This window comes from Alosa alosa, chromosome 24 (genome assembly GCF_017589495.1).
Source record: "Alosa alosa isolate M-15738 ecotype Scorff River chromosome 24, AALO_Geno_1.1, whole genome shotgun sequence".
Lineage (NCBI taxonomy): Eukaryota > Metazoa > Chordata > Actinopteri > Clupeiformes > Clupeidae > Alosa > Alosa alosa.
The window spans coordinates 17,408,529-17,552,707 of NC_063212.1; the positions used below are offsets into that span (position 1 = coordinate 17,408,529).

A 144,179-nucleotide genomic window follows, 5' to 3' on the forward strand; every position below is an offset into this window, starting at 1 on the left:
TAACCACCTGAAAGAAAAAGCAATATTCCAGCTACTGTAGCACTTTGACAGTACATAACAGAGTCATTCTGACAGTTTCTAAAAATTCTACATGGTCTCAGCTTTCAGGGGATACCAGGCATTTGTTGATAGGTCACAGTATGAGGACACAGCAGCTATTACAGTAGACGCTAAGCAATTTCGGGCAAAATCCCAAAAATAGGCCCATACTCATATCAGGTTAAAGAGTGGGGAAGGGAAGAAGTTTAAAAATGAGTGGGGGAAAAAGAAAAAGTAAAGAAAGGGGCTATGAGTGCAAGGCTAAACCATGGGGGTATATGAGATGAAGTAAATGTGTGTAGTTATAAGTATAAATGGGTGGACAGAAGTAAAAGGGGCAAAGAAAAGGTGTGGGTAAAATGACTTGTATGAAAAGGGAAGGGCAAATAAAAAAGTCTTAATTAAAAGAGAAAGACTAAAATGTGAAGGGGATAGCTAAAATGTGAGAAAACAGGCTTAAACAAGATTAAAAGGGGATAGCTGTGGGGAAATCTTACCTCAGTATTAGCAGTAGTCCAAGTAAAAAGGCTCACCTAAGTTAAGTGAGCCTCAGAGTTCAGTAGATGAAAACTTTATTGCACAGCCAGTGGTGATGAATCCTTGTGTAAGGTTGGAAAAACCTGTCCGGTTGAGTTTATAGAGAAGGGTGAAGTTGTTGATCCAGTGGTGAAGAGTCCTTGGTGGTTTGTAGAGAGAATATTGTCCTTGTTTCTGAGGGGAAACTCCACAGCTTCCAGATTAAAATTTTAAAAGTTTTAATATTAAAAAAGCCAAATAGCTTTGGTAAGAACTTCTAAGATCGAATTTAAAAGTTCCAGCACTGTGTTGAGTCTTTGTTTAAAAGTATCTAAAAAGCCGACGTTTCGTAGCAATGCTACTTCTTCAGGGCTGAATACTCATTTCAGGATTAGGGTTAGAGGTTAGGATTAGGGTTAGGGCAAGGGTTAGGTTTCATTTGTCATGACAGTGTCATGTCACTCTTATGTCAATACTGTCAAGTAAAGTGTTACCGAATTTTTATTAGAACTGACAAAATATTTATGAATTTATATTTCCAGCATAGAACAGGGACAACTGAAAAATCATCACAATTTCACTTCAAACAGGGGATGCAAAATGTGCTGCATTATGATCTCTTTATACATTTACAAATTATGTATAAGAGGTGAGGCTAATTTCAATCATGAACGAAGGGAAAGCTAAACTAGTTAGTCTTTGTATAATACTTCTGGGTGAAGTGAATATCACTATTCAGTAAATGTTTACAAAGACCATAATCATAATATACTTGGGGGCTCTCAATATTTAACTATGCTGACTTGACCCAAAAGAATGTGAGGGAATGACTATACTTGAATGGTATGGATGGAGCACCGTGCCACAGAGAATCTCAGGGAGTGACCTGTGAGAGATAAGGAATTACTGTGCACAATCCCTGTGAGAGATAAGGAACTAAGTGTGGACAATCACTGAGACTATATGACAATGTACAGAGGCTGGGGTGTGACGTCTTACAGTAGACAATTGCCAAGCCTCTTGCTAGGTATTTAGAGGGTAATTATTTATAGGTTTCCCAGATTCTATTATGACAGAGCTTTTTATGTTTGTTTGTTTGTTTTCTTTTGTTTTGTTTTTTGAAAGAAGGAAGAAAATATTTATAAACAATAGATAATTTTTTTATTTATTCTCTATATTTAATATTTATTTTTCAAGTGTGTAAATACTATATAATTGCTATTACTATAAACATATGATAGACAATTCATCATCATGTATTAGCCGCTTGTAAGGCATGTAAATAAAAATGTGTATTTAACCTCATGTTATAAGTAAGTAAGTAAGTAAGTAAATGTCTTTATACAGTGCTTTTCACAGACAGGTTCACAAAGTGCTTTACAATGTGAACAGACAATAAAGCATAATAGAAAAATAGTCTAAGAATAAAATGAATGTGTCCCTTAAAACAGTCCACATTCTCAGCAAACCTAATGCTGGTTGGCAGAGTATTCCAGAGTCTGGGTGCCATAGCGGCAAAGGCTCTATCCCCACGTCTTCAGTGTGTGGTGTGGATAGCAGATTTTGACACCGGAAGTGGGTGTGTAGGTGAATTATATGACAAGATAAGCAGGGGCCTGACCATGTAGAGCCCTATAGGTTATGGTGAGAATTTTAAATTGGACCCTGTAAATTACAGGACACAAGGGAAGGGAGCAGAGTAGAGGGGTGATATTGATGTGCCTGTTTGATCTAGTAAGTCGCCTAGCAGCAATATTTTGAATGGATTGCAGGCGGTGAAGGACAGATTTGTTGAGTGACGAGAAGAGTGAATTGCAGAGGCGGACAGAGTACACAGCTTCATTACTTGAGTAAAAGTACAGATACCCTTTGCTAAATTTTGCTCAAGTACAAGTAAAAGTACAACAGTCAGATGTCTACTTCAGTAAAAGTACTGAAGTACTTGTTTTTAAAAGTACTTGAGTATCAAGAGTAGCCTACATTTTTTTTTTTTTTTTTTTTTCAAATATTGCATTACTACTGCCACAGTGCTTACATTTATGTACAGAAACGTCCTACATGGAGTTATGAAAAATGTTAATGTTAATAACTTGGAGAATGTAAAAGGAATTGAAAGTAAAATAAGTCCTTTTCATCTTTTTACCATGTTGCCAGGGATGGGCAGTATTTCTAATACATTTATTTAAAATATGTATTTCAAATACTATTTTGTAATTTAAACACTTGAAGCGAAAACTCTCATTAAGACAATTCAAATAGTCTGGCGAGGTGGGGCCACAGCAAACCCCTAAGCTATTCGTGAGTGACAATGCGCTTTAGATGGCCGAGATAGGGCCCCTCAGGGTTTGACACAGGGTTATGTTCTCACTAGTTCTGGATTCATGAACCATTTAGCTGCCAACTTTAATTGTTAAAAATATGTGGTCTGCACGGTTGGAAAAATTGAATGTGCTATAGTTTTACTACTTTTGATAAGAATAGTAGGCCTAAGACTTGATCTCAAGTAGACCTAGCTGTCTACCTCCAGTGCTTGTCACCCTTCAATACTCAATTATTGACATTATGTGGTCAATGTCCTCTGCATTGAAGCTTGTCTCCTATTTCATTCTGATGTATTTCTTAATTTCCATCAATAAGATAACTAACTGATGACTTCTTTCTGTACAGGTCTTTATGGGGCGCCAAATGTAACATGCCTTATTTCTTGGACAGAATGACTTTCGTGTGACGAAATACATATATTCATTACGAAACCATGTTACATCATAACGCCTTTTGTCCACGGAATGCACAAATTGGTTTGCATTGTGTCCTCTGTTGCATTGAATACTGCATTCAGCATTATGTCCACGAAAGGAAAAGGCCACGAAATGATGTGCTCTCTTCAGACTTTCGTGGACACAATGCAAACCAATTTGTGCATTCCGTGGACAAAAAGGCGTTACGATGTAACATGGTTTCGTAATGAATATATGTATTTCGTCACACGAAAGTCATTCTGTCCACGAAATAAGGCATGTTACATTTGGCGCCCCATAGGTCTTGCCCTGCTAGGCTAATGTGTTTTCCCATCAAGGGGTTACCAAGCCAGCGCAACTCCAACATTGAGTTCTACAGCGACCTAGAGCGGTCACACCTATTCAGGGGTGTCACTAGACCTTATTCACTGGGGCACCTTAGTAAAAGTCTCCAGTGCCCCAGTAAAATTCTAGCGCTGCTCTCGCTGGAAATGGCATTCATGAGCTCATCTCCGTGCCTGCTTTAGTCATTACTCGAGCCTGTCACTTACCAGCCAATATAAAAACAAGGAAAAAAAGAAAGGGGCCATTATAGCCAATCAGGAAATAGCACCTCTGTAGCTGGGTAAGATTGAACGCAACAACCAATGAAAATCGTTCACATGATTCTTCCGAGTATTTCGTCCGCTGGAGCTCGTCATATCACTTTGAGCACAGAGTAAGTCGTCCCCTGTTTTAATGTTGCAACAAATTTACAACTTGAATGTTGCCCACATAATTAGCATCTGTTTTTCAATGTTTAGCGTCGACCTCCAGACCTCCAGCCCCCCTCCTCCCTCTTAAACCACACCCAGCATGAGGCTCTCTCTGCTGCCTCCCCAACCCTGCGCACAGCTGTCTTCCTCTCCTTGCCAGATATGCCAAGTGCAGTGAGCACAGACCACATTGACTGTGCTGGGAACCCTCTGCACCCGACCTCCACTGGAAACAGCCATGCTTGCCAGCCTTTGTCTTTGCAGTCCAATGATGAGGTCCTGGTATTTTAGGCTCTTCCTCTCATGGGCCTCCTCACAGCCTTCCTCCCAAGGCACAGTCAGTTCCACCAGGATGATTTTCTTAGCTTGCTCTGACCAGATGACAACGTCAGGCCTCAAGGTGGTCTGGACGATGGGTGGGAAAGTGAGCTTCTTCCCCAGGTCGACTGACATCTCCCACCCCTGTGCCCCCTGGAGGATGTTGGTCCTGGCTCTTTTAACAGAGGATGGCTTTTCTCCTGCCCTGACGAATTGCATTGATGGTACTTGTGGCTTGGTCGGCTGTGGTCTTCTCCTGGCCTGCTCGAAAATGTCAGCCATCACTCGGAGCACTTGGTCATGCCACCACCTATATCTCCCCTGAGCCAGAGCGATTTGGCACCCTGCTAAAATGTGGGCCAGTGTTCCCCTCTTCCCACACAACTTGCAGAGCGGGTCCTCCCTCAAGCCCCACCTGGCTAGGTTCGCTGGTGATGGGAGTGTGTCATACACAGACCTCAGGAGGAAGCTAACACGGAAAGGTTCCAGCCTCCAGAGCTCAGATAATTGCCCACATTAAAGGTAACATTGATGCTGGTAATAGCCAGTGCTGTGATTTGATCAATGGTTTAATGGCAAACTTAAATAAGTTTGCTGCATTTGTAAATGTAGCCTATAATAATCTACACAGAATCAGACTCTGATTCTGTGTAGATTATTATAGGCTACATTTGCAAATTATCGCCAAAAGTCAGTATGAAGGCTTTAGTAGGCTATTTAAGCTACAAAGAACTGCAGTATTGACAGGATGACTACAGGACCCTTGCCTGGGAGGGAAGTATATCTCAATTTTGACTAAAAATAAGCTTCCCTTGTGTAGGAAAGCCTATTAAATTCATGCAGTGAGTATACAGTAGGCCTACTTATGCCTATGTGTTTGGATGTTGCTGCAGTGGCTGCAACAACAATTGAGGGAGAGAGTGCTGGAGGAGGAGAAGGAGGAGGAGGAGGAGAAGAAGGAGGAGGAAGAGGAGGAGGAGAAGGAGGAAGAGAAGAAGGTCGAAAAGAAGGAACAGAGAGGGGAGAAAGAGCACAGGCTGGGCAGTCCAGTACCAGGCAGGAGGAGGAGAGAGACAGGCATGAAACGAATGAGGACATGATTGGGGCTAGACGTAAAAGCCATTTATTTCATATTGCGCGCACATTTAAATGTTTTTTTTTTTATGTATTGGGAGTTGGGGGCCTGTGCCCCAGCAAAGCTCTAGGTCTAGAATCGCCCCTGCATCTATTGTGTTCTACAGCGACCTAGAGCGGTCACACCTATTGCTAAGAGAAAGAGGCTCTCACACTGCGTTAGACTCCAGAAACAATGGTCACACAGAGAATGGCCTGCTTGAGGAGGATTCTGAATTCATTTTGGTCACTCCAACAAGCAAGTCCAGCCCCAAAAGTGAATTGCATGACCTTGCCTCAAAGGAGGAAGGCCTATCTACCAAGAAGAAGTCTTCAGACACAACAACAGAAGCACCAACAACAACAACAACAACAGCAGCGCCAACGACAACAACAACAACAGCAGCACCAATGACAACAACAACAGCAGCGCCAATGACGACAACTACATCAGCAGCACCAACAACAACAACAACAGCAGCAGCGCCAACAACGGCGACAACAACAACAGCATCTCCAATAACCACTCCACTTTACATAGTTGCAATGAGCTTTGTGATGACCAAAATCTACTTTGCTGATTACAACAACCCTCAAACTGAAGCTGACCAGACGCTAGCTGCTTCCATTGTTAGCTGGGTAAGGCTAATTTACAAATACGGTTTCAGTCAGTTAAAGTCATTTGATTTACCTAAAATGCAAAAAATGTGTTTCCTTTGAGAATAAGACATTCAATCAGACATATAATAAGACAGATAATATTGTCTTTAATGCTATAAAACTGGATTCGTTCTCACTATAGCCTAATGATAATTCTGTGTTCACAGTCCACAGTCCACACCAATCTACCAAGTGAAATATGGATCAAGGTTCTTCCAAGTTGTTGTCAAGTCACTGAGGTAAGTTAGGCCCTACTAATTTTCTCCAGCAACAACCAGTTATTTTGCATATATGGTAATGGCCATTGCTATGATCAAAGTCGACCGTTCACCAAACACGTTCATAATGAGTTTTATTTTCTCTCTTTTTCTAAAAAAGGCCGTAGCCCGTTATCGAGCAGACAACACAGAGGCAGAGATGGATGTGGAGTTTGATCAGTCTGTACCAGACACTGTCCCTGACACAAGGGAGGTGCTCGAGCAACTGAAAGAGGAGCCCAGCCCCGCCAACCTGTCTGTGGACACAAGCACCATCTCTGTTCTCTGTGAGTTTCACTCGTTTTTCAACAAATCTAAGTATCAAGCAACAGACTGATCTTATCTACAGCATTTTATGCTCTCTCTCACACACACACACACACACACACACACACACACACACACACACACACACACACACACACACACACATGTACAATCACTTACCAAAGATTATTTTGTTTCACAGACACAGCTGATTGCCAATGTTCAGTTCACCACCACCAATGAGTCTTCTGCCATTACTCTGGCCGCTGTCAACTCAACTGCCTACCGTGATACAACATCCAAAATTAAATCTGAGGTGAGTGTAATAATGAATTCATGACAAAATAAGACATTGCATTGATTATACAATGTTTGTCTGGCAAAGGTATGAGTTAGATATAAGTCTAGGTCTAAAGTATATAGGTTACATATAGGCCAATGCATGGTTGAAATCTTTCTAACAAGTACAAATGGAAATCCAATACAAGTTGAAATCATTCTAACAAGAACAAATTGAAATTCAATACAAGTTGAACTCATTTTAAATTGTTGCGTAACGATTCGGGTCACAAGTGGTTATTTCGATTGTAATCGTTGAATTTGGCTATATTAACATTACTTGGTCTCTTTTCACTAGTCGCAGCCATCAGCTCAGGAGACATCACTAGCAGGATCAGTCTTGGAACCACCTTCAGCCTCACCCTCCTGGCCATCATTGCCACGCAGTCCTGGTAGACGCCTGGTGTGCCTGCCCCCAATACTCCCCATCAACTCCCCATGAAGGAAATGTTTCCACTTTTGACGTTTGACGGGCATTACATTTGCACAATCCTGATCGACTGAAGGCCTGTAAACACAGGAAACAGGGTTGCAATGGACTTTGTTTTTATTGAAATAACCAATAGTAGGATTTTATGCTGTATAATTGATTATGTTGTGTCAAAAATGCAGTGTTAAAATGCATTAAATAACTTTATTTTTCCATGTATTTATTGAACGTAGCATATAAGTTGTGAGGAATGTGGATATGTTGGAAGAGAGAGCGTGTATGGTGTCTCTAGGATGGCTGGACCATTAAAAGTTTGTACTGCATGCCTATTGATTTTATATAAGGCCCTATATTCTACATTCGGAACAAAGTGCAAAAAAGAGTGATATTCAGGGTATAACTTATAAACGAAAAATTGTGCCTGTTTGAAATCAATCAGTAGTTTGTCTGTAAATATGTTTTATTACAATATTTATTGCAATATTTATTGTGTGTGTGTGCCTGCGTGTGTGTGTGTGTGTTTGTATGTATTTAAGTTTATCTGTTGTACTTTAACCAGTTTGCATATCTTGTATAGAGGTGTATTATGGTCATGTGATCCACAGAAAATGACTGGTGCACTTTCAAGTCGCTGACATAAATATGTATTTCATTAAATAAAAAGATTAATGCAAGAGCAAAATGATCCAGCTTTCCCATCTGTGCAATTATTACCGGTATATATGTGTTTTGTTTTAGGCCTATTCGATCAACTCTTTGAGAGCTCAAAACAAGAACAATCCACAGTACAAAGTTGCTAACGTCTACTAATTCGAAACACAGCTGTTTATTCATGAACACATCAAATTAACAAATAAAACTGAATTGAGAACTGAGAACAAAGCTGATTAAAAGCACTTCATCAATGGTAACCCATGTGCCCCAAAACACATTTCTTCCTTCATTAGGAACACGCTAACATTGTGGGAACTGAGTTTATTTGCCGTCTCCCCCACAGATAGAAAATATAGTAGCCTTCATACCCCTGTACGTGAACTCAGTCTGACGCACCCACCATTAGCTTAGCTTAGCATAGCTCATTAAGGTTGTTGGAATCAACTAGCCTATATCTCTCAAAAGTGATAAAAGAACTTCAACATTTTCCTATTTACATGTCGTGACTATGGAACTATTCTCATACAGACGAAGCACTGCTACTTGGGTGGAGTGATTTGTATGCAGGACCTGGAAAGCATATTATGTCACGTGGCATCTCTCCCTAGCTTCACATTGTGACACGCCTTGGGTGGGGTCTGGCCTATGCTGTGATCATGGAGACATCGGGGCAAGCTTCCTTTTTTTTTACTCCCATTATTAATCTTTTTTTCCATCCTCCAACCCTCTTTTAATTCACATTGTTATATTTGCCATACATCTCAGACATTTCATTTCACACACACACACACACACACAGCTTTATGGAATTACTACTGTTTGATATCTTCCTCTATTTAGGAATGAATTTTACCATAAATCTGGTGCCTGATACCTGTCTGCTTCTCCAGATGTGCCTTGCATGCAAATTAGAGAAAAAAATGTGTGTGACCTGTCTGGAATTTTCACCACACACACTGGCATCAACGTTATTGTGATGTCACATTTGCGTGCGCGAGACCTGGAAGGACAAGCATAATGAGCATACATTCCATACAAGCCAATGGCTGAGTCAGTCAGGTATTTTCAAAGCAAAAACAACCTGTCACTTTGTGTATTTATGATTTCTTTGAATCGTTGCCAAGTTGCAGAGACTCTTATGTGCTGTTACATTTTCCGTGCCAGCATCCAAAGTGACACAGCTTACGTGTGGTTTTGTCTTTCATTCAGGCAGTCTTTTGTTTAGGTTTCAGATAAGGTGTGTGGTATAGTATAGTATATATACTTTTTTGATCCCGTGAGGGAAATTTGGTCTCTGCATTTAACCCAAACACAAACAGCACACAGTGAACACACAGTGAGGTAAAGCACACACTAATCCCGGCGCAGTGAGCTGCCTGCTTCAACGGCGGCGTCAGGGAGCAGTGAGGGGTTACCTTGCTCAAGGGCACTTCAGCCGCGGACCACTGGTCGGGGCTCAAACCGGCAACCCTCTAGTTACAAGTCCAGAGTGCTAACCAGTGGGCCACGGCTTGGTGATGTTTCAACATCAAAATATGGATTCACCTTTTGAAGACACAACACTATTGTGTTCACAACATAATCCTATTAATGTCATCAAAGTGAATCATTCTAAGTATTTGTTTAACTGTTAAACCAAACATGGTAGACCAAATATTATTCTCACTGTTGGACAAATATGTATACTGAATATATCATACATTTTTATACAACCCCAAAACAGAAAAAGTTGGGACGGTGTGTAAAATGTGAATACGTTTCGAAGAGTGGGTGCGCACATCCAAAGTAAAGGATAACATTTTATAATAACTACACACAATTCATCATTTATTAAGCCTGTTACCTATTAGTTAATGGTTTGTTCATCATTAGTAATTTCTAATTTATCATCAGTAAAGCATTTGTTCACACAGTTATAAATAGTTTGTTCATAGTAAATAAGCCTATATCTAAAATATGTTTATACATTATTGTTAATACTTAATAAATGATGCAATAATATGTTTTTGATTAAGTAATATTTCCATTATTTAACAGTTGTTACATACACATGCACTAATGATTAGTTAGGGTGAGGATACATATTTTATAAACCACTTCCTAATACTATAATTCATAATTAACTCAGGAGTTACAAGTGGTTAGTTAATGATATTTTGTGAGCTCATCTAAAGTGAGGACATTTTATGCCTTGCAACACATTTACAAATGAGTTATAAAGTTTACACTTACATTTATTAATTTAGCCGACACTTTCACCCAAAGCGACTTGATTAATTAATTAATGAAATAAAAGGGCAAGGCCAAATTGGTGGACGCCGGGGTTTGAACCCCCAACTTTATGGGTTACTGCATGTTATGGGTTACTGCATGTTCCGGTTCCGGCGCCGTCGAGAGAGGCAGCCTGTCGAGGTAGCTCCGTGTCTTCGTGTTTTTTTCTTAACGTCTTTTGTTTACTTTTTACTTTTTTACTTCACAACTTTTTTGGATTACGCACTTTGAGGAGTGTCTTTATTGTATCCTATGGATATGGATCTATTACAATGCTCCAGCGGCAACAAACTTGTGTACACAAGGAATCAGCTGCTTGCAATACGACGGAATGCTGGTAGGGTTCACGTAAACATCCCGGAGGAGCTGTGGTGCTTTCGGGGGTGCAGAGCGGGAGTCAAAGTGAGGACTAGGTGTCGGGAGAATAAGTGGAAACACAAGCCCTCAGTTCCTTCGATGGTTATGGGAAACGTGAACTCACTGGCCAACAAGACTGACGAACTGGCTGCCCTGGTAAGAAATCAGAAACTGTACAGGGATTGTAGTTTGCTATGCTTTACGGAGACGTGGCTAACAAGCCATATCCCCCCAGCTAACGTTGAACTGCCCGGCTTCAGTGTAGCTCATTTGGACAGAGACAGTAAACTTTCTGGCAAAAAGAAGGGAGGCGGACTGGTGCTATACATAAACAATAGATGGTGCAATCCCGGACATGTTACAGTGAAGGAGACTTTATGCTGTAAGGATGTGGAGTTAATAGCGGTCAGTCTACGACCATACTACATGCCGAGGGAGTTTTCGCACGCCATTGTTGTTTGTGTCTACGTGCCGCCTCAAGCCCTCCTGGACGCAGCGTGTGACGTCATTCACTACAGTCGCTAGGCTCCAAACTCAGCACAGTGATGCCTTCTTTGCGATCTCTGGTGACTTCAACCACATTACACTGGATTCCACCCTCACAAACTTTTACCAGTTTGTTGACTGCCCAACTAGGAAAAACAGGACAATAGATCTCATGTATGCAAACGTGAGGGATGCTTACAGTGCCACCCCCCTTCCCCCACTGGGGAAGTCGGACCATAACCTCATTCATTTGCAGCCAATGTAAAAGCCAAAAGTTCAGAGGCTACCAGTTGCCACGCGCACCTTCAGGAAGTGGACACCAGAAGCGGATGAGGCTTTGAGAGACTGCTTTAAGTCCACTGACTGATGTGTGCTACTGAATGGAGAGGACTTAGAGGAGGTCACACATTGCACTACTGACTATCTGAACTTCTGTATGGACATTGTTGTTCCCACAAGGACTGTACACTGCTATCCAAATAACAAGCCTTGGATAACCAGTAATGTCAAGACCCTTCTCAATAGGAAAAAGATGGCGTTTAAGGAGGGGGACATGGCAGAGCTGAGGCGAGTACAGGGGGAACTCAAGAATAAGCTGAAAGAGGCTAAGGAGGACTACAGAAGGAAGATGGAACAGAAGCTGCAAGATAACAACATGAAGGAGGTGTGGGACTGTATGAAATCTATCACTGGCCTTAAGAAGAGCAGCAGCTCTGTGGAGGGAGACCTGGTCAGGGCGAACCAGCTGAACCAGTTTTACAACAGGTTCGATTGCCCATTCCCCAGCCCCCACCCCACATCATTACCAGTGCAACACTCACCCCCACCATCACTGGATATTGCACCCCTCCCCCACATGGCTACCACGAACAAAGAGGTGACAACGACCTCAATCAACAGCCATCAGACACACAGACCTCAGATGCTGCCCCCCTCCCCTCCCTTCCCCCCTCCATCATCACTGCTGATCAGGCTATCGCACCTCTCCCCCACATGGTGACCACGAGCAGTGCGACAACAATGGCTCCAGCCAATGGCCATCAGTCTCTAGCCACACGACAACCCTCACAGGAGCACCCCTCCTCCTCCTCACCCTCCACTCCCCTCATCCCCCCCCCCCCATCATTTCAGCGGACCAAGTAAGTTATCTCTTAAGGAAACTCCATCCTCGTAAGGCAGCCGGGCCTGACAGACTGTGTCCAAGGCTGCTCAAAGCCTGTGCTGCTGAACTGGGGGAGCCACTGAAGCACATCTTCAACTGGAGTCTACGTCTCGGACAAGTTCCAACACTCTGGAAGACATCATGTCTCACCCCCGTTCCCAAGAAACCACACCCCAGCGAGCTTAATGACTTCAGGCCTGTCGCTCTAACATCACATGTGATGAAAACAATGGAGCGGATGGTCTTAGGTATGCTCAGACCCCAGGTACGCCATGCACTAGACCCTTTACAGTTTGCATACCAGGAGAAAGTGGGCGTGGACGATGCCATCACTTATCTTCTACACAGGACACATTCTCACCTAGACAAGGGGAAAAGTGCTGTGAGAATCATGTTCTTTGATTTCTCAAGTGCTTTTAACACCATCCAACCCCTCAGACTGGGAGACAAGCTCTTGCAGATGGGTGTGGACGCTCACCTGGTAACCTGGATTACAGATTATCTGACCGAGCGACCTCAGTTCGTCAGACTGAAGAACTGCCTCTCTGACACTGTGATCAGCAGCACCGGAGCGAAAGTTTTTTGATGATACTGCAATTGTGGGGTGTATCAGGGACGAGCAAGAGGAGGAGTACAGGAGTCTGGTGGAGGACTTTGTGCATTGGTGCAAACTCAATCACCTTCAACTTAACACTTCAAAGACCAAGGAGATGGTGGTGGATTTCCGAAGGTCTAAGCCCGCTCTGCTACCAGTCTCCATTGATGGGGTCAATGTGGAGGTGGTAAGCACCTACAAGTATCTGGGTCTCCACCTGGACAATAAACTGGACTGGTGAGCCAACACTGATGCACTCTACAAGAAAGGACAGAGCAGGCTGTACTTCCTGAGGAGGCTGCGGTCCTTCAATGTGTGCAGCAAGCTCCTCAGGATGTTCTATCAGTCTGTTGTGGCCAGCGCCCTCTTCTATGCAGTGGTATGCTGGGGAGGAAGCACAAAGAAGAAGGATGCTGGGCGACTTGACAGGCTGGTAAGGAAGGCTGGCGCTGTAGTGGGAGCTGAACTGGAGTGCATCACTTCAATATCTGACAAGAGGACCCTAAACAAACTGATCAACATCTTGGACAATGAATGTCATCCGCTCTACAGCACTATCAAAAACCAAAAGAGCTTGATCAGCTGGAGACTTCGCTCACTGCCATGCACAACTGAAAGGCTGAGGAAGTCATTTGTTCCTAGGGCCATTGAACTGTTCAATGCCTCACTAAAGGGAAGAGGAGAGATTTCTCTGCTTAGTCTGTCTGCCTCTCCATGTCCATGTTTTTTTGAGTACTGACTGCCCACTACTGCTTACTACTGTTTTACTACTGTTTTACTATTGTACACAGCCTAATGTTTTCACTACTGTTTTACTGCTACACTGTTACCTCAACCTGTTCTTGCACTGAAATAGTTTTTTATTTTACCTTGTCTACATTACACTTTACTCTCCTATTTGTATATATTATTTATGCTGGTCTCTAGACCTTACTGTTGCACTGCTGGACTAATGTTGGACTACTTTTTTTGCACCTTCACCATGACACCCACTCTCTTGAGCACCTTGCCAGGCACACACAACTAAGGACTATGGTTGGACTACTGATTGCACCTTCACCATGACACTCACTCCCTTTAGCACCTCACCAGTCCTGGCCCTGTCAGGACAAGCGTCTTATGCTTGATCACCCTCAAGCACATTGGACTTTCTTAATTTAACTTATATAGTGTATTTAGTATTTAGTTTTGTTAGCTTCTTATCTTATCTTCTACTGTCTTTATTGTACAGTGGAGTTTAGTTATATGTTTATACTTATACTAATGTTTACCATTTCTGTTGTAAGTGCATGTTGTGTGTTATGTCTGTATGCTACTGAGACCCTTGAACTTCCCCTTGAGGATCAATAAAGTATCTATCTATCTATCTATCTATCTATCTATCTATCTATCTATCTGTTAACCCAGCTCCCTATCCACAACACTACCTCTGCCCAGTGGTATTACAACAGTCAATTCAAAAATATAATATAGATATGTGTGTTTACTATGAACAAACCATTTTTTACTGTGTGTAAACATGATTTACAGATGAGAATTAATGTAGGAATAATGCTTTACAAACGAAGAATACAGCATTTAATAATAGTTTACAGCTGTTTAATGACAGTGTGTAGTAGAAGAAAACAGAAACTCTTGCATAGTTGTGGGGGTTTCTATCTGGGCCAAGGTAGTGTAGTGGATAAGGAGCTGGACTAGCATGCAGTAGCCTGAAAAGTTGGGGGTTCGATTCCTGGCTTTCCCTGTTATGTCAATGTGTACGTCGCTTGTCTGCTAAATGAATGAATGTGAATGTAATCTTTACAAGTCATTTGAAAATGTGTTGCAAGGCATAGAAAGTCCTCACTTTAGATAAGCTCACAAAATATCATTAACTAACCACTTGTAACTCCAGAGTTAATCATGAATTATAGTATTAGGAAGTAGTTTATAAAATATGTATCCTCACCCTAACTAATCATTAGTGCATGTGTATGTAACAACTGTTAAATACTAGAAATATTACTTCATCAACAAAATAATATTGCATAATTTATTAAGTATTAACAATAATTCATAAACATATTTTAGATATAGGCTTATTTACTATGAGCAAACCATTTATAACTGTGTGTACAAATACTTTATTTATGAGAATTAACATAGGAACAATGCTATACAAATGATGAACAAAGCATTTTGTAATAGTTTGCAACTGGTTTATAATAAGAAAATTATTTTTTTTATAAGTGGTTGTTTCATTACTTATTAAGTATAAATGATGTACTTACAAACATATTTTTTTGGATAGGCTTATTTACTATGAACAAACCATTTATAATTGTGTGAACAAATGCTTTACTGATGATAAATTATGTATGAACAAGAAATGACTAATGATGAACAAACCATTAACTAATAAGTAACAAAGGCTTAATAAATGATTAATTGTGTGTAGTTATTAGGTGTTACCCAAGTTTATATTTTGGAGCAGTTGCAGTGTGCAGACCACACTTTTTCTACTAAAATGTGAATAAAAACAGAATGGAATAATCTGTAAATCTCTCAAACTCATATTTAGATGCAAAAAGGACACAGACAACATAATGTTGAAAATGACAAATTTGACTATTTCATGGTAAATATATGTTAATTTTAAATTTGATACCAGCAACATGTTTCAAAAAAAGTTGGGATGGGGGTAACAAAATGATGGAAAAGTTGTGTAATGATAAAGGAAACAAAAGGAGGAATGTTTAACAACTAATTAGGGTAACTGGCAACATAATCCCAGAGAGACAGGGTCTCTTAGAAGTAAAGATGTAGTGGTATTCATCACTCTGTGTAAAGCGGTGTGCACAAATGATGAAACAATGTAATTGTAATGCTTCTTAACATGAAATTGTGAAGTATTTGGGGAGTTCATCATCTAGACAAACAAGGGAAAGAGCTGAAAAACAAATTGGATGGCCGTGGTCTTTTTTTGACCTCAGATGGCACTGTATCAACACCATACCTGTTTTCAGATCTGTCATTGTATGGGCTCAGGAAAATCTCTGATAACCATTGTCTATGTGCAAAGTTTGATACTCAATTCAAAAACTGCAGCCAAAATTGTAACAGCCAAAACAGTACACAATTGTATTGAGACATGATACAGAAAATACCACCGTCTTATCTGGGCCTAAAATGGACTGAGGTAACATGGGAAAAGGTCCTGTGTTTGCCATTCTTTTTGGAAATCATGGACTCATCTGGCCTAAAGAGGAGAGGGCCTATCCAAGTATCCAACCTATCCAACTTGTTTTAGTGCTCAGTTCGACTATGACGATGTGGAGGAGCATTAGTATAAGTATAAGTATAAGTATAAGTATATATACTCTTTTGATCCCGTGAGGGAAATTTGGTCTCTGCATTTACCCCAATCTGTAAATTAGTGAAACACACACAGCACACAGTGAACACACTAATGAGGTGAAGCACACACCTATGTAGTGCCTACAACATGGGCATCTTGCACATTTGGCAAAACACAATCAATTCTGAATGTTGTATACAGGTTTTGAGCAACATATCCTGCCATCCAGGCAATGTCTTGGGAAGACCTTGAATATTTCAGGAAAACAATGCCAAAATTAATTTGCAGTCAAGATTTGTCAAATTACGTGCATAATGGAATGTAAAACATGACTAAGAATACGCCATACAGTTGAGCAACTGAAATCCTATATTGGGGAGTAATGGGACAACATTTAATTCTTTAAACTCTAGCAACTGGTCTCCTCAGTTCCTAAACATTTACAGAATTTTGTTAAATGAAAAGGTGAAGCAATAATATTCACAATACTAACATGTATAATAATTATCACATTCTGTTTTTATTTGCATTTAACACAATGTCCCAACTTTTTCTGATTTGAGGTTGTTATTTCTTCTCCACACACACACACACACACACACACACACACACACACACACATTAGGGCTCACACAATGTAAATTTATCGGAATAGGGACATAAACCCCTTATTAGTGAATTTAGGTCATACAATTGTTTAAGGTCAGTGTTACCAACAAAATAGTGTAAGTGACCTCATTATTCTTACACTTCAACATTTCATTGACATTTCACATTAACGTTTCATTATGGGAAATATGCATCTGAATAACTTTATTGACTTTATTCAACCGCTGAATAACTAGCAGGGGTCACATGTGCCAAACTCTGGGAGCTGGAACATGAAACATACATGCTATGGTGGCAACAATTTGAGAGTTAGATAGGAGATATATATTTTTCCCATGAGTAAATTAAAAGAGAGCGATAGGTAAATAGATAGATAGATAGATAGATAGATAGATAGATAGATAGATAGATATGGTGTACAATGACTAAAGATGAAATACAACAATAACTAGAATCAAAAAAATTCTAAAGATAGACCTTTCACCATGTTGAACCATCATATAGCATAAGGAACAAACTTTGAAGTTGCTATTTTCATGTTGTTTGCTCAAAACATCCAAAAATTACCTAAAATAGTAACAGATTGTGAAGAAACAACTTTGAAAGAAATTTGAAAGGACTACTGTGCAATGTATTTTTTTTTTGTAAACTTTTTTTTTGTAAAGATTCGCGAAGAGACAAAACCATTACAGAAAGGAGTTGCAGCGGTGTGAATTAGATGTTGCACGTTGTTGCAAGCCATCACAAAGCATTCACCATGTCTAGTCGCAGGGCCCCTCCGCCCGGTTCGCCCTGTCGGGACTTATTTTCCCAATAATGACCGGCGTTCTATACATAATCCCTTAAATAATGCAAAAAAGCAATTGCATAAATATTCATCCCCATTACTGACCTAAATCAAATAATGTTGTTATTTAATGAGTACTTTCATAAAATGAGATTGATACATTGAGATTTTTTTTTTTTATTAAATAATTTTTTATATCTATTACCGCTATTGCATGTTGTTGTTCCAAAGCAATATACTTAAAAAAATTGTCTAAAATTTGTGTTCAATTGCTTATTGTTCAATTGATTATTGATTTTAACTAAAACAAGTGTGGTAAATATCTTTTTAATTCATTATTTCATATAGCATGCAATACACTCCTCCCACCCAGACAAGCTTATCTTCTCAGATTCCACCAAGCAGGCGATCATGTGGGAACTGACAGTGCCCTGGGAAGAGTACATGGAGGAAGCTCACACAAGGAAACGCGACAAATAAGGAGCTGTTGGAGCAATGCATGACTCGTTCGCCACGAGCCAGTTGAAGTGCTCTGTCGAGGTTTTGCAGGGCGATCCCTCTGCAAAGTACTGACTGCAATAGCAAAACCCTGTTCACCCTGTCGGGACTTATTTTCCGATAATGACCGACAGACAATACATTATCCCTTACTTATTTAGCTGGGTTCATAATCAGTTCCACCAATAAATCGGCATAGGCTACTCTGCTCTGTGTGTACATATTCTGTCTCTCTCTCTCTTTCTCTCTCTCTCTCTCTCTCTCTAACACACATACACACACACACACACACACACTATCACACACACACACACACACACAGAGTGAGAGAGAGAGAGAAAGAGAGAGAAAGAGAGAGAGAGACAGAATATGTACACACACACACACTCTCTCTCTCTCTCACACACACACACACACACACACACACACACACACACACACACACACACACACACACACACACACACACACAGACATGTGTGTGTGTGTGTGTGTGTGTGTGTGATGTGTGTGTGTGTGTGTGTGTGTGTGTGTGTGTGTGTGTGTGTGTGTGTGTATGTGTGTTAGAGAGAGAGAGAGAAAGAGAGAAAGAGAGAGAGAGAGAGAGAGAGAGAGAGAGACAGAATGTGTGTTTTCAGGGAGTTCCTGCATTGAGGGCAGCTTGAATGGTCTGCCTGGAAAATACGATCCCATACATTAGAGCGAGGTCAGTGTGGGGTGGGCGGGCTCTCTGGACCTCTGCACCAAACGTGTGAACAGGCAGGACAGAGGGAAATGTGTGTGTGTGTGTGTGTGGGGGTTGAGGGGAGAAGAGGAGAGAAAAAAGGGGAAGAGACACAGAGAGAGGGATAGAAAGAAAAGCCTGGGGAAGATGCAGAGGGATGTTTAAGGAAATGCGGGAGTAAAGATGGATGAAAAGAGGGATAAATTGGATAGAAAATGAGAGAGGAGTGGTGGAGAGAGGAGTGGTGGAGAGAGGGCTATTAAAAGGCTGTGAGAAAGAGGGAAAGAGAGGTCAGTTGCATGGGAGAGTTGACAGAGAGAGGGCTCAATGGAGAGATTTATAGAGAGAGAGAGGGTCGTTGAGAGGTGGAAAGAAGAGAGAGAAAGAGAGAGAGAGAAGCTGGATCTGAAAGAGGAAAAAAGGAGAGAAGCAGTAAGAGGGATAGAATGCATGGTAGAAAAAGCAGAGAGGGATGTGCAAAGAGAAATATAGGAGGAAAGAGAAAGATGGAGATAGCGAGAGAGTGCAAGAGAGAGAGAGTGAGAAAGGGTGTAGCCCCATCACTCTGCATGACTGCAGTGTTTGCTCACGGGAGAGATGGAGGGGGTGAAACAGAGGTAGCGAGAGAGAGAGAGAGAGAGAGAGGGAGAGAAAGAGGAAGCCAGCAGAGCAGCAGTGAGTGTGAGTAGAGTTAGCTGAGTCAGGGGAAACCCTGTAAAAGCATTCAGAAAGAAAGAGGTCGGGATGAAAGACAGAGAGAGAGAGAGAGCGTGTGCATGTGCATGTGTGTGGTGTGTATGAGAGAGAGCTAGCGAATGAGAGAGTGAGAGACACAGAAAGAAAGAGAGAGAGAGAGAGAAGTAAAAGAGAGGTGAAGAGAGAGAGAGAGAGAGAGGTCTTAGGGTGAGGAAATGGTCTGAGCAAAGTCTGTACCTGCCTGCTGATCTCCATCTACTGCTCTTTTTCCAGTCTTGAAGCTCTTGTGCAGACGCTGGGTTCACGTCTCGACCCCCGCCACAACCTGCCGTCAGTCTGGGTCAGAGTTCAAAGGTCAGCCTTCTGCCACGTGCCAGCACAATCTGCGCCACTGTCCGTCACGTGTGGGGGGGTGGTGGAGGGGGGGGGGGTCAGGACAGCGGCAGAGGAAGGAACACACAAAACACCCGGGAGAGGGACGAGGTAAGGTGAACTCTATTCTGCCCTCCATGTACGTTTCTGTGATTTCGCGGTGAGGAAACATTAGCGAGTGCTGTCAGTGGTAAGCAAGCAAGCTTACTCAGAAGGAGAAGGCCAGCTATGTGGTTTGAACTATACAAGAGGACAGTGAAGAAAAGTCGCAGTAGGTGGGGACAGGGTCCAGGAAAGACACTCAAACAGAGAGAGAGGGAGAGGAGAAGGAAGAGGGGAGGAAAGGAGAGAGAGCATATTCGTGGAGCAACAGAGAGGAAATTTCGATTTGCGGCTGCTCATAAGGTGATAAACTTGCTGGGCTGGGCTTGTGTGTGTGTGTGTGTGTGTGTGTGTGTGTGTGTGGTGCATGCTTAATGTTACATCCTACCATGGTTTACACCTCAATAACAATCTCCATTGCATATGATGTATGAAGAATAATGCAATATATCGTATCATTTTTGTCATCTTGTGTAATAAATTTTCTTCTTTTTAAAAATAAAATCATCACCGTTCGCTTTTTTACTTTTAGCAAAGGTTTGAATATGCTAGGATTTATTAGGCTATGTGAGTGTGACTATTCTTTTTTACCACTCAAACGTGTCTTTTTGTTTCTGGTATAGTCCAATTTATTGCACTGTACACATTCTGTAACGGCTCTGTTGTTCATTTATTCATTCATTCATTTCCTTCCCTTTTTGCTTTAAGCATAGGTGTTTTATTACACTGGTATACAATATGTGGCTGTTCAATTACCATTTGTGAATCAATCCTATAAACCATCAACCATGGTTTATAGGATTTATTCATGTTTTAATATATTTCTTTAATACTGCTGTAATGATACAGTAGTGTCTAGGTCACAGATGAGCAAAGTGTCTTTTCCTGCCTTGTCCCGCGTGGCTGTGTGTGGTGGTACCCATGGCAACGAGCTCTCGGGTGTGTACCTGGTGCGGGAGTACTTGAGGAGGAAGCATAACCAACGCAATGCCCAGGAGTCCTTTACCTTGATGATGGTGATGTCAAATCCGCGCGCCGTTCAACAGTGTCGTCGCTACACCGAGACAGACTTGAACCGTTGCTTCACTCGAGCCACTCTCAGGTAAGCCCGTCTCAATTCATTCTTAAATAAGCCCGTCTCAATTCATTCACAAGTAAGCCCGTCTCAATTCATTCACAAGTGAACCAGTCAAGATTAATCTCTCAAGTAAACCTGTCTCGATTCATTCTCAAGAGAGCAAGTCTCGAGCCACTGTAAGCCCATCTTGATTCACTCTAAGCAAATTCTTTTTAGGCAAGTCTGTCCACTTGGCGGACATATTGCAACACATTTTGGGCACTTATCGGACATCTATTTCGGGCAGGCTTCACGACACCAACCTCGCTCCAGCTGTGAGATCACAACACGTGATTCGTGGTGGAAGGGGCAGAATATGTGTACTGTAATTTCCCAACTATTAGCCACGTGTCGGGGTTCTTCTCCCTGTCGGGACTTATTTTCTGATAATTACCGGCGGACAATACATTATCCCGCTCATTACACGGCTACTTGCCAAAATGAGAACACAATGAATCTTTAAAAATGATTTTGCTACCGTTTCGTGTCTTTCGCTGACAAAATAAATAGTTCGCCACACAGATAGAACTTGACAGTTTCAGGTGTTGTGTGGCAACCTCTTACTGGCTTACTTTCCCTTTCAATGAAATTCCATTGCAATAAGCGAACGGAGACGTTAATCAACCCGTTGCCATTGACAGCAGTGATTATATAGGCCTACTTTGCCGGTGATTTATATAGATTTATTACACGGCTCTTCAGAGTGCTGCAGAAAGTTCCATTCACATGAATGGGCCTTCCCAACGTTCGGGCCTATGTTAAATCTAGCCTACATAAATCACCGGCAAAGCATTTAATCACCGCTGTCAATGGCAACGAGTTTTGTGCTTCTGATTAATGTCTTTCATATCACTACGCAAGGACTGCAACTTCATTCAAACGTGAAAGCAGACGGTTGATCAGGTGTGTTCTAAAGAATGTTTGATTCAAGTTCAGCAGCGTGTGTTGTTGCGAACTACTTGTTTCTCAGCAAATGCCACGATGAACGGTAACAAATAGGCTAGGTTATGTAGGCTAAAGTCATATCGTGGGGAGTTTATTATTTCGTTTTGGCAAGTAGCCGTGTAATAAGCGGGATAATGTATAGAACGTCCGGTTCGCCCTGTCGGGACTTAGTTTCCCAGTAATGACCGGCGTTCTATACATTATCCCTTACTTAACCCCTTACCCTTTCCCTCACGGGATCAAAAAATCAAAAAAATATACTTACATTTCTTTGGGAGATATTTTAAGTGCTGTGTCTCCTCATTATAAAGTCTCTTATAAGTAAGCCTATCTCGATTCACTCTCAAGTAAGCTAAGTCTGTCTTGATTAATTTTCAAGCAAGCCAATCTCAAGACACTGTCAAGTGAGGTCATGACAGGCCTGAATCTAGACTAGGGTTGTTAATTTTGAAGTATGTGTCTGCACTTCCTACACATAGGCTATTCTACATAGAGTATAGTGGCACTTCCTTCCTCAGCACTTGTTTTAAAAGCTTCCACATCTACACTTTGTTTGGCAAAGGCCTACTTCAGACACTGAGGCATTGATTCAGGCCTACGTACATTTAAGTAATCATATAGTAAATAGTTTGTTGATGGTACATGATATTTGATTAGCTTATATTTGATTAAAATAATTAGCTTATTTAGAAACAATAAGATCTGAGTTTAAGTGTATATGGAATACCTATATATATATATATATATGTATCTGGGTGTGGCGGCTAGAAAAAGTGAGCTTTGTATATGGAGCTCGATGTTGCAGGACACATTTGAGTCTTAATGGTTCACATACATCAATGCATATAGGAAACAGCAAGCTGGCAGTTGTCCAGCCAGGTTTTTTTTTAATGTAGGCAAAAATATGTACTTTTTATTAGCCTTTTTAGCCTACTAAGTGTAGGCTAATATAGCTAAAGTGCTCTCTGTTTTCTAAGTAGCAGCGTTCGGCATCGGCATTTCAGTCATTTCCTCATAATTTCTCATTTCATAATTGTGATTTCACGATTGCTTCCAGAGGTATACAATAATTTCCAGTGTATTTGCTGCATTGTATTAACCTCATAGCTGAAGAAATTTTGCTAAATCAATGTATAAGCCTGAGCTAATAGTTGGGAAATTACATTATGTTAGTATTTCACTTCACAGACACAAAAATTCACACCCCAAAGTCAGGCAAAATGAACATACTTATTTTAATAGTTTCTAATTAACATTAAAATGAAAAGCATGCTGCTTATCACAATCATATTAAACATTAGACCACTAATAGATACCGTCATGACACATCATGCCAAACCATTGTATACCAGTCTGTGAAGTCTTGAGGCCTTGCCTGTGTCCGTTGTATGTAAACAAAGGCAAGCATATTTAATGACATTATATATTTCATACCCAGAGGGCTTGATATTTTGTCCCTCACTGTTAAAATAAATCTACCATTAAAATTATAGCCCATTAATTTCTTTGTATCTGGGCAAACTTACAAAATCAATGAGGGACCACATAAATCACTGCGTGATTTCACTGCGTTCATGAGAGCTCAGACCGCTCTCTATGGAAGCTTACTCGATCCAACATAATTAGGACCCTGTCATTGGTCAGTCAGTCGGTCGGTTGGTCTGTCAGCCCTCGATGACTCTCTCTCTCTCTCTCTCTCTCTCTCTCTCTCTCTCTCTCCCTCGCTCGCTCTCTCTCTCTCTCAGTACTCCCATCTCCGATAAGACACCATATGAGATTGTGCGTTCCCAGGAGCTCAATGGCTTGTTGGGGCCCAAGGGAAGCCCTGAAGCTATGGATCTGGTGTGCGACCTGCACAACACGACGGCCAACATGGGCCTGTGCTTCATCAGCTTCTCTGACAGCGATTGGATCTGCCTACACATCTACAGACACCTCCAGGCAAACCCTCCCCTCTGCTCATATTATCCACACTTATAGCCTTGTCATCTACAGCCAAATCTATTTATTTCCACTGTTATGGACAATGGAAAATACAATATAATCATCATAAAGAAAACAAATAGTCAAACAAGAAAACAAGCATGGAGAGTCTCAGTCAGTGCTCTCTCTCTCTCTCTCTCTCTCTCTTTCTCTCTCCAAAGCATGTGAACACAATTTACAGAATAGTTTCATGACATGCCTTTTTTTATGGTTAAATAGCATTTTTGTTTCAGATTTGTATTTCACAAACTAGGTGTTTTTTTTCATTATCAATAAATGAATGAAGGCTATAATTATTGTGAAAAAACTGATGTAACCATTTTTCACATTGTTTGCAGAGAGAGCTGGCCACCATACCTGTACGATACATACACTTTGACACACCAAAGAATGAAGCTTACTCTTTAGAATCAGTGGGAAAACATGGCTTCGGTGAGAGCATGTGCTATTGAGTGAGGTTAAAATGAACAGTTTCCCATGTTGTGTATGTGTATTTTGTGCTCATGCATGTCAGTCTTTGTGATACAGCCTTTGTGACTGACACATGTATTGAGATCCCTAATCTGAGTGTTGTTAAAAAAAAACAATATGAGAGCATGGTTATAACTATGTCAATGTGAGAAGGTTCTAGTTTGATTACGCCTCAGAAGCAACAGCCACAGTTTGCTCTCATTTACAGTTGGTTGATCTATGAGGCCACCCAGGAATTTGCTGTGAATAGCTTGAAAAAGCTATCAACAAGCCTGACTGACACATGTATGTGTGTGACAATGTTCTAGTTTCACTGTGACTGAAAGGCCGCAGAAGGTTGACATTTACAATAATCTGTATTGAAAACATCCAACCCTATTATTCAACAGTTACATAATGTGTCACTGATTCACATTGATTCACATGTAATGCTTCACTGTGTGAAGTAGCCCGAGTTGGGCACTGCAGGGAGAACTAATGAGCTATCACCTCCCTCTGCTGCACATCTGTTGAAAGAAAAAGTTATATCGGCCTAATTGGAATGATGGGAAAAGCGGCAAGTCATAAGTCTAACTGAAGCTAATTTAATAACTAGGCAAAATTAATTTGCTAATTTATCGCCTGGTTTAAACCTTAAACACAAACGTTGATGAGTCAGCTTAATGCTGTAACATCTAACATGAAAGGTCATGCACAAGGACTTTGCTTATTGACATACTGTACGTTGCACTTGGCCTGCCTTTTAAATTAGGGCTTTAAAGGTTGTATCAGCGATTTCAGGCCCAAAAAAGGCCCAAACATAAATGATCACATTCATCTAATCTTTCCTAACGATCTGCTAGCTGTCTGCCCCATAAGCTGTCCGTCAAAAAAACGCGTCTCTGTGGGCACCCTAGGCTCCGAGATCTGTACACAAAAACAATTGCTACCAACAAGGGTTGGCAACTCCCTCAAAAGCAAAATAAAATGTTTCAACCAATAACTGACGAAATCTGCGTTTAGGAGAGTTTTAATTGCACGGGAGGGGGAGGGAGTAGCGAACTTTCTGTTTTGTTTGAACATCAACAGAAGTGACGTATCCCCGCTATTGCTGATACAACCTTTAAGTCTGAACTTTTATATCCCAAATTGAATTACAAACATTCAATTGGCAGTTGGCACATTATCATTTGGCATATTAGCATTTCACATTTACTCTCAATTGCGGAATTTTGTATATCGAGAGAATGTGCGCTCATTTTACTTAATTGTTGTCTCATTTTACTTGATTGTGTGTAGAAGTGTGCACAATTTAGTATATTGTGTGCTCATTTTACTAAATTGTGTGCACATTTTACTAAATAGTGTGCTCATTTTACTATATTGTGCTCTCAATTTAGTAAATTGCGTACACATTTGACTAAATTGTGCGCACATTTTACGAAAATTAAAATGAGAGCACAATTAACTAAAATGAGCGCACTAAAACATGCGCACAATTTAGTAAGATGAGCACACAATTTAGTAAAATGAGAGCACGTTTTCTGGATATACACCAATAAATGTCTTGCAATGACCCCTCCAGGGTTCCGTACTCATCATCATCGTAATGATTGATCATCACTGAAAAATATCTTTGGTTTCCATAGCGATGGAGATTGGCCCACAGCCCCATGGTTCTGTCAGGTCCAACATTTTTGTTGCTATACAAGAGGGAGTAGAGCAAATGCTGGAATGGATCCACCTCTTTAACTCAGGTATACAGCTCCCCCCAAAAATATATGCTCCCATAGTCATCTTTGAACAGCCACAGTTTATGACACACATTTTGAACGGACACCTAAAACCTCCACATTAATAGTGGCTTTAAAGCATCTTCATATGACAAGAACACAATCACACTCTCACTGTCTAATAGCTGATCTCACCCTCTCTTCTGCCCCTCCATTTCCAACTTATTTTGTTTTAAAGGGACTCAGTTTGAGGGAGGGTCCGTGGAAGTGTTCACGCTGGTTAAGAACATTGACTACCCACGGGACCCTGAGACACGTGCCATCACTGCTGCTATTCATCCAGATCTTCAGGTGAGATCCACCGTGTCTAATCTGTAGACATCAAGTTTTAATGAATTCTGAATTAATTAATTATTGAATAATCAATAATTGTGTATCTTTGATAAAGGACAGAACTTCAAGCCTGGTTATGTTTTGAGTCATATCGAATACCGAAACTTATTACACGGCTCTTCAGAGTGCTGCAGAACGTTCCATTCACATGAATGGGCCTTCCCAACGTTCGGGCCTATGTTAAATCTACATAAATCACCGGCAAAGCATTTAATCACCGCTGTCAATGGCAATGGGTTTTGTGCTTCTGATTAATGTCTTTCATATCACTACGCAAGGACTGGAACTTCATTCAAACGTGAAAGCAGACGGTTGATCAGCAGCTGTGTTCTAAAGAATGTTTGATTCAAGTTCAGCAGCATGTGTTGCGAACTAGGCCTATTTGTTTCTCAGCAAATGCCACGATGAACGGTAACAAATAGGCTAGGTTATGTAGGCTAAAGTCATATCGTGGGGAGTTTTGGCAAGTAGTCATTATAATAAAGCGGGATAATGTATAGAACGCCCGGTCATTACTGTGAAAATAAGTCCCTTCAGGGCGGAACAAGACCCCTCCGCTGCGCGTCGGGGTCCGGTTCACCCTGTCGGGACTTATTTTCCCAGTAATGACCGGCGTTCTATACATTATCCCTCACTTATTTGATGTTCTAAAGAATGCAACTCAGTAGCAAATTCAACCAATCAGTGGAAATGTACATAATGTGTATGTGTCAGTTTAAGCGTCACAGTGACTCACCCTTCCACACACTGCTTTGTTCATAAACATAAAGAGATACAAGCGTGCAAACACCTAAAGGCCAACACAGTGAATGACAATGTGGTTTAAAACAATGGGTTTGGTGTGGCACCAATCTTGTACCCTTCACAAGTGACGACCAAACCAATTCAACAATTCAACCCTCTCAACAAAAAAAAAACTGGGGTAAGGTGTGACCTCTCTCTTACACAGAGGAAACTTACCTATTGTTACACTGAATACACCAAGGTGATCCATCAAGATTGACATGATCTTGTTACAGTGATGCGTATCTGCCTGTAGGCCTATTTGAATTATTCTTTCACAATATAGCTTTCTTTCTTTCCATCATTCAAGTTTCTTATACATTTGGTCATAATTTGAATTAAAGTCAATAACGTGGTGTTTTTTTACTGTATCTCTCAGGACTTCAGGGAGTAGGTGATATTTCCAACATGTCTTTATTTCTTTTTCTTCCTTTCTGAATCTCTCAGGACCGTGACTTTTGCCTGCTTCACCCTGGCGATCCTTTATTCCTCTCTTTCTCTGGGGAGACACTGCGTTACAAAGGGAAAGAGCCACTCTATCCGTTTTTCGTTAACGAGTGTGCTTACTATGAGAAGGGCATCGCTCTCTCTCTGGCTCGCAGAAGGAGAGTCGTCATTCCATCCATCCAGTGCGACAGAGACCGATAGTCAAGAAGGATGGGGACTCGACAATGGGACACTTCCCACACTGGGGATAAAGGGGTCAAAGTACGGACTCGTTTCATTTGAAATCCACAGCGATGTCTGTGAGGAATGCGCAAAGAAATAATCACATAAATACAATGTAACGTCATCAGCTTTAATGAATATATGCCTCACATTTTCAAACTTCCTAATGCATATGCAGCACTGCTAGAACAGAACATTTTAAAAACAATTCTGAGATATCATAGAGAGAAAGATGAAAACAAAAGATAAGAGTGATTGATATCGACGCTTCTCTACATTCAAAAGCTGAAGAAAACAACTTAACTTTGCTTGAATTGGTCTATTTCTAACATCATCTGTTTTTGTGTCTGTATAACACAGCCGGCAGTGTACCAGAAATGTGGATAGTGTACAAATAAACAGCCATCATTAGATTGAAATTTGATCTATTACAAACATTTCATTTTTAATGATTTCATTATATCAATTTAATTTCATTAAATCAATTTAAATCACAGTAGCCATAAATAAACTATTTCTAAATATCAAATGTAAAAAAGAATATTTCTAATACAGACAGATATTACAAACAGTCACGACAAAAATAAATAAAATGAGAAAATAAATAAATATGATGGCAGAAATTGAGAGAAGAATGGACTAGTATTTCACAACCAGCCACCTATTCTTCCGCCCTCATTTCTCTGCTTTCCTCCAACTCATTTTAGCTCCTTACAGGCAATAACACAACGGGGTCTAAAACTCCCATGTTTATTCATAGTCCACTCCAAAAAGTATCAGCCCCAAACCTAACCACAAATAACACAACTGACTTAAGACAAAAAAAAAGGTGCCTCTCAGCTCCACGGTCTCCATTGTTAGAAAAACAAAACCTGAAATGCAAACGTTGATGTGTACAGAACATGTTATGTGTTCCCAATGACCCATTCACTGAGGACAAACAAATAATTGACACTGGATTGTCAGCTCTATAAAGGTTGTCACACACAAGCAGGTAATCTTTTCATGTGTGCTTTAACACACAGCATGACTTGACATGCCCATGACGATGACACAGAATAGTTGATGCAAGTAAGTGTAACTGACTTAATGATTGGTCGGTAGGGATGCCTGTCACTTTGGACATCCAGTCCTGAATGGTCCAGCAGAGCTGTACCCTTCTGAAATTCTTGTTGTTATTAAAAACCGATACGCCATTGATGGATTATCTACTTTAGAGCTGACTGTGATGCCTCAATACTAAAACAGACCACTCTTCCAGCTTGATATGGGGTCACATTTTCAAAGGCTAACTATTCTCACAATATCAGGCTCTAAATCTTTCACAGCAACAACCGCCAAGAAACAGAAGCTGAATTGGGTTGAATGCAGTTATCAGAGCAATTCTCTTTGATAGTTTTCATGATTGATTCTGCATCGACTTTTTCTTTCCTTCACATACTTAATTAAAAGGTACAACTGCCAGCTTCCACTGGCCCAAAATACTGACTCTACACACCACACTTGGTGATGTGTTTCACCAGAAATGTTTGGGGGACAAGTGCTTTGTGTGCATTCTGGAGCAGTCTCTGATTATACTGTCCAGACTATTGCACCTTGAGTTCATTGGCTCAAATGTTAACCTTCCATTCCTGATTCAGTGCAGTATAGCATTCCAGGAAAAAGAGCCACTTTGGATTTTTTTCCTTTAGTTTCCCCAAAGAACTTCCATACAAAAGATAATGATATTATTCACTGTAAATACCCTTGGCTTTCAGGTACAGAAAGCTAATGTCACCAAATAAAAGTCAAAATAAAAGCAAAATACTAACAAAAATGTGTGATTATGCTCATATGTTACCCCCAAAACTGTGAGGCTCACTGTGCAGGAACTGATTTTTGTAATGTTCAGATATCTGTTTCATTTCAATATCATTAGGCGAGAAGCAAGCCAGCAATGAGAAGGACAGACACACACGCGCACACACATGCACATGCACGCACACACGCACACACACACACACACATACAAAGACACAGTACATCTGCCAGTACTCAGTACATCGGAGTACCTGCCAATTCAGTTCACACACCTGAAAAGTTCACAATACCCTAATGCAAGTCAAAATCATGATGTAAGTGTCAAATCATGAATCAGGACCACACTATATTGAGTGAAATCAGCTAGCTAAAGTGCTCAGGCGGACCAAAAACATCTACACTAACATCAGCTGTCACTAGACAGCTCCCAGACTCCCGCCTTAATCAGGCTCAGAACTGACCCGGAGTCAGCCAGTAACTAAGTACATGACCCTGAGAAACAGACAAGGTTCAACAACACTAAGGCTACCAGAAAGAAGTTAGGCAGTCATCTACAAGTAAGGACCACTAATGGCTGCGTAGGCTGTTTGGTGCCCTTTGGGTGAAAGCACACCAAAGTAACTTGTCAAGAGCCTGAAGAATGCATAAAGCTTGAGCAGAACAGCAGAGAACTCCGGGATCAGAAAATAAACAAATGAACAAATAAGCAAACAAACAAACAAATAAATAAATAAGAAAAAGTTAGTGTTTGCCTACCACTCACAGCAACGCAAGCAACTCAAATGCCAACATCTTAAAGCCACCTATGATCTAAAATGAATAAATGTCCAACAATGCAAGGGGTTGACCTATCCCCACACTCCCCTTAGAAAGGGTTTTGGGGGAGTTGGGGGACTCCTATAATAGAGGGGCAAGGGTAAAACGTTCCACATACTCGACGCCCCCGACCGGTAGCGCGACAATGTGACGTCACAGAAGCGCCGTAACCATTTATACTCGCGCGTCGTGGTCACGACACTAGTTGCAATATTCTCCTGAACAGAGGTGTCGCTGTTGTGAAAAGATTAATGCTAACTACGTTACACAGCAGAAGAAGCTGCATTAAGAAACACTAGTAGCAGAGAGCAGAGAATGTAAACGGGCTCTGCTATTATCTAGCCTCTGTGAGGGTACTTCAGACTTTGGTTGCTACTATTCACAACTACCATCATCATTATCATCTAGTTTCCAAGGTGTGTGCACAGGTAGATAGATAGATAGATGGATATATAGATAGATACTTTAGTCATCCCGAGGGAAATTTTAATAATTTAAACAGTTTAGTTAGCTGGCTAGCTAGCTAGCAGCTGGCTGAGTTTGTGTAATTTCCTGAAGTGGAAAGAGATTTTGTTCAGGCCTTAATAGATATCCTTTGTTTGAAAATAAATCGTTTCTATTCTTTCCTCTTAATTCCATGTGTTGCAACTCTCACTGGTAACTTTGTTAACTTATCCAACAAACTATTAAAAATTCACGACTGTAACAAAACACTGCAACTCTCGCTTGCCCTCGAACTAGTCCATCTTCCTGTTTCCGCCTTGTCGCGCTCGTCTGAAAAAAAATGAGAGGTGCGCTACCTCACGCTACCTGGCTTCAATCCTGGCGCGCCAGCAAGAGTCACGTTGTCGCACTACCGGTCGGGTGCGTCAGGTGTGTAGAAGCCCTAAGGGGGTGAAGCGTGGGTGGAGTGTTTGTGTGTTTTTATGCTACTCTGTACGCGGTCATGCGGTAGTAGTTCTGGCTGTGGCTGCGTGCCGCCCACACAAGCAGGGCGGCGGCCATCATGTGCAGCGGAGAGGAGATGAGCGCCAGGTAGAGCGACCAGCCCAGGGAGGCGTCCACGCGGTCGGGCAGCACTGACACTCGATGCAGCAGGTCCATGCCGGCCAGGTAGCAGCAGACCGTGGCCAGGGTGCACAAGGCTGGGGGTGGAGAAAGAGGGGAGAAAAGTCCAAGTTAGCCTTTATTGCCGTTTCCACACATCCCCATTACCAGACATATACTAAATATTTTTTTGGGGGGAGGGATCAAAGTGCAACATAGAGTATTGCACAATAAATAAAGTGGTAGCAAAACCCGATTTTCCAGTTACAGACAAACATCCCAGATCGGCTCTGATAGCACTTGGTAGGTCGTTCCACCAACATGAAACAACAAGTGAAACCAATTAGTCTGGACTGCTGTGTGTGTAGGGGGCGGCAGTGCCAGCCTCTAGGAGAGCACTTAAGTGGGAGCAGACCCAGCAATCACTTTGTAGGCAAGCATTAGTGACTTGATTTTGATGCGGGCAGCTAAAGTTTGAGCCAGTGGAGCTCACTGGACAGTGGGGTATCGTGCCCATTTTGGTTCATTGAACGCGCTGCTGCATTCTAGACCACCTGGATGCCAAAACACAACACATCATGTTTTGTATTGTGTCCTTTACAGCTATGAATGTTGTCTAGTGCAGTGGAGTGACTTTAACACAGACTAATGAAGTAGGCTAGAGGGTTATTTTTAAATGCATCAATGACGCAGCTTCTTAAAACAGTTTTAGGTAGTAATAAATTGGTTGCTATGAAGTAGTCTAATAGGCTACAGTTCTATTATGCAGCTCAGCCAACACAATGTGAGCACAGGCCTATTGCTGTGGTCTCAGCTCATGAGCACTGTATACAGATTGTTTTTAAGGAATTAACACCCATGTTATAGCTATAATAATGTGTGAGATACTTCATAATCAGTAAGTCAGTGTGCCTTGGAGTTTTGGTTTGAGCTTTGGTGTGCCTTAGCCCCATAAGGTTAAGAACCTCTGGTCTAGTGTGAACTAAGCCTCACAGACATTGATTATCATACACTGCAATATACTCACCAGCCAATAGATGGAGCACCCCAATCCCAAGTGTGGGGGCAAGACTGTGACATAAACATGCACAAAAGCCTATTATGCCTGCCAGCACCACCAGCCCCAATGACACCAGTGGAAGCAGGAACTGACACCTCCATAAGTCTGTGGTACATACACACACACACACACACACAGAAAGAGAGAGAGAGTTAGTCGAGACCTGCTGGAGTGATTGACAGTTGCAAAACACAATCTAAATGGTTAAGGACATCTAGTGAAAATAATGTTTCCATACCGTGCATAGAAAAATACAACGAGTAATTGTCAGACTTGTGCTGCTCTACAGGATTACAATGTGGTAGACATGAATTCAATGAAAGGAGTGTGTGTGTGTGTGTGTTTGTGAAGGAGAAAAAGAGAGAGAAAAGGAGAGAGAGAGACAGACAGAGAGAGAGAATGTGTGTGTGTGTGTGTGTGTTTGAATAAAAACATTTTTTTTCCCCAAATTGTCTTGCGTCATGCTGTGATAATGCAAATCCAAATCTCTCTACTGTCTAACTGAGTCCTGCTTCTGTGAGGTCAGAGAAATCTGACTGAGCAATGTGAGTGTTTGTGTGTCACTGCCATAGGGTGTCTGTCTATTCAAGAATACCACTGACAGAGAGAGAGAGAGAGAGAGAGAGAGAGAGAGAGAGGGGGAGAGAGACTGGCAGGCAGAAAGACAAACAGACCAACAGATAGTGAGCCAGATGGACCACCATACAAATTTAATGCTGGCACATCTAGAAATCTAGAACAGTTCATGACTTTGGGGCAGATTGTGCATGAAGATAGAAAATGCATAAGTAACAAACCTGGTATGCCGTCGGGAGTAAATGCAGTACTGTGTGCAATGCATGTATGGACAGTCTTAAATGTCTATCCCAACTCTGACCCTATAGTCAACAGTGATACTAGGCAATGGCATACGGGTGTAATAACCTGATTTCTGTATGTTCATTCCATGACTGAGCCTACTTACAGGTCCGTATCATGTCCTCTCCACTGTTGTGATTCCCTGGCTCCTTGTACTTGGGTGTGAACTGTTGTGCCAGAGTGAAACTGACACACTCCATCACCATTTTAGGGTCTGAGGATGAGGGAAAGCAAAATGTCAACACAAAACACACTCCTCCCAAATAGAAAAATCAGATTGCCAGACAGCGGACCGCTGGTGGTATGCCACCGGTGGCGTGCCACTTGCGGTCCGCCGTTGGACCACCACCATCTCTTTAAATTTAACTTGTCATGAATATTAAAATTATATATGGAGTATAACTGAACAAATTTTAGACCAATAGTTGCAAAATATTTGTCTGCAACCCGCCAGAGAACCGATTAGCAAAATGCCAGTGCACCGCCAGATCTGCCCCCAGTGGGCCGACAGTGCTCCGTCAGCCCCTTTGCTATCTGGGCTGTCACACATGCTCACTGTGATGTGATGCACCATTAACCATGTCAATCAAAAGAATGTGATGCACCATTAGCCATGTCAAACAAGAAGAGATGCAGAGCTAAACTACTGAGATTAAAAGCAGAATTAAAAGCAGTAGGCTTAGCTTAAACTACGGGTGCCTCCAGTAGGCTACACACAACATCCAGTTTTAATGGAAGATAATATTTACCTGGTTCTTTGTACCAATGGGTTTCTGTAGGCACTTGCAAGCAGCGCCACCACAAACCCACTGTCCCGTTGAGGCGGAAGAGAGAGTCGCTGTATGTCTTTTCATCGAATTCGCCATCAATGAATTCTTCCTGGAGAGCGCGAAGCTCTGAGGCATTAGCCTCGCCGTAAACAGGCGGGCTGATATACTGGTACCAGTGCTGCGTTCCCACGGCCACGGATAGGTACACCGTTGCAATGATGCTCAGGACGCAGGCGATCACAAGAGCTGTGGCGTAGCGATTATCGACCATGATTTTTGAACACCCCGGTGGATAGGCTAGGCTATAGACGGAGATAACTCAGCGAAAGCTGGCTCGCAATGAAAGTTTCTCACCAGATAAATCGCAGCCGGCTACGCAGATGACGACCGAGTGTGATTTACCAACCGGAGAGATATGTTATCCGACCCGCCATGCCCATGACCTCAATTAATTCGAATGTGTGTGGGGTATTCCCCTTTGGTGTGGAATGCCCTATTTTCCATGATATCCCTCGCTGCCTTGTTGCACATCCCGAGGATCCCATCTGTCGTCCTCCATCTGTCAGCGAACAATTCCGCCGACGGATGATGATCAGGCGCGTCCGTCCACTGAGGGTGTCAATACTAGCCTACTGCAATCACGACCGTAGTGGTAAAAACATAACCAAACTAAAAGTGGCCTATACAGCGAACAACCAAATGTGTCGTATTCAATCGTAGGCTGTATCCAGATCTTTGGTCAATATATGACAGATAGCGCAGAATGTCTTGGTTTGTGTTCTTTACTTGGAATGTCAATAAATCCCAATCCATGCGTATTCCTGTTCCGGAAAATGTGCAGCTAAGAGTTCTGGGTATTGAAGTCCTGGGATTTGTCGTTATTAAATTGTTGTAGCGCAAGCTGTTTTTATATTTTAAGCTCCTACCAGGACTGCAAAATAGTCTTCCACTATCAGATTCTGTTGCTTAAAATGTGTGCTTTGTTCCTCTTTTGTGCACCACATAGCCTATAATTAAAGGCTGCCCTAAAATCATTTTAATGCTTTGTCCAGTTTTGCAGAATATTTATATTTCTGACCACATAGCCCAACTGTCTGAGCCAACCTTCTTCCAGCTTCTTGCCATCATCACCCTCATGTGTAGGTTACAACTGATCAACCTACCAACTTCTTTTCCGTTATTCTGCTTATATATTACTGTATTGCATAAATAGGCCTACTCATATTACAACTCAGTTTCACTGGAAATGCATAATATTGTTGTCTGCACTCCATATGGCATACTCCATGGAATGTATATTCCTGGTATTGATCTCTGTATCATATATTTTGTATTGTCAAGGCCAGTACGCTGAAGTGACACGAATGTTCTGAACCAAGCCAAGTCCTTTGATGTGTCAATGTAGTTGGTGAATAAAATCTTATTCTGATTATGATCTGCTGAAATGTTGCTGATATGTTCCTCAGATTAGCCTGATATGCAACAAATGATCACACTCTTGTGTCAATCTATGTCAAAATAAATGTATTTGGGACAGATGACACTGAGTCAGTTTGTTGTGTTAGGCCTACAATTCTTTTGAATCTGGACATAACTTCAAGGTATAGGTCTACTATACTAGATATGTTGAGTTTAAAGCCTTGTGTATGTTCAATTATTTAGCTACTTATGCAGCCTTTACAGAGAACAGATACTCCAGAAGGGCTCGTTTATAACAAGTAGATGGCTTCCGTGCCACCTAGGGCTGCACGATTTGGGAAATATCTAATTGTGATTTTTCTGACAGATATTATGATGGTGATTTGCAATAGTATTTTTTAATGTCAATGTCAAGATTCAGTTCAATATTCCAAATATCTCTTGCCTGCCTAGTGCATGAGAGGCACAACACTCCTGATTGGTGAGCTTCATGCACTCTCTGTCACACATGGAGGATGACATAAAGGGTTACTTCAGGTATATACGTTAGACCGGCACATCCGGGAACTTGACTCGTGACAAACGTTCCCGCCCCTTTCGGGGGGAAAACAAACAACCCCTCTCATTAACTCCAACGCAAATTAGGGTCAATAAAGCGTAATTGTACAGAAATCGCGGGAGTAAATAATAACAAAAAATACCACAAATCAATATGACCACTCAATACATAACCACTTTGCCGGTCGTTGACCGTGAAAGATACCTACAAAAGCTTAATTCAATTAATATAAAAACATGTCCCTTCAGTCTCGAGTAGGCTACTTAAGTGGTGCAACAACCCCACTCAGTGACCAGAAGTGTCATACGGTCTTCTCTTCTTATGGCTTGTAGCCATAATTTTCTTCTGTCAGGATTTTATTTGAGGACATGGTAGGCAAAAGAAACTCAGGGAGGGGTTCTTAGATGTGTGGTTGGTACATGTCTACCGGTTCACTCTGGCTTGTTCTGAGGGAATGTCTTCCCCTCAAAAGGGGCATGGCGCAAACAACCTGCTCTGTGTGACGCGGGTCCGGTTGTAAGTATTGGGACATCAGGTAATTTGGGACAGCATAAGGAAAAAGCATTTTAATTCTGCCCTGTAAGGGCTATGGTAAAGTTAGGGGTGGTAATACATTGCTTAAGCATTTAACTAAAGTCACATGACATAATGTACATATAGGTGACATCAGACAGGGGGGTGTGGCAGCATCAAACAGGAAGTTGACCCCCAAAATCAAGAGGTAAGAAAAATGACATGTGCTTTAGGTGGATTTTAATATAAGGCTGTAAAGTGTGTATGAATAATTAAATGTTGACATCAATGTTGAGCAAATATGTTTGATGTAATATTGCACTAAAATAAACAATCATGTTTATATTAATTTAATTTGAGCATTTTCTTGTTGTTCCAAATTACCAAACATGGTGTGGTAAATTGGGACAGCATGTTTCAGGTTTTTAGGGTATACAATGAAATGTGTCAATAGTTTAGTAATAAATAACCTGATTAAAAGTGAAAAAGTCACATTTATAACAACACAAAACCTCAGTGATGTATCCTAGACAACTTTTAGCAGATAAAATTAGAGGCTGCAGTCAGAGCTGCGTGTAGTGGGCCTTGTAATTTGGGTCAGATCAGTTTATGTCAATAATATCCTGACAAATTAGTAATAATAAAGGCTATGTTGTTAAAACAATGAAGTAAAAGCATATTTAGACCTTGTGTGGTAGTGATAGGTGGCCTAGTAAACCTAGCCTAGCGTTAATGTATTTGGTGTGGACTCTTCTGCACTTTGCCTAATATGAGTTTGTTCTCATCTATGAAACTAATTCATTTTACAGAGTAGAATGGCACCCAGGAAAAAGACAGCCAGACCAAGGGAGAGTGAGGTGCAAGGGAGAGTGAACAAACAGGGAAAGTTAAAGGCAAAGTACAACATGTGGAAGAAGAGCAGAATGAAGGGAGCATTGCAGGAGTACAGGGAACTGGAAAGGGCAGGGAACAAACCTCAGCTCCGTTATCTTGCCAGGGCCTGGAATGTCCCAAAATCCCCCCTCCAAAGACGGGTTAAAGGTGTGATCGAAGGACATAAGCATGTAGCAGGACGAAAGCCAGTTCTGTCAGAGCAGGATGAGGCTAAATTAGCAGAGATAATCGAAAACCTAGCAAGACGAGGTTTTCCAATGAGGAAGCCAGAAATCCAGAAGCTTGCTTTTCAGTTTGAACAGGCAAATGGATTGAAAGGTTTTTCTGAGGGCAAAGGTCAGGCAGGCCACTATTGGTTTAAGGCCTTCATTAAGAGACATTGCCGTCTTGGTCTGAGGAAGCCAGAGGCCCTTTCTGCAGCTCGGGCTGCTTGTTTCAACCCCGTAGTCATCAGCCAATGGTTTAAGACCTATGAGGACATCATCATCGACCTTGGCCTTCGAGATGTTCCGTCTCATGTGTGGAACTGCGATGAAACTGGTTTACAGGATCATTTTGTGTCCTCGCGGATGGTGTCACCAGTATTGATGAATTTATGTGCTGTTGATTGTGTATTATTGTTACATGACTTGTTGAATATATGAAAACATAACTTAATTCTACAAAATATAAATAAAATGTTATTGTTTTTTCAAAAAGCTTGTTGGATTCCTGCTGAAGGCCTAATTTCTCTTAGTCAATAGTCTAAATCTGATGTTTGTGGATGTAATAATATGTATAATCTAACCAAATCAGAAGATTACACATAATGCATAACCTTAAAGATATATTTATGTATAACAAATCCATTAAAACATTATTTAACATTAATTTATTTAATTATAGTTCAATACATTCATTTACACCCACAAGTCGGTGTCCCAAATTACCAAACAATTAAGCTCAGAATATAAAAATACAAAAAATGTCCCAATATACCTTAATCCACCCAATATAAAAATCATAAATGTGACATGATTATTTTGTGATTAGATAACTGCATTGGTTCAAAATTGTAAAAACGTAAATAGATAATTGTGTAGCACTAATGCCACTTGATATAGAGGAAATAAATAACCAGTAAAAATAAAGTGTTAATAAAGGTTTTAATCTTAAGGTCAATAATATAACAATGCTGCAATTATTGCAAAGGTCAAGAATGATAGCTTCATAATTCAACTCTCTGGTTCTAAAAATAATATATTTAAATAAAGACAGAAATAAAGAGACTTAAAATGTTTCACTATTTAGATTATTTGTTTTTTCTGCTTAAAGCCTACCTTACCACAAATGAAGAATTTGGTTTAAACTATAACTCATGTGCCACTAACGACTGTAAGTGATTTGAATAGTGAAGTCAAGCTAGCCTAGTAGATGAGTGCACTGAGTAAAAGTAGGCTACACTGAAAACTGCACTCTGTAGCCTACAGTGATTAACACGAGACACGCCCCTAAAGAATGTTGAACATTCATAGACACCTTCACATTCTTGTTACTCAAGCAATGTGGGTATCGAGTCAAGTTGACTACAACAGTCTACGTATTTCATTTTAAACATAACCATGTGAATTAAAAAGTGCGACTCTGGTGGGACTCGAACCCACAACCTTTGAATCACTTCGATTTAACCTAGAAGTCCAATGCGCTATCCATTGCGCCACAGAGCCACCTGTTGAACATGTTTGGACATACACAATTTGAACGTACACGTGTACACGGAAACAGTATAACACATTATATGTCTACATCTTTTTCATAATGTGTGCAGGCTGATACCTTTTACCTGCAGAGGATCGCAGTAACGAAATCATACCATTATATTTTTTACAACATATGCAGGAGTCAACCATCGGCAGCTCTCTAAAAGAGCTGTAACCCAGAAGCTAACGCAACTGTCATTTCATGATCATTCATTGATGGGGTGAAGTTACAAAACCGATTTTTAAAAAACAACAACAACGAAACAGTTCAATATTCATTTAGTTTTCTCAATACAGTTGACATGATTCGTGTGCGATAATGTTGCGACTGGCTAGTGAGTCATAGCTAACGTTAACGTTAGGAGGTACGCTTAACTAACTAGCATCACATTTCCTCGAAGGATACATCAACCTGTTCTGCACTGAAACGAGCTGGAAATAAATGCATGGTTTGAATGCTTCTAGCAGAACGACATGTTACCACTGTCGAATCGAGTAATTCTCGCTAATCCTCATCACCGCTTTTTTTCCAGCACATCTACAGATCTCGTGCTCTGAGCTACCTCCTTCTTCTCAAACCATGAATGCACCAATCCACGGAAAGAACGCGTCCAAATAGATGACTAAAACAACAGATTCACCAATCCTCACTTCTTCCTGTCAAAGACGGAAGTTTGTTTTTTTTTTTATTAAAGAGGTTTGTCATTCCACAATGATCCAAGCAGGTTCACAACGATGGATGAAATGAACGGCGTCTATTTCCACGCCTACGCATCTTCCCAAAATTGATTGTTTTGTAAATATTTTTACAGAGATCGGCATGCTATTTAGCTTCAATAATCCGTCTCAAATACCAAGATAACCTAAACGGTAGTGTTATTACAATTTTTGCATTTTTAGTCAGATTCTTTCATTCAGCGATTATTTCATTGACCGCATTTCTAACCAGATAATAACCGGATAATTCATAAAACATTCTGTTCTCAGTTGAAATACCGGGGGTCCCTCTATAGCAATCTAGCCTACCTGCCACTTGGAAACATTGAGGAAAGGATTAAGTTACTACTGGGGAGGGATTATTCATTGACTACCTTGCTTCATCGGTTGCAATCGGGTGTCCCTTGCACATAAGCAACATTGTTCGAGTTTGAGGTACAGTAGAATTGCTTCCATGTAACATTAGCTAGCATGTGTTAGTAGGCCAGTGTGTCGTCTAGTTCACAAGATTAAAGCGTGCACAAACGAACCCTTTCTGTCTGTCTATGAGCAAACTGTTTAACACGTTAAATTGACCTAATTTGACGTTTTACCCCCTTTTCTCATTGGTGCTGTGGTAACCTGCGTTGTGTTTGACACTATTCATCTTCCGCTATCTGAATACTTGTTTTTTGTGTCTGTAGCTTACAAATCCTCCCAAGGTATGCCTTCATAGGCACCAACACCACTCCCACCTATGCACAACGCACTTGTCACATAGCTTTAGCTACAATGTAAATAGTACGCCTGTTTGAGTCGTGATTCACTCGGATCTTTCACCCGTATCTTTAAATTAACCCATGAGTCGCGAGTCTCTAGTATCATTAACTCGGATCAGCTGAGTCCTACTACAATTCAATCTAAAACGCCACACAGCGCCACACACAAACCTCTTGCAATTAGCTAGCCTACTAGCCATCATAGCTGCCAAAAATGTAACAATTTCGTAAGTAGGATAACCACAACTCCACAAATCAACTCAAGCGACTGAGTGAGCAGGCAGTCTGAGATAACTGGTTAACTTCCCCGCAGAGCGGGTTAGTCGGATCAGCCGGCCGGTTAGTCTACATTGAGTGCGAAGTCGGCTCACGGCTACGTTGTCATGAGTGGCTGTAGGCGGCGAGTAGCTCCTCCTCAAAGTGAAAAGCAATTCCACAACAAAAGCCATTCTTTACCTCTTAAATAACATTCAATGTTCTGCATGTAGCCTAGGCATACTTTAGATTTGGTGTATAGATGTAGCATATTAAAATGCAATTAGGTCGCGAAGACAGTCGAAACATTGCACGCTCTTAATGGAGCTGCTTTGTATACCGGGTTAGTCGGATCGCTGGGCGAGGCGGTTACGTTATGAGTGCGAGTCAGCCCGAATCAGCCCGGCTACGTTGTCATGAAGTGGATCAGTAGGCGGCGAAAGTAACTCCTCGTCAAGGTGAAAAGCAAATCCACAACAAAAGCCATTCTTTCACTTCTGAAATAACATACAATGTTCTACACGTAGGCATAGCCTAGGCCTACTTTTAAATGCAATTAGGTCGCGAAGACAGTCCGAAACATTGCAAGCTCTATATGGAGCTGCTCAGGCTAGCCGGGTCAGTTGGATCAGCAGGGCGGGCCGGTTACGTTGTTATGAGTGCGAGTCAGCCGAATCAGCCGGCTACGTTGTCATGAGTGGATCTTTAGAGGAAGCGAGTAACTCCTCGTCAAGGTTAAAGAAAATCCACAACAAAAGCCATGCTTTCACTTCTGAAATAACATATATTCTGCGCATAGCCTACTTTAAAATGCAATTAGGTCGCGAAGACAGCAATGTCCGAAACATTGCAAGCTCTGTATGGAGTTGCTTGAGTAGGCTAGCCTACCTGGGTCATTTGGATCAGCCGCGGGCGGACCGGTTACATTATGTTGTTATGAGTGCGAGTCAGTCGAATCAGCCGGCTACATTGTCATGTGGATCTGTAGACGAGCAAGTAGCCTAGTTTCTACTCGTGTCAAGGTGATAATAATAATAGACCTAATGAGAATAGTAGTAGTAGTAGTAGTAGTAGTAGTAGTAGTAGTAGTAGTAGTAGTAGTAGTAGTAGTAGTAGTAGTAGTAATAATAATAATAATAATAATAATAATAATAACAATAATAATAATTTAGTCACTGCAGGGCATTTCTACGTTCCTGTTTCTATGTCTACATTGAAAGTCAATTGCTTAGGCTAGGTTAAGACAATAAATAAACAGTCTGGCTCAAACTGCTTTCTTTCCCGTGAGTGGGTGGAGATTTTGATGCTATTATATTAGGCTATTTTATATTATATTATATTATATTATATATGATATTATATTAGGCTACCTAACATGATATATATATATATATATATATATATATGTATAGCTATGATTAATAGGCTAATAATATTAGTTGCCTAGTAGGCCTATTAGCTGCCTATAATACCTATTAGAATAGATTCCTAGTAGCCTACTATTAGTATATAGTAGTGGTAATAAACATTGTAGCAGAGTAGCATTAGACCTAGGCAAATTTTCTATTGTTAACAAAACAACAACAAATAATTAATTATTATAATATAGGCTACCCTCCCTGTCAATAAGATCAAAGTTTCTGAACATGAGCACCAAAAAGATGAACAATGTGTGGATGCACTTTGACCAGGAGACCAAAACTCTTAGGCTAAATGCAAGTACTGCAAAAACCTGGTTTCAAATCATGGAGGATCCACATCCAACATGAGAAGGCACTTAACGAAATGAAGCACCCCACTGCACTGCTTGAACGTTGGACTGAATTTCTTCGCGATTTAGCAATACTGACTCAAGTGACTCGTTCAACCCGGATCAGTTTAGTGAGTGACTCAGAATAACCCGGATCCTTAAAAGGAATCGAGTTTGACAGGCCTAGTAAATAGCAAAAACTGGAATGCAATGTTTGTAGTTTATCTGTCACACTGTTAACCTATGGCGTACAAATGATGTCTACACTGACTGTTGTATAGGTTGTTCCACTTTCCCCCCCCTTCAGCTCACAGAATTTATCGTAGTGCTTGCGGGGTTGTAATTGTTTTTTTGTTTGTTTGTTTTTTCACTACCACTGTCGATAGGCTTCAGTGAGACGGGTCATGTGAGACCCTACTCTTATGTTACGCCACGGGACATTCAAACTGTCAAACATATATTTCAATTGCACTGGACATAGCGAACAAAAGGACATTTCCTTTGGGTTTGTAGGCTACCTCAAATTTGGAATAACACAAGGCACATCATCAGCATAGAGACCGCATAAGACATAAATTTAGATCTGTAGGCCTACCATGAAAATGTTGGCTGTCAACACTAACCACGCAACCAAATGCATTCTTTAGAAGATATGAGGGATATAGCTACTGAGGGGTAAGAGAAGAAAATGGGGTCTGTCTATTTTTAGCATATTGGGTAAACCTACCCTACCAAATTAATTTAAAACAACAAATAGGGCATTTAAGTCATGTGGCAGAGAGTTTGCTTTGCTGAGGATTGTTGTTGTTTTTTTTGTTGTGTATTATTAATCTAGGCCTAATGTAATTTCAAGGCTTTTATTGTCTTCCTTATTTGTAAATGATAAGTGATAAATGTATAAAAACATAAAAGTGATCCACATGTTTCTGTCTCTCGCCTGTCCATGCTGTCCATGCTGTCTCAGCCAGTCATGTCCTTCCGGAGGGGTGTGGTGAGGCAGAGTAAGTTCCGCCATGTCTTTGCCCAGGCGTGGAAGGCGGAGCATTGCATGGACGACGTGAGGGTGACACGGGTCACCTGGGAGGCGCCGCTCTGCGCGGCCAACCCCAAATTCATCGCCCTGATCGTGGAGGCGGGAGGTGGCGGGGCTTTCCTTGTGCTGCCCCTCAACAAGGTGCTGACGTTGTTCTGTCTGTCTATCTGCTGTCAGTCATTCTGCATTGCAATGTCATTATGCGCTTGTACTGTATCCCAGCCAACCATGCACATCTCTGACTCTTTCTGATCTTACCTGTTGTATTGTACATTGTTTTTGTTCTTTCTCCCTTAAGGAATGTTTCCTCTATTTTATATGACTGTCCTGTAGTTTATAAAGGAGGAGAGTAAATTATCACATTTCAGAATCACAATATCATTAATTTGCATGCACTATCATGACTGCATTTATTCACAAGCAGTGTGTTTTACCTAATCATCAGGGTGCTTGCCTGCAAATGGAAATGATAAGTGTGATCAGTTTTTGAATTTCGGCTTCATAAGTTTGCATCTTGCAGGCTCTCACCTCGGCTGCTGAGTGAGGGCATGTTTCAGCTGGCCATTTCGTACTTGGCACGTTTCTACTGAAGAAGAAAAATGAATTAGGTTATCTGGCCATGAACTGATGAAAAGTAGAATAGCTGACAGCATCTAGAGACATTAAATGTTATGAACAGGTGGAGATTTGTTTTAACCTGAAGCCAGGGAGATTTCGTGGCTGTGTTTTACATTCTTACTGAATGTGGGGGGAAAAAAAAGAAATCAAATGAGCTAGTTGTTTCATATGCCTCACCAAGGCTCAATAAAGGCATGCAACAATTAGAATGCACAGTAACTGAAAGAAAAAAATCTGTCACCTTTGCCCTTAGAGTGGACGTGTGGACCAGAACACCCCGACCGTCTGTGGCCATGCAGCCCCGGTACTGGATGTTCAGTGGTGTCCGCATGACGACAATGTGATCGCCAGCGCCTCTGAAGACTGCATGGTGAAGGTATGCGCAAGTTTTGCAGCGCATTTGTGCTGTGGTTTATACTTCAAACCCCCCTCACTCAAACAACATGAGCACATCACATTAGCTGGTTGTCACACTCAGCAGAGATGTGCAAACAGTCACGCTTGTGTTTAGCATTGAGCAAAATGTGTCTGTATCTTCGGAAACTCTTGGCCTCGTAACAGAATTTCGGAATGAATTGATAATGACATTATGGGGAGAAACAGCTGTATGTCGAAAGATGCCTCCATATATATTTTTTTTAATGAATATCAGTGTAAGAATACTGTGATCATCTTGTGTGATTCCTTCCTGATTAGCCAAAGATGACTAATGAGATTATAGGATATCATGCTTTCAACATGTTCTATTTACAAGTTATAGGTTAACCATAAAATGAGTCATGCAAAATAATTTGTAAAATGTTTTGCATAGACATCTGTCTTTTGCATGCAATCTGGCGGTTAGGACGCTTGTACTGAATTAGAAGTTGCTGATCCTGGCAGAGTTTTTATCAATTCCATCGTAATTAAAACAGGCAGTGTATGCTGATGTTTTCCAAAAGGACATCTCATATGAAAGCTTTAACATACTGAGTAGCCTGAACAATAAACACTACCTGTCTGCTGTGAAGTGCTCAATTACTATATTAGAGCGCTGTCATGTCCTCTGAGTCTGAGTCAAAGTACAAGTCAAGTCCAGTCAAAGAGTGTAAGCGAGTTTGTCAGAAAGTAACCATGTGTAATAGTGTGTGATGCCGTGTCTGTCGGTTTAATCGCAGGTGTGGCAGATCCCAGACGGAGGACTGAAGGCTCCAATGACTGAGGCTATTGTGACACTGGAAGGCCACAGCAAGAGAGTGGGCATTCTAGCCTGGCACCCCACTGCTCTCAACATCCTGTTGACCGCTGGTAATCCTCTCAACTCTGTGTGTGTGTGTGTGTTTTGTAGTTGGTATGAGTGTGTGTGTGTGACCAGACTCTAAATTTGGATTATCAGGTGTGCTCCTCTCCCCACTTAGGATAATTATCCGAGCCAGAGAGGTTGGGCGGATGTACGGATGGAGCAACGTGATTTGTGTATGTTGATAAGCAACATGACTGTTGCATTAAGAGTTCACAGAGTGGTCACCGAATGCCAATCCATGCAAAAATCTGCAATAAGGGATTTAGGGTGTAAAGGTTGAATATTTCTAGCTTTGTGTTGTATGAGGCGTTATTGTTTTTGCACAATGACTTGCAAGTTTACCCTGAGGCAAAAACATTTGAAAAAGTTTATGAAAACAACTACAGCACAAGTCATGTTAACATTTGTTGCAAGTGTCCACCAACCTTTGCTTTAGGAGTAAACCCCTTTCTTAAGAAGTGCAGTGCTTACATAAAACCAGTTGATTGCTGGGTACCTCTCTTTAGGTTAGGAGTTGACAATGACTCCTAGCCTCACAGCTTCAGGCCCTACATTTCACTGCAGTACCCATGGTTGTCTAAAGGTTATCCTGGATCATCTGTAGGTTATCATGGTCTGTACAACCTCCACTGGAATTCAAAGGTACACTCTTAAAATGAATGTGTTAGAAATAACACAAACTTTGTTGTCCCTATCTGTACATAGAGCTGTCTTAAATACAACACAATTTGTGTTATTTCAACACATTCATTTTAAGCATAGTACTTTAAGTTCCGGAGCAATGATCCCATCGAAAACTGAGACCTGATAGTGCCAGGCTAGCAATGCCTTGAAGAGTCCTGTGGTCATTTGTATTTCTCCTCTGAGGATGTATTTGCATGACAGCTCTCCCTATGCAAACCCAGCTAGATTAAGTATGCATACTCAGTATTTCTTCCGTCAGTATTTTACATCTAATTTGAAAAACACACCTGGTTGTGACCACCTCATAGCTCAGAGCTTCATAGCTTGTAAAGTAAGAGTAGTAGCCAACAACTGTATAGACACTGTATAGACCCTTTCAACAATAAAAACAAAAACAATGCTTGAACGTTCTATTTGGTTCCCAATCTACTTCCTCTGCATTAAGATAACATATGGAATGTTAAAACGGAAGCCTTGTGGGGCCAACTATGATGCTGATAATGGAACTCTCTTGAAAGGGTCTATATTAAGGTTTTGCACCTACGTCATAATGTCATGTGACCGTTTGTTTACAACTAGAGTGGTAGGCAAGAATGGTAGGCAAGGCACTGCAGAGAGTGGTAGGCAAGCCTACAACAGTCGGGTTGCATAGGCTACACATAGTTACAAATAGCTTCAAAATTGAAATTTTAATATCAAATATTGACCGGGATGCCGACCACTTGTGTAGGCCCTAACAGTTGGTTTTACAATAAGAAGCAAAAGGGCTACGAACGACCGTTTAGCCTACCTATCCTCGCGGATTGTGGAGGATGATCATTAGCAGCTGTGAAGTCTTTTATTCTCAAGATAGCCTAATGGTGTAGCCTACTGTCTACTTAAGACGAGGCTAAAATACAAATCTACAGTCATCCAAAAAAATAATTGCCAGAGATAGGCTATGAAGGGATAAAGTGCAGCATTTTAAACATGGCAAGATTATTTTTACCGAACAGTTTGTTCTAATTTGTCTCGCGGAAATTCGTGCTTGTGGACATCAATCACCTATCTTCTGTCCTTCTATTTCAAGTTATCATGAGTGTCATTTGATTAGATAATCACAACAAATCTTAAAAAATGAAAACAGAATAGGCTTATGTGCTATAGGCGTTACAGGTCACTTAGGCTAACTCCCGTATGTCAAAATAAACTGATTTGATCCTAATTGTTTAGCGATCACACACAACAACTTAACACAGCAACCTCAAACACCACTGTTGTTGAACCTAGGCTACTGCTTCAGTCATGTAAGAAATAAGCAGTTTATGAATTATCTTTACCCGTTTAATCAAGTCCACATGACCAAAATAACAACATATTTAAAGGCTGAGCTAGCATAACAGCCTAACTAATAAAAAGTTTCATACAATTAATGAACTTTATCACTCACATTCTGAGTTTTTCTGGGTGGTTATATACCCATGCAGATCGTCTTCGAATAAGCCATCGCTGTTATATGATATAATATGTTACAGGATTCATGACTAACGCCATTAATGTTATGCTGACTGACGCTGGCTATAACAGTAGCCTAGGCTACCGTTTTAACGTCTGCTGAGTCTACTGCCTACCAAAACCTGTCGCCGTTCAGTTGAAGTTAAATGATCAAATATTGTTTGATTTTGTGTCAGCTTTCAGAAGGAAGACATGTTCCTTTCTGGTCAAATTTCACAGCTTCTAAGAAAGGCTATCGTCTTCGTGTAAACTGAGTTTTGAACAGAGAAAAAAAGTTAGGCTACCATTAGGCTAGAAGCTACATGCATGTTCTCCCATAACGTTATCGATACAGATCAATGCACCAAATCAGGGCGATTTTAGCGAAACAACGTTCCTGTGATAGGCTATCAAATATTGAACAATGGGATAACGTTTCATCATCACCTTTATTGATGCCTGAAATGTTGACATTGCTGAAATAAAGAGATGTAGCCTACTGAGAGGCAGCTGCAGACAACGATGTTCAATGGGCTCAACTTGTCCCTTGCCTACCAGCTGGATGTAAACAAAGCTATAGAACCTAGAATACGTCACATGAAAAACGTTAATACACTGGGGAGGTATTCAATTTGACCTGTCGCTAAGCGCCACCCTTAGAACGCTGATGAGCCAATGACAGTCCAGCCTCAACGGGACTCAGACATCAGCTCGGACAACTCCATAGGAAACAACAGGGGGCAGGCATAAAATGACAAATTAATGGTTATTTATGGAGTTTATTAACTCAAAAAACCCCAACGGATAACCATGGTCAAACGTTTTGCATTGGGGACGTGTAATACTGATAGCCGGTACCCCGAGAGGCTAGAAAACGGGTATATTTTCATCAAAAGTAGCCTACAGCACGTCTCTTGCGTTTGCAACAGCTCGACGTAATGTAGGCAACTAAGCCAACAACGTGGGCACAGGTTCCCTGTTAAATCCCAAGATGAAAATGCTCATTAACCAACTACTATATTCTTACTACATCAAATATTAACGTAACCTAACATATCTTAGTATCAATCTGAGAAAGTCATTTGTCCCCAGGGCCATTGAACTGTTCAATGCCTCACTTAAGGGAAGAGGAGAGATAGACTTCTCTGCATAGTCTGTCTGCCTCTCCACCCCCTCCATGTTTAGTACTGTCTGTCCACTAGCCACTTGTATCACTGTCTTTATGCCTCACTGTTTGAGTGCTATATTAGCACATTAGCACATGTGCATAACCCCCCCTCCATGCCACAGCCGAACTGTGGCCACACTTATACATTTTCATAAATAGTTAAATATATAGATATATAGACTTTACTTTACTTTACTTTATTTCTGCATTGTTGCACTGTTGACTTACTCATTTGTGTTTTCACACGGTAACAATGGGGGGCGGGGCTTAGCGACACGTCAATTCCTAGTGCTATAGGTTGGGAATTTCCCACAGTGGTCAATCAACAACCAAGCCTATTTACCAAAAACAAAAGAACATCTCCTACAGAGAAGGTTTCGAGAGCATTTCACTGGGGTTATCAAGCAGGCACCTTCCTTCATCGATGTTCCATTGAATTAGACCCACAACACCTCCAACAGGTTCAACAGTGGTTCATGGGTTTGATACCTATGCACAGAACCATTTATTTTTTCCCCATCAGTACTACCACTGTGTCTCCACTGTCAGTCACTTTTCATAAAGTCAATGTGTTTAATGGTCTCTTGTGGCCAGGTTGTGACAACTTGCTTTGCATCTGGGACGTGGGGACGGGAGAGCTGGTGTACCAACTGAGCGATGCCCATCCAGACCTTATCTACAGTGTGTGCTGGAACAAGGAGGGCAACATCATCTGCACCACCTGCAAGGACAAGGCTCTGCGCATCATCGACCCTCGCCGTGGGACCGTCCTCAAGGTACTCCGCCATTCCCCGTTCTGCAACATACACTTCTGTGGGATCACTGACATTGTGTTTCCATGCTCTCCAGTAAAACATAGGCCTACATGAAATGAGTTTGAATAATAAATATGGCTACTTTAATAGGTCAGGTAGTCACTCACAGGCCAATTAGAATAGACCAAGGTAATGATTTTAATTTAATGACATTTAAATAAAAAATTTAAACTTTCTTAAGCTTTCATTAACCAATCCTGTTTTTCATGTTTTCATAAAAAACAAAGTGACAAAATAAATGTATATTCACTCAGAACAGGCTGGACAATTAATTGAAAACTCTCATTTCTAACCTCTTACCAACCCTACATCATTTGACACAATACATTAAAGATGTGTAAAGATTTGGAAATGGCAGGACCTTAGATTATTGCATGCTATTATCAGTGAATCTATCTTGCTAGCTTCCGCCAGACCTCTGCACCATAGACATCCCCCACCCACACTGACGTCAGTGTGTTGTTTGACATTATTGGTGTTGTCGTTGTTGTGCAGCATAAGTTGGCAAAGGACTTGTTGCTTCCAATAATGAAGAGATTATTTAAGAGGTATATTAAAAAGGCATTTTGGATAGATTTTGACACCATCTATCCCAAAATGTGTATAGTCAGCAGTGTTTCCTCTACGTTTATTAACAGCCTAAACTAGTCAGAGGTTATTGGCCCGTCCAGTTTCAGTTCACATATTATATATTGTATTGATGTAGCCTATTTAAAGCATTAACTTTCTTCTCAGTGTTTCCTCTTCATTTAGCGGTGCCACTGCTTCAGAATTAGGGGAGACGCAAAATATTGTCTGGAAGCATAGTAGGCTAAATGCCCTCCACTGGCGGCTGAACATTAACCTGACTCTCGCCATATGAATTTCGCTCCGCCTAGCTCCACTCATCCATCTGGAACCGATCCATTGGAATGGTGTTTCAGAAGGCTGGGCCTAATCAAAAAATGCTTGCATATGATTGAATAAGCCACTTGTCCGTCATCTATTGACGTGCTACTTCAACCACTCACATCGAAGCCAACCCGTGACGCTGATAACAGTCTCACAGTCGCTTCTACGCTATGTCACATCTATGAAACTCCCGCCCTGATGTGTGTGAATTTAAAAGATAATTTTTCACGTCAAGAAAGTACTGTTGTTCGATAGACTTCAAAAGTTATCCATTGAAGTCTCCATCCATTCAGTGGACTACATCTCTCGTCTCGAACGATGTACGTCACCAACGTAATGAAACGATAAGAGCTGTTATGCTAGTTAACGGTTGCATCTTGCTGCCTGCTATGTCACTTAACAGTATGTAATGTACAGTCTATGGACGAATACAACTTACCTGATGTGTTTAATCCTCTGACTCATGGTATTTTCTTAGGCAAGGAAAGCCCAATTAAGACCTGTTGCTGGTATGCTTATACAATCTAGTGTGGCTGTGAATGAGCTAACGTCACTAGCGCAACTGATGGGTTTGTAGTCATTGGAATTAAGATCTTTCACAATGTTGTAATTCAATAGTTACGAAACAAACTGCAAATGTCTTTACATGAAAAATTGTCTTTAAAATGGACAAACATCATATGGGTAATTCAAGGCACAAGTCAACCGGGACCAGAAAATAATTTCTTTTTCGCCATAGACTGCCGTTAGCCTGGCTAGCGCCACCACTTCTCAATGAGACGTGGTCTGGGAACCAAACGTTCATTTTCTCGTATTTGAAAAAAATGCCCAGATCCGTTTATTGGGTGCCACGGATGTCTATCAAATGCGTCTGTGCATAGCTCATCATCGTCTTGCTTTCCCCCCTGTTCTGTGATTGGTTCCCTATCTCAGGCGAAAATTTGCTCCATGGTCTCCAGGCTGCCTTAGCAGCGTGAATCAAATCGCGCGCAAGGCAGCATGGGAACACCCAGGCTAGACTGCCGTTCAATTTTTTTTGAAAGATAGGTCCCATGGAGGGAAACGGAAGGGGCGGGACTTCACCACTCTATAGAGCTCGTAAGTCCCGCCCTTTCCGCTATCCCCGCTGGACCTCTAGATTGAAAAATCGTTAATGCAAGTGAATGTGAGAAAATAATTATTTTCTTGTCCCGTTTGAATTTTGCCATGAATGTGAACATATGTTGTCTGTGAATTTTTAATATAAATTTTCATGTAAAGAATGCTACAATTGAGCGGGTAGAAGTTTGATGCGGTTAAACTTTGTGTGAGAGCACTTTGTGGACTACAACTTTCCGCTAGACGACAGATCACTAGTTTCCCATAACAACCATCAGTTGGTCGAGATGTAGAGGGTTATTAAGATCAACTTTGAACACAGTGAACCATACAACTTTACAGTCACACTGTATCATAGTGTTAATGTGTTGAACATGTTTCAAATATTTTTGTTACCATGTGTGTTTATTCCTGCCGTTACAAAAACTAGCATCTCAGCTAATGTTAGCGATGAGCTCACGTCACAGGCGACATGTAGTCTTTCTCGTTATGTCTTTTTCACAACTGATAGCCGAAGAATCATATAATATACTGTCAAACTCGTAACATGAAAAATTATATTAAAAATTCACAGACGACATATGTTCACATTCATGGCACAAATCAAACGGGACCAGAAAATAATTATTTTCTCACATTCACTTGCATTGACGATTTTTCAATCTAGAGGTCCACTGGGGGTTTAGCGGATGGGCGGGACTTACCAGCTCTATGGAAGAGGTCCCAGATGGATGTGAGTGAAGCTAGGCGGAGCTAAGCGGAACGAAATTCATCTGGCGAGAGTCAGGTTAGCTGAACATTGCAGTTTAAGAATAAACAGCAGTGCTAATCCGAGGTAGGCCTACCTGTCTAGTTTTATTCCATAAATATATTGTTTTTATAGACGTTAGTGGCATATATGCGCTATCAAGAGCTTCCATGTGCTACATGTTTGTCAAGATCGCAAAAACTACAATTTTCGCAAACTTGGTGGAAAGGTGTAGCACAGGCCAAGGAAACCCCATTCATTTCTGAAGCTGATCGTATAAAGTATTTCCCATATCGTAGTCTATAGGCCTAAGCTCGCTGGCAACAACAGCAAAAATGAAACTGGAGAGGATGTATCCGCGAAGACACCGCTGTTACATTAGATGCGCACTCAATCACGAATCGACGCAGTAAAAAAAGCAACGACTGCTGGTAGTAACGAAGGTAAATTGCAAAACATTTTGTATGCACTCGCGGTGATGGCCTAGTAGGCCTAATGTGAATCGCGGACTATAAAGTAAAGGAGATTTGCACCAAATGTGTTTTTTGCAAAACCTAATTTCTGTAATAAACGAAGTAAGCTAAAGTTTCTCCATTGTCAACGTGAACTGACGTGTCAAGTGACAATGTGGTCTAATGCATGGGTTAACGTGACGTGAGTCAGACAGAAGATGGGCCTGTTTTAGTTCCTAAATCCTGTCCCTCTCAAGTCACGTTAGGCTAAATGGTGTGATTAGCAACTAGAATAAAAAAAAAAACATCCCGGGAGCCGGGAGTGACACCCTAGTTTTTTCATACTAACTTTTTTATTTCTTGTGCGGGCGCTGCCGCCACTGTTAAAAAAATTCTAGAGGAAACACTGAGTCAGTATACCCATGAAAAAAAAACAAGATGCAAAACTGTAGAGAAATGGTCACTGTGCTTATGTCCAGGTGAAGGAGAAGGCCCATGAGGGCACCCGGCCGATGAGGGCGGTGTTCCTGTCCGACGGGAAGATCCTCACCACGGGGTTCAGCCGCATGAGTGAGAGGCAGCTGGCATTGTGGGATATGGTGAGATGAGGACACTGGCAGCAGTTGTGTGTGTGTGTGTGTGTGTGTGTCTGTGTGTGCGTTTATGTGTGTTTTTATATATATATATGTGTGTGTGTATGTGTTTATGTATTGTATATAGTGTGTGTGTGTGTATGCATTGTATATTGTGTGTGTGTATTAATCGTGTGTATATGTATGTGTGTATTGATCATGTTCTCTGTCTTCTTGTGCAGAGGGATCTCACAGAGCCTATGGCTATCCAAGAGATGGACACCAGTAATGGAGTACTGCTGCCGTTCTATGACCCAGACACCAACATGGTCTATCTATGTGGAAAGGTACCTATGTCTGACTGTTTTTGTTTGTTTGTCTAGATAGGAAAGGTACCTATGTCTGTCTGTTTTTGTTTGTTTGTCTAGATAGATTTCTCATTCTAATCGTGTATATATTACATGAACATGAATAAGGAAGCTCAAACATTTTCACATGAAACAAAGTGTTGTTACATTGAATAAAAGAAACATTGATGCATATGCTGTCAGTTTAACCGTTGGAGTCATACAACCTGATGAGTGACATTGGTGTTAACAATAACAGCCTCTTATCCAGTTAAATAACTACATGCATATGAGTATTAATACGAACATTCACAAGATTTAAGAATTTCTATCCTTCTGCTGTCCAACAACAACCACTGCTCTCCCCTACACACATGCACTGTAACATTATGTTTGGTGTGTTGTAGGGCGACTGCACCATCCGCTACTTTGAGGTGACCGATGAGTCGCCGTATGTCCACTTCATCAGCCTGTACAGCAGCAAGGAGCCCCAGAGGGGTGCAGGCTTTCTCTGTAAGAGGGGGGTGGACGTCAACAAGTGTGAGATAGCTAGGTAAAGGCTATGCATAACTACACATACATAGTGTGGGTGTGTGTGTATGTAATGGAAATATTTTTCCCTTTCTCTCCTAATGGTCAAATATACCAGGTTCTACAAGGCACTCGTTCCTTTTTGTTTAAATAAACAAGCTTGCACAAACAAATCACTCTTCTTATCACACTCTGTGACTACTTGTCTCATTGGCATTTTGCCATTGCAAACCAGCAAGACCAGATTCCTATTTCTTAGTTGGTACTGATAAATTTAAAGATACAGTGTCAAAGTCAAAGTCAAAGTCAGCTTTATTGTCAATTTCTTCACATGTTCCAGACATACAAAGAGATCGAAATTACGTTTCTCACTATCCCACGGTGAAGACAAGACATATTTTACCAATTTAAGTCCACAGACAAACATAACATTCAAGTAAACAAAAAAGTAAGTAAATAAGTAAATAAGAGGGCACATATAATAATGAAAAAAATAAGAGCAGCAAAATTTTGTTGAAATTGTGCATAGACAGTCAATAAAAAACTAGTGCAAAGTCAGGCCAATAAGAGGCTTGGGTAGTTCTGTTTGACCTGAGTAATAAAGAAAGTGGCATAGTGGTGCAAGTTATGTAAGAGCAGCAGAAGTGTTGTGTTTTCAGGACAACAACACCAAGTTGTAAAGTGTACAAGTGTGCAAGTGTTCAAGTGTGCAAGTGGAGTAGTGCAGGCGGCCATTGTGGGTCCAATGTCCAGGATGTTATGTAGCTGAGGGTGGAGGGGGGGAGAGGAGGGAGAGAGTTCAGCATCCTTACAGCTTGGTGTATGAAGCTGTTGGTGAGTCTGGTAGTGCGGGAGCGCAGGCTTCTGTACCTCTTCCCAGAGGGCAGTAGATCAAACAGATTGTGAGCGGGGTGACTTGCATCACTCACAATTTTGGTCGCCTTGTGGGTGAGGTGGGTGGTGTAAATGTCCTTCAGGGAGGGGAGTGAAGCACCAATGATCCTTCCAGCTGTGTTCACTATGCGCTGCAGGGCTTTCCTGTTGTATTCAGTGCAGCTTCCGCCCCACACAGCGATACAGCTATACAGCAGTGTGTTTTTAATATTTGCACTTATCCCTTTCCTCTGCTTCTGAAGCTCCAACGTTTTTGGATTGGGACTCAGGAGTCAGGGCTGTGTACAGAAAACTGTACAAAAAGTGTTTTTTTGTTTGTCTGTGGGATTAAGAAGGGCAAACATGTGTTAACTATAGAGTTTCTCATTCTGTTCTTTACAGGTTCTACAAGCTTCATGAGAGAAAGGTAGAACCAATCTCCATGACTGTTCCACGCAAGGTAAGCAACTGGTTCTGGGTCTAGAACAGAGTGTCTGGAATGTTCTCTGGTTGGGTCACCAATTATGAGTGTCCTCTGGCAGAAAGGGGGTCAGAACAAGTTGACCATGAATGTCTGTCTGGTTAATGTTTACACATGCAGGGCAAATCAAGCGTGGTGTTTTGAGTGTGCATTGCGTCCTCAGATTTAATTAGTAATGCATGCAGTTTTTAGACCTATATGTATCCAACAAGGCTGTTCAAGAATCAGAGTACAAAGATTAAGTACATTCTTACTTCCTCCCGCTGCCTCTCCCTCCTTTCTCTCTTTCTTTCTCTCCATACATGCTCTTCATATATGCTCGTCCACTCTCTCTCTCTCTCGCTCTCTCTTTCTCTTTCTCTCTTTTTCATTACTTTCTGGCTTTCTTCTCATCATGCACATTCTCTCACTTACTTTTTGTTCATTCTTTTTCCTATTTTCTGTCTATTCTCTTCCCTTGCTTTCTCTCCTCTCCATGCACCCCCCCTCTCTCTGTCCATTTTCTTGCTCTCTGTGCTCTTCCTCCTCCCCTCCCTCCCTCAGTCTGACCTCTTCCAGGGGGATCTGTATCCCGACACGGCGGGTCCAGAGCCCTCTCTGCTCGCCGAGGATTGGATCGCCGGGCAGGATGCCCCTCCCCTGCTCATCTCGCTGAGTGGCGGCTACGTGGCCCCGGCCTCCAAGCACAAGGACACGCTGAGGGGCCGCCCCAAACTGCCCCTCCAGAGTGCCAACTCCGGACCTGCCGCCACGGCAACCCCTGTCACCAGGGAGACGGAGGTCGAAACTCCTGCCCCGGCAAAGGTTGTCCAGGAGACGGAGGCTGTGACAGACAAGGCTAGGAAGGAAGTGAGTGATGTGAACAGGGTGATTGGGTGGGATCTTTTTACAGCTTTAACAGATTATTTTAGTCTCTTCCTCATTACTGTTTTTGTCTTTGTAATTTATAATTTACCACACCCCCTTCCAGGAGGATCAGCTGAATGAGATCCTGGCTGAGGTGAGGGCTCTGAAGGCGGTTGTCCTGGCCCAGGGTCAGCGCATCGACCTCCTGGAGAGGCATTTGGCACGCATTGAAGATGGAGACGTCTGATGTCTGCCTCAAGTAGCACAGTGGTGTACCCACTTCCTTCTAACACCATGCTACCCCCCACCCTCACCCCAACTCATAGCCTTACAACATCCTCTTGTAGCTTTATGATATTCTGATGAATCATGGGACATGTAGTTTAACCGAGGACTAGTGAGGTACGAGAGTTCGTAAGGACAGTAAAGCTGTCAGTGAATAGGATTGAATACTAAGCATAACATGAGACTAGATAATACATTCATTACACATACGCTTGCATTAATTTAAATTATGAAGAATCACTAGTAACATGTTTATAGTGTTAGAAGCAGATCTCAGGCAGGGCTAGTAGATATTGCTTGAACTGTTGTTTCCAGTAAAGGAAAAAAAAACTGACTGAAAAGAATAAGAAACTTAGCGACCTCATTCTCTACATTGTCCTCAAGGGCTCATGCGTCAGGTAGTTTTTCTTTTTGCTGCTAACTATAAACTCCAGATCACTGTACTCTCTGAAAGTGTGCATATAAAGTACTGTGTATGCACAGCCTCAGGTGGGTTGGGCTAAACAACTTGTTCCCACTGTAGCTTTTCTATGGCATCTATCTTGGCATTACAATCCTCCAAATTTATATTTTATGGATTTCTTTTCTTTTCTTTCTTTTTAAAAAAAAAAAAAAAAAAAAATGGAGCCTTTGAAGCTATTCCACTAACTAACATATTTGCTGCACTGTTTACAACAGCTGAATTGTGGTTGATAATGCTGCATATTAGCATTCCAAACTAAATAAGACTGTTGTGTGTGATTACCTTATCTCTAGGCTAGTTTTTGTATATGACCATTGTTATTTTTTACTACCAGATATCTTGAACTGTGTAAGTCTTAAATAACGCAACTAGCTCATTTAACCAATCAGCGTATGACGCTGATGGAATTTTGTGTGTGAGTGTATGTGTGTGTGTGTGTCTTTGATTTTGCACTTAATTATTAAGTCATGTTGAGAGTGATTAATAAGCAATATATGCTGATTAGCAAAGACGTTTTTTTAGGAACCTCAAGATGTTGATTCAGCTTGTAGGACAGCAAATACGACACTTGCCTATCCCTAGGAAGGTCACAGTAATTTTCTGTACATCATATTACAAATGTAATTATCCAGAACATCTTAGGTGGCATCATGGTCGTTACAATCAAGGAAGGAGCTAAACTCCTCATCCTCATTTCTGATTCGTCCAACTTTTTTATGTGTAAATGCATATATGCTTTCATCAGTCGTAATTTTGTGTGTTTTGAGACTAGTGCTGTAGTGCTGAGATGAAATTTCTTGGGCTTTCCAAATAAACACTGAAAACACTACTTCCACTTTTGCTGTGTGGCGTCCGGTCATGGCTATCTTTGTGGCACACCTTGGATATGCAAATTGGGTTCATTTAGTTTAAGAACCAAAGGATCACAACAAAGGATCAAGTCCTTTTAGGCAAGTCCTCTCCCCTCAGTGGCCATATTGCAACCTACTTTAGGCACTTACTGGGCATCTATTTCGGGCAGAAATGCATGTGTGCAAGGCTTCACACCAACCTCGCTCCAGCAGTTAGTTCACAACACATGATTGGCACGATGTATTCACAACTCACCACATGATTGGCACAATATATTCACATGTCGACTTTTGGCCGCGGAAGGGGCGGAATATGTGTAGACAACTGCCATATTGGTGTTGCAAACTAACCCCATGCATTTCTATGGAGGATTTTTTGAGTGCTGTGTCTCCTCATTTGAAAGTCTCTGGTCACAACCCATACAGTTGTTTTTTGGTTGTTGTTTTTTTAACTGTTGCTGCAGGAAATCAGCTACTGAAATAAGAAAAAAAAAAAAAAAACAATGTGTGAAGCCTAATTTGTCCACCTCTAGTTTGAATCATTTTTACGCATTCCATTCTATAGAAAAAGTGAAATTTGAGTCAGCTAAGTCATAAGCAACTGACATAAAACTTTGTAATGTAATAATAGAAATTAAATGGAAAATAGACATAATTCTGTGGCGATAAATCAGATCATGATTTGATTATGATGATCTGACCATGGTCATACACAGTTTCAAAACACTATAATGACCAAACCATAAACAAATCAGTGGACTCTCGTCAATGAAAATACTAACTTAGGCAGAGCACCTATCTTCAGTTCTGTTGTGAAACTGCCTGAGATATGCTTGGAGGCTGACGCAGATGTGCCTTGCACTGTGCTACTACTGATAGCAGCAGTCACTGTAGCAGTAACAGGATGTGGTCACTGAGCTATGTAGCGTGCAGGCCCATCTCCGTCTAACCTCAGTCAACCAGTTCCTTCCGGTCCCTTCTGCAAAACATGCGCACCCATCTCCACAAGGGCGAGGGTGTTAACAAGAGCTCAGCTCTTGAATTGGTGTGTTTCTCTTAAAGGGGCACTTTGCTGCCAAATTATGACAATTTCTCAAAAATAGGTGCATAATGTGATCAAATGTGATCTTTCAATTTTGTCCCCAACAGGCTGCTATGACCATAATGGTGATTTTGTATGTAGGCCTATGTAGATACATATACATATTCTAACACACACATGTGTATACAGTACTGTAATCTCAGTTAATGGAAATCAACTTGCTTCATACCCCTCATCTTGGCTGCTTTGAATATTCAACTTCCTCTTTTTTCTCTCGCTTACTTTTTCTGTGAGATATTTCCTTTGCGCGGTTCTAGAGAGTATTTAAGTTTCTTCCATCCAGAGAGGAAAGGCTTTTTCTCATTGGGCGTGTAGCTAGAGGCTTGGCCACTCTCTTTCCTCTTCTCTTCTCTCCTTTCTTTCTTTCCTTCAGTCCTCTACATGTTGTTACCTACCTTCTACTGCCCCACCCTGCATTTTGGAGGATTTGAGAAGATAATTTTGCAGAGGTCATCTGGACCGTTTCTGAAAAGTGCAAAGGTAGGTTTTAGACATACAGTTTTGAACCTCATGAATGATATACTTGAAGTGTTACCTTTTAGTTGGGTCTGTTTGCATCGTTGCAATCTAATTTTTTTTATCTCAATGAGGTTTATTTGACAAGTTGTTCATCTCATTGTCAACTGTTTTCAGTAATTTCAGTCCCTCATATTTCTGTATGTTCTTTTAGCTTAATTTAAACTTGGTTTATCGTATCACCTCATTCCAACATGATCACTAAAGTTTTTCAGTGGACACCTTAGAAAAGCAAACATCTCTAATGTGTTTCACTACTCTGATTTGAATAATGTACATAATTAATAATCTATAAAACTATAATATAGGCTTTAAAAAAGATGCATTGCTCACCTTCCACGTAAACATTACCGCCAAAACACTAACGCCACCAAATAAAAAAAAAAGTTTGCATTAGATGGCCGACAACTTTCTCTCCCCTAAATGTACGTGTGTGTGTGTGTGTTGTTTATTGTGTGATGGAGAAGTAGAAAAGATCACTATTGTTTTACTGTAACTTATGATTATAGTTTGTGTGTGTGTGTGTGTGTATTGGGACTGGGTCACTTATTGATATCATTCACTTGGGAAGGCCCTTCCCCCAACTTTCTCTTCAATTGCCTAGTCCTATTTCTCTCTCCCTTCTCTGTTTTAAATTAATATTGTATTAATATAAATCCATAATTGCCATTATTTGACAAAAGGTTACACTGGGTCATGCTTATAAATAATCATCATCCATTATGAAATGTATTATCCATCCAACTAACATTAGTCAGTGGTTAGCGGCATCTCCTTCATTGCATTTCATTATCAGTGTAGGTTAGCATCTTAGGAGTCTCGGCACAGCCCCTCATACGGAGCCCCTAGAAGGTCAAGTGAAAATAAAAAATAAATAAATAAGAACTGATGTTGTAGGTATGTTACAGTAAATGCTGTGCACATTAAAATACATTGTCAGCTCAATTTACCAAAACTTGGGTATAGACAATTTATTAAATTGTGGCCTCATTTTGATAAATTGATATAACAATGTACTAACCCTCCTGTTATGTTTGTTTTTATGTTTACTAGTTTGTGTTCCTGGTCAAAAATGGCCGCTGCATTATAACTTGTTATACATCCATAGTGACACACATATTATCATCTAATGTTGTGATAGACCTTTGTATCAACTTGTGTTCTATTGGATAGTACCAGTTTTGTACTTCCATTTGCTATTTATGGCCTGCAGGCCTCACTGACCTGAGCTCATGCAAGTCAGAAAGGGGAAGATTCTATTGGAGAAAGGTTCTCATCGGGGCTGGCATAGAAGCAAAGAGGTGTGTGTAGTGAGGGTGTGTTTGTGTGTGTGATTTAATGTACAGAAGCACATATACAGTCCATCTGATCAATATGTGCCTGGACTTAATTTTATACATGTGACCATTTTCTCACCCATTTGTTTCTAATGGCTAGTGATTTTTGACCGGAAATACACATGGGTGTTCTAAAGTTAAATAAAACACTCAAATTGTTATAAAAAACATCAAAATTTGTTTTGTGTGTTCAGATGCCCTGTGTTAACAAAGTCAAGGAGCCTCATGGTAGTCAGAATAAGTTAACAATATTTTTGAGAGAAAAGAATTGTCAATCAGTTACATTTCACCGCGAACACAACAGGAGGGTTAAATATAGCATGTACTGTACATTACATTGTGAGCTTCATTTAGTAAAACGTGCACACATGTATTAAATTGTAGTCTATATTTTAGTCAATTTAGTTCACAAACTATGTAAACACAGTAAAACACTTGCTCTTCTTCTCATACTGTGTCTTCTTCATATTATAAAACCATGGTGCCCTACTGTATCAGTAACCATTTTACTTCCTCACTTCCTCGTGTGGCTCCACTGCTCTAAGCATCTGCTTCTTTCTGTCACAAGAAGCCGTTAATGCAGGGGTATTTGTCTCATCAGTTGTCAATGTTCAATGTTCCTATTGAATATTGAAAGGTAACACTAACTGCTCCTTATTTGACAAAACGTTCTTTGCAAAACTATGCGCCTTTTCAGAGGTTCACATCTTTTAAAACTGCGATATGTCTTGTTTTCAGTTAAGACATCACCGTCCAAGATATCCTCTAAGGTTACTCGCGGGACATCAAGTCAAATTAATGTGGTTGGTGAAATTTACTAGAAATTGTTGAATATAAATACCATGCATGCATGCACCCAGAATTCTTACTCATGATTTTACACATTATTTTAAAAATGCTCCCAGAGTGTTCACTCTCTGCCTGGCTGCTCTAGAGATTGGCTGCAGCAACTCAGGCTAGGCAGCACCGACAGTTGAAAAATGACTAGTTTAATGATTGTTTGCTAACACCTAGTTTCATTTATTTTCCCCTCGCCACCAACCCCTTCCCTATCTCTCTCTTGACACTTTAGCCATAATGACTAATAGCAACACACCTGGTACAACAATCGGCGTCCTGGTGGCCCTGTTCATAATCCTGTTTGGTCTGCTGGTGTACCTGTATCGACGTCTGAACCGTGACACCGAGAACCAGTACACTGTGCGCAACATCGTGCTCAGTGAAGGAGGCCTTCGTGACCGCGTGAGGTCAGGAGTCGTGGCCATGGAGGCCCGGCTGGGCATCCACCTGTGGCCCAGACCTAGACCCAGCAGCGAGGAGGAGGAGGTCATCGGGGACAGCCAGCCAGCGACGAACGAGGATGTGGAAACTGGACAGAACGAGCGCAGTGGGGACGTTGCAGCGGAGGATAAGAATGAACACGCAGATGAAGGAGACGACTCCGAGGACGACTACTCGAGCATGGGCGGAACGGACCTTCGGGAACGGGCCAAACTGATGAAGGATGTCGACGAGGGGGACGACCAACAGGAGGGGGAGAGGAGAAGAGGAGGGGAAGGAAAGGAAGAGGAGGGGGAGAGGGAGGTTGGTGGTTTGCTTGTCAACCTCCAGGAGTTTTCAAGCAGCGCCATTTGGTCCGAGGAGAAGAAGGACGAGAATGAGGATGTTGATCTGACCGCTTTGTGAGAGGACAAGAGGAGGGGGTGGGGGGTTTCCAGGCCAGGAATATCATGTACACATTATAGATAATTATCAGTAGCTTTGAGACAGCAGTGAAATTTCATGGGTGGTTTTGAAAAGCAAACATTTCATTTTTTTTTTATTTACAGACATTTATTATGTCTTGTAGTTTCTGGAAACTTATTGACAAATTATAATTTGAAGGTCCACTCAATGTCAATAATCAGTTCAGTGTCGGTTTGTGTGTACATTATACTGTAAGTTTGCTATGAAACAAAATGAACTGGAGAAAGTTTAGCCCAGCCTATACTCGGGTTGGTCGGGAGGATTATGAATGTTTGCCATAACTGACAGGCATACATACTACTGTTCAAATGTTTGGGGTCACAGGTTGTTTGATGAATGCCAGGTTTAACGGATGCCTACAATTATTTCAATTCAAAATCATTACACTTGCCCCTGAGATTTCCTATTGATTTAGCCATACTATTCAATCTCATTAAACCCTTTTATTTTATTGAAAACATGGACATCTCCCAGTGACTCAAAACTTCTGAATGCCTGCAATAATGTAAATTGATAACTAGTATCTCCATAAGCTAAACCTGACTGAGTTGTACATAGATTTCAATGATTTTGAACTTAATGGGAAGGCCGGAGACACAACAAAACTGAATACCTGTCTGTTTCTCTCAGTTAGGCCATTTTGTCTTTGTCCTTCCCAAAGTTCATTAAACCAATGCTGTAGGCTACAGGCTTTGACCGTTTTATTTTATATTTTAATTCAGGGACGTTTTTAAATGTCTTGTGTGTGTGTGTGTGGCCTACCTTTGTCAATAAACATCTCAAGAGGTCTTTTGCTTGCTGATGGACATGTCGCTTCAATTTAGCCACACAGATCTGGAAGATGAAACTTTAAATACAATACAGAGTGCAGAGTGGACAAGATCAATCATTAATTTCATTTCAGATCATTAGAGTAGGCCTATCCCCCCCACACACACACCTATGTTCCCCTAGGCTACTAACCACTAGATGAATAGTATATTGTTGTTTCTATGCACTATATTGACAATGATGTACAAGTACCCACTACTAGGCATGGGCCAAATTATTCTATTCCGGGAATCAGTTCTTTCAGTTCCCTCCACCTTCACAAATCGTTCGTTGGATTCGTTCTTTCAGTTTCTGTTTCAAGTCAAAATATGCTTTAAAACACCGTCTCGGTTGTCTTAAGTCAAATATCCTTTAGAACACCGTCTCATATGGCCTGTTACATCATTTATGTAAATATCAAGCTTAATATTAAGCACATAAGTGCCTTTTTCCATAAATATACTGAATGGAATGCAGTAAGAATCAAATGGCGTCTTCCAAGTTCTAGAGCTGGCAGGCAGGCACGTAAGTAAAGCCAGGCCTATCATTTGTTTACCCATGGCAACGCAGTTGCTACCTGCTGTAGTACTCTCATTCACGTTTTAGACTCAATCGCGATATACGGTCGAGGGAGATGAAGCTCTGTTCGTTTGTATCTTTTTTTACGTGACCATATTTTTGTATGTTAAAAAAGAACCAGTTCTCTTGATTTTTGGAATCAGTTCTCGTCGTTTACCTTCGGGATTCGTTCTTTCTGACCGAATCAGTCGCAAACTGCCCATGCCTACCCACTACCCACCATAAAGTGTATGTTGGCAATGTGCCTACTTCAAGAAAAGAAAAGTGTGGCAAAAAAGAGTGTCACTAAAACTAGATGTTTAAAAGGTTGTTCTTACAGGATATCACACTTGTGGATTGTGGATAGTTTGCTCAGTGTAGGCCTATAGAAGGCACATCTTGTGGGAAATCTACTTATTTTCATAATTACATTTCTTTTAAGCCACAGCGTGTGCAAAACACCCTATGGTGGTGCCATGGGTTAAATGCAGCCTCCAGGGCATCGTTGATTAGCCCATCATAATTGTCCTAGCTAACATATTCTGAGGATCAGATCAGATATATTGTTTTAATATGTTTCAAAGTCCTACTCCTGGCATACAAGGCCATATACCCCCACCTACCTCACTGACCTCCTAGAAGTCTACACCCCTGCCCGCTCACTGAGACCCTCCTCAGCAGGCCTAGGCCTACTGCATGTCCCTAGTGTGAACCTCAGCACCCTGGGAGAGAGGGCTTTCTGCTATATCGCGCGGGTCACGCCCAAACTGTGGAATTCACTGCCAGACTAGCCTACATCAGACACTCAATAACTGACTTTAAAAACAGACTGAAACCTATCTCTTCAAGATTGCTTATAGACTGACTGACTGACTTTTACTTTTATTTTTTTAGATTACTATAATTTAAACAACCTTTTTGTTTTTGTTTAGCCTATTTGTGAAGTGACCTTGGGTGACATGAAAGGCACTCTAAATAAAATGTAGGCCTATTATTATTATTATTGTTAATAAACTAAATTTCGTCTCTGTGATTGAATCAAAATATTTGAACTTATTTTTTTAAAAATAGGTCTATCTCAAGTTAGCATCAGATAGCTAGTTAGCTATCTAGGATAGTGAAATTTGGCTACCGGTAAATCAAACCATGGTTGATCCAATAGGCGCAGCTTTAATCAATTGATTATAATGTGTTTCCACAATTGATTTTGTTTACTTAGGCTATTGTTTAGGCTTACTTTTGATTTCGCTATTCATGTAGGCCTATGAGCCTGCTTTGCCCGCACTGCTGTCAAGAATTGGTGTAAAACCCAGGCTAGTAAAAACCCTCAAAAAGGCCTATTATTTCACCTATTTCGCGGCCATGGATAAAATTCAGAGACCGTTGAGACGTCATGACGCAGGTGCTACTACTAGGTCTACTGTACATGTAAACGCGGGAATGTTCCCGTCGGTCAACACTCAGCTCCCATATTAACATCTTATTCTGAATATTGCTTTACAATACGGCTCTTAATCGGAGTGGTGTGTATTGTTACCGTAGCCATTTGATTTCTGATTCTGAGCGAATTCCATGAAACTTTCACTATAGATATGATGAACATTAAATACTCATGGTGTCGTGGCAATTCCGATAAGAGGGGATGTAGCTCAGTGGTAGAGCGCATGCTTCGCATGTATGAGGTCCCGGGTTCAATCCCCGGCATCTCCACGGTTCTTTTGAAACTACACTAAGCCGCTTCCGTAGTCAGTTTTTAATTGATGATTTGATTGAAATAATAATAAAAAAGACGATTACAAATCCATAACGAAATAGCTTGAAAAACTGTTACAACCAGTAGCTAAGCATAGCCTAACAAAAGTCTTGTATGAAGAACCATGATGAACATGGGCGGAGCTGATAGCCACAGAAGTCAGATGCTTAACAGTGATTGGGTCGTTTCCATGTACTCAAGGCGTGGTGTGCCCACACACGAGCAATCACTGTGGCTTGCTACTGAAAATATTACAAATATGGCTCGAATTATGCCTGTGGGATGTAATGCATTACCCACGAAACCTGAAGATAGAACTGAATAATTCCTATACCTTTGTCGCGGGGAAGGTCTGCCAAAGAGGTGTATTCCTCAAGAGTCTCGACTGCAGCAGCGCGAGACAGACAGAATGTTTATTTGAAGATGGATTCTTGTCGGCATCTATAAGTATTTTCCGTTAGAAGGCGGCCTTGACATCGGGAATCCGCCACTGGTAAATATGCTTTTAAAATGGCAAATGATACATAGCATAGCTGTTGTGTTCTGTTATAGCCATCTAAACGTGTGACTGCAAAGTGAACGGCCTTTATAGACGTTTCGTGGATTGCAATCCCTTTCACGGCATCATCATTCAGTCACATCGGTGCAGAATGGATCATTATCGGGTGCTATCTGCAGATGCTGTCCGTGGTTTAGGCCACTTGGCACGTTTGATTAGCTGGCTAGCTACTAACGTTAGTTTAACTAGTGGTGCAGATTGCATTCGCGTGAACGTGTCTCCATTTTGCGTTTGGCAGACGCAATAAGAATTTGTGACCACATTTTCGTTTTGTCGAATTAACTTAAATGGGTTGAGAAGCCTGGACTACATTGTGCATGGCCATAATTTAGCTGTCACGCATAATCATATGGGAAAAAATGTAACTCAGCTCATTGCTATCTGCACTACTAGATGAGGTGATGATGTTGACAACCTTATTGTTACGGTGCATCCTTAATCAGCATACAAGTTTATGTCTTCTTCCCTTGCTTCCCGTTCCCCCACTCTTCTTAGACATGGAACCCACTGTAGGGATCTGTCTAGCAAGCGCCGCTGTTACTGCATATGAAATAGGCTTAGTTGTTACGAGCAACCGGCTCTATGCAATCATCTGGATCGATCGAGCATCACTAGCCTACCGTAGATTAACATTAGCCTCCCTACACACACACACAACCACACACACACTCTCACCCTCACTCTCTCTCTCTGTCTCTCAGGTGTATGATGTTGCTAGCATCGGCTGTGGTCGTATGGGAATGGCTAAACGAACACGGGCGCTGGCGACCCTACAGCCCGGCCGTCTCTCATCACATCGAAGCGGTGATCCGCAGCGACCCACGGGGAAGCAGTGTGGTACTAGGCCAGGTTGACTCGAGGCTGTCGCCCTACATCATCGACTTGCAATCCATGCACCAGTTTCGGCAAGACACAGGTAAGGATGCACGACAGACAAACGACCTGTTAGCGTTATTGAATTGATGTCGATGTGGTTTAGGCCTAGAGTGACAATAACAGACAATTGTTGCTTTAAACTGACAGTTGACGAGAATGTGACATTACCGTTCCACAAAACCCGCAACCAGTTTGATCATATTCACAACCCCTCCCCTGAGACGCTGCCAGGTCCCCTTGTCACAACAACTAGCTTGCACACAACATAGCAGGCCTGCTAATAACCATCTCTGTGCATGTGAGAGAGAGCTTATTTGGCGTTGTTTTCATGCTTCACACTATTGTAAAAGATCGACGCCGTAGAGGAAACGGCAGACACAAGGGATTGTATGCTAGCATGGTTTTTGGGGTAAAGCAATTGCATATCCCACCCTGCACGCAGACAAAAGCTATTGTACTTGATTCCGTATATGAAGGGAGACTGACTAGGGAATGTATGGGAATATAGGGCGAAATGAAGGGAGGGGTGTCTGTATGGAGAAATTGGGTGGGGGGCGCTTCTGAGAGGGTGTGTGTGTGTGATGGAATGAATGAATAAATAACCTTTGTCTTGAATTTCATGGGTTGTCAGATTGGTTGACATAGTAATCATGTGAAATCTGGGCTCACATTATGTTTGGTCTCAGTATGCATACTCCTGGCAGGACACACAGAGGCAATGCAGGCCACCCCAGGCCTGTTTGAATGATGTTTTGGGCTCCAGGGCTGGTAGCCTATTACATCATTTGGACCCAATATGTTGATGATGAGATTATCATGCAAGGGTTGATCCTTGGGTTTAGCCTTTGATCCTTATTCTTGTACTTGAATGAACTTACATTAAGGACATTGTAATAGCAACAGGTTGTTTGTTTGTGTGTGTGTTGGGAAGGGGGATATATTTGATTTTGCAACTAGGAGGCCATGATCTGGTTGTTGTGATTTTATGTTTTTCATATTTCTTCTTTTCGTCGGGGGGCAGGGGGTCAAATACCCCTCCACCTGTGTCCCAAGGCCAGGGGTGGGAAGGTATGAACATGCCTATGGTGCACTAGGGATGCTTGAGTGTGAAAATGTAGTCCACCTATTCCTTTCAATTCTGAAAGGCTGTCTTGCTCAAAGGAACCTTGTTTGTAGTGCTGCATGTAATTTGGGTCATCTCTCCCTCTGTGTGTGTGTGTGTGTGTGTGTGTGTGTGTGTGTGCGCGCGCATTTTGAAGGTTGCAGTGCATCTTACTGTGATGCTCCACAGAAACTCCCATATTCTGCTGGCCTCACATAACAATACAAAGGATGTTTTCAACTGGATCAGCTCTGTAAAACAGGGCAAAGTTAGGTCTAATGGAAGAAAATGGAAAAGAGGATATAAAAAGAACAAACCTTAAAAAAAATGATACAGCCACACCCCTAGTGATTAGATTACAGTATTGTTTTAGAACCCCAATTCCGAAAAAAGTTGGGATGCTTTGTAAAATGTGAATAAAAAAGAATGCTGTGATTTACAAATCATGTCAACCCTATATTTAATTGAGGCCATCCTTAAAAATATTTTCGTTTGCCGTAACCCGACCGACCCTGTCAATTTAGAACCGACCCAAATATTTTTTTTCCCCTTTTAGTCCGACCGACTTGCCGGTTGTAAACTTGCGTTAATACCGACCGATTGTTTTTTTTACTCTAAACAACCAATACAAATGCAATAAAATAATAGTTATTTTAGTAGGCCCAAGTATTGTGAATATAAATTGCCTACATGCAAACGTGGCTCACTAAAAAAAAAAACCTGTGGCGTCATCTCTACACCATTGGTTTTACGCATGTCACTTCGTTTCATTCACACAAACTGATAACGCTGTTACGAAGTTCTGGAAGAACTGTGGCCAGATCTTTTCTCATTCCTTCTCCCCCTAGTCTAGCGGTGACCGTGTCGGAGTATTGAAATTGGTTGTGGTCTATTCAGCATTTCTCAAAATATGGGTCCGCAACATGGAGACTGCTGAGTCGTGGAGTGAAATTAGGCCCGGTGCTTCATCTGATAATTTGCTGCGCAGTTGATCAAGAAACCGCGGATCGACGAAAAAAGAAAACAAACGTTTCTGCTATCGATGTCATTAAACATGGAGCCCTACAATTAAGTGGTGGTATGAGCATTCATTCAATGCGCGTCTGCGCGAGAGAAACTGAAACTAATCGATAACGTTGGTATCAAAGCTCCGCTTCAACCTGTTGGAAGGCTATTTATTTATTTAACGAAACTTAATAGAACGACGTTGTTTTTTGGAACTTCCTTAGAAACAGAGCAGAGACTGTATAATACACTGTATAGCATTGAGTAGGCCTATTGTATAGTCAAATTTCAATATAACGTGGCCAAGAGCTATTGTAGCCTTCTTTCTGGGTACATGTAGATGAGCCCTATGACCCAAAAGTCTGCCATGACCGGGCCTCAGGTCAAAGAAGTTTGAGAAAGGCTGGTCTATATAACCTGCATCAGAATGAGGTTTGCAATGGTGCGCCTGAAGGCACGGGTTGAAGACCCAGTCAGTTACGTCACGATATGCACATTTGTGTAAATTCATTCCTAGGTAATCAACATGACCAAAATTGAACTTTTTTTTTTTACTTTGAATCTTGAAAAAAAAAATATTGACCTACCTACCGACCCATTTTTATTTTCTTTTTGGCTGTTACTGCAAACAAAAATATTTTTAAGGATGGCCTGATAATAGTCCAAAGACAACATATCAACTGCTGAAGGAAAAAACTGCTGTGAAAAAATATGTTCATTTTGAATTTAATGCCAGCAACACATCTAAAGAAAGCTGGGACAGGGGCATGTTGCTTCACCTCTTCATTTAACAACATTCTGTAAATGTTAAGGAACTTAGGAGACCAGTTGCTAGAGTTTTGAGAATGAAATGTGGTCCCATTCTTGCCCGATATAGGATTTTAGCTGCCATTTTAGCCCTTCCTTTATTGAGAAATACTGTTTAAATATGTGCAGAATTAATTTTGGCATTGGTTTCCTGAAATATTCTTTCTCTGAAAAGACACTGTCTGGATCGATAACATTATATGTTGCTCAAAACCTGTGTACATCATTCATAATTGATTGTGCCTTGCCAGATGTGTAAAATTCCCATACCGTAGGCACTAATGCACCTCCACACGTCATGGATGCTAGGTTTTGAACTGAGAACTATAACAAGTTGGATACGTTGGATAGTTGAGCAGTCCTTCTCCTCTTTAGCCCAGAGTAGTCCATGATTTCCAAAAAGAATTGCAAATTTTGATTGGTCTAACCATAGGATCTATTTCCATTTTACATCAACTTTTTTGTAATTCGGGTTGTATACCCCAATACAATATAACTGTATGTGATCATTATTATGTCATTTTGGAACAAAAAACTCTTCCTTATGTTCTCCTATTAACCCATATCAACCATTTGAAACTGTTTGTTGTGATTAAGTAGCCATATGAGATTGTAACTTCCCTCAAAATGGTCTTATGATAGTCAGCAGATACAGTCCCTATCAGGGAGTAATCATCACTCCCTATCACCTTATGAGACGTGCTAGCAAAATATACTAGCACCTATGTTGTTTAGCCTCCTTGCTAGAACGCCCGCTGTATCTAAAAACAACAAACTTATCTACAAAACATCAATTTGTTTCCTTCCATGAAAGGAACTTTCACACACACATTCTCACACTCACAGAAATAAATTAAAATGATGTTAGGACATCCCATAATTATTGTGTAAAGGTGGAATCAGTGAGTTTTTGATTTTTGTGGACCAAAAGAAGAAGACAGTTCACAGCGCTGCTTTCTTGTATTTTAACTTTCTGGAACATCAGTTTGGTAATGATAAAATAATTGCTGTGCTGCTAGATAAAAGCAGTGTTATGCTATGCTCTTCTTCTTTTTATCTAGACTTTTAAAATACCTGCACCTGCTAAAAACTCATCAATGTGTGCAGTCAAACCCTCTTACTCATTTGGAATGGTGGAGACATCCATTTTTAAAGACATAATTGGCAGTCCCTTTGGAATATTTCTTTATACACTTCAGGGCTCTACAGTGCGCCAATTTAATGATGCCGTGCGAGTGCAAAAAAATATTTAGGCGCACTGGTGCGAATGACTTCTAACCATGTCAGTGTTTGTCTACAAAATACACTGCAACATCAAGAAACATTACTGGTGCAAACCATAGAATCACGTCGCGAATGCAGCATAAAAACTACACCTCCCATCAAGCGTTAGCAGTTTAAGCGTTGTGACTCGCTAGTAGTCGCTTCTATCAAATCCAAGAGCTGGCGCGGGAAAAAGCGGAAAGTTAGACTAGCCAGCCAAGATGCAAAGATTGAAGAAATTAGTTCTTCTATCCACCGAATTCATTGGATATAGGAGGAATAGGATGAGATTCTGAGAATGCAGTGAGAGAAGGAAAGGTAACCTAACATGCCTTTTAGCCCAGTTGACGTATTGGCTGCAATATGCAAAATATAGCTGTAGCGAACCGGCACAAAAGTAGCCTCCCGTAATACTCCCATTTTATTCAAGGTAGAACGCTACTGACAACTCCAGGCTTCCGATGCTTGTTTGTTTACACGAATACAAGCTTAAGTGCAAGACGAAAGTAGGCCTAACGTTTGCCTACTGCCCCCATCAATGCAGATATTTCAAATAAAAACTAAAAATATAAAACATATATCCTTGATTAGCCTATGTTAGGTTTTGTGGAAGAGGAAATGGACTGTTTTAGTAGTAGTATTAGGCAGTATGCAGTCAGATAGGTCACCATGGGCATATTTGGATTCGCTATAGATGGATTCACAAATAAATAAATTAGCCTACATTTGGCAGGATACTTGATGTACAGGCTAAATGCAAATATGGCAATGTATTATATTATTTTATATTAACAAAATGTAGGAAAATAGAACAGACTGAAAATAAAGTAGGCACTGATCTTTAAAATCCTGTTTCCTGTAGCCTAAATGTTGTCAGTCATTCTTAATATTCGCAATTGGTGCACTGGCATGTGTAACTGTTAGCTGCAGTATAATGTTAGATTATTTGTAAGTTAAGTACAGAACTGACTGTGCGCCCAAATTTTTGTCTGTGCTCTTAAATTTTTTAACTTGGGCGCACAAGTGCTCTTGAAAAAAAATGTTAGTGTAGAGCCCTGCACTTTGATCAATTACGTTGAAACACAGTCACAGATATCAGAGTTTAGCAGACAATTGCCAGCTGTTAAGCATTCCCAAAAATACCCACTTACAGTTCCTTTAATACATACATTCTCTTCCCCACTCACTCTCCTGACAGAATGAGGAGCTGAGCACACACAATGTCTGACTTGTCACCTACCACTGGTGTAGACAAAGGTGTATTATCATTTGCTAATAGTTGCAATATTTTGGTGTCTACAATGATTCATTAAAGGATTTCTAGATGCTTCTCCCTCCCCCTTCCCTCCCTCATTTCATATCCTCACCCTGCTTATAGTGATACTATTTTGGTGTCATTGATCCATATGATGTTCATTAAAAAGGGTTCTAGACATTACACCTTCTCCTGCTCCTCTCTGTAGAGCAGTGGTGTATCTTGTTGAATTTCCTGAATTCTGATTTTTTTTTTTGTTTACAATTTTTAGATTTTTTTCTCATACCAGTTCTGTGTAAGTAAAATGTATATTATCAATTGCTAGTATTGCTAAGTAGTAGTGTTAATATTTTGGTTTCTTTAGTCCAGATGGTTCTAAAGGGTTTCTGAATGTCTCTCCTTCCCCTTCCTCTCTTTTCAACTGTAGTGTAGCCTATTTAGTGTAGACAAAGACAATATCTGACTTTTTCCTACCATTGGAATATAGACAAAGGTCTATTATTAATTGCAAGGAGTTGTAATATATTGATGTCCTATGGTTCATTATAAGGATTCTAAATATACGGTTCATTATAAGGGTTCTAAATATACGGTTTATTATAAGGGTTCTAAATGTCCACTCCTCTCCTTCTCCTCTTCCTCCTCATGGTGCAGGCACCCTGCGTCCGGTGCGCCGCAGCTTCTATGACCCGACGTCGGCGCCGGGCCACGGCTGGCTGTGGGAGTGGGAGAACGACTCGGGCTCGTGGACGGCGTACGACACGGAGGTGAGCATCGCCATCCAGGCGGCGCGGGACCGCAACCAGCCCTGGCTGGACCTGTCGCCACTGGGCTTCTGCTACCTGATCGACCTGCAGACAATGACCCAGTTCAACCGGCAGACGCAGCGGCGCCGGCGCATCCAGAGACGCTCGGACCTGGCCTACCCGCTCGTCACGGGACCCCTGCCCAGGGCGTGGGCAAGTGGCATGGGCGCCCCGGGGGGTGGAGGTGGTGGGGGTGGTGGAGGTGGTGGGATGGGGGGCAGTGGAGGGGAAGGAGGCATGGGGGTTGCTGGCGGGAGGTTTGGGGGTGCTGGGGGCGGTTTGCTGGGCGTGGGGGTGTCCGGGATAGTCACCAGGGGCAACGGCAGCGCCTACCCGAGCGGCGCTCTCCCAGCCTCGGCCATCACCTCGCTGGGGCAGCCCTGCTCGTGCCAGCAGTGCATGCTGGTCCTGGGCGTGAAGACGGGCGCGGGCTTCGGCGGGGTGGGTGGAGGGGCACACACGTTGGGACGGAAGCCCCCTCCACCCTTGCCCCCGCCCATGCAGACTAAGCCGCCCAGCCCCAAATCGGGACCCCCACAGAGGGGGTACTCCTACTCGCTCACCCTCCCACACCCCCCGTCCCTCTCCCGGGTCCTGGCGCCCCATCGGAACTCCATGCTGGTGTCTGGTGGGGGTGGCGGTGTGCTGGGCATGGGGTTTGGCATGGGTGGTGGCGGTGGAGGTGGCAGCGGTAGCGGCGGCACGAACAGCAGCAACGGCGGCTTCGTACACTCCCTCTCCCTGCTGGGAGCGGCCACCGCTGGACTCTCTCTCTCCTCCGTGCCCTCCTCCTCCTCCGTCCTGCCCTCCTCCTCCTCGTCCTCCCTCCTCCGTCCTGCCCTCCTCCTCCTCCGTCCTGCCCTCCTCCTCCTCCGTCCTGCCCTCCTCCTCCTCCGTCCTGCCCTCCTCCTCCTCCGTCCTGCCCTCCTCCTCCTCCGTCCTGCCCTCCTCCTCCTCCGTCCTGCCCTCCTCCTCCTCCGTCCTGCCCTCCTCCTCCTCCGTCCTGCCCTCCTCCTCCTCCGTCCTGCCCTCCTCCTCCTCCGTCCTGCCCTCCTCCTCCTCCGTCCTGCCCTCCTCCTCCTCCGTCCTGCCCTCCTCCTCCTCCGTCCTGCCCTCCTCCTCCTCCGTCCTGCCCTCCTCCTCCTCCGTCCTGCCCTCCTCCTCCTCCGTCCTGCCCTCCTCCTCCTCCGTCCTGCCCTCCTCCTCCTCCGTCCTGCCCTCCTCCTCCTCCGTCCTGCCCTCCTCCTCCTCCGTCCTGCCCTCCTCCTCCTCCGTCCTGCCCTCCTCCTCCTCCGTCCTGCCCTCCTCCTCCTCCGTCCTGCCCTCCTCCTCCTCCGTCCTGCCCTCCTCCTCCTCCGTCCTGCCCTCCTCCTCGTCCTCCTGCCCTCCTCCTCCTCCGTCCTGCCCTCCTCCTCTCGTCCTGCCCTCCTCCTCCTCCGTCCTGCCCTCCTCCTCCTCCGTCCTGCCCTCCTCCTCCTCCGTCCTGCCCTCCTCCTCCTCCGTCCTGCCCTCCTCCTCCTCCGTCCTGCCCTCCTCCTCCTCCGTCCTGCCCTCCTCCTCCTCCGTCCTGCCCTCCTCCTCCTCCGTCCTGCCCTCCTCCTCCTCCGTCCTGCCCTCCTCCTCCTCCGTCCTGCCCTCCTCCTCCTCCGTCCTGCCCTCCTCCTCCTCCGTCCTGCCCTCCTCCTCCTCCGTCCTGCCCTCCTCCTCCTCCGTCCTGCCCTCCTCCTCCTCCGTCCTGCCCTCCTCCTCCTCCGTCCTGCCCTCCTCCTCCTCCGTCCTGCCCTCCTCCTCCTCCGTCCTGCCCTCCTCCTCCTCCGTCCTGCCCTCCTCCTCCTCCGTCCTGCCCTCCTCCTCCTCCGTCCTGCCCTCCTCCTCCTCCGTCCTGCCCTCCTCCTCCTCCGTCCTGCCCTCCTCCTCCTCCGTCCTGCCCTCCTCCTCCTCCGTCCTGCCCTCCTCCTCCTCCGTCCTGCCCTCCTCCTCCTCCGTCCTGCCCTCCTCCTCCTCCGTCCTGCCCTCCTCCTCCTCCGTCCTGCCCTCCTCCTCCTCCGTCCTGCCCTCCTCCTCCTCCGTCCTGCCCTCCTCCTCCTCCGTCCTGCCCTCCTCCTCCTCCGTCCTGCCCTCCTCCTCCTCCGTCCTGCCCTCCTCCTCCTCCGTCCTGCCCTCCTCCTCCTCCGTCCTGCCCTCCTCCTCCTCCGTCCTGCCCTCCTCCTCCTCCGTCCTGCCCTCCTCCTCCTCCGTCCTGCCCTCCTCCTCCTCCGTCCTGCCCTCCTCCTCCTCCGTCCTGCCCTCCTCCTCCTCCGTCCTGCCCTCCTCCTCCTCCGCTCCTGAAAGCATCGCCTATTCTAAGCCTAAATACTTCCACTTTGTAAAAGCAGGTGTTAATCCAAATTGCAGTTCAATGCGCCAATAAGAGAACCTTTAAAGACAACAGAATTGCTATTTAGAGCACCAGTTTTTGTGGTGAAAGTATTTGTAGCCTACTACCAAAAGCAACCTCAACTTTCGTTGGCCTTTCGAATGTCTTACTTTCACTTTCACGTCATTCACTTAAACTTTCTTACTTGCTAGATTTGACCAATCTTCCATAGCCTACAGTACGTGCACAAGTAGTTTGAGTAGAACTACTGATCTTCATTATCTGCCTGCTTGTTTACATGTTATCATGTATGGTATTATTTCACGATCGCTAAACGTTTGATTCTTTTTAATGTTGTCATCAGTTAACTTCATTCTACTGCGATTGTATGTAGGCGCTGCCATTCAGTTGTGGACGTTCGTAAATTTCGTTTATGGGCGGAGAAAGGCAGAGAAAGGCGCAGTTTACACTAAGGATTGAACGATTGATAAATACGACGGAAACGTGGGTCTGACAGCGTTCGCAATCTGCGGTGTGTCCATGACGCTGATAACGCTACGTTCGCAAATGTACGTACATCTGGCCCTCTGTGTTATCTGCTTCCTTAAATCACTTCCCTTCTCTTAAGTAACATTTAGAACATTCTTAGTCTTGGTCAGTAGCTTAGCTTAAAGGTTGTATCAGCGATAGTGGGGATACGTCACTTCTGTTGATGTTCAAACAAAACAGAGAGCTAGCTTGCTACTCCCTCCCCCTCACTCCCGTGCAATTAAAACTCTCCTAAGCGCGCATCTCGCCGGTTATTGGTTGAAACACTTTATTTTGCCTTTGAGTGGGTTGCCAACCCTTGTTGGTAGCAATTGTTTTTCTGTACAGATCTCGGAGCCTAGGCTGCCTACAGAGACGCGTTTTTTGACGGCCTGCTTAAGGGGCAGACAGCTAGTGGATCGTTAGGAAAGATTAGATGAATGTGATCATTTATGTTTGGGCCTTTTTTGGGCCTAAAATCGCTGATACAACCTTTAATAGCCTAAAATTCACTGACAATACTGCTTATGCGCAACGGGAATAGTATTTTGAAAAGGTGTAAGTTTTTTGATGTTAATTGACTAGATTGATATATGGTCCACCACTTTATATGTTTGTGTGGGAACTCGAATTTGAAACATGGTCCAAACACAAAAAAGCCTACTGTTGATTACTGAACCTTAACGCCCTGTACCTAAATGGTTCGGTACGAAAATGTGTATCTTTACACCCCTAATATCAAAGCTTGATTTCATGGCTAAAAGGGATTTAACCCCCCGTGTTGTCTGACCATCCTTCACATATGGAACTGACCAGTGTCAATGTCAAAGTGAATGCCATAACCCTGTGAATTGTCCAGGTTGACTGGCTTGGTTTGAAAGGACAAAAGACAAAAATGGTTTGAGGTTTGAAAGTGGTCAGTCACGTGTTTACCTTAACCCTTTATGCTATGCAGAAATGCATTGAGGGCATTTATCACATTAAATCCACGACTGACTTTGTATCAGTGCTGCAGAGGCACTGAAGTAAAAGAATTGGCAGAAGAGTTTGTCTGTCTACTCTTTGAAAGGAAGATGGCGGTCTTTTACTGGCATTAAGAATTAACTAGCCAGTAGGAATGAATTCTGGTTTTGGTATTGTGTTGCTTGTGGCAGATATTTTACAAGGATTTGTCTGCCAGTTCTGTGTGTTGGGAAGGCTGGGGAATTGAACAGACCTGTTTTTTTTCTGGAGTAGGAAGGGGTTTGTCTTCAGTGAAGTGGCTTCTGTGGAATTTGCACAAGAGAGTGTTGCCTACTGATGAGACAGAGGCTCTCAGTGATAGCCATAGAGAGAGAGAGAGAGAGAGAGAGAGAGAGAGAGAGAGGAGAGAGACAGACAGACAGGCAGAGAGAGAGAGAGAGACAGACAGCGAGAGATCGAGAATGAGTAATTACAGAAAAATGAAAAGAGAAGGATTCATTGAGGACAGAGAGGAAGTGGTGTCAGACAAGAGATGTGAGGGCCTGAAAGAACCAGAGGGTCACTCTCATTCTGCCAAATCCCTCGCTCACACCACTTATCCCATGACGAGACCCCCCTCTTTCTCCCTCTCTCCCCCCTTCCTCCCTCTCTCCCCCCTTCCAGTCCCTTTTTCTCTATCTCTTTCTCTCCCACTCCTTTACCCTCTCCCTATCCTCCACCCCGACTCCCTCCCACACACACTCCTTCCCCAGTTCCCATGCTCAGTTCGTTCCAGGGGGTCACTGCCGAACCCCGTGTTTGTGTGAACACTGGCCACGTATCCACAGCAACCTTTGTCACCCGGCCCAGTCTTCACACATATTTGCAAAACAATGCCGAGAAAAGATGGTGGCTGGCAGAAAGGACGAGAGAGAGAGAAAGAGAGAGAGGCAGAGAGAGCGAGAAAGAGAGAGAGAATTTCTGAGTTTGATTGCATTTGTAATGCGTCTCAGCAAGCCAGAGACGGAGACAGTCTAAAATGCCTACACAGTGGTGTACTCTTGTTTTGTTGTGTGGGTCTGACAAAATATATTCGGTTTTGACAAGATGTCACATATGAGTTGCTAGGGCCCACTTATCTGTGGTTGATAGCCAACAGGTGATTTTGCCACATGTATTACTCACATTGGCCAGCAGAGGGTGATCCCAACTCCTCTGTGTAGCCTTCATGTACTGTATATCCATAGGGACATTATTGGAGCAGCAGTAGCGCCATTTTACTTAATATAATTATAGACAATATTTTTTTGCTACCTGATGGTTTTAGCTGAAACTTCCGTTGTGTGTGTGTGTATGAGAGAGCGAGAGAGAGAGTTGTGTATCAAGTGTTGTAAGCTATTTTATAGTGTTGAGGCTGTCACTTCCTATGTGGAAGTGAATGGCTAGCATTTTGTTTGTGTGTGTGGAAGACAGTGAGTGTTTGTGTGTGAGTGTTTTTTGTATGATTTGTGTGTGTGTGTGTGTGTGTGTGTGCGAGAGAGAGAGCGAGAGAGAGAGAGAGAGAGTGAGCCAGTGAGGCTCTCTGGCATATGTTGGTGTTGTTTGTTTGTATGTTTGCTAGTCAGGTGAGAGTTTATCACCAGACGGTGTAGCCTGCTGTGTAATATAAATGTCTGACGTCACAAAGCAGGACTTTTCCCTCATCCTCTCATCTATCCTTCTGTTTCCCTCTAACTCCTTCTCTCTTTCTATCTCTCCCTCTCTCTGTCTCTCTCTCTCTCCCTCTGTGGGTTAATCTCTACTGATCTCTCCTTCATTGTAAGAGCCATAAATATCTTCCACCGTAGCTATCGTGACTATCCTACTCAAATGTCAAGCAAGGAGGAGTGAGTGGCATGAGGTGTGAAACACCAATATCATTGTGATGAGATTTTAGCTGTTGCATTCCTAAGTTTGTGTATGATTTTTCCCTATGCACTTTTTTACACAGTGCTCACAGTTTTTTTTTCCTTTGAGGCCACAAAGTAATAGAATACTAGATGCGCGCGCAGCCGTGGGGCAGAAGACGCTTGGTGGCCGTCCACAACGTTATAAACGTAACCTAATAGTCGGCTGCTGTAAGCTACAATCTGAATTTTTTTGTATACCCCTGTTGTCTCAATGATAATAACATCTCATTTCAGATTATATTTCAGAGTTTGCCGTTCATTTGCATTATTAATATAACATTGTATTTTCTCATTTTTGGCAAAGAGAAGCATTCCGTTATTCCGGATATTGAACACATTCTCTAACCATCGTGATTTCGAATTGGTGCAGTTTTCTGCACAAAAACTAATTTTATTCTTTTCATAGAGAGCACTGCTCTATGCTGTTCTATGGTGCTTTTCATGACGTTGCATAGAAATCCATGTATGGTTGTGACATTCTATTTTCAGTTTAGCACAAGGCCCTTGTAAACCTAATCATTTTGATAATTTCATTTCCTTATGTGGTTTAATGTGGGTGTTGTGTCAGACGTGAAAAATTGTTTTGGACATACTGACACAGAAAAGACTGAGGTTAAACCAAAATGAATGAATGTACAGTAAATTGCCTTGGCCTTGTTGTGGTAGGAAAAATGTAGTTATAGTTATAGTCTATTCCCATTGGCAGTGTCTTTGTGTGTGACTTGTTGAGTGTTGAGTTGTCAGAGAATTTGGAACATAACATCATCCACATTATTGTGTAAAGGCGTTTGTAATGAGCAATTTTCAGATGGCTAACGTTATGAGAAGATTGTGCAGGGGTGGGTAGTAACGTTCTACAAGTACATACGCACATGAGTAAAAAAGTACTTTTTTCGTGGAACGGCAACTTTCCATATTCCTTTTTCAAAACGGTACTTCTACTTTTACTCAAGTACATTTTTGAGCCAGTAATCTACTCTTTCCCTCGCTACATTTTCAATTGCCTTTCGTTACAAGTACAAGTTTAGACAGCGTAGCAACGGGATGAGAGGTATGACATGACACAGAAACTTTCGCCTATATTAATTTCTGGCCAGCATCGTTCAACAATCACGTTGGACAAGGAAAGTAGGCCTACAAATTCATGTACAAGCAAAGTAAATGCCTCAGAAATTGAGCACACAAGTTAGTAAAAACCTAGCATTCGTTTATGTAGCCTCAATGTTGCAATGTTGCCTCATCAGTCATGAGGCAACATTGCAACATTGAGGCTACAAAGTAGATTCAAAGCAGAAGAATCCGCTGGCAATGGATTTGAAGTGACTGCTTTTCATCCCGTAGCCACTTAATGCTTACTCTGGCTATGGCCTACACAAGTGTGTCAGATAATATTAAAGTATATTAAATAAAATATATTTGAAATGGGCTGTTACAATATGTTTGCCTATATGATTTGCCTACATAGAAGGAGAAAATCAAATAGGCATAAAGGATAGGCCTACTTTTAAAGGGCCATCAAAAAATATGAACAAAAAACAAACAAAATACTTGTTACTTGAGTAATTTATTAACAAAGTACTTTTTTACTTTTACTTGAGTAGATTTCTCAGATGGTAATATTTACTTTTACTCAAGTAATTTTTGAAGGGAGTAATTGTACTTTTACTTGAGTATAGATTTTCAGTACTCTACCCACCCCTGAGATTGTGTTTGTCAGGTAACAGGACTTTAGGTACAGAAATGTTTCTGCTACTCTGTGTTGCAAATCATTGAATTCATCATGCATTGACTCCTATAGAAATGCTAACATGGCAGCAAAATTCTCTCCCAAATGCCCCTTGCCAAGGTGAACAGCTGAGTTAGTGGGTATTGGTGCCTGGACGTCAATAGGATTTATCCACCAACACACCTGTTCTCTCTTCTCTCACTCTTCACTACCCTCTCTCTCTCTCTCTCTCTCTCTCTCTCTCTCTCTCTCTGTGTGGGCGCTTGTTTGTGTGTGTGTGTGTGTATATGTATATATGTGTGTGTGTGTGTGTGTGTGGGGGGCACATGTTTGTTTGTTTGTTTGTTTGTTTGTTTGTGTGTGTGCGGGCAGGTGCTTGTTTGTTTGTCTTATGTCTGGCATATGTGTGTTTGCCATGTTCATGTATCTGTGTGTCCTTGTGTCTGTCAGTCTGTGTAATTATGGGTATGTGTGTGTGTGTGTGAGTGTGCCTCTGTGTGTACGTCCATAGAGCCATATGGGTTTCAGAGTTAATACCACCAGCTTAACTGAGCTGAAACGTGACCGACCACCTTTCCAATTTGCCCTCTTAGCATCCTTGACTTTCTCCTCTCCTTTTCTCCTCTCCTTTCTCCTCCTCTCCTCTCCTCTCTTCTCTTCTCCTTTCCTCCTTTCTCATTTCTCCTCTTCTCTCCTCTCCTCTGCTTTTCTCCTCTCATCTCATCACCTCTGCTCTTTTCTCCTGTCCTGTCCTCTCCGTTCTTCCACCCAGCCCGATCTGATTCATATGCTCTCCCAGTGTCCCCTTCCAGTCACTGTGTCCATGATGACGAACGCCTTACACATTAACTTCAGATTCAGACAACACAGTGGCCTACACACACACACACACACACACACACACACACACACACACACACACACACACAGACACATACAGACACATACAGAACACACACACCACCTCTTCTGGTGTGATCTTAGTGTTTAATTTTTGGATAGGATGGTTAACGAACTGATACTGGCACACTGTAACCTGAGGAAAGGACGACTACAAAAAAAGGATGAATGATGGGGTGTAGTTTATTGTTTGAAAAGTATGTTTTCTTTTGGGCAGCATTTACATTGGTAAAAAAGTTTTAGGGTTTTTTTTTTTGTTTGACATGAAGATATTTATGTTGTGGGTGTGGGTTAATATAGGCAAATAAATTGGAATTGTAGCAATTCATATTATACAAGCATAAGACAGGGTAAGGAGGTAAGAAGACGGTAAGACACAGTCATGAACAAAGTCCTAAGTGAGCCTAAACGTTTGACCAGTTAGTCAGTGGGTCAGGATTTTGTGGCTTTCAAAGATGCCAACATAAGTTGGGAGAGGATGAATGAGTTTATGACCTCAAACTATCATGTGACCATAGCAACAACCCACACCACCTGTATGCTTCCCCGGGTACTCCCCCTCTCGCCCCCTTCTTCCTAACCAGCTTTGGAGGGAGAGAAACGTGAGCATTCCCAGCTGTGGTGTGTGTGTGTGTGTGTGTGTGTGTGTGTGTGTGTGTGTGTGTGTGTGTGTGTGTGTGTGTGTGTGTGAGAGAGAGAGAGAGAGAGCGAGAGAGAGAGAGAGTGCATGTGTGAGTGTGTTAACATGTGTTGGTGCTTGACATGTACTTTTACATTGTGTGTGTGTGTGTGTGAAGGGGGGTTGTTACACACACACACACACACACACCCCTCCTTTCTGTGCCTGTGTGACGGTGCCTTATGGCGCTGTGTTGCCGTGACGTCCAGGCTAGCGGTAATCCCAGATCCTGCCCCCCCTTGGTCCTCTGATGTGACGTGGTCAGCATTAGCTTCCAGATGGAAACCGCCGGCTTAGCACTATAAGAGAGCGCCAAGCAGACAGAGACAATACACATTTGTCACCCCACGCGCAGATAAAGCGAGTAAGAGACACAGAGAGCAGAGAGGGAGTGATATAGTAACGGAGGGAACGGAGGGAGAAAACACGAGCAGGGCTTCGGTCAGTGACATTTTGGGAAATAAGTTTGTGTGTGCTCTGCAACGGAGAAATGACGATTATCAAGTTCGCTCCGTAAGTACCCTTTAGAATCTGGCATTTTGTCATTATAAGGTGTGGGTTCATTCAGAACTAACAGTGTGTTGTAAAAGCAGTTCTATGCCAGTATGCTAAAAAGGAATTTATGAGGGTCAATTATGAGGTAATTATTTTAAAAGGGGAGGTACAAGGAAGCTTGAGAAGCGAAATAACCTATATAATTGCATACCTATGTGTTAGCGCTCTTTATTGAAACTGGTGTAATGGGATGTTTTTGTCTACTTGGCAACAGGTCTAATTGTAGGGTACCGCGTGCCACACTTTATCTTGTCATCGTCACTGGCAAATTATCTATTAGAAACAAAAGAAAGACACACACACACACACACACACACACACACACACACACACACACACACACACACACACACACACACACACACACACACACACACACACACACACAGACAAACACAGATAGAGGAAGTTCCCCTTAAGGTAACAAAGCAATGCAATGTCTATAATTACAGTATTATTACATTGCATAGATCACCTGCTGTGTGTTATTCCAAAGGTTGAGAGCACAACCTAGAGGATCCAGCATGGAATGGCAGCATGTAGCAGCCTCTGTGGTGTACATTAAACATGGGTGTGCACTATACACATGCAACAACAATAATCAAAAAGACAAAACAAGAACAATAAATAAAGTATATGATTATGAGTACAAAATGCAAATAATAATAATAATAATAATAATAATATAAAATGTTTGACAGCCATAGACAGACATTGTACAACAGCCATTTCCTCAATCATACCATTGAATTGGTCTAGTGACACAAACCAGTCTAATTTTAATAACTCTTGAAATCTGTTCATTTTATAAGAAGCAAAAAAAACAAAATTAAAAGCTAATTTACCAAACTCAGATTTTATTTGAGGAGTGTCAAAAGATATAAATCCCTGTGAATGGGTATTGTGGCAAATTGATTTAACTTTCAGAAGAGAAGTTAGGCAAAAAGGTAACTTTCCCAGTAATGCCTTATTAAACAAAAAGGAGGCAGTGTCTTTCCCTCTTACCATAGAGTGGACACAAACAAAAATATCAATGACTGATTATGCCACCAATTCTAGAACACAAATAAATATTAATTATTGATTTTACAAATAATTCTAGAACACAAAGTAAATAGGACTGATTCTACTATTAATTCTAGAACTGATCTGAGGAGTGTCAACACGTGCCCACAGTCCACCTGCAGCACTACAGTTCGTGCGAAGAACACAGTCCCAGCCCAGTTCATCATGTGTGGCCAGAAGGCCTGTCTGATGACAGATGGTGTCACCGGGGTTATTTGCGACACTTCCTTAGGTGCCACTTTGGCATGGGAGGTTATGTTGCCGTGATGACTTGGATTTCTTTCTTTGTGTGTGGGGGGTTGCGCAGGAGGATCAAGTTAATTTGGTTATTGACGTTGGACTGCTTGCAGCTAACAGTTGATGCCTATTCATGCTGTCGAAAGTGGAAGTGTCGATTGGTTACAGAACCTATTAGGTGTGACGAGAATGCCATGCATCGAGTGTGTATTTTGATGAGTTATTAAAGGAGATTCTCATGGAATGTTGCTCTGCAGCAATGTTCAGCATGCGTCTTTTGTTTGTGTGTGTGTGTGAATGCGCACTTACATGCCTGAAGAAGGTGGTGTGTCCAATAATGACAGCCGTGCCCGTATGTGTAAGCCTGTAACTATTTTTGTATGTTTATTGCACAATCATTTTTGTTTGATGATTTGAGGTGTGTGCAGCGTATTAAGGAGTGTTAAATTGCTCTGAATTTTGTTTGTGCTAGGGTTCCCACTGTTCCAGTGAAGAACTTAAATGGATCAAGCCCTGTGCATCCAGCTCTGGCAGGTAAGCATTTATCATCGCCATAATCATCATCAACATCATCATCATCATCATCGTTGTCATCATCATCATATTTATTATTTATTATATTACAATTTATTTGTTTGTTCTAGTTAAAAAAATATCTGGACCACTCTTTTACATCAGTCACCAATTACTATTATTCTTGTTTTTAATTTATTTTGCCTAAGGACAAGCCATGCAAAGAAATCTCACACAATTAATTATATTTTTACAATAAAGATGAAGAAGACATTTTTGAATTATGTCAAACAATAAAGTTAAAAAAGTTAGTTAGTTCGGTTAAGATCTGATAAGATAAGAACTTTATTGTTCCCAAAGTGTATCCATAGATAGATAGATTGATAGATAGATAGATAGATAGATAGATAGATAGATACTTTATTCCTCCCCAAAGGGAAATTATGGTGTTACAGCAGCAATTAATAATATAAACATATATCGCACATATACACACATATATAAGTAAAAAAATAATAGTAATAATAAGTCACATTAGTGCAGCATAGAGAGGAGTTATAAAGTCGGATGAGCATTGGTCAGAACCTGTGTCTCTCAGAGGAGCAGTTGATCCACTGAAGCTGCTTATCTGTTTGTAGCACAATAGTGACATGTTCAGATGTGTCCATAATTGTTTAGATTTCTCAGCCTTAACAAAGCAATCTTATTACAATAAATGTAGTGGTTTGTTAGTTAATTCAGTTAATAGTTAGTAGCACAGCGGTGTAACTACATGTATGTGGAGGTCATGTGGATGTTCAAATGTCTCCACAACTGTCTCAGACAAGAGAAAAGCAATCTCATTACAAAACATAATCATTATATTACAATTAAGATGAAACCTTGTAAAAACATCAAAAATGTGATTTGTTAGTTAACCCAGTGAGCAATTAGTAGCACAACAGTGACACCATGTGTATGTGGAGACTGTGTGAATATTCAGAATTATCCAGGTCTGTCTGGATATCTCTGGCACTGGTTGCATGGCTCACCTGTTCCCCCTGGTGGTCGTTGCAGGTATAACAGGCATTCTGATGAGTGCCGCTGGTCTGCCCGTTTGCCTCACCCGGCCGCCCAAGCTGGTCCTGCACCCCCCTCCCGTCAGCAAGAGCGACATCAAGCCTGTGCCGGGCCTGGGTCACTGCTGCCGCAAGACCACCAAAAAGCAGGCACGCAAAGGTGAGTTGCATACACACAAACACACACACACGCTCACGCATACAGTGTATAATACTCACATTTGAAACACACACATTCATATACAACAGCACACAGTCACAAACATACACACACACACACACACACACACACACACACACACATACATACACACACACACACACACACATACACACGTACACACAAATCCAATTCTAATTTCCTCTGACTTTGTCGCACATAGGAAGAACTCCTGAGGAAGTGGTGAAAAGATACCTGCAGAAGGTGCGCAACCCCCCCGAGGAGGTAGGCTGCTTTCACTTGCTTACTTTGCATCTTTCATTTTTCAACTTTCATTTTCCTTCATTCATTTTGTATTTCTTTCTTTATCTATTTTCATTTCTTAACTCTAACCCTTTTATACCTATCTGTTGGTCTGACTAACTTGACATGATTATTCCCTTTGTCTCTCTCTCCGCCTCCACCTTCTTCTCACTCTTACTACCTCTCCCCCCTCTCTCTCTCGCTCTATCTTTCTCTCTCTCTCTCTCTCTCTCTCTCTATCTATCTATCTATCTATCTATCTATCTATCTATCTCTATCTCTCTCCCTCTCTCTCTCTCTCTCTCGCTCTATCTTTCTCTCTCTATCTATCTATCTATCTATCTCTATCTCTCTCCCTCTCTCTCTCTCTATCTATCTATCTATCTCTCTCTCTCTCTATCTATCTATCTATCTATCTCTATCTCTCTCCCTCTCTCTCTCTCTCTCTCTCTCAGGACTGCACTATCTGCATGGAGGCTCTCTCGGGCCCCTCGGGCTACAAGGGCCCGGGCGTAGGTGGCGTGTCACGGGTGGAGTCAGTGGGTCGTTTGGCCCAGTGCGGGCACCAGTACCACCTGCAGTGCCTGGTGGCCATGTACAACAACGGCAACAAAGACGGCAGCCTCCAGTGCCCCACCTGCAAGACCATCTACGGGGTGAAGACCGGCAACCAGCCACCCGGCAAGATGGAGTACCACGTCATCCCCCACTCGTTGCCTGGCCACCCCGACTGCAAGACCATCCGCATCATCTACAACATTCCACCAGGCATACAGGTGAGACTTGACCCTTAGATACTTTGTCATGTGCTAACAGTGTGATCAATTTAGTCAGTTGACTTCAATCAATTAATAGATCAAGTGATTCAGTTTACATTGTACAGCTGAACTCTGGTGTTCTATAATAATAATGCTAATTATAAAAAATGGTATTGGTATGGTAAGTAGAATGAGGCACACATTCTTTAAAGGTTAAAGTTTTGAGGTCTTAACGATAAGTGAATATTTTATACAAAGTCAGTGAGCTAAACAACCTTTCTCTCTTTCAATCATTCTTTCTCTCTTACTGTCTGTCTGTCTCTCTCCATCATTCTTTCTCTCTCTTTCTGTCTGTCTGTCTCTCCATCATTCTTTCTCTCGATCTCTCTCTGTCTGTCTGTCTCTGTCCATCATTCTTTCTCATTCTCTCTCTTTCTCTCTGTCTCTGTCTGTCTCTCTCCGTAGGGCCCTGAGCATCCCAATCCCGGCAAGCCCTACACTGCCCGCGGTTTCCCCCGCCACTGTTACCTCCCAGACACCGAGAAAGGACGCATTGTAAGTGTACACACTTTAACACACACACATATGCACAAACATGCACAAACACACACACACACACACACAAAGACACATGCACAAACACACATTGAGTTATTTTTTATTGTTTCATGGCCTGTAGTATACAACACTCAGTCTCACTCAGTCTCTTTCTCTTTTTTTTTCTCTCTCTCTCGTGCACACACACACACACACACACACACACACACACACACACACACACACACATACACACACTCAGGTCCTGCGCTTGCTGCTGGTAGCCTGGGACCGTCGCCTCATCTTCTCTGTGGGCACGTCCAGCACCACGGGCGAGTCGGACACAGTCATCTGGAACGAGGTCCACCACAAGACTGAGTTCGGCTCCAACCTGACGGGCCACGGCTTCCCGGACCCAGGCCACCTGGATAACGTTCTGGAGGAACTCCGTGCTCAGGGCATCACGGAGGAGGAGAGCCTGAGAGACTGATAGAAGAAAGAGAGAGAAATGCACGGCAGAGAGAGAGAGAGGGAGATATGAGGAGTGAGAGGAGGATAGTATAGGTTCTCATATCTGAACCTGCAAAAAAAAAAAAAAAAGTAACAAAACAAGCATCCAGGATTATCTTGTAACAGAGGTTTTTTTTGTTGTTGTTTTTGTTTACTATTGTTCTGATGAGTTATTATTTTTTGTTTGGGTTTGTTGTATGTGATGGTGTGTGTGTGTGTGGGGGGGGGGGGGGGGGGTAGCTGAGAAAGAATAGATGTCAGGTACACGGTTGCCATCGCGACAGCGCTACCATGGAGACTCCTGTTGTAGTGTGAGCGAAGCCCTCATGCTGCTGTAGATCCCAGACGCCCGATCTCAGTCGGCCTCTCCGACGGGTTGCCACTGCGGGCCAACTGGGCCTAAATGTCCACAGTTAGCTAGCGCTAGCCAATATTGCTACAGAACTAGTCCGTTTTTAGAGGTAAACGGGGGTGGGGGACAGGGGTAACTTTCCAAACATTTTGTACATACGTAAAATTGGAATGTACCCCTGGGGGTCTTCGCCGTTTTATAAGTCCTAACAACTCAACAGCAATTTTGAGGCTGCACCTCACCATGGGCTTTGGTGAAAGACTGCTGTTCGCTACCACGTGGCTCAAGATTCTTGACCGGTAGGCTACGTTCTACTCAGATGGCCTAGAGTCTTATCTTTCTCACACATTTAGTTTCTGCTTTTTTTTTTTCTTTTCTTTTTTTTTTAGCTGTTCCTTAATAACTCATGCTGTTGCTTTATATAACTCCCTTATGTTGTCATTGGCACATGGAGAGTGAGCTCTTCTGCCAAGAAGGACACTTTTTCCTTGTCAAACTTGAAAAGACGTACCAGTATTTAAAGCAGAAGAAAGGGCCGGGTGTTGTGCTTTTATTGTGAAATGAGCAAGACTCTGTGACGCAACGTCCAAACCTTCTTGGTTTCTGCCTTTGCCACAAAGGTGTAGGGGTTTGTGTCTGTGGGGAGGGGTGGGGGGCTAAGGTGATGACTGTTGAGGTATTTAGGACAGAAAGAAATGAAATGAATGAAGTAAATGATCGGACTTGTCAACAGTTTTGTTCTGCCAGTATACTCAGCCAGTGTAATGTGACCATAGACCTTCCTTATCTTGACAGAGAATCTCCTTCACTTTTGTTTTTTTGTTTCAAATGGCAAACAGTTCAATTTAGCATTATTTTCTAATGGACCCCCTTGTGAGTATTCGCTATACTCTGGAAGCTCTGTACCATGTAAGATGTCTGAGGATCAATTTCCCAAAATGTAAACTTTGTCAGTATTTTCTTGAGCCACCAGTGAGTTCCTACTTTACATGCTGTATTTGCGATGAAGCCCCAGCTTTTCCAGATACCAGACTCTGTCATGGAAAGGTCTGGAAGTCGCTTTCAATGCATTGGCTTTGGTGCTGTCTGAGAACCTGTTGTCAGTTGTCTGGTCAGCCCTTGTTAGGTCTTTGATTGACCTGTTTACCACAATGTTGATGTATGTTTGTTTAAGTGTGTCTGTGTGTGTGTGTGTTTGTGTGCGTGTGTGTGTGTGTGTGTGTGTCTGTGTGTGCACGTACAGTACATAACATACACACCTGCTGTACGGCTACATCCATAGCTCAACCACTACTGTAAGCGTGTGCTGTTTAGTTTGACACTTTTTCATGATTTGTTTACATCTAAGCCATGTTTGCTGTATGGGTAAACATACTCCATCCTTTTTATTTGTGTTTTGTCTTTTTTTAATTATTTGTTACATAATAATGAATTGAGTTATGACTTCTCATATAAGCTGTTCTCATGCTCTCATACTTTTTTGTACTGTGAATTTAGTTAACAGGTATTGCACTAAGCGTCACCTCATTTCTGGTGTTCTTATTTTAAAAGTTATTATGGACATGACAGTAACTATGGATTATCTTTTGCCCTTTGTAACTGAAGAAAAGGGAGAGGTGGAGTTTGGCTTTTTTTCCTCTTTGATGTTAAGTGCATTGGAATTGGAGCCAGGGCACGTTTGAAGACTGGGATGAAACCGATTGAACATATTGTTGCTGTATAAAAGACCATGTACAAACAATCCCTTGCATATAAAGTAACTGCTGGAATACCGAATGACTATTAAAAAAATGACTATTAAAAAACTGTTTAAAAAAATGTTAAGTGTTTTGTGTTATTTTCTCTCTTATTAATATGTAGGATGCTTGAGTCAGAGGTTAAGTTACCCACAGTTACCAAACCTCAATAATATTTAAACAAGCCTACTAGTCAATTCAAGTCAAATTTACTTATATATTTCATACACAGGTCATTCAATGTGCTTTACATAAACAAAAGCAAACATATAAGCATAAGGGCAATTGTAAAAGAATATATGAAAATGTATCGATCATAATAAAAAAGAGAAAACATAAAATGAACAAGGTAAAATCATTTAAAAATAAAGAATCAATTAAAAATAAAGAAATACTAATACTGACTGTGCAAATAATGTTTTGAATGAGCGTAATTTGGTTTAAGGTCATGTATCCGGTTAAATGTGTCCAGTGGTGGGTGGTAATGGTGGACTATTGATCTTTTGTATCTACTTGAGTTGTAATGCAAAAACACCTGAAGATTTTCAGTGTGACACTGAGGAACAAGTTTATAGAACCTTGCTCTCAGCCTTTCTCTCAACTAAGCTCATGTTAAAGTAGTGGAATAAATGCACTCTGACTGTGATCTGAACTAAATGGAAACATTTTTGTTTCATAGAAAATAGCTGCACATTGTCCCCATCTAGTTGTCATTATTATATTAGTATGGATGTTTACCACCTGAGAAAAGTAGTAGCCTATTATGTGTGTAATGTTACAGTAGGCCTATAATTAAAACACTTGCACACATTTAACATCCAACACAATTTGTCTGCGCTGACGCACCTGGATGAAGATGCACTCGCCTCCCGCTTGACTGTCTGTTCCTCCTCGTCATCCGACATTTCATATATTAACTCAAAAGTTATTTAAGGGAAATCGATCTCCATTTTTTTCTCCAATTGCCAAGGCTACTCGCTTTTTTAAATTATGAGAACTTAACAGTTATTGGAATCTTCGCATTGTATCACGGAGTGATTTATTATTACCTGTGCAAAGTCTGAGTTGAAATGTCCAGGGATATCCATAAATCATGGAACGTATCTTGGCCAATAAGAAACAAATAAATAGTTCCATAGAACCCAATTGCTGTATTAAACCCAGATATTCTTTAGAACGGTAATTTTCCAACATTCCCGTCACACTGGTGTGATGGTACACCTTTAAGGGTTAATAATTTCTTTAACTGGAATCATCATGCAAAACACCTCAAGTAGATATCCATTTACGCTGACTGAGGAACACTCCATTCCTCTCTCATATGAAAATAGTGGAAGAAATGCACTCTGTGACAGAGACAACCATAGTCCTTGCTTTCAGGACAGTCTCCAAAGTGACTCCAAAGTGGTCAGTACTAATTTGGTTCTAATGTGTACATAATCTTAATAATCTTGTAATGTCTTCAAACACTATGCCATATGAACATTTGCCCTGTAAATTTACTAAAGGAAACAAAATGGTGAGACAATTCCTCTTTATTTGTTTGTATCACATGTTAAATTCAAGAAATGGTTATGGTTATATGATTTAGCAGATTCTGCTTTTGTCCAAAGCAACTTACAAATAAAAACAATAATTACAAAAATACAATAATTAAAAATGAACAGTGAACAGTTTTAAAATGTTGGTTAGACTACATTAAGGAAAATAGCAATAATAAACAATAATGTCAATGCAATATCAATCAGTAGCCTAATGAAAATAAGCACATTTCAATACCATAATATACAAACTCATAAGAACCACTTAAACACTTAAATATGCCATATGACAATGTCCTGTGAATTTACTAAAGGAAACAAAAGTGGTGAGACCATTACAGTAATAATTAAATTCCAGAAATATGGAGCAAGCTTTAATGATTCCATGTAATGTACTACAGTGCAGCCACACATTACCAGTGCTGTAGTTCAGAACCAAAGTGGAACAGTGGAAACAGTGGAAACCTTTCTTATGACAATAAAACATAATGACATAAACCAAATGCACTGTATACATTTAGAAGTCTTCATTGGTGACTGAAAGGTAGAAAGGGAGATGCATAAAAGTGCTGAAAATACAAACTGTGTGTGTGTGTTTCACCTGACACCGCTTTTTCTGACAGAGGTTTTTCTGAGACCTAATGCCTTTCCATCTGATGTCTGATATCTGACTCTGACAGGTTTTCGTCTGAGGCTGAGGCTGCCTGATGCAGTTTTATCTGACAGATTTTCCTGAGCCTTTTTTATCTGACGGTGTAATTCATGTTAACATGACAGAGGTTTTCCTGAGACCTGATCGCTTTTCATCTGAAAACTGATGGCTTTTCATCTGATATTTATACACAGTGTGTGTGTGCATGTGTGTGTGTGTGTGTGTGTGTGTGTGTGTGTGTGTGTGTGTGTGTGTGTGTGTGTGAGAGAGAGAGAGAGAGAGAGAGAGACAGAGAGAGAGAGAGAGAGAGAGAGAGAGAGTTTACTCACACAAAATAAAAGAGTTACAGAATGAAAATGAAAAATGAAATGAAAAAGTCACACTTGATTCACACCACATAAATATATCTCAGTAAAGTAAAAAAACATTTCCATAGATGGAACACCTGCTATGAAACATGACGATAGATAGATAGATAGATAGATAGATAGATGAACGAACCCAGATGAATCTGTAAGCGAATTTGAATTTGCTCTACTGGTCCTTCTGGAAAAGAGCCCGTTGACGCCATTTCCAAACTTGCTGTTTTAGGCTACTACTTCCACGGGTGTTACCAGTGAAATTAAACTTAAATTTGTGCATTAAAGTCATACAAAATCGTTTCAGAAGTTCAGCAAACAATCTTTCTTGTAAACAAAGGTTTTGAATGCAGCTGTTTACTCAATTCCAAAATAAAGTGTACGTTCCTGAGTTTTTGGTGAATCAGAAACGGATGTCTCCTTTCCAGGCCAACCTGCACAGCAAATTCAAATTTCACCCAGTTCACCCAGGCCTACAACTATGGCCATATATTTGATAAATGCACTTTTAAATACATTTTAAATAGATCAAATAATTAAATATATCTAATAATATTACAGTTTTTCTCAGTCGCTTTGGTGCTTTTCTCAGATCAGAAGGAAAATTCTCATAACTATTAGTTCAACCTCCACAACATTTAGTCATTTATGCACATCATAGTAGCAATTTCTCCTTCCTCTGAACAAATTGCAAATGCTTTTGAACATGTATCAGTTGCTTTGTCATGTCAGTCAAAATTAACTATACTTATGGATGCTGAATAGTCGTTCCCAATAAAACGAATACAGTAGTCTTCATTTCATTACTTGAGTCATTACATACAAAATTGGTGAACTAGTTATCAAATTCTGTCACAATGCTGTAGAATTGCAAAGAGCATACAGTAAAACTGTGAAACTTACATATTCAGTGTCTTGTACTCACTTACTCCCCTAACTACAGCAATTTGTAACTTTACTGTAGTTTTCAAATGGCCGTACAAGTACTGTATAGTGCTGTCTTGAGCATTTTAGTGTCACTGAGTTCTGACCTTTTTTTTGCATGAGAAAACACTGAGAGCATAAACTGTCGTAATGAAAACATGACAAAGCCATTTGACTATCTTGTTCATAAACGATGGTGTCAAGACTTCTCATTTTGATGTCACTGGCAGTTTCATTGACATAAATACTTGCTTTTGAGGAATGGACTATCCATTTTGAGCAAGTGATTTCCTTTTGCAGGTTATCCACTAGGTTTTGCAGTTTGCACTAATTGTTTTGAGAAATGCACCAACTGCTGTGCAAATGTATATGAGAAAAGCACCAAAGCGACTGAGAAACACTGTAAAACGGATCAAAAGTTTAAATAAATCACTGTCTGTCTATAGGACCTTTAATGATTGGCAGCACTTAAATAAATCACTGTCTGTCTATAGGACCTTTAATGATTGGCAGCACTTAAATAAATCACTGTCTGTCTATAGGACCTTTAATGATTGGCAGCACTTAAATAAATCACTGTCTGTCTATAGGACCTTTAATGATTGGCAGCACTCAAAGTTCGTCTCTCTTGTCTCGTTTCTTGTTTGCCTTCTTGGTTTTCTTCTCGTTAAGGACATTCCCATCTGGCTGCTGTCTCCAGGTGACACGAGTCACCGGCTGGCCAGGAGCTTCTGGTGAATCTGAGGAGGTGAGAGAGATGCGTAGAAAAAAATGCATATATTTTGAAGAATGAACCATAGCATGCGCCATCACATTTTCAACTCATGAAAATGTGATGGCGCAAATGTTTACTTTTTGGATGACAATGACAACTGGTAGCGTAGACATACTGATAGCTTTGATTAAGTCTGAGTGACGTGGAGAGAGTAGCCCTGCGTGGCCGATGAGCCACTGAGCCAGGCATTCAACAGCCGTCAGATGGACGGCCATTTTAGACTTTCAATAGCCATTTTTAAGTATAAGTAGATATACTCTTTTGATCCCGTGAGGGAAATTTGGTCTCTGCATTTATCCCAATCCGTGAATTAGTGAAACACACTCAGCACACAGTGAACACACAGTGAGGTGAAGCACACACTAATTCTGGCGCAGTGAGCTGCCTGCAACAACAGCACCGCTCGGGGAGCAGTGAGGGGTTAGGTGCCTTACTCAAGGGCACTTCAGCCATGCCTACTGGTCGGGGTTCGAACCGGCAACCCTCCGGTTACAGGTCCGAAGCACTAACCAGTAGGCCACGGCTGCCCTTTATACATAATTGATAGCATTATTAGGTTATTCATTTCACAAGTGTATTCCCTTGACCCAGTGGCTGTTTATACTGATAGCTGTTGTCTTCTGAAGAGTGGAAGGATTTACTGTACCTGCTCGGTGATGGCAGCCTGGACAGCAGGATCTTCCATCTTGAGAGGGGAGTCCGTCTTGATGGTTCCCTTCACCACCTGCCTGTGTGGTGTGGCTGTAGAGAAATGTTCACACACACACACACACACACACACGCACACGCAGACGCACACACACACACATACACACACACACACACACACACACACACACGCTATGTAAAGTTTGTTGCAGGTTGTTGGTCAACTAATTGTTAGCACATGACTAGAGGATAATTAAAAGTAGGCCTACATCTGGTCAGGCCTATACACAAAGCACTTTTTTTCTGTCCACATTATGAAATAATTCAATACATTTCCATTTCTGCAAGGGTGCATTTTGCACTGGGAATCAGAGCAGAACATATATAGTACAGTATATTTAAAAACAAACTAAATCCTTTTAAAAACAACAGCATCCTTTCACAAACAGCATCCTTTCCCTGCATTATTTTGGCCAAATGGCTTAACCCACTGCATGGCTCATATCCCTCTCTTTACCCCCTAACGCCTCTCATTCTCACTCTTCCTCTCACTGAAATGTTGGTTGATTTCAATTTCAGTTGAAGACATGTAAACACACCTGTTACCTTTGTGCCTAAGTGTCTTTACACCTGGTGGCTGTGTTTAATCAAATGAGTGTGGTATTTTGAAAGCCAGTATCTTGAAATGGCAAAGGAGTGACATTAGACTTCTGTGTCTAAAGTAGAGATGTGTTTAGTGTTTTAAAAAAAAAGCAAGGCTGAGAATGTGCTTACGGGTCTATTCTATATTCTAGTTGTGCAGATGTGTGTTGAGGTTTTGCCGGTGGGTTTCATTACATTTTTGTGTTTTGTTTGGCCTTTTTATGCCTTTTAATGATAGTGGAGAGTGACAGAAAGCGAATGGGAGAGAGAGCAGGGGTGGGATTCGAATCCGGGTCACCGGCGTATGGTGCAGGTGCGCCAGCCAGTTGTGCCACAGCCGGGGCATACAGTTTTGTGTTTAAGCAATCACAAAATGTCAGGATCCTCACCTGGACTTTAGTTTTTGTCTCCCCCTACCTGTCAATGTGATGACAGTTCCAGTGCCACGCCCATAACCTTATTTGGGCAACTTCCTGTCTTTGTTCTTTTCCCTCCATTTTGTCTGTAATTAACTTTTACATACTCGCCATTCCTGACCTGTCATGCGACAACGTGACGTTACGGGAGTGCCTAACCATTTCACGCGTGGTGGTCGTGGAACTAGTTGCAATATTCTCCTTAACAGAGGTGTTGCTGTTGTGAGAAGGCTCTCTACCTACTTCACACCGTAGAAGAAGCAATGAAACCGCTCTAGTTGCCATGGTGAATCTGTGATCGGTGGCGGGGTCTATTTGAGGGAGCCGTGAGCGCGCACTTATCCAGGATAGGTTTCACCTGGCTTGATGAATCCGTGTCTGCTCATCCTGGCTTGCTCGTTGTGCAACCAATTAAGCCTGTATGCTCTTGTTTTGGATTCATTGAGCGCAGCTCAGTAACTTATCCCGGATGTCTTAATTCTGCTTTTGTGCAACAGGCCCCTGCGCTCAATGATTCCAAAACAAGAGCGTACAGGATTAATTGGTTGCACAACGAGCAAGCCAGGGGCCTGTTGCACAAAAGCAGAAACAGATTTATACCATAACATATCCTGCTGCCCCCTATCCTGCTTTTGTGCAACTGGATCACAGATAAATTGAGCCAGGATAACCAAGATATCCTGGCTTAATCCCTTATCCTAGTTTTGTGCGATAGGCCCCTGGACCCTGCCTGTTTTTGACCAAGCCTTCTGCCTGTCATTTTGGATTGTTTGCCTGAATCTGTCTGTCTGCCTGCCTGCCTGTGAACTCTGCCTGTCTCTGACCAAGTCCTCGGCCTGCCCGGTCTGGACTGTTTGCCTGTACCTGACTGCCTGTCTGCCTATGAACTCTGCCTGTTCCTGGACTGTGTTTTTGCCTGCCGTCTGAATTATTGTTAAATAAATTTGTTCTCTGCGAGTATGACAGGATCTGCTCTTGATTCCCAATCTGTGATCTGACACAAAAGAAACACTGTAAAAACAGATAATTTCAGTGCATGCTTGTAGAACACTTACCACTCTGACAAACAAAGCTGTATCTGTTTGGGCACAATCTGTCAAACCAATAGCCATTTGAATAACCAGCAGTGTCATCATTGACCCTGTTTATAGTAGTTCGGGTGCCAGGCTGTGAACCTGGTCTTGCTCTGGTCAGACCACTTCCAGGTGTCCCTGAACAGACCGATCCACACTGTTCTGTTATCAGATGAACTTGCTAACCACCGGTTCTCCTCCTGGTTCCTGGAGCTGGCCAGGTCTGTGTGATGCTCACGGCAGTACTCCTGTGCATCATTCCAGGACTTTGGCTCGGAGATGAGGATGTATTTTGCTGCGCTCTCTTTTTCTGGCGTTAAATAATAAACATATTTTTAAAAATAAAACAAATGTACACACAGGTGAGCCAGTGTGAAATAAGTGTAACTAAACTGCAATTTGATTTGTTTTTTTTTATTATTATGATTGACAGACTGGAAAGGTCCATTGTCACAGTGAATACTCATAAAGGCTGGGCCCTGCTCCATATTTATGTCATTGCGTTACGTGGTTGGCATTTACAACACCAAATCAGAAAAAGTTGGGCCGTTGTATAAAATGCGAATAAAAACAGAATGGGCCATATTGTGCACCTGGCACAAGGTGGCGCTTATTCTTATCTTATACTCAGTAAAGTAAGGATTTTTTCACCATTGACTATGATACCACGATGAAGTTAGTTTCACGTTGCCTATGAGTTCAAATAATAGGTGAGTGCAGATGTATGTAGGCTATACTTTGTGTGACGGAACTGTTTTGAGTTTCGTCTTCTTTTTGGGTTTTGGCCACAGAGTCAGAGGAATAGCAGCGATGCGGTGTAAAATGTTAATTTAATTTTAAGGCTTACCAAATCACAGCAAGCAAGTACAGGTGTTTAAGGGGACTATACTAAGCAAAAATGAAAATAATTCTAAATAGCTAAAAAAAAAAAAAAAAACATAACTATGGAATAAACAGTTCTGTTTAACTATCTCAGAGTCACTAGGCCTACATGTCAAACACACAGGACTGGACTAGACTAGCACTGACCAAGACTGACAAAGAGGTGAACATACTGTATATACAGGTGACCAGCACTTAATTACAGGTGAACACACAACAAACAATTAACACATAATTCACAACACAGACTCTGAGACAAAATTATAATATTCCTCTAAAAACTAATAACAGACTCAAACAAACATGGCATAATAAACACATTCAAATAAGTACATACAGGGACAAACATACAGAGCAACTTGATCAGGATACAAGATGTCCATACTAATGTACCTCCACACCGTCATAGATGTTGGGTTTCGAACTGAGCACTAAAAACATTGTATAGGTTGAATACTTGGATAGGCCCCTCTCCTTTTTAGCCCAGATGACTCCATGATTTCCAAAAATAATTGATTGGTCTAACCGCAGGACCTTTTCCCACTTTACCTCTGTTCATTTTGAAATAGCACAGGCCCAGATAAGACTGTGGTATTTATTTCTGTATCATGTTTAAATACAATTTTGGCTGTTGCATGGTAAAGTTTACACTAGCACTTCTGAATTGAGTATCAAACTGTGCTCATTTTGTTTTCTTTATCATTACACAACTTTTCCAGCATTTTGTTGCCCTGTCCCAACTTTTTTGAAACGTGTTGCTGGTGTCATATTCAACATATATGTTCCATGAAATATTCAAATGTGTCAATTTCAACATTTGATATGTTGTCTCAGTCCTTTTTGCAGGTAAATATTAGTTTACGAGATTTGCAAATTATTACATTCTGTTTTTATTCGCATTTTACACAACGTCCCAACTTTTTCTGATTTGGAGTTGTAGTTTTAGCTACACATGCCAAATTTAGTAGGCTTGTAAAGCTTCAAGACAAACAACTTTTTGTGCATTGTGATGCCATGATCTATTTTTATGCACTTTTTCTAGATGATATCCGATTCATGTCAAAGTTAGTATAGATGATGTCAAGATGTTTCTGATTCTAAATGGTGAAGCTTTTTTTTGAAATGTTGTAATAAGCTAAGATGGCGGTACGATGAATTTAAATATCTCACCAGATAAACAGGAAATGTGTCATAAATTGCCCATGCATTGGTTGACAGGGATCAAACTTCACAAATTATTAAAAATTATGGTAATGATGATATTCATATGCCCACAATGCATATTTGACATAGCGCCACCATCTGGAAACTGGAAGAATGGTCTCACTGGTCTCACATGATCAATTTTTGACACACCTTTCCTTGACGGTTCTTCCGATTCATGAAAAATTTGCCATACATGATGTTTAATTGTGAAGGAAAGTTGATATGTTGAAATGTATCGAAATGGTGATACAATGAATTCAAAAATTTTGCCAAATAAAATTGGAAATGTGTTTCAAAGCTACAAAGCATCGGTTGATTTGGCTGAAAATGCAAAGGTTAATGATTATTATCAGAATGATGCTATTCACATGCCACAAATGCCACTATCTGGCAATAGAAAGAATGGCTATTTCACTGGTTTTAGCTTCATGATTCCTAGATATTTCATCAGATTCACAATAAGATTGATGTAGTTGAATAGAATAGTATACATAAGTGTAGGGATAGTACCCTGAACTATGGAATAGTATGGCCTACTCACCATCATAGCAGATAAAAGGATATTGGATGGTGTAGGATGTGTCAGACCAGGCGCCGTCATAGAAGTCACCACAACTCTGAACACCTAATTTGTTGTCAGGCTCTCCTTTGCTCCAGTTGCTAAAACCTATCTGCTCCAAACCATTGTCAGAGACCATCTCCAGCTCTTTATGTCATTATACAACCCTATCCAGATAGACTTTAGTCCTTTATCACCTAAATACGTCTTAAATCTGGTGTGTTCCGCTTGGCTTCTGATGGTGACCAGGTCACTGTAGTGTGTCCTGCAGTAATTCTGTGCTTCAGTCCAGTTGAGTTGATCAGACACGTAGTGGTACTGACCAGCCTGGCTGTGACAAGAGGAGAAGAGACCTGTTGACAGATTCAGGGTTGGGAATAACTAATTAGATACTTAAATCACAAAACACTAATCGGTTACAGTTACTGAGAAAAAAAGTGTGTAATAAAATTACAGATTTCTGTAATGGCAAAGTCCTTTTAGGCAAGTCCCTCCACTCGGTGGCCATATACCAACGTTTTATGGGCACTCATCGGGCACAGTCTTTGGGTCGAGCTGCGCGTGCGCAAGGCTTCACGACACCAATCTTGCTCCAGCGGCGAGATCACAACACATGATTGGCACGATGTCTTCACAACACACCATATGATTGGCTCAATGTATTCACATCACACCACGTGATTGGCTCAATGTATTCACATGTCGACGTTTTGCCGAGGAAGGGGTGGGATATGTGTAGACAACGGCCATATTGGCGTGACAAACTAGCCCCATGCATTTCTATGGAGTATTTTTTGAGTGCTATGTCTCCTCATTAGAAAGTCTCTGGTAATGGTTCTTATCTTTAAAGCTGCAGTTGGCAAGACTGACAGATTGAGGGGACCAAATTTTTGATTGTTTACAACTCTCATGCCCCTCCCCCACTACCACCGAGCACCCTCTCATCAAGTTTGTGCTCGTCAGTGTGCACCACTTTCTCTAAAACTGGCTGATTTATGTTGTTCTGTCAGAGCATAGTGTAGGTTTCAGTAAATATGATCAAAAAAAATCTTGCCAACTGCAGCTTTAATGTCCACTGCACTGTCAATGGACTAATATGTCTTAGGTTACATGGTAGGGGGAGCACTGACTGACAGAGGGAGCTTAAGTGATGTCACTAGCCTACCTGTGGCTAATAGACTTCTGATGATCGCGTACAAAAAAGAACCAAAGCTGCCATATTTTGCCCATATAAGGAGATCCGGGTATCAATTGAACCTATGGCAAGCTGCTTTGCAAGTTAGCTCTGGGGTAGCAAAATTCTAAGTTTACCATCCGTCTTAACATACCGAAGATCACAGGAGCCACTCGAAGGCAAAATTCGAAAGATACCAGATCTCAAAGACGGCAGCTTTTTTGTAGGCGAACTTCAGAGGTCTATTGGGTAAAAGCAGTCCTGTTGTACAATCAAAAGTTTAGGCCTGCTGTGTGAGCAGGGCCCAGGTTTTTCTCCATATGAGGAAACCTGTGACATTTGGATTGTGGATTTCTGTTGGATTTGACACCACTGACAGGAAATAAAACTTGAACATTTGAATTAAATTATTAATTAAACTTGAAAAGTTTAATTAAATTAAAATTTTAAATAAATTTAAAATCACCCAAACAGCTTGTGCTGGCCAATCTAATCGGAGGAGCACTGGGCAGGGAGTGCCAGCACTCCATTGGTATGTTGACCGCTCACTGAGGCTCCTGCCAAGCTGACACACACACACACACACACACACACACACACACACACACGCATCGACCTCCTTCCAAGTTGTGCAGCACACTTAGGGCTAGCGTGTAGGGAGCGGTTAGGTTTTGTTCATGTTTGTGTTTTATGTGTTGTATTTTGTAGAGGGCATTAATTTAGTTAACCCTTAGACAATTTACAGTAATATACAAACCATAAAGTAAGGATTATATATATACAGTAATATACAACACATAAGAAATGCTTAATAAGCTAAGTGCATGTTGAACAGATATGCCTTTAGACCCCTCTTGAAAGATCCAAAACTATCACAGGAACGGAGAGCACTGAACTAATTCTACTAACAATGAACCATTGAGGAAGAGTCTTGAATTTGACCTAGCATTTATGACTGGTCGACACATCAGAAGACCACAGTGGGGGGTTAGGGATCTTGATCACTGAATTAGGGAGCAGATCCAGTCAGTGTCCTATAGGCCAAAGTGAGAGATTTAAATTCTGGCCACTATAGGGAGCCAGTGGAGAGTAACTAGGAGAGTGTGTCCTCTTTGGCTGATTTATGACCAAACGTGCTGCAGCATTCTAAAACAGTTGTAACAATCTTACGATATAACCAGGTAGGCCAGCTAACAGTGAATTACAATAGTCCAGCTTGGAGATAGCCATGGCCTGTACAAGAAGTTGTGTGTTAATGCAGGCACACTGCATTAAAACCAGACCTGTTTAAGTAAAGAAAAGAATTGTATGGGTTCAGGAAAACCTCTGATAACCATTGTCAATGCTAAATAGTGTAAACCATGCAAAGGTCAAAATTGTATTTAGACATGATATATAAATACCACCGTCTGATCTGGACCTGAGCTTGTTTAAAATGGACTACGGTAATGTGGAAAAAGGTCCTATGGTTAGACCAATCAAAATTTGCAATTTGTTTTGGAAATTATGGACTCACCTGGGCTACAGAGAACAGGGCCTATCCAAGTATCTAACCTATCCAACTTATTTTAGCGCTCAGTTCTAAACCCAACATCTATGACGGTGTGGAGGTGCATAAGTTCATACAACATGGGCGTCTTGCACTTCTGGCAAGGCGCAATCAATTCTAAATGATGTACTATATACAGGTTTTGAGCAAAGTATACTCCCATCCAGGCAATGTATTTGATGTATTTGATCACACACTATATGTGTCCAACCAACCACAGGAGATTTAAAATCTGACTGATCAAAAGCAGCAGAGACAGCACATTACGGCAATCTGCACACTTCACAGCGTAAACTTATGGAACCCCGTTTCCACCACTTGATATAAAAATAAATTGCCAGATACAAAGTCAAAATTATGAGATACTATGTAATATATTTTATGTATTTTAATTATTGTATGTCATACACATTGAGACCAAAGCAAATTCCTTGTATGTGAAAACCTACTTGGCAATAAACCTGATTCTGATTCTGATACTAAGTCATAATTATAAGATACTAAGTCATAATTATGAGATATCAAGTCATAATTATGAGAAATAAAGTCGTAATTTTGAGATATAAAGTTGAAATTTTGAGATTATTATAGCGATGTGGCCTTTCCCTACTCTGTTGCTTGCTTTGAGCCAGGCTTGTAACAGACACCCCTCCATGGGTGGTTTCTTTTAGGTTATGCTTCTGTACGGTCGACAGAGGTTATGCTTCTGTACGGTCGATAGAGGCTATGCTTCTGTACGGTCGATAGAGGCTTTTAGGAAGAAGCCTCTGTCTACCGTACAGAATCATAGCCTAAAAGCCTCTGAAAATTATGAAAGCTCAAATATGGTTGTTTTTATCTGCTGTTGGTACACAGAGGTACATAATACCGCCTTGTGCAAATCATCTGTGCTATTGCCATTCACCGTGAATGGTTTCCGCATGACCGGAAGTAGCGATCCGTCTTAACGTAGCAAAACGGAAGAGACGCCATTTTTAGATGAGATAGGCTAATTGCTGAGGGAGAACTTTCAAACAAGCAGTTTGTTGGTCGGAGACACCGCATTGTCAGCAAATGCTACACATAGTTTGTTTGGCAGAGTTATTTATTTTGTCCACTCTTTTTTTTGCCAGTATTGGCTATTTTTTGCACTGTCCTGCACAACTATAAAAATAAAGGGTAAGGCTATTTGTACTCCTGGTACAATTAGCAGTGTACTGTATGCTATTCGTACCCTGGTGCAATTAGAAGTGAATTCTATTCATACCCCGGTGAACACAGCAATGTGTCCTATTAGTACCCTGTCTGGTACAAATATCAATGTATGCTATTCGTACTCCGGTGCACACAGCAATGTGACCTATTAGTACCCCGTCTGGTAAAAATATCAATGTATGCTATTCGTACCCCGGTGCACACAGCAATGTGTTATATTAATACCCTGTCTGGTACAAATATCAGTGTATGCTATTTGCACCCCTGTGCATTTATTCTGGCATATTGATCACACAATGTAATAATAATAAAAAAAACAAGCAACATGTTTTTTGTTGTTACGTAACAGGGTGTGAATTGCTCAGCTGTGTAATAGACACTCTAAATAAGGTCCCATGCTGTTTGCATCAATTTATAGTTAGAAGTGGATGATATTCGTACCCTGGTGTATATAGTACTGTATGCTATTTACACCCTGCTGCATGAACTAGCTAATTGTTGCAATCAAAACTTCTGTTTGAGAACCGATTTCTTGTTCAAATTGTGCGCCTTCTCTCCAGAGACGTTGGTACACATACACACTCACTCTGCCAAAATGCATCACACAGGAATCAAACCCCTGTCTCCCATGTGCTAACCCATGTCTGTGCCCACTGTAGGCTTCTTCCACAAGCAAATGGTGTTTGCAGGTAAACTTATAGTTTATAGGCCTGAACGTCATATTCACGAAATTTCTGTTAACTAACAAACTGACGGTTGTATCTGTTCACTGAACCAAGATTATGAAAATAAAAAACAATTTTTCAATCTAAAACTTAATCTGAACAGATTTTAGTGCCGAAATCTTTCAGAATTCTTCACATTCTGCTGACGAAAAAGCGAATGTCCGCCATGTTTTTTGTGCAATGTCTTTTTGTTGTTATGTCACAGGGTGTGAATAGCGCAGCTGTGGCCAAGGCTATTCGTACCAGGGGTGTAAATAGACACTCCGAAAAAGAAAACAACTAAAAATAAAAACATGGAAAGTAACTTGTAATTTGAGTACTTTATCGCCGTCACGCCCAGCTTTGCGGTGCAGGGTGTGTCTCTCCTCCTGGCTTGGCCCTGCAGCATGGGTGATCTTGCTTGTATTATCTACTGATGCTGTTCTCTGTGCCGCCTCTAGGTGGAGCTGTCACGCTTGGTGGGCTGATGGGAGTGTGTTTAAATCACTAGTCCGCTCACTCGCTCACTCTGCTGCTCAGGCCTGATGCTGAAAGGCTGGCTGCAGCATCTGCTCCCTTCCCTCTTACCTTTCTGCCTTACACTTACACATGCTGATAGCAAAGACCAGTGTTTCTCAAAGTGTGGTCCGGGGACCACTGGTGGTCAGCAAGCTATCCCAAGTGGTCCACGAGCAGATGTGGTAAAATATAGTATAATATAGATGAGCTGTTTGCAATATTGAACCAACTTGTATGTAAATCCAAACAGTTCTGCAACACTGTCTATGTAAGATATGCCAGTTTAAATTATATAATAAGCAAAGTGCAAAGACGATAAACAAGGTGGTTCAGTGAGTAGGCCTATTGTGTAGGCTAATATACTGTTGAAGTAGGTCTAATCTTTATTTTTAGCTAGGTGGTCCGTGCATTTCTTTTTATTGGTTAGTAAGTTAAGTGGTCCTTCGTCTGAAAAAGTTTGAGAAACACTGGCATAGACAGCAAAATAAATGGACAGAGCCACACCATAGACTTCCATAGAGACAAGTGAAGTCAATTTGAATCACTTTTCTGGGTGAACCCTTGTTGTTAACGTTTATTGTGCTGTGCACCTTTTGGTGGGTGATTTGTTCCGATGTAGTGCCAATCCAACGAAAAATCGCTTAATTGTTTGTTTCCCCTCTGCTTTCCTAAATAGTTTACCCATGGACTCTCCCTTAGACTGCCTTCCGTTACGTATCCAGAAAATATTAGATTAGATTCAACTTTATTGTCATTGTGCAGAGTACAAGTAACAAAAACAACAAAATGCTGTTTGCGTCTAACCAGTAGTGTGAAAAAGCAGAAAGGAGCAATGTGATATTTTAAAGTGTTCAGGCACTGTGCCTGAATTCAGGCATGGGCTGGGTTGTTTAGAATTGAAAACGGGCAATATGCCTACAGGCCTATATGACATCTTGATAACTTCAGTCACAGACATTTTCTTTGCTTAGTTTGTTGGTTGTCACCGGTTATGCAGACCTAGAGTTCAGTGGGGTGCCAACCGCAGGGAATATATATAGTTATTTAGCTCATGTGCAACTGAAAATTTTAGCATTGGTTTTCAAAAAATGTTTATTACGGTCGGAGCATGCATTTGTGCCCACCTCTGCACACACTGTACTTATCTTTCTCCCTCTAACACACACACACACACACAGACACACACACACACACACAGGCTAAAACACACACACAGGCTAAAACACACAGGTACAATTCTGCCTCACCTGAGAGGAAAAGGAGGGTAACCACAGCAGTCGCCATCACAGACTGGAACGGTTTATCACACTGCAATGCCAAAGCCAGTAGTGTTCTCAGTGCCTGCAAGCCATGAGGGGAAATTGATAAGAATGAAAATGAACCTGAACATAAACCTGAATATTTTATATCATATATGTCAACCCAATTAAGACAATAGCCTACTGTGAAAACACTGCCATGCAAACAGCATTTTCTGATTGCCTTAACTCGAATAAGGTCATAGTTGGAAAAAGCAATACGTGAATTAAGGTCAATATTTGGATTATTGTTGTGCATGTAAACATAGTCATTGAATTGAGCACCTTCATATAGTCAATAGCATTAAAGAATGTTTGCTTCAAATCTATATATCATGCCTCTCAAAATGTAAAAAAACAGAGAAAATAAAATGGAGGCTGTATTCCCAGAAAATACCACTCTCACCTCTGGTTCTAGTTTTCGCAGGTTCTTATTATAGTTGCCCTTCAAAGCTGGTTTTCCAATGTAAAAGAATGTAGCATCATGTACTAGTATCTACACATAAGACACAATGAGCACCAGGTGATGAAATGGCATCAGTTATAAAGAACATGGGTAAAAAAATGGCATGAATCCCCTCCCTCCGCATTAATTGGATATGACACACGCACAAACACACACACACACACAAGTGCGGGCGCACACACACAAACACACATACACACACATGTCTTTGGCCTATGGTAACACTGGAGTCTGACATAAAAACAAAAAAAGAGGATTCAGTCATCAGGACTCAACAGTGTCCTTGGTGCATTGTCATTTCCATCTTTGGAGTGGATGGAATTTTGTTGGAGCGGGGAGCACTTTTTAAAAGGTCCCAAAGCATGAAAATGTCACTTGAGTTTTTTTAACATTAATACGAGTTAAATGGCCCAATCTGGAATCGTCCCCGTATGTCGTCATAAGGGAAAAGGTTACCTCCCCTTTGTCTGCTTTGCCCGTCCAGAGAATTTGGCCCACCCGTGAGAAAATAAGGTAGGCCTACGACCTATGGCTATGACCAAATGTGCGAGCGACATATTGTTTTTTTTCTTTGAGAGACATTATGGCTTGCAAACGAGCGAAGCATGGCAGTTGCTCAGTGTTTGGATGTACAAATGAACACAAAAGTATTCCTTCTTAAATATAAATATGGCGGGACCAAGCCACTATTACTGGAATTTGGAACCTATTTAGTTTCCTCAAGCAATCTACTGGGTTCCCCACAACAGGTCAGTCAAATGAATGAATGGAGCAAGAGATGCAGGCTTCCTCAAACACATAATTTTATTAAGTACACAGACAGGTAAAAAACAGTTTAGTTAAAAGGAACACATAATCAGTATGACAGCAGCGAATGAGCCTCCAGAGGCGAAAGCGCAGCAGTGCAATATGGGTCCTCACAAGTTGGTTCTTTACAGCACAGCAACCCGTACAAAGGCAACGACACCCAGATCTACACCCAGACCCCGTTAATGGGCCTCACCTATACGGTGACCCATGACCCGAAGGTCTGCAGGTGAGGAGGCACTCCTGGTCGTTCTAGGCTCAACACCTGCATTAGATGCACAACCAGTGCTATTAAAAACCTGAGCATTACTAGCAGTATTAGAGCTAGCAGCAGTATTAGCCTGCTGCACACTCTAAAAAATGCTGGGTTATTTTTTCAACCCAAACGCTGGGTTGAGGCTGTTGGGTCATTTTGTTTGGTTGTTTTTACTTATATTGGGTCATTTCTGTAACCCAGCTTGCTGGGTTGATAGTTTATCACTGCTGGGTTGATAGTTTAGGGCTGTGCTGCCTCCTGTCCCCACCTGATGGAGTACACTACCCAGCACCAGGGTGACTTCAACACAGCTGCATAGTTACTTGAAGGTTGAGAAAAAAAATCGTCAGGCAGGCAGGCAGGCATATTCTTTCAACCGTCAAGTCCAGCAGCTGTCAAAATGCAATGGAAATCGGGTGATTTCGGAAGGTATGTATCTGCTTTTATTTATTTTTATCCAGACGGATTTTAAAAGTTCACCCAGAGACATACCCTTCGTGATATCAAGGAATATTCTGCTTTCCATTTCGTTCAGCTTCAAGCAGGTTAGCAGGTGTCATTCCAGCTAATATTAGCTACTGTTAAATGTTAAATCTACTAAAGTACAGACTCATAAAAACATAGTTCTGTATTGACTGGGTAGGAACTGCTGAACAGAAACAAAACGAACTTTTACAACGAACTACAATTAGCATACCCTGGGGATCAATAAAGTATCTATCTATCTATCTATCTATCTATACCAGCAGCTGGTAGGTAACGTTAGCAGACTTGGAAACGTTATGCTAATTAAATATGCTTCGTGGCTAATGTTTGTCAACTAGCTATCGTAACTCCCCCTATTTCCACCGGTCCCATATTTCCACCGTCTTGCGTGTATGTGTCACTTAATATCCATTTATATACAAACCAAGACAGCAGACTCCTATAGAAACGCAACCACGCACAACATAGGTGTATCTAAATTAGCTATGTACCAAAAATGACATTTTACCGTGACTCGAGGAGCTGTAAACAGTGTTGTAAGGCTGCGTGTGTCACAACCGCTTGGAGCTCCAGTGGAATTTTAATTTCACGATGAGAATTCTCGGTCTAACCGTTAATGTGCCGTTGAAACGGTGTAAATAGGCGACCCATCAGGCCAGCACTATAACTCTGAGCGTGGTAAACAAAATCGGATATTTCAGGCAGTAAATGCTCCCGTTAGGAACCAAACCAGAACTATGGCTACTGAAAAATGTAAGGTTAATTTAGTAAATATTATTTTGAAGTGTTAAAAAACATCGTTGTTTTAGAATTTCTGAACAAAAGTGGTGATAATTAAGGTTTTGCACCTACGTCATAATGTCATGTGACCGTTTGTTTACAACTAGAGTGGTAGGCAAGAATGGTAGGCAAGGCACTGCAGAGAGTGGTAGGCAAGCCTACAACAGTCGGGTTGCATAGGCTACACATAGTTACAAATAGCTTCAAAATTGAGTTGGTTTTACAATAAGAAGCAAAAAGGCGACGAACGACCGTTTAGCCTACCTATCCTCGTGGTTGTGGAGGATGATCGTTAGCAGCTGTGAAGTCTTATTCTCAAGATAGCCTAATGGTGTAGCCTACTGTCTACGAAGACGTAGGCTAAAATACTACTATTTACAGTCATTCAAAAATGAATTGCCAGAGATAGGCTATGAAGGGAAAAAGTGCAGCATTTTAAACATGGCAAGATTATTTTTACCGGAACAGTTTGTTCTAATTTGTCTCGTGAAATTCGTGCTTGTGGACATCAATCACCTATCTTCTGTCCTTCTATTTCAAGTTATCATGAGTGTCATTTGATTATATAATCACAACAAATGCTAATAAATGAAAACAGAATAGGCTTATGTGCTATAGGCTAACGTTACAGGTCAGGCTAACTCCCGTATGTCAAAATAAACTGATTTGATCCTAATTGTTTAGCGATCACACACAACAACTTAACACAGCAACCTCAAACACCACTGTTGAACCTAGGCTACTGCTTCAGTCATGTAAGAAATAAGCAGTTTATGAATTATCTTTACCCGTTTAATCAAGTCCACATGACCAAAATAACAACATATTTAAAGGCTGAGCTAGCATAACAGCCTAATATAGGCGATGCTGCTATGGATAACTAATGAAAAGTTTCATACAATTAATGAACTTTATCACTCACATTCTGAGTTTTTCTGGGTGGTTATATATCCATGCAGATCGCCTTGAATAAGCCATCGCTGTTATATGATATAATATGTTACAGGATTCATGACTAACGCCATTAATGTTACATGATGCTGACTGACTCTGGCTATAACAGTAGGCTACCGTTTTAACGTCTGCTGAGTCTACTGCCTACCAAGACCTGTCGCTGTTCAGGTGAAGTTAAATGATCAAATATTGTTTTCAGAAGGAAGACATGTTCCTTTCTGGTCAAATTTCACAGCTTCTAAGAAAGGCTATTGTCTTCGCGGTAAACCGAAGTTTTGAACAGAGAAAAAGTCAGGCTACCATTAGGCTACATGCAGGTTCTCCCATAACGTTATCGATACAGATAAATGCACCAAATCAGGGCGATTTTAGCGAAACAACGTTCCTGTGACAGGCTATCAAATATTGAACAATGGGATAACGTTTCATCATCACCTTTATTGATGCCTGAAATGTTGACATTGCTGAAATACAGAGATGTAGCCTACTGAGAGGCAGCTGCAGACAACGATGTTCAATGGGTTCAACTTGTCCCTTGCCTACCAGCTGGATGTAAACAAAGCTATAGAACCTAGAATACGTCACATGAAAAACGTTAATTGGGGGTGTTACGATAACACAGTCGAAGTAGTCTCTTCACAACACGTAACTTACGATAATAATCATGCCAAACAACATGTTATTAAATCATTCAGGGTAGCCTCATATTATAGCCATGTAACCTACTGGGTGGTTCTTGGTGGTAACATTAACTTGGATTCACTAATTGAATAATGTGTTAACATTAGCTAGCTAACGTTAGCACTGCTGAACTTATGTTTGTCAGCCTAATGTTAGGCTAATGGTAATGTTAGTGTTATCAAGATCTGACATAAACGCACGTTTTGTAGGCTATTACCGGTATTATGTTTAAAACAACTCCATAATATTAGGTAGTCATGGTTTCCGAGTGTGCTGCACTAATAATTTGTCTCCTGGTGGATTTCTGTGTCTGTCAATATAATTCACTGGTTCATGCAAGTCTTGACATAAAGTGCTGTAGCTAACAGTGATTCAAATGCACTCTTTTTTTCTATGATTGACAGGGCTAACCCCCAAAACGGACTTTGGAATCTGCCTGCCTTCATGGAAGTGTCACAAGCATTTTATACTAGGCAATCTATTCAAAAATAAAGAAAACTATCAAATGAATAATTGTGTCGACCTGTTTTATTTCATTGCATGGCTTTTGATGGCCATTTGATAGACTGTTTATACCATGCCTAAAGCTGTTAACAGAAGGTGTGACTTTCAAGTAAGTAAATACAAACTTTGAGTTATTGAAAGTTTGTAACAGCAGAGTATTTTAAAAATCAACCAGTAGTTTTTGGGGATTTGGTTACATAACCCAAACATTACGTAACTTTAACTAAACAGTTGTGTCAACATAACCCAACATATTGGTTAAATTTCAACCCAGTTGTTGGGTTAAATTTAGTAACCCAATTTGCTTGGTTAAGATAACCCAATGCTGTGTTGGACCCCATTTTACTCAGCGGCTGGGTTGAAAACAACCCAGTTTGGGTTGTTTTCAACCCAGCATTTTTTAGAGTGCAGTTATGCAATCTGCGTCCTCAGAAGCTGTATCTGCTGACGAAGTTCCTCCAGTTCTCCCTCCATATTCAACAGTCTGAACTGGATGTACTTACACAGATAAAGTTACTCACTGCTGGACCAGTCTGCAATATCTTACTTCTGCTGCTTTGCTGCTGGAAACCATCTGCACATCTTGACGAACTTCCCCAAAAGACAGCCAGACTACACTTCTGCCACAAACGTGGGCTGCAGTCCCTGTTCAAGCCCACAACACTGCTGCTTTTAAAAGGCATGTGTGTTTCTGAATAATTATCAAACACCTGATTGATAATTCGGTGCCCCACCCCCCATTTTTGTCTCAATTTGGTCTTGCCCTATCACATAAATATGTTGGCATATGTTGGCATAACATGAGGGATAGGTGTATTTCTTTACAAAAGAATAAATAGGTAATGATGGGTTGAAAAGAGTTAATAATAGACCAGACATGATTGAATGGGGACCATATATAAGAAAATGAAAACATATCCAGATCAGTCCCTGTCAACAAATGTTTTTCATAGGTCAGGATTATTGGGCTCTAAAACAGATCAACATAACAGTATAAGATACTGTAAAAGATTCAGTTTGCACATTTAGATATCCAACAAATTTAGGTCTGCACTTGTTTCCTTTGCTTGCTATAAAGGCATGACTATTGTCTATAGTGGCAACTGGGTGATTAGCTGGATGACGGCCTTCGATGTGTCCTGTTATACGGAATTAACCCTATAGGTGTTCAGAGAGTGCAGAGCTAAACCTCAAAAGACGTAGCCGACCTTTGGTAAGGGTTCAAATCCAAACATATTTCGGATTTCTAAAATGTATTTATTTTGATCAGTTTAATACAAAAACACAGTAAAAACAAAACCTAACCAATTAAAACGAAAAAAATGTTTGTGCTTGTATTTTATGATACAGGTTATGTTGCTGACATGGACCTCATTTTTGAGGAAGTCTTTGTAAACCCTACGCCATACACCGATGCGCTGTTGGTCATTCCTGTCCTAGAGGACCTATAAGCGCAGTATGAGAAGCTGGACAAGGAGGTCATTGCCATCTTTGTGGTTCAAATGGGGGACTGTTTAAAGCCTACATAGTGGCCTTCCTCATCAGGAAACTCTGAGACGACGCGCAGGACTAAGCTGGAATAATGACCCAGATTCTGCGTCCCAGGGGGCCCCAGCACCAGCTCACAGGAGAGATACCTGAAACGACTGAATAATTGATTCTGATATTTAGTCTTACAGATATTTATCATTCTGATATTTAGTCTGGCAGAGATTTAGCATTCTAAATATCACTCTAAATAACGGCAAATAACTCTGATTCTGATATTTAGTCTTGCAGATACATCATTGGTTTGTGTTATTGTTATGTAAACAAATATTCCTATGCTCCATTTATCATCTTCAATGCTTGTTTTGTAACAATTTTCATTTTTTCCCCTCCGATAAATAATATAAATAAATAAATCTTGACACTGTCTACATTATTGAATTAAAATTAAGCACAAGATTTGTTGATGGAATAAACAGTCAAGACTCAAGACAAGACTTTATTTATTATTTTATAAACTTCTGTAACAAAGCACAACTTACTGGTGTATTTCTGTCAAATGTAGAGGACCATAATCGGCTCTGTATATTTGGTCGGCATTCGATAGTCTTCTAACCTAATTAGAATTACAAATGGTATGTGTCATTTTTAAGCACAATTAGTTATCAAATGAAGAGACAAAGTAGTTTCCAATTTAGTGGTGAGAATGCTACCTGAAGCAAATATTCTCAGCTTCTATGGTGGGCATGGTAGCACATTTTCCACATTGGCACCTATCCAAAAAATATAAGTAGAATGGCAGAGGTCTGATTAAGTGGTGCTGGTTAATGTCATGCATAAGCTATATATATATATATATATATATATATATATATATATATATATATATATATATATATATATATATATACATAAATAATGTAAATAGAATATGGGTTATATAATATATATGTATATAATAATGTAAATAGAATATGGGTTATGTGAAACATGACTTCAATAAACGTGGACAGGATGGAGAACTTTGTCATTAAAAAATGTGTAAGCAAGCTGGTCAAGGCCACACCCCCACCCTCCACCTTGCCCCGCCTCTCAGCTCCTCATTAGCGTTTAAAGCTACAGACATAAATGGCAAGTCCTAAGGAAAGCTCATTGTGGGACTGGCTCAAAGTGGCTGTAATTCTGCACCAAGGCTGAATTTCGGGAAAAGATACTTCAGATACTATGTCAGGAGACCACTAAGGCCTATATAAAAGCAAAAAAAAAGTTAAAAAATAAATAAATAATAAAAAAGTAAAAGTAAACAAAAAAGTGGCATGTGATGGGACCTTTAATTTAGAAGCTGGAGCGGTGGCTCTGTTCCGCTCAACCGCTCCAATTTCGCTCCGATAACGCTCACACCACGAGTCTTGGGCATGCTCAAATCCACCCAGAATTCATTTCTTCCTGATAAAACCGAAGCATTTAAATTTCGAAAATTGGCCATTGTAAGCTCGTTCATAGGGATGGAGTTCGTTAAATATTTTAGAAAGGAAACTGTTAAGTCATACAAGTGTACTATTCCTACAAAACAATTAGATAGTACTAACAAAGTAGAGCAAGAACAACCATGTGGTGACACTGTTTCAGTGAGCAAAGATTCATTTTGGAATCTAAGAAGACACATTTCGCGGAAACATGAGAGTGTGCTACGGGAACACACGCAGATCAAAGAAAAACGTGAGTAGAAGAACGTTGCCAAACTTGTTCGTTGTTGCACTATCATATGTTGTTCTATGAGTGAAAGAGAAGCGCTCAACTCAGAGCTCAGAGATGTTCTACAATGCCCATCTATGATGCTCATATTTCTGGTATTTTGATTGGTAGAATAGCAGCGCGGTAGAATCTGCCCTTTGCGAGAGACAGCTAGACTACAGTATGGAGCATCATTCATTCATTCATTCGTTCAGCATTCATTCAGCCAGTTAGCTCTGATATGACAAGTATGATTAGTACAAGATATGGATAGCTGAACCAAAGGTGTTCTTGTTACTATTCATCATCTATGTTATATATTATTTAACGTTTAACCTATATGTGTATGTATGATCTACAATTTGCAATAATGTGTGTGTTAAAGCAGCAGCTACTGTATTTATCTGTCAGCCACAGCTGACATTATTAGCAGCAGTGATACAACTAACAACTACTACTATGGCGGCATACAATTACATTTAAGTTTCACTCTAGCTACTCAAAGGTAGTTGGAAACTTGTCATTAAATGAAACTACTAAGGGAAAACTGATTACATATAAAACCATAAACCATATATTTTCTGGAAGCATATAGCCTCTAGATGTGATATACTTTAACATGTGTTTAGTCCACCCTCCTAATTATTTTGTTGCCCATGCATAGGCCTAATACAGGTATGGAAACATTTGAGTTTTGCCCTGTGTACTCAACCCTAAAAAACATATATTTTTGGGAAAGATTCTTGAAAGACTTTTTACTAATGTAGTCTTTTAACGAATGCCCCCCACTCAAGCTTTTCTCATAAGACTACAGTCTTTTAAAAATCTTACCCAAATCTTGTGAAAAGGGATATTGAACATATTGTAACCATCATGATTTCGAATTGGTGCAGTTTTCAGCACACAAACTTTCTTTTCATGGAGAGCACTGCTCTATGCTGTTCTATGGTGCTTTCTGCCTCTTAGTTGTGCACGCATGTTTTCGTGACGTTGCATAGAAATCCATGTAAGCCTATAGATTGAGGGCCAAATTCTGAGGCCAAAAACATGTTTTTGAAATAGTTTAACTGTAATAATGCATGCATAACTATCACATTAGTTATATAATCAACATTTAAATACAAAATGTCAAATGAATATGATTCCTAGGTTTTCCTAGGTTTTTTTTAATCATCAGTCATGGGTGTGTTTTGGGCATAACATCATTTAAACTATAATTCATTTAAGACATCTGTCATTCCCTTTAACAGCGAGCAGCGCAACTTTAAACAGCGCATCAGTATTTTGATAGTCAGCGGCCCCTTTGAAGGAATCCGCTTGCAAGCGAGACCGTATGGATGCTTTACTTAAACCTAGCAGAGTATAGCCTATACGCATTTGCACTCGTCTATTATTTGAACTCTTTGGAAACTCTTAACTCTTTACGAAACTTAGGAACGCCTTGTTGCGCCATCCCCACAACGTTTTATAACGAAAACACTCCCAATGTGGACTGGACATCCCACTAAATTTAAATAAGCTTTTCACCAGTGACCATGTGTTTTAGACTACGATAATACCCAGATAGCAGTAGACTCCGGACAGACGCCTTCAAACTGGCAAATCCGTGTAACTGTCACCTCTGTCTTACTGTCGTGGAAACATTGACCCGGATCAGACACCAGGGGGCGGGAAGCACAGTCACAACTGATACGGCCAGCCGTAGTGAAACGGAAGCGCAAATTTTTAGTTCTACGATTTCGTCTTACTGCCTCAGAGCTGAGTTAGACATTAACGGGAGCGGTTGGTGAACACGAGAGCTAGTGAAAAGAAGAGTTCGTTTGATTTGTTTCAGGTAAGCCTATTTGCTTCAACTATATTAGAATGAAATACATTATTTTTGCTTTCATATAATGTTAATGGCTCCTTTTGACGTTTACGCTACTTTAAACTGGTCTTGGACAATTAGCTAACGTTAGCTTTTGGGGTAAGCAAGGGTTAATGAAATGTTCATTTTATCCATGTACAAATTAATTTAGCAACGCTTTTTATCTGAAGCGACTTAATTTGGTCAATTTACTTGTTACTTCAGGGCTAGTCTCCCTTAGAGCAACTTAGGCTGAGATTTTAACTCACAATTTCCAGGCTAGCATGCTAGCCTGATTCCTTAACCGCTACTGCATCCTCTGTAAGCCAGAAAATAATTGAGATGTGTTCTATGTAGTGAGATACGTGTTTGTATGTTAAAATAATATACAGTTTTACATTTATACAGTTAGGCGTGTATCCAAGTATCAAATGAATCATGCCTTCTCCCTCCGCCCCGTCTCTTCAGCCCCAGGACCGAGGCGTTCAGGTGGCGTGAATTCGGCATGCCCTGTCTGCAATCCTGCCTTTCAGTAAGGTAAGTGTAAGTCTTGTAGCACTGTTTAGCCTATGTTTCTGACATTTAAAACTCAAAAACCAAAATATATTACATAAAGGTGTTATCAGGGATTAAAATTCTCGTTCGTACGACGGACAATCGTCATTTGGAAATTCGAGTCCCCAGTGGTGCACTCATAATCAAAGATAACGGTCTCTCTAAAAGCTGAATGTGGAACGCTGGACACGTGCTCCACTCTAGAATCTTTCGCCCTCAGCGTGCGCCATCCTGACTACATAGCGGGAGGGAGCATTTTCAAAACTCGTGGTAATCGTGGTTGAGAATACTGAAGCAGCAGCAATGGAAAACACACTTTACAGAGTTACAATCTAGTTATAACATAAACAGTGACAGATTCTTTGTAGTGCTGCAGCGATTAGTCGACTTATTCGACGTAATCCACCATGAAAATGTACAGATTTTACCGTATAGACCGGTTTCAGGTCCCTAACAATGGAACGATTTGGGATGTTGGCGAGTTATCTATGTTGTGAGATACGTGTTTGTATGTTAAAATAAGGATTTTATACTGTTAGACGGGTATCCAAGTATCGAATGAATCATGCCTTCTCCCTCCTCCCCCGTCTCTTCAGCCCCAGGACCGAGGCGTTGAGGTGGCGTGACTGGCGTGAATTCGGCGTGCCCTGTCTGCAATCCTGCCTTTCAGTAAGGTAAGTGTAAGTCTTGTAGCACTGTTTAGCCTATGTTTCTGACATTTAAAACTCAAAAACCAAAAAATATTACATAAAGGTGTTATCAGGGATTAGAGTTAAGACAGCTGAAATCATAGGCACCATCTTTAAGACAAGTTCGATCATTGTAAAACTTTCTATTACGTCTGCCAATGGAATGAATTGGGATGTTGGCGAGTTATCTATGTTTTGAGATACGTGTTTGTACGTGAAAATAATGATTTTATACTGTTAGACGGGTATCCAAGTATCGAATGAATCATGCCTTCTCCCTCCTCCCCCGTCTCTTCAGCCCCAGGACCGAGGCGTTGAGGTGGCGTGACTGGCGTGAATTCGGCGTGCCCTGTCTGCAATCCTGCCTTTCAGTAAGGTAAGTAAGTCTTGTAGCACTGTTTAGCCTATGTTTCTGACATTTAAAACTCAAAAAACTAAATATATTACATGGTAAGCTGTTTTAACATTTAAATGCATTATGCATAGAAGCAATAAGATATTGATATTAAATTGAGTATAACAGTTCAATTTCACGTTCAAATTTGTCTCATCAATTAAGCTTATAAAAAAAAAAGAATGGGCTATATTCACGGAAGGCTGTTCAGGTACCTCTCATTTGTTTCTAGTGGAGCTAGGTGTGTTTGAATATTGTTAATGTAGTGTCTGAACAGACCTGCTTGGTTCTCTCCCTGGTCTCTGTTGTTTGTGTGATAGTAGCCTACCGTGTATATAAACAGTCACCAGGTTCTAATGCCCTGTACCCAGAAACCTACCCATTAAATTAACCTGAGAATTTCCTGTTTACCACTAGGGTCACACAAGTTGGTAGTCTGAATAATAGGCAGAGACGTGAGATTACAATACAAAAATATAACAATTTATTTATTTAAGACAGGATCAATGTACATGCACTTCAATAACAGAGCAACACCATGTAACGCTAAATCGTCAGGATCAATGTTGACACTAGATTGGGCTTACCGTAGAGGGCAGATGTCAAAGCCTCTGAGGCGAAATCTGTGATTCAAATCACACTGCAAATCAAAATGAAAAGGTGACTTATCTAAACTAATTAACACAGCACACACAATAAGGGATAAACACCACCAGAGGAGAATAAACCCTCCAACATGCGCCCAATGCAGCCCCCAGCAGGAGAGACAAGCAACATACACAGGGAAAGCCCACTTGACAGTACATGCAGTATAAAACAAACAAAAACAAATGAGTACAAATAGAGACGCAGCGATGGAAGGCCACAGAGAGAAGCGGAAGGCGCTCCACACAGCAAACCCCAAACAGGAACAAAACAGCAAGGCAGTCACCACATTAGGATACCATACAGATCCTATAAGGAGTACAGAGTCATTACTCTAACGTTATGCTTAATTTAGGTAAATCGAGGTAAATAAAGCTAAAACCTACCGTGCAACAGCTAACGTCAGATGTAGGGAGCCCGGACAGCGCAACACGTGATGTTGCTGTAATTAACAGATAACGTAAACAAGTGGCCTAGCTATGCGATAACGTTTGCACACAGCAAGCAAGCCCATGCGGGTCCCTTTAAGTCTCACTTTGGGCTGGCGCAGGGGGCCCTAGTGGGCTGTCCACAGTGGGCCCGTGAGGGCTTGCTCATCGGCAAAGCGCTGGCCCCGCAGTACTGGCCCCGCACGGGCAGCCCTCACTTAGCCCTAATAGCCCTAACAAGGCCCGCACAGGCTGCCCTCGTCTAGCCGTAAGCCCTCTCTAGGCCCACACTCAAAAGTGTGGGCCCTGTAATGGCCCTGTATGGGCAGCCCACATTGCCCTCTCTAGGCCCACACAGGGCCCGCACTCTAGAGTGATGGGCAGCCCTCATTGCCCTCTTTAGGCCCATACAGGGCCCGCACTCAGCATTGTTATTGTTTTTATCAAAAATAGATGCACCAAAGCAAAGTCCTTCTAAGGCAAGTCCATTCACTCGGCCGCCATATTGGAGACGCCTTTGGGCAGCTATTTGGGCTTAACAAGACCAATCCCTATCAAAATGCATTGGGAGATATCCAAAAGTCCAGATAGGCTGGTCATACTGACTAAAAAAATATATTGTGTGAATCCTTGTTTAAATCTGAATTGAACAATGTCAAACCTAACCGCACATCGCTGAAATAAAGCTAAAAAATACATTATTTAAAATAGCTATTTGCTCACAACGCCTGCGCCAACATTTGCGGCATGGCTATCACCATGGTGATGGAGGTAGTAAACAAAAAGCTGTCAGTCATACAGCTTCTAACGATGCGATTGGCTATTTTCACGGCAAGGCAGGACTACCAGTTTCTCTACTCCACCATCTTTGAGTTACGAACGGCCGTAATGCATTCCTATGGGACTTCTTAAGTGATGGGTCTCCTCCTATATAAGTGTTTCTGACTTGGTCAGTGAAGTAAATGTTGTGTACAGTAGCCCTTGTGCCAAAAAAAAACCTACTACTGTCCATCAAACTACATGAGGTGCATGCTTTATCTAAAGAGTTAGAGTCAGAGGGCTCTAGGCAGATGAAAGCAGTGTGCATCAGGAGGAAAAGCAGATGGCCAATCCAAAGTGATGTGTGAGGTTTTGATGACGAGCACATGGTTTATTTTCATCTTCAGTTTTTTCTTTATCTCTCTCTTCTTCCCCCTCCATTTTTGTATTTTATTTATTTTAAAGTGTATTCATTTATTTTATTTGTATTATTTTTTACTTAAATTTTACTTCATTTTATTACTTTATTTCTACTACATTTTATCTTTGAGTTGCCTTTATCTTTGTTAAGCACATTGAACTGCCTCTGTGTATGAAATGCGCTATATAAATAAACTTACCTTACCTAATTGTTTAAAAAGAAAGTTACAATAGTCCAGAATTCAAAGAAATCTAAGTTTATTGTGTTAATATACACACTATACTTCTAAACCTTCAATATTAAAATCACTTGAGACAAGCATTAGCTATAAAATATAAATAAATAAATATGAAACCTTCAATATTAAATCACTTTAACGGTCATGAAATATATAAATAAATAAATAACAAAAGGTGCAAATAACATTTGTTCCCCCCAAGCAATAACAAATAACAAATACAGTACACCCCCATAATACATCTGTTACATTTGTCCCCCCTTAGCTCACATTAGCAGCAGGGTTTCTGTTTTTCTGTAGGAACCTCTTCCGTCGCCCACCAGCCACCCCGGTCTCTCGCGTTTCGTAGCCATGACTTAATTTTTTTTTTCAACATCAGATCTCACCAACAAATCCTCCTCTCCTCACAGCATCTGAATGGGTGTTAAAAAAATAGCAACGCTTTACTTGAGGTTTTCGACAGAGTGACATGAACCTGTCATTAACATGACACCATGAACATGTAATAACACTTGATGACATTACATTGACATTACATGGTTTCTACATTTGTTTTCAACTATGAAGCATGGTGGAGGAGGTGTGGGGAGATGAGGATGCTTTACTGGTGACACTGATCCAAGGCAAATCAATATTTACTAAGTATTGAAGGTGTCAACATTTTTTCCAATGACTGTATTTCCGTTCTAACAAAAAAAAAAGAACATTCATATTCATAGTTCTTCATTTGAAATAAAACCTTGTCACGTTTAGTTCATTTACAATTCATTTCTAACTGAAGAAAAGGTCAGTAAGCATTTACTTATACTAGTGAGTACAAGTATTGGACACATCAATATTTTTTTTCGATAGATAGATAGATATAGATAGATAGATATAGATAGATAGATAGATAGATAGATATATATACTTTAATTATCCCACAGGGAAATTGAGTTGTTTCAGCAGCCTTAAGAACATACAGCAAGCACACATATAGTCCACATACATAAACAAAAAAATACTTTCACCCACAAGACATAGCATGTGGTAGCTGTCAAGGTACCATACACATCCAAGTACCAAAGTGTAACTGCCTAGGTATTTCTGATTACACTGTTGACATGAAATGTTGACAAGACATTTGTCAGGCGCGCAAATTACCCATTACTATGACTTTTGATAAACATTGAAATGAAAGAACCTGTTGTTATTGCCCTTTTTTGTGGGTGTATGTGACACCCCTGCTAGAGCATTTGTGAAGAACATAAAGGCTCACAATGCATATCATGGATGTGATAAGTGTTGCCAGCCAGGTTTTTATTTCAACCACAGAATGACATACCCGGTAGATGATTTTGTGTTACGGACTGACTCATCATTTTTAGAGTCCATCATGATGGTGTTCCTGATCGACCACATGGCTTTTCTGGTCTAGATGTTGGCATGGTTACGAGATTTCCTTTAGATTGCTTGCATGTTGCATGCGTTATAAGAAAGTGTTTGGCTGAGAAGTCCCCTGAAATGTCGCTTTCATCAGCGGCTTGACATTGCGCCTCTCCCTGGTCTCGGTTGTTTTCATGGAGCGCAACACATGCTCTGTTCGAGTGTTAGCTGCAGTTCATGAACTTTTTCTTACGTCTATTTAAGAACTCAAGTTTACAGTTATGGCCCACTTTGACTTTTGATAAACATTCAAATGAAAGAACCTGTTGTTGGATGTTGGTTTGTTTGGACCACTAAAAAGGCCAATGACAACAGGTGACAACAGGTTCTTTCATTTGAACGTTGTAAACTTGAGCTCTTAAACAACGGCAAGTATCACATGGCTTTTCTGGTCTAGATGTTGGCATAGTTGTAAGATTTCTTTAGATTAAATGCATTGTTGCATGTTTAAGTGTTATAAGAAAGCTGTTAAACGTTTGGCTGAGAGGTCCTCTGAAATGTGGCTTCACACAACGTAGTTCCTAGAGTTTTGGTAAGGGTTTAAAGTATTGAGTACATCAGCTAATGTCTGTTGCTGGAACTCAATGTAGTATTGTGTATTCTCACTGGATTTGGATGTTAAAATTGTTTGGGTTTTTTTTTGCTTAAATTGATAGAAAAGGGATAGAAATAGACATTCCACTTCGTCTTCAAATTTGTACCCTCCATTTTCACATTTTTATGACATAATTTAAGCAGAGCTTAATTTACAGTATAGGCCCACTACAAGGACCTAAACCATGCTGGATTTGGATATAATTGGGGGGCGAAGCTGCGAGGACCTCATTGTGTTTCTACGTTTTCCTATTATTATTATTATATGCAATGGGAGTCTATGACAGCCCATAGAACCGTATGGTAAAAAGTTGGGAAATTTGGCACACTGATTGGGGACAGTCCCATGATTCATGTCACCAAGTTTCATGTCGGCAACTCAAACCCTCTAGCGCCACCAACAGACCAAAGTTGGACGTGCGTTCATGCACGTAACTTTTGACCTGTTGGTCCGATTTTCAAAAGTCAGGTATTGTTGGAATCCTTGGACCAAGCCGAGTTCAACGCACCCTATGACGTCATTTTCCGCCATGATGGATTTTCCGCCATTTTGGATTTCATCAAAAACACTTAAAATGTATCAGGGGTCACATACTTTCTCTGATTCCCACCAAATTTGACACAGATCATCTTCAGACCAAGCCTCACAAAAGTTATCACTTTTTGTCTTCGGAAGTATTACCGTTCGCCCGTAAAAGCCAATCAAAAGTTGCGGCGAAGCCGCCAAACAGGAAGTGAGCTCATGTCTCAGCAACCCTTGCATGTATCAAAACCAAACTTGGTACATTGACTCATGACCCCATCAGGAGGACCTTTGACCTCTAGGGGGCGCTGTAATTCACAAACATGCCTTTTGGCCTGTAGCTGCTGCTGTGCTTAGAATTAAATTGTACTAGTGGTGTCTGGTAATACTGTGAAAGGTCCTTAGGTCAACTAAGGGCAACTTGTCACATCAATATAATTTATTCGGCCGCCATATTTGATTTGATCAAAAACACCAACAATTTCAAGACAGGTCACAAATTTCATCTGATCTTCACCAAAATTGGCACAGACCATCTTCAGACCATGTCTTGTCACTTCATTTATTTCTGTAACAATTGATAGAAGCGTTAAGCCCGTCACATCAATCGAAATTTGTGGCGAAGCCGCCAAACAGGAAGTGAGCTCATATCTCAGCAATCGTTGCATGTATCAAAACCAAACTTGGTACATGGACTCATGACCCCATCAGGTGAACGCCGAAGAAATTCTGTGACCTTTGACCTCTAGGGTCACTGCAATTAGCAAAAATGCATTTTGCCTTGTAACTTTTGACGTACTAGACGTGAAACTTGCTTTGACAGCTTATGGCCATACGTCTGATTGCAGCATTGAGCTAACAGCATTTCGTTGCCATGGTTACTCCGGCCTATCTGCTTGGCCCCCTCATTGCTGCTTGCAGCTATATTTTTCTTTTTTTTTGCTTAAATTGTTTGAACAGGAATAGAAATAGACATTCCACTTTGTCTTCTAATTTGTACCCTCCATTTTCACATTTTTCAAATGTTCTTGTTCCAAGACTAAGACTTGTCATCTTTCTCAAACAAGATTTTTACATTTCCAATCTAGTGGAAGCATTACACACTGCATCACAAATCATTCATTCTCAAATTCAACTCAACTCAAATCATTAACTATCTTGATAATGTTGAGTCATGTCATTTTTGTACAGGAAGCATTAGCCAAGGATTGTCATGTGTGCTGATTGCCTTTTTTGTCTCAACAGGGCCAGTAAGGACAAGATCCACCCACCACCCAGTGCATGCTACATATGTGTGTAATAAATTGAGAGGGAAAGTGTGTGTGATAAATTAAATTTAATAATTAGTACAAGGTTTTGATTTTTAGATAAATTATCAACATCTTGGAATAAATTAACACTTAATATACACGATCAAACTACTGGCTACTGAGTTCAACTAGGGGTATTGGATGTTACTGTTTAAAAAGCTTTATTAGTAATCCTTTATTTGACAATCTTAACTTGAAATTCTGAACAAATACTGTAACTCCTTGATTTGTGACTGACTATATAGTACAAATGGGTGCCAGACGTAAAATGAGCTGGTCTGCATTTGGCCCAAATAAGGGCCGGAATCGCCACTATCGAACACTCATCTGGTCCTGATCTGGCCCAGATCATTATGATAAAGTGCACATTTGGCCCAAATAAGGGCCGCAATCGCTACTATCGAACACTCATCTGGTCCGAATCTGGCCCAGATCATGAAGATAATTTGCACATTTGGCCCGGATCCGCAAATAAAAAACACATCCGGTTCAGAGCCGTCCCAGAGTTGGGCCAGATCATGAAAACGGATGCGGAACGGTAATGGCCCGTTGTGCCAAAAGACACCGGCCCGGGTCCGTTTTGCGGATCTGGCCCAGATCTGAAGGTGGATCTGGGCCGGATCCGGGCCAAATACATTTTGCTATCTGGGTAGGGCCCTATATGTTTTGGAGGTATTTACACTTGTGGACTGAAAATGTCTCCAGATTTTGTCTCTAGTCTAGCTAACATCATTAGCATTCATTATAGCGGGAGCTAGCAGGCTAATACCAGGGGTTCGATGGACAAGGTTTACAAAATCACAAAATGCAAGACAACAAAATAGCAGAAAAACAATGACACCTGCAATTTCACAAACATACCATAGCCTACAGTATGCGGTTGTCTCCTTCCCCCAATTCCTGTGGAGAATTAAAACAAATGCTAAATAATCCAATGCTAATCGTAAATGCTAATTCCAATTTCATAACATAGCATAACATTCCATAGTATAACACAAGAAAGGTAGGTAAGGTTAGGTGCAGCCACAGGATAATCACAGGCTTATGTAAGGCTACACCCAGTGGTTAAATTGGGATTTGGCAGGTGGAGGAACCCTGAAATCCAGTGTCGGTGCAATGACTCACCGTTGGACAACATATTGAGTATCGTTGTGTGGCAATGCTTTTTTGGACAAAAATTGCTAGCTTCTTGGTCACCTCTTTCAGTCAAAATAGCCCCCATATTGATTTGTACCAGGGGTATCACTAGACCCACAACTGCACTGGGGCCCAACCCCCCCTAGGGGGCTGGTGCACTTTGAAAAGAAATTCAGAGGTTAGATTTGCTTCTATGGATGGAAATATTTGTGCTGTAGCCAAAACTGTTTTGCATACACAGGTGAAATATGTAGTTATGATGATGATAGCCTACAGCAATAAGTAAGTTTACAACCACAAAGCATATTTGCTGAGTTTCACAGTTCAGAAATGGTCAAAAATAGTGTTTTTGCACTCCATGCACTCGAGCACTCCCGCGAACAGCTGCGCCTCGGAGTGGAAGTCGAGCGTGTTGACAACTGAGCTAAAATCCCCGGGTTGCTCGCTAAAAAAAAGCAACCAAAATGGGGCAGCTAACTCATAGACGGCAGTTCAGGGTTTGTGCCCTTACATTTTACACACTGACGAAGGCCATAAGGCCGAAACGTTTACTTACCCCTGTTGCTACTGAAAATAAATCGGCGGGGAAAAAAATCATTTTTGGAGTGCGACCAATCTTTGATTTTCTGTTAGTTTCCTGGATCACGCTAACCTGACTCTCGCCAGATGAATTTCGTTCCGCTTAGCTCCGCCTAGCTTCACTCACATCCATCTGGGACCTCTTCCGTTGAGAGTGATTTCTGCACCAGATTTTATGGTAGAGCCAATCAGGACGCAGGGCGGGAGTTTCATAGATGTGACATAGCGTAGAAGCGACTGTGAGACTGTTATCAGCGTCACGGGTTGGCTTCGATGTGAGTGGTTGAAGTAGCATGTCAATAGATGACGGACAAGTGGCTTATCCAATCATATCATAGCTGCCAACTCTCACGCATTGGCCGTGAGACACACGCATTTGATTAGTTTCACACACTCACACGCCACACCCACGATTTCTCACGCTGAAGTGTCAACCCGGTCGGTCAGATGCCTGAAAAATGAGTTTAGCCTATAGATCTACCTGTTGAGCCACGGTTATGCTTTCAGAGACCGTGAGAGGGTTCAAGAGAACCCCCTGTCTGTGGAATTTTCTGAATTTTCTAAATTTTCTCTCATTTGCGATGCTACTTCAAAAGCCATCCCAGGCGCATTCCCCCGGCTTCAGGTAGGCCTATGCTTTGAGTATTTTTCACGCTGAAGTGTCAACGTGGTAGGTCAAATACCTGGCAGATTAGGTTCAACTAAACTAAACCTATACATGATATCACACATCATGTGAACGAGCGGAATCTAAGCTTTCCAATGATATTAGCGCCAAGTTGCTGTGATAAATGGTTCGCAAGAAAATTATCATTGAACCGACGTGCAATTTAGGCTAATCATATTTGCATTTTGCACACAGTGCACACCCATTACTCTCGGTTGTAGTATCTCACTAACCCTTCACACAACATGTGGCAAACCTAATATCACAATAAACAGCAAACTGTACCGAATAATGAGGATATAAAGCATGCCTCTGTTTTTGAAATTGCAACACATTTCTACATAGCCTCATTGGGGCGAAATTATAAAGTATTCTAATGTAAACTATTTGTCAGTAGGCCTACATACATTTTTGTAAATTGCTCAGTAGATTATCCCACTATCATGGTTCTTATATTGTCAGGTTCCAGCCAATCCCACTTACACAGATAAATGAATATATTTATATTGCCATGCTTTCTAGTGACATTAATGCAAAAATATAAAGAAAATCAAATAAGTAGACACAAATATTGATATAAAGCCTGACATAAGCCATATGCAAACATTCACATCATGCAGATATGGGTACATCCTGAAAAAGGAATAGCCTGTAGGCTATGGCCATTACAATGACCAATATATTATCTTCAATGAACTAGCTGAAAAACACAGGTGACCACTTCTGCATAATTTCATGGAGTGCTGAACATTTCTGAACTGTGAAATGGACCATATGTTTTTGTGGTTGTGAACTTATTGCAATATCACCATAACTATTCCACCTGTGTATGCATGGTTACGTATAATTCTGAAGTGCAAAATAGCTTAGGCTAGGCCCTACAGCACAAATATTTCCATAAAAATAAGCAAGTCTGACCTCTGAATTTATTTTTAAAAGTGCACCAGATTGATGGATTTAAAAGTTAAAATATACAAACATTTCTTAAATTCTTACAAAACACCCACCCACTTTTTAAAATTGTTAGTTTGGACCCCCCCCACTATTGCCGTGCGAAATACCAGTGCTGTTTGTACGCCAAATAAATAATAACCTATAGGTTTATGTAAAACTCCCCATAAACAGCATCACGTCACTAACCACAGCTAGACTGCACAATGGTAGGCCTTCAAAAGCATGACATTTTCGCTTTAGTTTGATATTTAATTTACTTTATCCGCTTTCATGCGTTCATTGAACGTCCGCAGTGCTGTAATGGAAACCTTATTGCGTAGCCAAGTAGCCTATATATTGAGTTATTTTTAAATTATAAATTATGCATGATTTACTTTTTATTAATTTCGTAGGCTAGCTTTATTTTGTTATATAGAAGTATCTAAATAACCTGGTAAAATGTACCAGAATTCAGGAAATTGCATCTAGTCCAAAATAAAAATTCTGGGGGAGGACCCCCATACCCCCCACTGAAATGTCCCACCCACTTTCAGAATGCCTCCATCACCCATGGTCCTAGCATTAGGCTAGATCCCTTTGATACCAACGTTAATTTAACTCTGGGACCCTGGTCCCTACACCTGAGAACCAATGTACTTTTTTTTTACTGTACGGTATAATGCTGAACGAGCCAAACAAAAATTTCCGCAGCAAAATTTTGGTTGGCCCCACCAAATCTCACTCCAAGGTTTTTTGAAATGTTGGCAGCCCTGATCATATGCAAGCATTTTTTGATTAGGCCCAGCCTTCTGAAGCAACACTTCAATGGATTGATCCCAGATGGATGAGGTGAGATTCATCTGGTGAGAGTCAGGTTAGGATCACGCACCCACAGAAAACAAACGGGAGAGTGCGGTGTTTACATTTTGTAAAACGTAGCGTGATATAGGCACTATTAATTCAAAACTTGAGAGCTTGTGAACTTGTGAGCTTGAAACTGCTGAGCTTGTGTAAGCTACGATTTAGTTTGACCAGACCCAACTGTAGTAAACAATGTCTAAACCAGGGACGTCACTAGGATTGAAAGACAATCCTGCGTTGTAGGTAATTTGTGTGCATAGAGCCCGCAAAAAAAAATTCACCACACCTTAAAAGGGCTTCAATTAATTGATATTAACAGGGACACCATGCCATTAGTTTTCACTATCACAATATTGCTGATTATATTGCTAATTATAACAACTGATATTGTAGGCCTAGCTTGCAGTGGCAGGGGGTAGCTGTCATCACCCCACATGTCATGAACTGTTGTGAAGTTAGGGATTAGGGAATTCAATTAATAGTACCCACTGTAAAAAATCACATTAGTCCACATTAGGCCTAGGCTATGTTCAGTGTAATTGTACTACTAAGGTCTTTGGTCATTGTAAGGGCCATCTATTATGCTAGGCTATCGGAACTCCCCCTATTACCGTCGGTCCCGTATTTCCACCGTCTTGCGTGTATGTGTCACTTAATATCAATTTCTATACAAACCAAGACAGTCGACTCCTAAAGAAACGCAACCACCCACACCATAGGTGTATCTAAATTAGCCAAAAATGACATTTTACCGTGACTCAAAGAGCTGTAGACAGTGTTGTAAGGCTGCGTGTACACAACCGCTTGGAGCTCCAGTGGAATTTTAATTTCACAACGAGAATTCTCGGTCTAACCGTTCATGTGCCGTTGAAACGGTGTAAATGGGCGACCCATCAGGCCAGCACTATAACTCCGAGCGTGGTAAATAAAATCGGATATTTCAGGCAGTAAATGCTCCCGTTAACAAAAAAAAACACAGATTTTGTTCAAATCTACACACCTATGGCTACTGAAAAATGTCATGTTAATTTAGCTAATGTTATTTTGAAGTGTTAAAAAACATTGTTGTTTTAGAATTTCTGAACAAAAGTGGTGATAAATGGGGGTGTTACTATATATAGTTTTCAAGACAGTGGCTAAGTTGCATAAGCTGGGAAAGTATGATGTGATCATGTATTATGTCAGTCTTAATATAAATAAATAAAATAATTTGTGTCTCATAGTTGTTGCATTCATGTCACCTAAAGCATGATGGTAGGATTTAGATCAGTGTTTCTCAAACTTTTTTCAGACCAAGGACCACTTAACCAATAAAAAAAAATCACGGCCCACCTAGCTAAAAAAAAAAAAACAGAAGACCTACTTAGTATAGTATATTACACAATAGGCCTACTCACTGAACCACCTTGCTTATTGTCTTTGCACCTTGCTTATTGTGTCAGAGGATTCATATGAATTAAATTGGTGTGGCTTACATAGGCAGTGTTGCAGAACTGTTTGGATTTACATACAAGTTGGTTTAAAATGGCAAACAACTCATCTATATTATGTTTTACCATGTCTACTCGCAGACCACTTGGGATAGCTTGTGGTCCGCAGACCACACTTTGAGAAACACTGATTTAGATGGAGGATGGAGAATCCATCTGTCTTTCTTGGGGACTGGGATGATGGTGGAGCTTTTGAAGCATGAGGGGACTTTGCACAGCTCCAGTGACCTGTTGAATATTTGTGTGAAGATTGGTGCTAGCTGGACAGCACACAGGCCCTGAGACAGGAGGCTGTTAACTTTACAGTATACTTGCCGTTCCCGACACGTCGCATGACAGTGTGACGTCAAAACGATGTAATTTCCTCTGTCACGCAACGAATTTCAGCCTCGCATGGGCAGCTCCTGCACATTATTGCTGAATAAGTTAACAAAGTAACCAGCGATAGTTGCAACACGTGGAATCAAGAGGAAAGAACTAAGACCCAGGGACATGTCAATAATCCAGTGAAAGGTAACAAAGAGATTTATTTTCAACTAAAGGATATCTGCTAAGTCAATGCTACTGACAGCTCAGAGAAAGGCTGACATTGCTTCTTCTACGATGTAAAGTAGGTAGTGATAACCTTTTCACAACAGCAACATCTCTGTTCAGGAGAATATTGCAACTAGTGTCGCGAGAGGTGAGTGGTGGGGCTGCAGTTGGTCTGGAGTGGGGGAGGGGTGTAAGTGTTTCCCTCTCAAACCTGCAGTAGAAATGGCATTCAGGTCATCAGCAAGGCCATTATTAGCATCAGCAGGGGGGGCCTGGTCTCTTATAGCTGGTGATGTCTTGAGCGCCTCTCCACAGTGCTGCAGAGTCGTTAGCTGAAAACCGGTTTTTCATGTTTTCAGATAAGCTTTCTTTTAGCTGCTCTGATCTTTTTGTGTTTCTGAGTGTTTTGAGTCCTGTCTCCATTGATGTAGGACTCCTCCTTGGTCTAATGGAGTTGACTCAGTCTTGCAGTGATCCATGGTTTATTGTTGTTGAAGATGCGGAAAGTCTTTGTTGGCACACACACTCCTTCACAAAAACTAATGTAGGATGTCACAGTGTCAGTATGTTTGTCCAGGTCACCTGTGGCTTCTTCAAAAACACTCCAGTCTGTACAGTCAAAACAGTCCTGCAGCTCCTCCTTCGCTTCATTTGTCCACTTCTTCTCTGTTCTGATTGCAGGCTTTGCAGATTTTAATTTAAAAGTAGGTACGTATGTAAAATCATAGTTATAAAAGTGGTGGATGACAGTAGGGTAAAGATATGAGATATATTATGAATAGAGCATGAATGAACGGCCAAGTGTTGTTTGTGGTTTGGACTCCCAGATAGCAATTTCCTTTGGGCCGGATCCGCATAAAAGCCATTAGATCCGTCTGTAGCGGACATACGGTATCTGACTGTGGGCCAGGTCTGCTCCTGATACAGGTTTCAGCTCTGCTAGCAATGCTGTTTTATCACCGGTTTACAGATTTGTCCCAGGTCCAATTTCCGCAACTCAACTGGAAGTCAGGAGATGCGTTTAAAATACAAAACACCGATTTGGCCCAAACCTGTGATAATGGATATGAGCGAAGGACCATTTTTTTCACAGCAGACCCAGGTGGTAATGATATTAATTAAGGTGCTGATTCTGCTAAATTGACCTTTCCCTACTTCATTGTCAACTGGCTGCTAAAGAAAAAAAAAGGTATTTTGGAATGGCACAAATTTAGAAACCATGGGGGTGCACTATGTTCCCATGGCCACATTTCTACAGTAAGGCTGGAAAAGAAGATATAGTTGGCTCAATATTGATCATATGCTCGTTTCATTATTTTAATTATTACCTAGCAGTGGTAAAAGTAGTCAATTGTTGTTTGTGTCAGATCAAACAGTGCTATGAGACAACCCCATATTCTTGCCACGCATGTAGAAGTCCAAGCAGTAACGTTTATCAAGGATCTTTGGTTTGCTCAGTATCAATCTTTTGACATGATTTGCCAGCCTGGACTAGGACAGCCCAACTTTTCAAGGTAGGCTCTGCTTTTCTGCTTTTTATCTCTGTTGGTTTATTCAGAGACAACAATAAGCAAACGAGCGATTGATAACTTTACTGTAAGGTTATACTATTATTTTCCAGCAATATAGGCTAGGCTACTAGCTTAGCTTGAGCAAAACAGCCATCACAATAACTAGCCTATTTTGGTAACAGCTAACGCCAACAGGATCACTGATGATAAAAAAACGAGTGTAATTGTGACTTAACCTATTTTCAAAAAGGAATAAATGGCTCATATTTATTTTTTGTTGTTTCAGATTGACCATGGAGATGACTGAGGAAGACAGCCTGAATATCGATGGGAACAGTGGAATTAACACGACTTAAACTTTGTCTGGGATTGCACTTCTACAGCCAGGTTGTTGAATAAAAAAAATAATAAGACACTTATGTGTAAAGTTTTTTTTACCCCCCTTGTGTTTGTAGCCTAACCTTATGTTTATCAGTTGAGCTGTTGGGAAAACGTTACGAACTTTAGCCTGGGTGAACCTATAACGAACCTGTTAGCAAATGTGTAGCAAACAGATTTTTCAGGATAATTAGCCCTAATTACCAATCACATTTCACATGTCAAATAAAGCCGGCTGATGTCTGATAAACGGGTCCGTACCACACACAATAAGCGGACCCAGATTGCATATGATAAACAGATCTGGAACACGCCAGTAACACAGACTACCATACGGAACTGGGCCAGTCTTAGCCCTTATTGGTACCAGATCCGTCCAAATGGATCCAGACCAATTTTGGACCGATAATGCGTTTGGGCCGGATCAGGTCCATTATGCAGATCCGTGCCGGACGTTGTGGTAGGTGTGGCCCAGTTCCGTCCCAGTGTATGTTTGCTATCTGGGCTGTTCAATAACACCATGCTGCTGTTCAATAAATAGGCCTATCTCTATATTAATAAAAAGATACTTACTAGAGGGTTAGATAGTAGGGGTGGGCGATATATATCGTCTGCGATAATATCGTGATTGTTGTTTTAACGATGTGCAAATTGACATTATCGAGTATTTAAATTACTTATGGGGAAAAAACACTCGAAATCACGCACTGAAGACTCATACATTCCCAGGAGGTAGGCTATGCGGGAGAAGTGCAGCAGAGCAAGTGTCACGTGATCACTAGTGGGTCACAACTGTTGTCCCACGCAGCCTAATGTTTATTTTGTGCAGCAAGAGTAGCCTACTTGGGATTTTATGCGGCTACTTCTGTTCAAGTAGCATTGATGAGACAGTCACGTTTTTTCCTACACGGTATTATATGTAGAGAAAACATTAGCCTTTGAGTATTTTAATAGTCAGTTGTAAACAAATAACTATTCTCATGTAACTCTTTTGTAAATGGACTGAAGTTCGCTCTAAATATCTATGTTTACCGATTATGCTAACCGTTAGCATCTCTTTGGGATTTCTCATTTACATTAGCCATAAGCTAACGCATTAGTTTCTATTCTGTAACTTGGAATGCTAGCCTACGTGATTGCTCTAAAACAAAACATAGAAGGAAATAACTGAGATGTAGGCTACTCTGTTGGTCTGCTCTTAGTTTTACATTGAATCCTATGTAAAGGTTTGAAAGGAACTTCAGCTTCAGACTTTCTCTTGGGAAACTGTTAGGCCTATTCATCTTCTCTAATGTAGCTGGCTAGACCATGTCATTGCCACACACACAAGTGGGGGCAGAATTGGAAATGTGTCAGAGTGACAATGCATTGGTTGATTTGGTTAAAAAGTCACAGGTAGGTTATTGGTTATTATTGTAATGATACTATTCATAAATAATGAGCTGTAAAGTAACTCAGACTTTAACAAAAACAAATTTTTAAAGGATATCGACTAATCGTTATCGTCAAAATCACAAAAAATATTGAGATATTATTTTTTGTCCATATCGCCCACCCCTAATAGATAGACAGGGAAGAGGTGAAGGGCACAACAAAATATAAATAATATTTTAATAATAAATAATAATAATAATAAATAATAATAACCCATCTTTGTGTAGGCTAATTATAAAATAATATAAATGTGACCTTTTACACCAGTACTGGCGGTGTGGCCTGCACACACCATAATAAATGTATTCTACAGTCAATGGCACACACATACTGGTCAGGCAGTGACAGATTGGTTTGCTCTAGAGCACTGACTGGGAGAAGACAGATGGACAGAGGGATATTAACATGCTTCATACCAAGATTCAACTTGAGAGATAGTGGGGTGGGGGAGGTGGGTAGGGGGGCGTCTCACACCCACACACACACACACATGCATGCACAGTGTCATTTCTACAATGAGCTTGCGTTTGGGAGGGTAGGAGTGGAGGGGTAGACATTAGGAGAGGAGAGAAGGAGGAGTGGGGGGAGTGGGTCTGTCTCCAACAGCGACAGGGCTTTGGGGATGGAGGACTTCTCTCTGTCTGGGTGTGTGTGTGTGTGTGTGTGTGGGGGGGGCATCCAGTATCCATGTTGCCATCCAGTAGCTTACAGTATCTGACAAACTGACAGACAGAGAGATAGATACTTTATTTAACTCAAAGGAAATGTTGGCATCCAGTAGTGAAGAAGTAAACACACATGCAGGACATTACAAAAATAGTGATGAGATAACAGCTGTGACATGATAGTCTAGAATTCCAAAAGGGAGCCGACACTATAAAAACGAATTATTATTATTATTATTATTATTATTATCATTATCATTAAAAATATGTATTAACAACAATGAGATAATACAGAGCCTTCCTTGAATATCCAACCTCACACAGGCTTCAGGAATTGTAATTGCATAGACAATATAGGCTAATTCTGGGTTGTTCAATGTAACTAGGTTTGAGTTGATGGAGGAGACTACATCAAGGCAGAAGAAATTGTGTCTAGCTGCATGCTACGTACACTTGCTTGGCCATCGAGCGCCTTGTCTGTCTCCAAAAGAAAATAACTCAAATTGAGAGCTCTGCCCCCCCCCTCCTTTACTGCTCCAGACTCCAGTATTGCTCCTCGGCTTATTCAGCCTCTAAGTTGATTAGCTGTTATAATTCTAGTGAGATGTTCATTTCCACTCTGTGTGTAGCTACAAACCTAAAAGCTTTTAAATTGGTCTGGGACAGACATGTGGGCTACAAATAGCTCATTTTGTCGTTGGAAACGGCGGAGTGTTTTTCTCTCTCTCTCTCTCTCTCTTTCTCTTTCTCTCTCTTTCTCTTTAGTCTCTCAGACTAGCTCCCAAAGGGATCATATTTCAGAGCACTGCTTCCTGGCTCCCCCCCTCCCCCGGCTTTCTCCACTGGCCCACTTTATTGACTTTCAGCTAAAAGCTTTTTGTTGGAGTTCGGGAGAGCGTGGGGGAGGGGCGAGTGATTGGCTCAGCCACTCGGAGAGCGGGGGAGGACCCAGTCAACCCGTTACCCGGGCAACCTGACATCAGAGTGACGGCACTTCCCGTTTTAAAATCTTTTAGACCGGATCCATCCAGCTGCATGCCCCATTTTGAGGCCTCTTAACTGAGAGCTCAGAGAGGAGAGGCTGAGATCTCTCTGTTACTCACTCTCTTTCTCTTATGCATGCACACACACACACATAGATATTTCTGCTTTTTTGCAGCAGAGTACTAGATGCAGTGGAAAAGGCTTCCATAGGAAAGTGCACTTCAGTGTAAAAAGCCACTTTTCTATGTTTAAAGAGAGAGAGAGAGAGAGAGAGATAGAGATACTTACAAGTAGCAAGTAAGCAGTGTCGCTCTCTTAGGTTTCAGAATGGCCTCTGACGATGGTGTGAGCTACATCGTGCCGGGAGGTTTTGGAGAAAAGCACCGGCGGGCCAGGAACTGGACCGACTCGGAGATGAAGGCCCTGATCTACGTCTGGGAGGAGTTCTACGGCGCGCTCAAGGGCTCCAAGAGGAACGCCAAGATCTACGAAAAGATGGGCAACCGACTCTACGAGATCACAGGGGAACACAGGCACCGCGAGGAGATCAAGATGAAGATTACAAACATGTCTTTCCAATACAGGTAAGGACGAAAAGCATGAGGTCAGTCATGCAGAGTATTGTATCTGTATCTGGACACGGGGTCTGTCCATAAGCATCAAGCCACCTGGCTGTGTGTTTTTTTTATCAAATGTTTTTGTTATTGTTTATTGTAATTCTAAGGCCTATGCTTACGTCTAGATCTCCTATTGCACAAGCTTTAATGTTACTCCTCATTTTTAAGTCACTTTGGTTAAAAGTGTCAAAATAAATTAATTGATGTAATGTAAATGTGTAAATATGTCAAGTATTTGAATCTCATCTCTAACCTTTATACCTTAGAGCTGACAAATAGTAATTGTTGTTGCATAGGAAATTGAAGCATACGACCAATGGCGTAGGCTCATCAGACTGGCCCTACTACAAGATGATTGAGAGGATCTTATCGAAACCCCCTGGCTGTGGGAAAGACGAACCGCTAGACCCCCATCAGGCTGGACCGTCCTCCGAGAACCCAGAGGTGTCTGTGCCTGTGCCGGGAGCCTCACCTGTGCACGGTTTCATCCCTGAGTACACAGGCTCTTCCGACGAGAAGGACCTCATAGACGACGAGGAGCTGTCTGACAGCTCTATGAGCTTGCACTCAGCAGATTCCAGGTAAGGAGGCATCCAATCGGATGTCATGTTCTTTTTAACCTAGATAGATAGATAGATAGATAGATAGATAGATACTTTATTGATCCCCAAGGGGAAATTGAAGCTGTCATTAACCTGTGACTCTTCCAGTTTATTCTGAAGCAGTGAATCGCCCAATCAGTGGTCGCTATGAGAACAGAGGTCAAAGTAAGGACAGACAATGTTTAATTTTTAATGTAAATGCACGCTTTAAACTAGTCTTCTAATTGTTGGATTTGTTCTTACACCTTTTAAAGTATATGTTACATCTTCTAGATGCTAATATTTAAAGGTGAACTGTTCCCACAAACCCTTTCTTTTCGGTAACATAAACAGCTGTCATGTACACAGTACAACTTCAATCAAAAGTACAAGAATAAAGCCCTCATTGGACACGTACTCTCTAAAACTGAGTCTGTCATAATGACCCCATTTAGGACATCAATGACATAAATTAACTGTAAAGTAAACAGAGAGGTCCTCTCCAAAAAGTCTCTAGTTAGGGATGCTCCGGCCCCGTGAATGCATACGTGAATGTAGATTATTTTTTTTGTAAACGTATACATTCACATAGAGTTGAATAGATTTGCCCCATGTCATACAAGGATACAAGGATACAAGGATACAAGGAAGTTTATTGTCACATGCATATAGTTACTGGAAGTAAGAAATGCAGTGAAATTATGTCTGGTGTCAGCCTATTTGTGCATCATCCATACCAAATTGTCTCTGATACCTGTATTACCTGATCCATTTATCTGAGTCAGTATCGGATCGATGCATTCCGATGCCTCTTATGCAATATTGAGTGGTCATCTCTCTCACCTAACCGCACACTCTGCATCGGCCCGCCCCCCTTCCAGGAGCCATACGTTCCCGGCGAAACGGAGACGCGTGCCACAGCCATCGCCCTCTCCCTCGCTGCGGAAGAGGAAGGTACGTGTGCTGGAGGCCATGTTGCAGGAGCAGCGGAAGATGCGGCGCGCCATGGAGGAGACGTGCCGCGAGGTGCGCCGCGTGGTGCAGCAGCAGAACCTGCTGCAGGTGCAGAGCCAGCAGCTGCAGGAGCGCATGATGAACCTGCTGGAGAAGATGGTGTGGCCCCGAGAGGCGCTGCCGGCCCCATCACCGGCTGCGGGCCTGAAGAGCTGATAAGCCGCACTGGGGGACAGAAGTACGGAGGCCTGGGAGGGACATGTAGAGCGTTACACAAGGCTTCTCTTTTATTGTGTACATATACCCTTCATGTTGACAGGGCGTCATACTTGCATCTTTTCAGTGATCGCAGCTAAGCCAAAAACTGGGGACATTTCACTCCATACATTTGTTCTGCCTCACGTTTGTTCCTTCACTTAAGGAGCTAAAGACCTAAATAATGTCAGACCATTTAATTAGGAAATGTTATTCCTGGAGAAGTAAGACTGCATGGTATATCCGTGATTTGGAGGAGGACTGTTCCATGGAATTTCTCATTGTTTCACTAATGTAATGTTCACTAATGTATGTTAAAACACAATGATACACTGCTCCACTGCAATTACATTAGCAAAACAAAAATCTATGTTTCTTTCTGTGGCATGCCAAAGCTATTTGTTCTCAAATTATTTCTGTTGGCTGGAAGGTAGATTAAGATGCCTTTATTACACACATATAGGATAAATTGCTTAGGCTGTTCCTTACCACTAGGCCTATATTTTACATTATCTGTTAACAGACTATTTGTTATAAAAATTCTTTCTAAAACGCTCGTGATAAAATCATTCTAGAAAGACCAGATACACTTAGTGTGCTTCTTAAGACTGAAGGTGACCTTTTTGACATCTTTTGAGAGGTTTTAAGCTTAAATCCATAAGCCCATAGAAGAGGATGGGTTTTCTGTAAACAAGCAGATGACAGTCGTTTTCTGGGCAAGTATCGCAGTTGGTGAGTCCACGAAGAGGATTATGTGCCGAGTGTATCAACGTGTGGGACAACATAATGTGCAGCATAGTGAACAGAACACCCAACTAATTGCTTTCTCTAGCGTGCCAATATTGTGACCATTGCGCGCTTTTCGCGCGGTCCTTTTCTGTAAACCTGTTGGCTATTCAACTGTGCCACGTGAGACAATATACATATCTAGGTTACATGTCTGCTTGGCACAATCACATACAACACGTTAAGTGTCATTTCCATTGGCTGCTTCAAATGAAGCAACTTTATGGCTGCTACTTGACTGGCTGCCCTTACTTGTTTACCAAGGTAGCTTTAAAACGTTACTGCACTATGACCAGACCATGCTGTTCTTCCTTCCGGATATTATAATCAGCATTCGGCGAGGTGTTTTATTCGGAAGGTGCGTGATTAGTTTAGAGAACACACGCACATTCATGCATCGGCAACATTTTTGCAGCGCTAAAAACATTGACTCTTCACAGTGCTACAGTTGTAGCAAGCTCGGATGAGTTGACCAGTATTTCCATGTGGCATTTTAGCTTGAGTGCCCGCGACGTCACATGGCATAAGTGGTGACCAATAGCTGTGTGGCGTTCATTTGAATATTGAAGGTGATGGATGGTTGTTTCAGCAAATGAAAAGTCCCCATTGGTTTGCACACGTTGGGGTGCCATAGTTACTAAGAAAGACGCTTTTGTATTCCACCAACAATAGTAAATGGAAGCGGTTGAGCCTCTGGTGGAGCTGACGGCATATGGAATTCATTGCAACTAGAGGAGAAAGTTCGAAAAAAAGTGAGTATTACGTTAACAATTGTAACACATTTGATATAAGTTGTGCAATGTATGTCTATGCAAACTATGAGTGTTATCTGAAAATATCTCTTAGAAAAACATAGCCTACTAGATTAACTATATTGACAGCAAGAGAGTCATTCCAAAATGAGTTTCCAGATTTCCAAAATGATCCAGTTAAAAAAAAAAAATCTCTAGGGCCTACAGAAGACGTTTGACCAAAGAAATACATGGTAGACTAGATTAGGGTAATTATTCTGCCCGAGATTTAAACGTTTGGAAATTAACAGTTGACAGACGTCATAAAAACCCGTCTTTTGAACACACGTCACTGCGCCTATTTTTCAAAACACCAGCAGTTCGGGAGTTAGGGACGACAAACTGTCTGATTATTGTATGACCAAATACTTTTTCGATTTGCTAACAGTATTCTATGCACTCGAATGTTTTAAATGTGCTGTTTTAAGAAAAACAGGTTTTCCTCTCTAGGGGCAATAATCTGTGATTTTATTGCTCAGGTAGTTTCCTCCCCTTTTTCCATGGGTATATTAGGGACTCTTTGTGGAACAATTATTTCCTCCTCTGAATAAGTTATTACTTATGCTAAGCATTTAAAATATCAATAAGGCTTAGAAAGCAGGTCTATGCCTTGACCCATTAGTGAATGATCAAAGAACCATTAGGGCTAATAAATAATCAAAGAGAAAATAAATGTGTGAAATTCAAACTTAGTTGTCATGTTGAATCAGTTTTGACTGATATATTTGGAGGAGTCCTGAAAATGAAATATTTGCTCTTCCCATCACAGGAGTGCACTTATGTCCAGTCTGTGTGTCTACAGCATGGCTGGCCAACATCTTTACCACCGCTGATCCCCTCTAAGCCCCTAAAGCACAGCGCTCACACACACACACACACACACACACACACACACACACACACACACACACACACACACCACTGTCTCTGTCCTATCCTCTCCGAGACACCCACCCACCCAGTCCTCACACACACACACACACACACACACAGACACACTCCGCCTAACCTCAGTTCACCCCGACTTCAATCCCAGATACCCCCGTGAGCCCAGAAAGGTGGAGATGAGGGTCCCGGGCCAGGCCGGGGTGACCCGTGGCGGATGGCTGGACCCGAGTGGGCAGACAGGGGTGAAGCGGGTGGAGATGGCTAGGGGCCGCGCCGGCTACGGCTTCACGCTGGTGGGCCAGCGGCCGTGCCTGCTGAGCGGTATCGTGCGCGGAAGCCCCGCAGAGGTGATTGGACTTCGGCCGGGCGACCGCGTGCTGAGCGTCAACGGCACGGACGTCAGTGACGCGCCGCATGAGGCCGTGGTCAAGCTGATCGGCTCGTCCGCCGGAAACCTCAGACTCGTTGTGGACGGCGGAGAAGAAGGAGGAGGTGGATGTTGGGAGGGAGTGGGGGCGATGCCCCTGCCGGCTCCCTTACTGGCAGACTCCTGCTCCAGTGACGAGGAGCTGGTTGTCCAGAGCACTGACCGGCGGGGGTTGTGGCTAAAGCCGAACAACGCCAGTGAGATCGCCAGGGTGCCCAGTCACCAGCCTTGGCACCCTTTCATAGCACCAAAGAACAACTTGACCAAAGAGAGGCCAGTGTCGGAGCCCGACTTGTCTTATTTCGCCCGCTGGGGATTGGTGAAAAGCAACCCAGACTTGCTGTCCGATTACGAGACGGCCAAACTCACCAGCAGCGACTCTGTGTTAGCCGAGTCGATTCAGAGCCTGGACAATCTCTCGCTGGACAGCAACACCCTGAACGTGGCGATGGTGGTGGGATACATCAACTCCTCCCCACTGGACATGGCCGCCTCGTCCGCGCCGAGGGGCGAGGTCGTGGACGAGGAAGAGGGGCGACTCCGCTGCGTGCACCGCTGCATCACGCACATCAGCGTCGAGCAGAGCACGCACTCCGTGGTGATGATGCACATCTTGTGCGACGGCGTGCAGCTGTGCGACGACGCCGGCGCCACTCTGGTGTCCTACCCGGCCGACAGGCTGGTGCTCGGCACCGTGTGTCCGGAGGACCCGCGGTTCTTCGGGCTCGTCACCATCGACAGCGCAGACGGGCCGACGGTGGCGCCGCAGACGCTCTGCCATGTGTTCTTCGTCGACCCGGAGCTGTACCGGCACGAGGCTCACGACAGCATCCGGGCCCACTTTGGGTTCCAGTGCACCGCCGACCCGGACTCAGACGCGTCCGGCTGCCTTGAGTTCCCCCAGGACCCGACCGCCGTCCTGCAGTTTGTGTCGGTGCTATACCACGACATGGGCGATTTCGTGGAGCGCCTGCGCGCCCGCGCAGAGCGGGACAGCGAAGACGACCAGCCTATTAGCACGCGCCACAGCGGGAGCGGCGATAGCGGGATAGGCAACGTATCTCCGGAAGAGACCAGAGGCGGCCACAACGCCCTCCTGTCAGAGCGCTGGAGCCGCTCCATGGGCCACATCCCGGAACACGTTCCGGAACACATCTGGGGCGACCTCCGACCCCTCACCCCGAGACACAAGCTGAACCAGAACAACAAGGCATTCCCGGGTCGAGCCCGGCGGTGTCTCCTCACTGACCCGCTCCCAGGGCCTTCCGCCGCCTTGCCGGACCCAGTCCGGGTGCCTCCTGTCGGCCACGACAAGACCTCGCCCAGGCCCCCGCCTCCTCCATACCCACAGGACAAAGTGAAAGCCTGCAGTGCCACTGGCTTTATCACCCCAGCCGTGCCCAGCCGAAGGGCCAGCCAGCGATGGCCCAGAGTGTCGATCCGGACGCGCTGGCAGCGCTCTCGTCCTGGCGACGGAGCCGAGTCTGCCGCCACCACCGCTCGTCCTCCGGCGTCCAAAAGCCTGACCCTGCCCGCGACCGTGAGTCAAATCCCTGTGAACAGATTCGGCGACCCAAACCCAGATGGACTTCCGCCCCGGGCTGTCAGCTTGTACAACGAGCCTGTCAAAAAGCTCTTCGGCTGGAACCAGCACAATGGGCACAGGGACAAAGAGGACAGAGAAAAGGTCAGTATGTTTAAACATGGTAGCTGTCTGATCTCTCTCCGTGAAGTGTTTATTAATGTAATATATTTGTAAGGTAAGCCTTAGATTGATTGCCATTGATTTTTTTTTGTTATGCATTTGATGCCAGGAGAGCAGTATATTTTTCTAATTACAAAGTAATGTTTACCACATGTGTAATAGGTCTATAAATTATTTGTAACAAAGAGCCTTTTTAGGTTACATTTTTTTTTATCATGGCTACTAGAACCTCTAACAGTTCTGCTTTTTGTTTAGACTTACATTAGGCATTTGCAGGGTTTTCTGGCCTTGTAGCTGACAGATTTAGGGATCATCGTCTGGTATTGAGTCTCACACCTTCCATCCCCAGACTAAACAGCTGAACAGATGGTTCAGCATGCTCTGTAGTCACAGCAAATCTGGTGCAGTTCCCCTGCAGTCACAGCAGAGGGCAACGTTACCCAGGACAGAGCTCAAAGCACAGTGGAATTATCCTGGTCTTTAAAACATGACAACTGCAGGCTTTCTTGCTTTATTTGGTCTGTGCTACGTAGCCTAGCAACCTGTAGACAAGCTTCTAATTATGGTGGTGTGGGGTGGTGGAACAGGGGAGGGAGACAAGAGACGAGGAGCTTGCAGATTCTGTCTCGGCAACCGAGCTATCACGTTGTTCTGCCTTTTTTTCCCTTTTAAGGGAGTTTTTCTACTCTTTGACTTGAAAAGAAGCTTTTATTGAAGACACAGACATAGCCTTGATTCTTTCTTTGTAAGAGAAGATTTAGTAATGTGTTCTGTTCTGCTCTGTTTTAGTGGGGCTCATATATAGTACTGTGTTTGCAGTCACTGTATGCAGTCTGTTATTTAGATGTTAGTTAGATGCCAGCCAGAGAGGGAGGAAGATGGTTTTCATGGCAGCCTTTGGGAATAGGCACATTCATTTATTAA

The 144,179-nt window shown here is 41.7% G+C and overlaps 8 protein-coding genes and 2 non-coding genes across 14 annotated transcripts in view; 7 read left to right on the forward strand and 3 right to left on the reverse strand.

Annotated features, from left to right (window-relative positions):
• The first annotated feature begins 20,056 nt into the window (after positions 1-20,056).
• On the forward strand, positions 20,057-29,971 carry LOC125289643 (N-acyl-aromatic-L-amino acid amidohydrolase (carboxylate-forming) B-like). The gene is made up of 7 exons (XM_048236598.1): positions 20,057-20,091; positions 20,932-21,184; positions 23,890-24,085; positions 24,466-24,559; positions 26,227-26,334; positions 26,549-26,661; positions 27,934-29,971. Exons 2-7 carry the CDS (start codon positions 20,949-20,951, stop codon positions 28,132-28,134), a joined length of 948 nt encoding a protein of 315 aa, XP_048092555.1. The 5' UTR covers positions 20,057-20,091; positions 20,932-20,948; the 3' UTR covers positions 28,135-29,971.
• Positions 29,972-31,442: 1,471 nt separating this feature from the next.
• On the reverse strand, positions 31,443-35,322 carry LOC125289644 (claudin domain-containing protein 1-like). The gene is made up of 4 exons (XM_048236599.1): positions 34,486-35,322; positions 33,843-33,950; positions 32,846-32,983; positions 31,443-31,916 (listed from the first exon to the last, which is right to left on the reverse strand). Exons 1-4 carry the CDS (start codon positions 34,775-34,777, stop codon positions 31,696-31,698), a joined length of 759 nt encoding a protein of 252 aa, XP_048092556.1. The 5' UTR covers positions 34,778-35,322; the 3' UTR covers positions 31,443-31,695.
• A 4,187-nt stretch (positions 35,323-39,509) lies between these two features.
• trnar-ucu lies at positions 39,510-39,597 on the reverse strand. Its single transcript is given in 2 exon segments — positions 39,510-39,545; positions 39,561-39,597. It is a non-coding gene; the product is annotated as a tRNA-Arg (tRNA).
• Positions 39,598-40,343: 746 nt separating this feature from the next.
• coro1b (coronin, actin binding protein, 1B) lies at positions 40,344-58,605 on the forward strand. 3 transcript variants are annotated; one of them, XM_048236712.1, is made up of 12 exons: positions 40,344-40,500; positions 40,618-40,782; positions 44,075-44,284; positions 45,015-45,137; positions 45,919-46,048; positions 49,963-50,144; positions 53,852-53,971; positions 54,187-54,291; positions 54,699-54,844; positions 56,098-56,155; positions 56,720-57,025; positions 57,147-58,605. In XM_048236712.1, exons 3-12 carry the CDS (start codon positions 44,081-44,083, stop codon positions 57,267-57,269), a joined length of 1,497 nt encoding a protein of 498 aa, XP_048092669.1. In that variant the 5' UTR covers positions 40,344-40,500; positions 40,618-40,782; positions 44,075-44,080; the 3' UTR covers positions 57,270-58,605. The 3 variants fall into 3 exon arrangements, with proteins under 3 accessions (XP_048092669.1, XP_048092668.1, XP_048092670.1); XM_048236711.1 differs by having other exon boundaries at positions 40,344-40,782; XM_048236713.1 differs by lacking the exon at positions 40,618-40,782.
• A 1,416-nt stretch (positions 58,606-60,021) lies between these two features.
• si:ch211-119e14.1 lies at positions 60,022-64,111 on the forward strand. Of its 3 annotated transcripts, none has more exons than XM_048236482.1 (3): positions 60,022-60,203; positions 62,315-62,379; positions 62,649-64,111. In XM_048236482.1, the coding sequence occupies exon 3, from the start codon at positions 62,654-62,656 to the stop codon at positions 63,260-63,262; it is 609 nt and encodes a 202-aa protein (XP_048092439.1). In that variant the 5' UTR covers positions 60,022-60,203; positions 62,315-62,379; positions 62,649-62,653; the 3' UTR covers positions 63,263-64,111. The 3 variants fall into 3 exon arrangements, with proteins under 3 accessions (XP_048092439.1, XP_048092441.1, XP_048092440.1); XM_048236483.1 differs by lacking the exon at positions 60,022-60,203 and adding an exon at positions 61,414-61,540; XM_048236484.1 differs by lacking the exon at positions 62,315-62,379.
• Positions 64,112-66,328: 2,217 nt separating this feature from the next.
• trnaa-cgc lies at positions 66,329-66,400 on the forward strand. The gene has a single exon. It is a non-coding gene; the product is annotated as a tRNA-Ala (tRNA).
• Positions 66,401-66,591: 191 nt separating this feature from the next.
• On the forward strand, positions 66,592-89,095 carry dtx4a (deltex 4, E3 ubiquitin ligase a). Its single transcript, XM_048236051.1, has 10 exons — positions 66,592-66,936; positions 67,704-67,918; positions 73,965-74,935; positions 83,606-83,709; positions 85,526-85,587; positions 86,623-86,784; positions 87,008-87,069; positions 87,543-87,863; positions 88,311-88,400; positions 88,645-89,095. Exons 2-10 carry the CDS (start codon positions 67,708-67,710, stop codon positions 88,870-88,872), a joined length of 2,211 nt encoding a protein of 736 aa, XP_048092008.1. The 5' UTR covers positions 66,592-66,936; positions 67,704-67,707; the 3' UTR covers positions 88,873-89,095.
• Positions 89,096-97,580: 8,485 nt separating this feature from the next.
• LOC125289670 (C-type lectin-like) lies at positions 97,581-100,898 on the reverse strand. The gene is made up of 2 exons (XM_048236627.1): positions 100,640-100,898; positions 97,581-98,320 (listed from the first exon to the last, which is right to left on the reverse strand). Exons 1-2 carry the CDS (start codon positions 100,794-100,796, stop codon positions 98,070-98,072), a joined length of 408 nt encoding a protein of 135 aa, XP_048092584.1. The 5' UTR covers positions 100,797-100,898; the 3' UTR covers positions 97,581-98,069.
• Positions 100,899-117,020: 16,122 nt separating this feature from the next.
• msantd1 (Myb/SANT-like DNA-binding domain containing 1) lies at positions 117,021-139,141 on the forward strand. The gene is made up of 6 exons (XM_048236778.1): positions 117,021-117,085; positions 118,249-118,321; positions 118,640-118,717; positions 136,571-136,835; positions 137,165-137,449; positions 138,331-139,141. The coding sequence occupies exons 4-6, from the start codon at positions 136,579-136,581 to the stop codon at positions 138,617-138,619; spliced, it is 831 nt and encodes a 276-aa protein (XP_048092735.1). The 5' UTR covers positions 117,021-117,085; positions 118,249-118,321; positions 118,640-118,717; positions 136,571-136,578; the 3' UTR covers positions 138,620-139,141.
• Positions 139,142-140,100: 959 nt separating this feature from the next.
• The window catches only part of rgs12a (regulator of G protein signaling 12a), a 62,018-nt gene continuing 57,939 nt past the window's right edge, over positions 140,101-144,179 (forward strand). The window contains 2 exon segments of the mRNA XM_048236789.1: positions 140,101-140,196; positions 141,005-143,237. Coding sequence (XP_048092746.1) covers positions 141,300-143,237 — 1,938 coding nt within the window. The 5' untranslated portion in view covers positions 140,101-140,196; positions 141,005-141,299.

Excerpts from the sequence above, each read along its gene's own strand:
- dtx4a (XM_048236051.1), top strand. The coding sequence starts at position 67,708 with ATGATGTTGCTAGCATCGGCTGTGGTCGTATGGGAATGGCTAAACGAA. Across the intron at positions 87,070-87,542 it reads TGCGCAACCCCCCCGAGGAG|GACTGCACTATCTGCATGGA; the intron begins GTAGGCTGCTTT and ends TCTCTCTCTCAG. Across the intron at positions 87,864-88,310 it reads ACATTCCACCAGGCATACAG|GGCCCTGAGCATCCCAATCC; the intron begins GTGAGACTTGAC and ends CTCTCTCCGTAG.
- si:ch211-119e14.1 (XM_048236482.1), top strand. The coding sequence starts at position 62,654 with ATGACTAATAGCAACACACCTGGTACAACAATCGGCGTCCTGGTGGCC.
- LOC125289644 (XM_048236599.1), bottom strand. The coding sequence starts at position 34,777 with ATGGTCGATAATCGCTACGCCACAGCTCTTGTGATCGCCTGCGTCCTG. Across the intron at positions 33,951-34,485 it reads CCATTGGTACAAAGAACCAG|ACCCTAAAATGGTGATGGAG; the intron begins GTAAATATTATC and ends CCTCATCCTCAG. Across the intron at positions 32,984-33,842 it reads AGAGGACATGATACGGACCT|ACTTATGGAGGTGTCAGTTC; the intron begins GTAAGTAGGCTC and ends TATGTACCACAG.
- msantd1 (XM_048236778.1), top strand. The coding sequence starts at position 136,579 with ATGGCCTCTGACGATGGTGTGAGCTACATCGTGCCGGGAGGTTTTGGA. Across the intron at positions 136,836-137,164 it reads AACATGTCTTTCCAATACAG|GAAATTGAAGCATACGACCA; the intron begins GTAAGGACGAAA and ends GTTGTTGCATAG. Across the intron at positions 137,450-138,330 it reads TTGCACTCAGCAGATTCCAG|GAGCCATACGTTCCCGGCGA; the intron begins GTAAGGAGGCAT and ends CCCCCCTTCCAG.
- LOC125289670 (XM_048236627.1), bottom strand. The coding sequence starts at position 100,796 with ATGGTCTCTGACAATGGTTTGGAGCAGATAGGTTTTAGCAACTGGAGC. Across the intron at positions 98,321-100,639 it reads TCCTTTTATCTGCTATGATG|AAAAAGAGAGCGCAGCAAAA; the intron begins GTGAGTAGGCCA and ends ATTTAACGCCAG.
- LOC125289643 (XM_048236598.1), top strand. The coding sequence starts at position 20,949 with ATGAGCAAAGTGTCTTTTCCTGCCTTGTCCCGCGTGGCTGTGTGTGGT. Across the intron at positions 21,185-23,889 it reads TTCACTCGAGCCACTCTCAG|TACTCCCATCTCCGATAAGA; the intron begins GTAAGCCCGTCT and ends TCTCTCTCTCAG. Across the intron at positions 24,086-24,465 it reads ACATCTACAGACACCTCCAG|AGAGAGCTGGCCACCATACC; the intron begins GCAAACCCTCCC and ends CATTGTTTGCAG.
- coro1b (XM_048236711.1), top strand. The coding sequence starts at position 44,081 with ATGTCCTTCCGGAGGGGTGTGGTGAGGCAGAGTAAGTTCCGCCATGTC. Across the intron at positions 44,285-45,014 it reads TTGTGCTGCCCCTCAACAAG|AGTGGACGTGTGGACCAGAA; the intron begins GTGCTGACGTTG and ends CTTTGCCCTTAG. Across the intron at positions 54,845-56,097 it reads AACAAGTGTGAGATAGCTAG|GTTCTACAAGCTTCATGAGA; the intron begins GTAAAGGCTATG and ends TGTTCTTTACAG.